Genomic DNA, 144,179 nt, shown 5'->3' on the forward strand with positions numbered 1-144,179 from the left:
CATTCCATTGTTACATTAACAATAGGCACACACCCCCCGCCGTACTCGGCGGGGCGGTTAACTGTACACAAAGCGGCCGGGTAACCGTCGCCCGGCCGGTGACTAATCCTTGTATAAAGGGCGACTCATACCTGGACAGGTCCCAACAGGCCCTTATATACGCGGCTTGTAGCGGCTTATTTTTTGTGTCCACTTTTATAGTAGCGCATTGTCCGTATTATAAATTTAAATTATTTTTAGGTATTGGCACCCGACTTAAGAGTCGGGTGCATTGCTAATTTATAAGAGGAGTGTTTCCTGGGACAACATGTCGCTGTCCCAGGATGACATTCCACAATTCGTGGCCTTTTTAAAGGCCAAATGTCCTGGCCTCTTAAAGGCATTTTTCGATGAGCGCAGGGGCGCACATGTGATACATGACGACGCCCCTGCCTCGCCGGCGGCCTCCCTTCAGGAGGCCAACGACGAGCTGTCCTCAAACCCACCTTCCCCCGGGGACCACCTAGTGAGTACCCCGGAGCCGATGTCCCCACAGGAGGTTGCTCCCAACCGCCCCTCCTCTGAAACGGAAATGGAGCTAGACGCTCCCAACGTCGTCGCCGAAACAGGCGACTCCTCCGACACTGCCTCCTCCTCGGAAGAGGAATTTCAAATTGTGGGTGCCAAGCGCACCAAACGCGCGAAGCGGGCGCGCGATCTTCCCCCGCCTAAAACCCAACGTGCCAACGATGGCGCACCCGTTCCGGCTAACGCCGATAAAACCGACCGCGATCACGCGGGGAAAGTGAGGCCTCCTCCTCCTATAATCATCCAGGACAAGACAGCCTGGAACAGGGTGTCAGCTGCGCTGAAGGAAAAGCGCATATCCTTTACCCATGCAAGGGTAACCTCACTAGGAATCAGAGTAGTGGTTCCCACATCGACGGATCATCGCCAGTTAACTTCCTTCCTCAGGACAAACAGTGTGGGTTACCACACTTATGCCCTCGAGGAGGAGAAACGACTGCGCGTAGTAATACGCGGCGTCCCTAAGGAGCTGGACTGCCAGGACATCCTCGCAGATATCCGCTCACAAAACTACCCCGTCCACGAGGTACACAGGATGTACCGCAGCAGGGCCAAAACGCCACTAGACATGGTACTAGTGGTACTAGATCTCTCCCCAGAGGGGAAATCTATCTTCAACATCCGAAGTGTCTGCCTGATCTCAGGCCTATCAGTAGAACCGCCAAATAAGCGGACCTACCCCGGGCAGTGCCACCGCTGCCAAAATTATGGGCACTCCGCCCGAAACTGCTACGCGCGCGAACGTTGCGTCAAGTGCCTGGGAGACCACGGCACCAAGCAATGCACTCGCGTGAGTGGCACCCCGACCCCACCTAGCTGTGTACTCTGTGGCACACAGGGCCACACAGCTAACTACCGCGGATGTCCCCGCGCTCCCCGTCCCGGCCAAAACAAGGCCTCCGCAAAAGCCACAAAGGCTCAGGCACCCCGCGCAGCACGCCCCGCGCCCCCTACTATCCCGCAGCCCTCAGCTGCACCACCTCCCCCGCCAAAAAATGCTTGGGTGCGACCTCCGGTCGTCAAGGCGACCCCCTCACCCACCATGCCATCTGCAACCGCTCCCACGCTTGCCAAGATTGTGGCATCGCCCGCTCCTCCGCGCCCCGCCCCGCAAACTGGAACGAACATAGGCTCAAGCTTCGCAGCCGACTTCGCACTGGTAGCGAAACTCGCCAGCTCCATCGACGCTGGCGAGATTACGGCCCTGGCCTCCAAATTAAGGTCAGTCAACGACCCACAAGAAAGACTCGCAGCCGTCTGCGAGCACATCGGCGTACTAGTCGCCATCCTCAATTTTAACAATTAATTATGGATCTAAGGGCGAAAAGATGCAAACCTCGGTCCGTTAAGTTAGCGTTTTTCAACGCTAACGGACTACAAGGGCAAAGAGACGAAGTCCGTGAGTTTCTCACCGTCCATCAGGTGGACGTTCTCCTACTACAGGAGACCTTCCTCAAGCCTTCAACACGCGGTCCAAGAATCGCAAACTACAATATCGTACGCAATGACCGCATCAGTCGCGGCGGCGGTACGTTAATTTATTACCGAAGGTCCCTTCAGTGCATTCCGATCGACACGCCTCCGCTCGTAAACATGGAAGCCTCGATATGCCTCCTCGCGATGACAGACCACCGACCGATCTATATAGCATCGGCATATCTCCCTCCCTCCAAAAAGCTACTCCGGGCCGACCTCCAAGCTCTCATGGACCTGGGGGATTCGGTAATTATTGCCGGAGATCTAAATTGCAAGCACAGCCTTTGGAGCTGTGCTTATCCGAACCCAAACGGTCTCACCCTGGAACGCCTTTCGCTCTCCATGGGTTTCGACATCCTTCCCCCAGTGCACTTCACGCACTATCCGGCAAACACTGCTCATCAGCCCTCCATCCTCGACATGGCCCTACTAAAGAACGTAGCCTTAAGGCTGAGTTCTATGGAGGTCCATGCCGAACTCATCTCCGACCACCGCCCCGTCACATTCTCGCTAGGCCCACCTGCAGACGGGGCGCCTCAATTTAAAACGGTCACGGACTGGAGCCGGCTCGAGAAAGTCCTCGAGTCGACTAACTCTCCGGTACTGGACCGCATCCCGGACGTAGTCGAATCTATCGAGGAGACGACTACAGCCATTGACGCGCTAACAGAGCACCTGCAGTCGGCAGTCAAGGACTGCTCCAGGGAGGTTCCGGATACGGGCGACCGTAGATGGAACCTGCCTGATGATGTAAGGGCTCTGCTGCGCACTAAGAATGCAGCCACACGAGCGTATGACCGCTATCCCTCAGAAGAGAACCGAACCCGCCTGCGAGATTTACAGCGCGAAGTAAAGAGTCGCATAGCGGAACTTCGGCGAGACAGATGGGATAAGTTCACCAAAGAACTCACCCCTGCCATACCGCGTACTGGCGAGTAGCCAAAACCCTCAAAACAGACCAGTGTTACTCCGACCTTCCGCCCTTAGTCCGAACAAACAACAGTCCGGCCTTATTTGATGAAGAAAAGGCTGAATGCCTAGCAGACAGCCTAGAGGCCCAATGCATGCCGAGTACCCTTCCGGTGCCCGATGATCATCTAGAGAAGGTAGAATCCGAGGTGGAGCGAATCCTGTCGATCCCTCCAGTAGAGTCACTCCCCCCGTTACACTGGATGAGGTGCGAACACTCATCAAAGGAACCCCCAACCGAAAGGCACCCGGTGCCGACGGTATCTCTAACAGACTCCTTAAGAGTCTGCCAGAAACCATTCTGCTACTTCTAGTAGCGATCTTCAATGCGGCAATTACCAATGCCATCTTTCCAGATGCTTGGAAAGAAGCCGATGTCGTAGGCTTTCCCAAACCTGGGAAAGATAAGTCCCTTCCCACCAGTTTTCGCCCCATCAGTCTCCTCAGCTCGCTGGGGAAGCTGTATGAGAAGCTAATACTCGCACGCCTGAAAGACTGGCTACAGTCCAAAGGCATCCTGATCGATGAGCAGTTCGGCTTTAGAGCCAAGCACTCAGCTGTTCATCAAGTACATCGTGTAGTAGAACACGTCCTCAACGCCCGACACCTGAAATCCAACGGGGTCACATGTGCCCTGTTTCTCGACGTAGCGAAGGCCTTTGACAAAGTCTGGCACAGCGGCTTGATTTTCAAACTGCACAAGATGGGAGTGCCAGACAGGCTCGTGCACATCATACGAGCCTTCTTGTCCAATAGGTCATATCGCTATCGCGTCAATGGAGTGCGTTCCAGCGCACGACCGATTAGAGCCGGCGTCCCTCAAGGCGCTGTCCTCTCCCCCACCCTCTTCTCGTTGTACACCAACGACATCCCGCGTCAGCCCCGAGTGCAAATCGCCCTCTTTGCTGATGATACAGCCCTATATGTGGACAGCACGTCGGCCGCCTGTGCAGCCAACAGGCTTCAACGGGCGGTGGACGAGCTGGCCTACTGGTTCAGAAAATGGCGCATCGAAGTCAACCCAGATAAAAGCGCCGCCGTGCTTTTCACGGCCAAAAGAAAACCATCCCTTCCCGCCTCTATTCAGCTGTTTGGCACGCCCGTCCCCTGGACGAACGAAGCCAAATACCTAGGCGTGACACTAGATTCCAAGTTGAGTTTCGCATCTCATCTTAAGCGCGTCCGAGGCCTGGCCAATTTTATACTGGGACGCCTCCATCCCTTTATTAACAAGCGCAGCCAATTGTCGCTTAACGCAAAGCTGACGCTCTATAAAGCATGTATAAGACCGGTGATGACGTACGCTAGTGTCGTCTTCGCCCACGCCCTTCCTTCATTACTTCACCCCCTTCAGGTGGTGCAAAATAAATTTCTGCGACGGGCCACGGGCGCCCCGTGGTACGTGCGCAACGTGGATCTACACCGCGACCTCAAAATACCCACTATAAGGCAATTTATGAAGCAAGCGTCTCGACGCTACTTTGCCTCAGCCGAGTCCCATTCAAATCCGCTCATAGTAAGAGCGGTCAAATACACACCCCCCATAGAGAACGTCGCTCCAAAACGTCGTCGCCCGAGGCACGCACTCTTGGAACCCGATGATCCAACTACGACGGCAAACGCGTCTTCCTCCCTACCTACCGCGGAACCCTCGACAAGAGCCCCTACAAACACACCCACACATCGCACACACCGCCCCCGCCGGCGGGGGCGAAGAACCCTCGCGACACACGGTCCGCGCGCGATCAGGTTTGCGCCCGAGCGCATAACAACCGCGTCGCAATCTCACCCACCCAGACGTACCGACCCTTCGCCGTCCCTCGACGGGGGTCGAAGTGCGGTGGCCTAAGCCGAGGCCGAGCCACTCTGGCGCCCTTAGGCGCACACACACACCGCAGTCCATAAGAAAGAGTCGACACCTCTGTCGCTCCCCTCTCGCGGGCTTGGAGTGCCATCAGCACTCGCCCCTGCATTCGCGTCCGGTGAAGCTGTAAAGGCCACACACGGCCAACAGCAAACACATTCAGAAAAAAAAAAAAAAAAAAAAAAAAAAGAGGGATTGGCAGCAGTATCCATCTTTAAAGATCACCAAAGCCTAATTGCGGTTGCAAATTTGTTTGCTAAGCATAGTAATTACTGACAAAAGACTACTTATGGCCTTTCCCATATAACACTATAGACAATACCCCTCAAGGAGAAGCCTTGATACAGCAGTACAAAGTCAACGGTTAATATAATAAAAAAAAATATACCGCAAAAACGGAAAACTTCGAATTCCATACCTTTTGTAGATGATTTAAAAGTTTGCAATACATCTGAATTGTAGATGATCTAGACATTTTTACAGTGTCTAACTAAATAAGAATTGTGGAGACTGAGTAACAGTTGGACGAATTTTTAAACTCAATAAAGAATTCAGTTTCCTTTTTTTTAAAAAATAAATACCAATTATTTTCACGGTTGTAATCCTTAATAGGTTATTCAGAGATATTAAATGAATGAATGGTTTATTTTCTCTTCAAAAAAGGTAGTATAAAGTGACAACTTGAGGTACAATTTGATGCGAAGACCATTCTGTAAGAGACTGGTGCTTGCTAGGTTTTGAGGAACCTGTGTTACAAGTCACCAGTGCCCCATCTCCATGGACTAGACAAATACAAGGCAACCAATTAGTGTTATAATACACAGATAACAATAATGAGATATAAAGTGCAAGAATAAACTCAAAATAAAACTTATTTCTAATAATTATTACTTATATATAACTCAGGCAAAGGTAATAAAAAAATACAGACTATATGTGCGTGTGTGTGCGTATGTGCGTGAGTACGTGTGTGTGCGTTAGTGCGTGCGTGCGTGCGTGCGTGCGAGCGTGAGGGCGTGCGTGCGTGCGTGCGTGCGTGCGTGCGTGCGTGCGTGCGTGCGTGTGTGTGTGTGTGTGTGTGTGTGTGATTGTGTGTGTGTGTGTGTGGTTTGTTTTTTTCACAGGTTCAAGGGATTGCTGACTTGAGTATTTAATATTAATTCCAGCTTGACTTCCACGCGTTCCTGAGATAAGAGGTGTCTCGCCTCAAATCTTCGTCTTCCGGATGAAGTTTGAACAATTACCAGAAAGAGCAAAACAATAAGATAAAGGCTCCTGACAAACGGAAAGATAAACAGACATCAAAGTGATCGTAGAAGAGTTCCATTTCTCTTTTTCGGTTATGGAATACTAAAAATATTTTTTTCCCCGTTCTTTCCTTACACAGTTCTTAGCACTTTTATTTAGGTATATCTGTCTTTTATTTAACACTATACTGTATAATTTGCCATCTATTTCAGCCACAGATTAAATATTAGTATTCTAGTAAGAGCAATAAATAATATCAGGTAGATAGGTATACAGAAGATAAACCCTGTCTGCATCTCAGGTGTTACTTCCCACCCACCGACCGTGGAGAGGAGCAATTACGTCTCACACGTATACCTATGTAGTACATTCGGGCGTTCCTTCTATATGTACACTTGACTTAGGTAGTTGATACCCAGTAATTGATTTGTTACATACATTTATGTATGATAGCCAAACTGATATATACCTAGATAGGTAAAAGGAGATTATTAGAGATATACGACCACTATATAAATCTATTTATTAGATCTATGTATTGGAGGCGTCGTGGATCAGGTTGTAAACGAAGTTAGGCTCTTAGAGATGTTTTAAGAGGTACGCTGCTGCCTATCCTGTAGTCGTATCTTATGATACCCACCGGAAAGGAAGAAGTGGCTTATTCTATGCCGGGATAACGCGGACCTTGAATTAAGATTATTTCTATTATAATCTATAGTAAGCTAAAAATTTATATGTACTCTTAATATAAATAATTAACATCACAAAAAATGTAATACATTTTAATAAATCTTTCAAGAAGAAATGTAGGTCAGAAAATGAAAAGTACATTTTGCTCTGCAAAGTAAAAGAAAACCACAAAACTGAAACTTACCAAAATATTTGCTCTTTTTAAAAATACAGCCAATGAAAGTGAATACAGTAAAGTAAAATAAAGTGTTATACAAAATGGAGAATACAGTAAAGTGAATACAGACAATGAAAATGAGGTAAAGATTTTAATTATACTCTATACATTTAAATCTATTGAGAGATTTAGAAGTTACGGTGGAGTAAACAAACTCACATGCACATATAAACACATTAATCCTGAAAACTTTACAGCCCTATTTTAACATAACAGACTTGCTATATGGGAGGATGAAAAGAATAAAATAACTAAAAGACTCACAAAAATTACTTTAATTGTGACAAAAAATATTGTGATTTTAGAACTAAACTACTAAACTGGTTTTGTTACAATTTCTATGAGACCAATGAAAACAATGAAAAAAAAAGTATTTGAGTACCTCCTTCTTTTTGAAACCAGTAAACATTTTATATAATATATATGCCGCAATAAAGATTATATATCCAGTCTGTAAACAAAGATGTAAGCGCAGTTCTCCCCTACTCGCAAAATTCTTGCTCAAACATAGAACTGTCAAAAACAAAGGAAACAAACGACCTAAATTTATTTTAGCCTTCGTCATCGTAAATTACAATTATGCAACCAGTTCAAACCGGTTTCAGCCAGTATTTACTTTCGGCAGGGCGTCGCAGGACAGCGCGTGATGTGAATAAGTTAAGATAAAATCCCATATCTGTGATTTCGGAAAATTATTGTCTGGCTCTCGTAGATATTTTTTGCCCAATGATAAAATTTCGGGAGCGAATGTAGCTTATGATGTTAATCATGTTAAGTAACAGCGATGTGTCCTGACTTCGCAATTTATATTAGCATTAATATTTAAAATACTAATTTATACCAGTAATTGTCACCAGAGGGAGACTTTGTACAAAAGTCATTTGCTTGGACACCTCTGTCCCATTCGTGTTTCTACCGTGAAGCAGTTGTGTTTGCATGTCTGTGTTTCGGTTTGAAAGGTGGGATATGGCAGTGAAATTACAGGGTACAAAGGAATAATACCCGAGTCTTCAAGAATGGCAACGTATAGGGGGTATAATGGGCGAAACAGTATACTCTGTTATGTCCATGGTACTGCTCATGTCTGTAAGTGACTGTTACCACTCTCCATCAGGTGGGTCGTCAGCTTGTTTGCCGTTCTAAGTTGCATGAAAAAAATACAAGTGACGACCTATAAAACCGAAACATGGCTTTACACTATTGCAAAAGCTTCAAGCGAGCTATGAAGTGAGATATACTCAGAGTTTGTGCTCCAGAATCCGAAATGAATACATCCGCAGAAGAACCAAGTGATCTACATAGTTCGTAGGATTTTAAAATTAGCTCGGGTCTTGGTACTCGGGGGTACACTCCAAGATGTTCAAACCAAATTCTTCATAACACTATTTTATTATTATTGCGATACGGGCTTTCTTCAAGCAGAAAAATCTGTGACATTGCGACCTTTCCATAATCTTTTTTGCTCACCCTTTTTTAAAATTCGCTGCGAATACCTATCAATGATAAATATTTTAAGATATTCTTTGTAGCGATATTTTTCATATCCTCAGGATATAGTGTGTGTTTCCAAAGGAGATATATCGTTTATGTATGAGTAGGCTACAGCCATAAATTAAGCGTTGCGGCGTTTCTTCCTCATTGTGACTTCACAATACTAAGTATCTTTGCTTGAGAATGAAGTAATTAACGTTTTTTGTGGCACTTTAAATATAAATAAAAATACTTAAATAGATTTCTCTGTTCTAGAGTTGAAAACATGGTAATTTATGAGTAATAGAGTATCCAAGTATGTATTTATTTATTTTTTATAATGCATTTATGTGAATAATATAGAATTGTTTCAATGTTCTTATGAAGTTATCTCAAAACAGATAGATATATTTTTTTTAAATTATTGTTTTGCCTCTATTGCTCTTATTGTATAATTTTTCTTTTAATACCTCTTACGTCCAGATATCGTCTACTTACAATTTTATTATATTAACTATCTGATCCTGCAATGGTTGTTTTGCCATATAAAAAAAAGGTAACAACCTTTTTTCAGACTCTAATAACTGTCACGCGTTACTACTTGTAAATATATATATATATATATATATATATATATATATATATATATATATATATATATATATATATATATATTTTATATATATATATATATATATATATATATATGTATATCTTGCCACTCACTACGATTTTCAGCGAGTCTCTTCACCCCTTGATACGACACGACACCAACTCCTTCCTTGATCTGCCTGATGTAACTATGTCTCGGTCTAAACCATTTAAGTACCTTTTTTAATTTTTTTTTATGTATATATATATATATATACACACACACACATATATATATATATATATATATATATATATATATAAGTAGTATTCATGTGTTATATTTGCCCTTCATACGTTTTCTGTTTTAACGTAAAGGTTAGCTGGTAGAGAATGCCATATGGCATTAAACTAGCCACTTGTACATCGTTGAGAATTATGCACGCAGGCAAGCCCGTTAAACAATTATTTATGAAAATGACAATATTTTTCATTCACGCTCAAGCGTACTCGAGTATTTTAGACATAAATTAACAAACGTCGACATAATTAACAGCCGACCCAAATAACTTTACAATATTGGCTGTGTCAATGTCAAAACGCAACCGCCAAATCTCATTCCCGTGTACGCACCCTCGTCACAACGTGTTGTCACGGCACGGTAATTAATTATTATTTTATTACACAGTTTTCCTTGGAATCATTAAAAATTCTCTTTGCGAGTGCACTGCGTCGCTTAATGAGTAAGGCTGTGTGTATAGTGGAGGCGGAATGCGGATTAAGGTTTAACTGGAGATAAGAGGTGTCATAAGAGGCGATTAAGGGTGGGCGAGGGATAGGCAGCAGTATCCCTTTTAACACATCTCCAAAGCCTAACTATGGTTGCCAATCCGCCTGCCAAGCATGGTAATTACTAATTTAATTAATTAAAAACCCCCCAAGGGGGAGGTTTATGTCCAGCAGTAGACAGTTAAAGATTGATATGATGATAATAATAATCTTCAAGAAGGATTACGTCGATAAACAATACATTACCAGAGGGAGACTGTACAAAAGTCGATTGCTTGGGTACCTCTGTCCCATTCGTGTTTCAACCGTGAAGCAGTTGTGTTTGCATGGCTGTGTTTCGGTTTGAAGGGTGGGATATGGCGTGAATTTACTGGGTACAGAGGAATAACACCTGAGTCCTCAGAAATGGCAACGCATGGGGGTATCGTGGGCGAAACAGTATACTCTGTTATGTCCATGGCACTGCTCATGTCTATAGGCGACGGTTACCACTTTCCATCAGGTGGGCCGTCAGCTTGTTTGCCATTCTAAGTTGTATAAAAAAAAAAAACATTAAATTATTTTTAAATTAAGAACAGTGGAATTGCCATTTAACATGATGTTCACATGTTCATATTTTTTGTTAATAGGTGATAATGGAATGCTAACCCTGCCTGCGCTATCGGTACACGCTGGCGGGGCACCAGTGAGGGGTGACAGGTGACGATGAAAGCAGGTCAGTTAGCCCATCGTGTTGAATTCCATTAGAATTAACCGTTATTAACGGCGCTGGTAAGAAAAAAGGCCAGGGATAATAATAAAATAATATTAGAGAGGCTTACCAGTATAATTTCCTTAAGACCGTAAGACGTGAACAATATGTCAATCAAGTGAGAAAACAAAAAAGGTATCAAAAGACATATTCAAAATATAAAAATACTAGCGACCCGCCCCGGTTTCGCCTGGGTGCACATTACATCACATCACATTAGAAACCTCTAAAATTATCAGTATTTCTTTACTATATTATGCATGTATTATACATATAAACCTTCCTCTTGTATCACTCTATGTATTAAAAAGACCGCATCAAAATCCGTTGCGTAGTTTAAAAGATCTAAGCATACATAAGTACAGACAGACAGGAAGCGACTTTGTTTTATACTATGTAGTGATGATAAATCAAAAAAGTAAACATGTATAAAAAGAGGTCTGTCGCCAACAACAATGGCTTCCAGGGGGAACCACGTGAAGGTCGACCTGATAGGGTGTATTGCTAGCAATGGGACTGTTAGACCCCGTTACTAACAATCTCTTTCCACCCACATGTTCATATTTAAAATCAAAACTTTATTCGTCCAATAATTTTTTTTATACCACTGAGGTGGAAAACAAGCATATGGCCCACCTGATGGTAAGTGGTTACCGTAGCTTATGAACACCTGCAACACCGGAGGTATTACGCGTGCGTTGCCGACCCTGAAGAAACCTCTTTACCCCCCTTTTGAAGAACCCCATGCTGTAGTCTCTTGGGAAAAATTTGTTTATACAACTTAAATATAGCACAGTTAAGCATGGCACGTTAAGATTCATTCTTGTACGTTACTTTAATAATTCCACCGGTGGCTGACAGTATACTAATGACTTCGTTCGAGTATTGTAAGATCATCGTATAGATCATTAATCATTCACACGCTTCCAAACGTTTTATTAAAATCTTCGAGCGTAGTATGTCTCATTAATAAGTATTATAGGTAGATAGATAGATAGATAGATAGATAGATAGATAGATAGATAGATAGATAGATAGATAGATAGATAATTTATTTGCGTTACATACAGCATACAAATAACAACAGACATACCCTTTTCTTTATACCACTGAGGTGGCAAACATGCATACGGCCCACCTGATGGTAATCGGTTACCCTAGCCTATGAACGCCTGCAATACCAGAGGTGTTACGCGCGCGTTGCCGACCCTGAAGAAACCTCTTTACACCCCTTTTGAAGAACTCCATGCAGTCTCTTACATACAGTAAAAAGAGATAAAAGCATGCATACGAGTATACAGAAAAAGCAAAATGTACAAAACGAGTAACAATTTTTTTCTTTCATGCGTGTGTCATAGGAACATAAAATGGTCACAATTCAGTTTGTTATTATGGCCAAGAGTCAGTCGCGAAATTCCTTAATAAAAACAATAAAAAAAAATATGTCCATAACATTTGATACCATTTAATTGTTTATAAGAACATAAAACTAATAGATGCCAAAAAATATTTTTTATAAAAATTTTGTTCTGTTTATCTGTCTGTGTATTTATTATGGTATGCAAAAATTACTGAACCAAATTAGATGCGGTTTTCATCTTTATATTTCTGATAGTTTAACTTAATATATGGTGTATGTTTTGTCTCGATACGCCATTTAGAAGTAATTATTTCACTGAATTTCTTAATTTCGAAATTCACCCGCGCGAAGTAGCATGCAAAAAGTTAGTTCATATGAGTAGATTAAAAAAAAAAAACCTTTTGCTAACTAGAATAGCAAAGGGATATAGATTCGAAATTTTTTCATGCAAATTTTAAAATGGCAAACAAGCTGACGGGCCACCTGATGGAAAATAGTACCGTTGCCTATAAACACGAAGAGTTACCAGAGAGAGACTTTGTACAAACGTCGTTTGATTTGGGCACCTTTGTCCCATTCGGGTTTTTGCCGTAAAACAGTTGTTTGCATAGCTGTGTTTTGATTTGAAGGGTATGTTATAGCAGTGAATTTACAAGGTATAAAGGAATAGCACCTGACTCCTCAGGAATGGCACCGCATGGGGAGTATCATGGGCGAAACAGTATACTCTGTTATGTCCATGGTATTGCTCATGTCTATAGGCGACGGTTACCACTTTCCATCAGGTGGGCCGTTAGCTTTTTTGCCATTTTAAGTTGCATAAAAAAAGACACAAAGAGTGCCATAACATGAGGGATATAACAGAATATACTGTGTCGCTCTTGATACCCTTCATGCGTTAGCATACCTAAAGACTAAGGTGTTATACCACTGTACTGTGTAAATCATCAGATCGATTTGTCGAACGTAATTTTTTTAATGTATTAAAAATATTGGATTCCTTTATACAGGCTCGGACTTTTAACAATAGATAGATAGATAGATACTCTTTATTGTTTCCTCCAAAAGATTACAGTAGTAAACTTATTATAAATATAAATAATTACAAGAAATAATCACAGTGAGAAAACAATGGGTGACCTTATCGGTAAACGCGATCTCTTCTAGGTAACCTTTGGATGGAGAGGAGTAATTATAAACAATTTGGTGGGAGGCACGATGAACAATTCTGTTAGTTCTAAATATGGAGATATGTGATACATATAATAATATAAATATTATCCCTACTCATTATATATATATATATATATATATATATACACATATACACACACATACATACATACATATATGCATATAAATACCTACAAAAATATATAAATACAATATTTTCGAATATAACTTTCGTCAAAATTGACTTTTCCTTAATTTATTCATATCTTTCGATACCTGCTTTGTAGGTCGATTTTTCCTCAATAATTTTCAAATATACTTTCAACAGCTAAACTAAAGTAGCGCCATTTGACCTCTGGCGTAATTAAATGAACTCGGATAATCTGTTCGCCTTGAAGCGAAGAGATCGCTGTGAAACCCCCTACTAGTTATTCCTGGAATAAAATATATATTTTTTCATTTTTACCCACTTTTAAAATCACACTGACAAGGTCGCATTTGCCTGCGAGCGTGAGTTTCAAAAAGGTACTGGACCTTTTTAAAAGTCACGATTGTTGTAATAACAATAGAATACAGAATAGATGTATAAATCATTTTACATCTATTAAGTCTTACCAGAGGGAGACTTTGTACAAAAGTCGATTGCTTGGGTACCTCTGTCCTATTCGTGTTTCTACCGTGAAGCAGTTGTTTGCATGACTGTATTTAGGTTTGAAGGGTGGGATATGGCGTGAATTTACTGGGTACAGAGAAATAACACCTGAGTCCTCAGGAATGGCAACGCATGGGGGGTATCATGGGCGAAACAGTATACTCTGTTATGTCCATGGTACTGCTCATGTCTATTGGCGACGGTTATCACTCTCCATCAGTTGGGTCGTTAACTTGTTTGCCATTCTAAGTTGGATAAAAAAAATAATTAATGTTAATGTAATCGTGACATAAGACTGGGAGAGAATGCTTTTAGCATTAAATCCGCCACACATATACATATATGTACTAATGAATAAATAAATAAATGTACAAAAGGTATATAAATAAATTAATAAGTTTATGGTAGGGGTTGTTTCAATTCACTTACAAGCGTAGCCGTCTCTAAGAGCGCAATATCTTACCTTAGATATTATAATTATACCTGTACATTCAATATTATAACACCTTTTAATTTAATGTAATAAGAAGAGAAGTAAGTACATTTTCTTTCAGTGAATGTCAAGAATGCCTTTGGTGTTATGGGTGATCATGGGCGGCGGTAGTCACTTACCATCAGGTGAGCCGCCTTCTCGTTTGCCCCCGTGTTGTAAAAAAAAGAAAGTTATGTACATGTTACATTAAAAATATTATTTTTATTTCAACTGTTACTTGTCCACTGCTGAACATAGGCCTCGCCCTACTGATGGTTTTGGCAATAATTGCCACGCTTTTTTTTTTATGCAACTTAGAATGGCAAACATGCTGACGGCCCACCTGATGTAAAGTGGTAGCCGTCGCCTATAGACATGAGCAGTACCATGGACATAACAGAGTATACTGTTTCGCCCATGATACCCCCAATACGTTGCCATTCCTGAGGACTCAGGTGTAGGTTGGCAACTGTAGGTTAGACTTTGGTGATGTTTTAAAACGCTGCTTCCCATTGCTCGACTATTAAGTTCCCATAGCCACCCCGTATGTCATTTATAAACCGATTTTCCATCTTTTTTCTGAAAGGATGTGCTTACAGATTAATCCCATAAAAATCTTATCAATTTCTTTCCACTATTTTAGTTTGGAAATCAAAATAACCGGGTTTTGTCATCAATTGAACCAACCTTTACCAACACCACCAACAATTGAAGTTAGTTTTAGGGCTCCATACCACAAAGGACCTTTATGGTGAGACTTTGTCCATCCGTCCGTCTGTCGGTCACAGATATGAAATTTGGAATAGTTTTACATAATAAAGGGTTTAAATTGTACATTTTACATACATGTTTCAACCGTAAAGCAATTATGGTTGCATGACTGTGTTTCAGTTTGAATGGCGTGAGTTTATGTACACATATTTGTACTAATGAATAAATAAATAAATAAATTATTGGATCGCGCTAAACATATAAGATACAATGTAAGTACTTTATATTATTCTCAATTTCGTGTATAATATAGTATATGTTTTATATATGTACAATAAGTATATTTATTACTTATATATATTTATTCGTTTATATATGTAATTTAGTCGGTATGTATATCAATAATTACTAGTACCGCATTCGGGTATTCTGACACTTCCCTGTGGTTGACTGGGAGAGAATGCTTTTAGCATTAAGTCGTGTCATGTACACATATATGTACTAATGAATAAATAAATAAAAATATACTAATTCACATGGGAGAACCCGCAGGATAGACTTAGTGTAACTGTAAACGGAAAATCATGCTTCAGTTCATCGGAACGCCGATTAACCAGCTCACAAGATGCAGATGGTAATCTAAATTGGTTTATCTCGTCAATTTAATAACTATGTTCGGTCGGTTAGCTTGTTCGGTCATCGAGATTCAATAATGTGAAATGTATAATACATATATATGTATATACATACATACTATATTCAAATTATCACAACAATGATATGATTCAGTTTGTACTATTATATAATTAGTTATGACTTATATATATATATATATAATAAATATATATATATATATATATATTCTTTATTATTATTTCTTATTTCTCTCAGGTGGGTCGCCAGCTTGTATGCCATTATTTTTTTTATGCAACTTAGAATGGCAGAGGATGGAATGGTTGCCATTCCTGAGGACTCAGATGTTATTCCTCTGTACCCTGTAAATTCACTGCCATATCCCACTCTTTAAACTGAAACACAACCATGCAAACACAACTGCTTCGGGGGAAAAGGAATTGTTACTCGTAGCAATGGAGTTTGAATGGAAACCATCGCGATGGGCTAACTGACCTGCTTAATCCTCACCTATCATCCTTTACTGGTGCCCCGCCGATGTATACCGATAGCGCAGGTAGGGTTAGCATTCCATTATCACCCATTAAAAAAAACACAACTGCTTTACGGTAGAAACACGAATGGGACAGAGGTGCTCATGCAAACTTTTGTACAGTCTCCCTCTGGTTTTTGTGTTTTCGCGTCATCAGAACGAACGAACATAATCTGTTTTAAAATGAGAATAATTATATTATTTGTCAATTTTTAATTTTGTCAAAAAACAATTCTATTTTTGAGAAAATCTTTTTATTTAAGCTCGTAATTAAAGGGAAGACTATAAATAAGTAGGAGCGACTAAAATAAAGTTCATTTGAGAATCTTCCACGCCCACTTCAGTGTTTTTGTGTCCCATTATATAATTATTCCAATTTTAGAACGTAAGACAAGATGTTTCCTTTCGGTACTTTTATTATGATTTTTAGTCGTATTTAAGGTATTAATAAGGTGGATTAAGCTTCATGCCAATGTCTTACCTGAAGACGAGTGCTTCATAAAAGGCATGTATGTTAATAGTACTTTTTTTATTACTTTTTTGTAAATTTAAATGGTATTTTTTATTTTTTAACATTTTTGTGCCAATGAAAATCAGCGTCACGCCCAAAAAGTGTATGGTATATAGCTAAAATGGTGTCACTCAATTGAGTAACACTATTTTAATGCGTACTTCTTCTTTCTTGTAAATTTCTATTTTATTCCAAAAATATATAATACGAGTATAGTTTATACAAACAGATTTATTTACAAAGTCTTTTGTTATAATTTTTAATAATTCTGCTACTGAGTTTTTGATGTTCTAGTATGTTTACCAGACTTTGTATTTAAATAATAATATAAACATCATTGATATATTTAGTAGTATTTTTTTTATACAACTTAGAATGGCAAACAAGCTGACGGCCCACCTGATGGAAAGTGGTAACCGTCGCCTATAGACATGAGCAGTGCCATGGACATAACAGAGTATATTGTTTCGCCCATGATACTCCCATGCGTTGCCATTCCTGAGGACTCAGGTGTTATTCCTCTGTACCCTGTAAATTCACGCCATATCCCACCCTTCAAACCGAAACACAGCCATGCAAACACAACTGCTTCACGGTTGAAACACGAATGGGACAGAGGTACCCAAGCAATCGACTTTTGTACAAAGTCTCCCTCTGGTATTTAGTAGTAGCCTGCCAAAAATATTAGAAGCGGCTCAGAAATATCTAGAGTCGGGTTAAATACATTTATTGTACCTTTGTATGTTAGCACACTAGATTTTTTAATAAATAAATAAATAAATAAATATTAGTCATTAATCTCTTAAAAAATCGACTAACCGAAGTAATAAAATCTAGTTTATGTAATTAACCAATAATATGCATATATATATATATATATATATATATATATATATATATATATATATATATATATATATATATATATATATATATATATATATATATTTAGCAAAATAACAAATTCATTAAAATAATAATATTTACCTATATATCAGTCGTATGAAAAGATTGATGAATGTGGAAGAAGCAAAAGAGGTTTGTTTGAATCGAAGCATTTGGGGTTCCATTGTTTCTGCCTACCCTAATGGGAGACAGGCGTGACAGATATGTATGTATGTATGTATGTATGTATGTATGTATATCAGTCGTCTAGTTTTGCGTAATTTGGTACAAGATAACGCTGGCTGACATATCCAATAATATTTATTTTATATACTCAATAAAAACCTACGAAATGTGACGAAAGAGTACCAATAATGTTATAATATACTGAACATTTCCGATCAACGAAGTCACTCCGAGGGACGTCGTCCTACTTACGTATTGTGATGCAAATATAAATCTTCTCGATATTATGTACTTAGCTCCAGGCCTATATCCATAGTCATAGTAATGCCAGGCTGTAGGGTTGCCACTTGGGTTGTTTCTTATTGTGTACAATTCACTCAATTACCAGTTTCGTATTTGCGACGAAGTTAATCAAAAACTTTCTTGAATAAAAGAAGTAATCAACTTTCTATTTGATAAACAAATCGATTAGGGCCCTGAATAATTAAATTAAATCTATCTTTTCAATTAGATCAATTCAACCACTTTATTTCGAAAGGAATTAAGATTTTACCTTACTAAAAGTAACTTTTTTTTTATTTAACTAGCAACGGTTGCCTACCGTATTTAGTTTTTTTAAATTTGTATTAGAAATCCAAATCTAGAGTTTAGATAGTGAAATAACAGAATCGTATCACCAGCGTCTTCATATTTATTTATTTATACTTTATTGTATATACTAATAATACATAAAAAATATACAAAGGCGAATATTTAAAGAAGAAAATTAAACATTTTTTATATCCATATAACCTCTTTAATTTTGAAAAAAAAAATGGTGTAAATTTATGAAAGCATATATTTTAGACATAAAAAGACATATTAAAATCAGATCATTATTGATTGGTATAAAAATAATATAGTAGAATATATACACAAGTAACAATATTCATTACTAAAATACACAAAAGTTCAATGAAAACGAAAAATAAAATTATACTTTCATTTTATAATTAAAAAAGAGATTTATCGATTAAGAATGAATGGAGATATCGGTAGAGGTCGCTCTAAACGGACGAATATGTCGACCAAATAAGCAAAATGCTGAAGAAGGGCCAAATTAAAAGTACACGTAACCGGTGAGCGTGTATGCTTTTCATACATGATGAATGTGAAAGAAGCGAATGAGCTTTGTTTGAATCGAAGCATTTGGCATTCCATTGTTTCTGTCTACCCTAGTGGGAGATAGGCGTGACAGATATGTATGTATGTATGTATTTTAAAAAATATTTACAGAACATCGTTATTGACACCCCTAGTTCCATAACGCGATGTCGCTGTGAAAATCATACAACGTTAGATTTTACGAGAACGTAACCTAAGAGACACTTTTGTGAATAAATTCTCTATTGCATATATGTAAGTTAAATGGGGGAAAAAGAGGAAATATATCTAGTATATTTCTTATAACTTTTCTACTAAAAATATTATAAACTACTAGTGGCTGAGCCCGCGACTTCGTTCGTGGTAATTCCATCATTTGTAATTACGTGATGTTCGATCATTACACAAAGACATAACTTGAACAAAAATATTTTTATTTAAGTAAACTTAATTGTTTTAGGGCCATCCCTTCCTTTCCTGTTGGTGTCGTAAGAGGCTACTAAGAGAACTTAATTCAAGTGAGTGGTAAGGGAAATTAAAAATCTACCTGCGGTTCCCAACCCGCCTGTTAAACGTGACAACTACTGGCAAAAGCCCCCAAAAGGGGGATATCGTAGTTCAACAGTGGACAGTTAAAGGGTGTCATGATATATTGAAAATTGTCAATCATCCCAGGCTTGCAAGCGGTATCACCAGTTCTAGGAGAGATTTTGCCTCACTCTGCGTGTTCTACCGCTTGTACAACGGATTGTGCTCAGAGGAATTGTTCAATATGATGCCTATGGCCCACTTTCTATCATCGTACGGCTAGTCATCAACAGGGATTGCAGACGTTCATAGGCTACGGTAACCGTTTACCATGCTTGTTTGGCACCTCAGTGGTATAAAAAAAATTGAATTTAAATATAAGCATTTTTGAATAGTCATTTTTTATTAATCTACCGCCTAGTTCGGAATACAATTTCAGCTGATAACGAGTAAGAAACACAGCTGTTGCTTTTTTAAACGGTTTTATTTAGCTCGACCTGTACGGGATTTATTTATTTGGGTCAAAATTAGAAATTGGAATTTAAGCACCTTCCCGTTGTCAGATTGATCTGAAATTTGGTACACACATTTAATTTAGATGACAATACAATATAATAAAATCAATAACATTATAAATCTAAGATGGCCGCCGATACAAAATGGCGGATTACATATTTTTCCTTAACCCCCGCAATATGGGTATCAAATGAAAGGGCTACACTAGTAAAACACGATGATTATGTCAAAATTTAAAATTCAAGATGGACGCCGTTCCAATATGGCGGACTAGATACATATTTTTCCACAACCACCACAATATGGGTATCAAATAATAGGACTACACTGAGACACCCAGACACTAGACACTCGGACACTAGACACTCAGACGCTAGACCCTCAGACACTAGACACTCAGACACTCAGACCCTAGACACACAGACACTAGACACTCGGATACAAGACACTCAGACACTAGACACTCGGACACTAGACACTCAGACACTAGACACTCGACACTCGACACTCGACACTCGACACTCGACACTCAGACACTAAACACCAGACACAAGACACTCAGACACTCGACACTCAGACACTAGACACTAGACACTCGTCACTAGACACTCGACACTCGACACTCGACACTCGACACTCGACACTCGACACTCAGACACTAAACACTAGACACTAGACACTAGACACTCAGACACTCGACACTCAGACACTAGACACTCGACACTCGACACTCGACACTCAGATACTAAACACTAGACACTAGACACTCCGACACTCGACACTCAGACACTAGACACTCGACACTCGACACTCAAATACTAAACACTAGACACTAGACACTCCGACACTCGGATATAAGACACTCAGACACTAGACTCTCAGACACTTGACACTCAGACACCCAGACACTAGACACTCAGACACTAGACACTCAGACACTAGACACTCAGACACTAGACACTCGGATACAAGACACTCAGACACTAGACTCTCAGACACTTGACACTCAGACACCCAGACGTTAGACACTCAGACACTAGACACTCGACACTCAACACTCGACACTTGACACTCGACACTCGACACTCGACACTCGACACTCGACACTTAGACACTAGACACTCAGACACCCAGACACTAGACACTCAGACACTAGACCCTCGGATACAAGACACTCAGACACTAGACTCTCAGACACTTGACACTCAGACACCCAGACACTAGACACTCTGACACTAGACACTCGACACTCGATACTCGACACTCGACACTCGACACTTGACACTCGACACTCGACACTCGACACTCGACACTCGACACTCGACACTCAGACACTCAGACACTAGACACTCAGACACTCGACACTAGACACTCAGACACTCAGACACTCAGACACTCAGACACTCAGACACTCAGACACTCAGACACTCAGACACTAGACACTCAGACACTAGACACTCATAAACTAGACACTAGACACTCAGACACTAGACACTAGACACTCGACACTCGACAGTCGACACTCGACACTCAGACACTAAACACTAGACTCTAGACACTCAGACACTCGACACTCAGACACTAGACACTCGACACTCGACACTCAGATACTAAACACTAGACACTAGACACTCAGACACCCAGACACTAGACACTCAGACACTGGACACTCGGATACAAGACACTCGGATACAAGACACTCAGACACTAGACTCTCAGACACTTGACACTCAGACACCTTTTTGGCCTCAGTTCCGTCGAACCCAAATGTACGAAACAGATATATCATCAGTTTTAATTGACTTTGGCACAGACGGCATGCACGTTATTTACCCTAAAGCCATACAGTTTCCAGCAAAATTCAATTATGGTACGGCTGAAAAAAGGATGTTGCCCTTAGTTTTGTCATGAGCATTCACCGTCCATAAAATGCAGGGCAGCACCGTCGACCATGCAGTAGTATATTTGGGCTCAAAATGGTTTGAGGAAGGACAAGCATACGTGGCTCTAAGTCGAGTCAAGTCTCTGGAAGGGCTATGTATTGAGGAATTAGATTGTACTAAATTATCAGGTAAGAAACCATGTAATAATGATGCACTGAATGAATTAAATAGAATGAGGAATATTCGGTAAACAATTTCACTAAATACTAAAAACAAGAAAATAAAAATCGGTAAAAAAACTTTTAAGTTAAACGGTTTTATTTTATGTGCACTGAAAACTACAAAATAAATAAATAGTTACTTACCTATCAACCTACGTAGGTGATCTCGGTCATTAATATCTCTGATGGTAGTGGTTGTCATAACATGAACCATGTCAGCGGCCGAAAGGCAGTTCATAAGAGAACACTAACACCAGGGTTTGCTTGGTAGGTAAACTAAGCAGCCCGCACTATAACAAGTAGGTATTTTGACCTTCTAGTTCAGAAATATTTTAGTACTAGGCAGAATAGCTTTTAGGCATATTAGACTAAAATAAAAACGTGGGGCCCCTCTGAAATCATACCTATAGCAGAGCATATCTTATACTTTGGTAGATCATGAGCTCGGCGTTCGCTGGTGAAGCCGTAACGGCTGGTTATTGATGGTCAAAACCTCCAGTTACGATTATAGTAAGTCGATTCAGCGGACCCTGGACTCCGGAGCTATGAGGTTTCGGATGCGACCGGGATAAACCGCTAGGATGATGATGATGACGATTATAATAAGTCGATGCAATCCACACTTAGTATAGTAGTTAATATAGTATACAGAAATAGTTAATGGGCCCCACGTTTTTATTTTAGTCTAATATGCCTAAAAGCTATTCTGCCTAGTACTAAAATATTTCTGAACTAGAAGGTCAAAATACCTACTTGTTATAGTGCGGGCTGCTTAGTTTACCTACCAAGCAAACCCTGGTGTTAGTGTTCTCTCATGAACTGCCTTTCGGCCGCTGACATGGTTCATGTTATGACAACCACTACCATCAGAGATATTAATGACCGAGATCACCTACGTAGGTTGATAGGTAAGTAACTATTTATTTATTTTGTAGTTTTCAGTGCACATAAAATAAAACCGTTTAACTTAAAAGTTTTTTTACCGATTTTTATTTTACATTTATTAACCGCTATAGTTTTCAGGGAGACGCGTGTGGAGGTTGACCTGATTCTTGGCAGAATTTGGACTTGGATTTGAAACAAGACGCTTCGGAAGTGCGAGAACGATAACCTAGACCGACGCTCCATCCACCTATTAGGGTACGTTGCCCCAAATATATGTACTCGTCGACAACTTCGAGCGTAGTGTTCTCAATCGTAACCGGTATAGGTGAGACATGGACGTTAGACATGGTTTTAGTCCTGTCCATGTACATCTTAAGACCTACTTTATGAAATTTAAATGAATTAATAATGTGAGTACAAAACATTGTATCAATTCAAAAAACAACCTCAATTTCACTAAATAGGAACCTCGTAATATTTCAACCGCGTCCTCTTTATTTCTTGCCATTTTTTTCAACTACAACGACGTTATAAAAGATAAGTATGTTATATGCCACATAAAACTCAATAAGGGCATCATTTTAAATCTATTTTCCGGCAATATGACGACCCGTTAGATTATCGACGCTAGATAAGCGAGGGTACGGCAGTAAACTGAATCGCGTATTGCGGTCTCGTAGTTTCAAATACAAGTTTGTGTTTGTCTCTAAGATTTTATTTAACTTTATTGTGTGTGAAAATTTTCAATCGACTCCAAAAAGAGGGTTTGTCTTTATGTTTGTTATCTCATAACTTTGTCATTTAGAAATGGATTCGAAAAATTCATTACGAAAAGTCCAAAATATCATACATTGGAATTACCTTTTTTTATACAACTTAGAATGGCAAACAAGCTGACGGCTCACCTGATGGAAAGTGGTAACCGTCGCCTATAGACATGAGCAGAGCGATGGACATAACAGAGTATACTGTTTCACCCATGATACCCCCCATGCGTTGCCATTCCTGAGGACTCAGGTGTTATTCCTCTGTAAATTAAATTCACGCCATATCCCACCCTTCAAACCGAAACACAGCCATGCAAACACAGCTATACCTATCCACAACTCCCACACCTACATCAAATCATTTACTGTGCTTTGGACTTTGGAATTCCCTACCAAATGATACCAGAATGATGCAGACCATTCACGTCTTCAAAGCTCAAATATAGGGATTTTACAATATAATTGAAAGTTTAGTCACTAATATGTACAATAGTTATTTTATATGTTTTTGTTTTAGTTATGTTTTATATACAAACCCTATAAATACTTTCTTCTTTCGTGTTCTCAAGTTTGACTGGAAGAAATCCCTTTAAGGGATAAATCCGTCTGTGTACATTTAAATATAACCTAATATCTATATTATAAATGAATGTACAAAAGCATATAAATAATACGCAAGCGAAAAGTCAATAATTTGAAGAAAAAACTAAACTACGAAATCAAAAAGGGGAAGCTAAATGAAAAGGACTGAATATGGAAACAGTATGGAACTTCGTTAATCGCCTGTACTCGTTTCAGATTCATTCAATGCTATTGAACGGCGATTACTCTTTCCATTCCTATTTAAACTTGTGGATAACTCCGCAAGAGCTCGGACATGGCTCGCCGACGCCATGACAATTATGTCCGTGCATAAAAGCTGGGAGACTACGTTAACTTGCGATTTTTAAACGCAAATGTTGCAACAAGCGGATTTGGTTTATCGTATTCTTTGGCTATGTTTTTATTTGTTTTTTTTTTTTTTTAATAGATGATAACGGAATGGTAACACCACTTGCGCTAACGGTATACGCTGGTTGGGCATCAGTGAGAGATGATACGTGAGAATGAAAGACAGGTCTGTTTGCCCATCGTGACGAATACACCTGTAGTCCAGCACGATGGTTACCAACGGGACCACGTGATATTGACTTAGCAGGCTGTATTGCTAGCAATGGAACTCTATCTATCTAGCAATTTCTTTCCCCCCTCATTAACTATACTGTCTCTGTGTTCACTCAGGATGATGTGGTCAGATGCCGAACTATAATAAAAATATACAAAAATTAGTATGTTACTAATTTAATAGTCAAATTATTACTAAATTTGAATTATGAAATTGGTAATTACTAATTATTCAAAAAACAAGATCATTCAGATTCGCACACCACTAGTTACAGGTCACCAAAATGTATACTGCGCTTTAGTGAAAGTCAGAGCTCGTCCCATTTATACAGTAGACGAGTGTTGAAAACAATGTTTTTGTAGCAAAAGCTATTATTCGCAAATCCTGTTGCTTACTTTATAAAAAGTATTAAGAATTTAATTAATCTTTTCCTATTTATGTTTATTTTATACCTACTATACTTACTAGCTTTTATCTGCAACTTTGTCTGCATGACAGGGATATGTTTATTGGTTGGAACAAAAGAGAGTAAGAAATATTTTATTTAAGTAAACTTAGATTTAAATGTTTTTGAAGAGTCATTATTTCATTATCGCCCATTCGGAACGCAATTTCAGCCAAGAAGAACGAGCAAGGAACTCAACTGTTGCTTTTTTCAAAAAGCTGTACTTATGATACGTAATGACTAAGTATAATAATATAGCTAAATATATAGCTAATGACTAAGTATAAGCATAGACACATCAAAGTTGTAGAGAACTGGTGCCTGAACTGGGTATCCTAAGAACCCGTATCACAAGTCACCAGGACCTCTCTTTGGCATGAAACAGTTTATGGTATTACATACAATGGAGAACTCAAACGTTGTTAGGCATAGTAAAACACGTATACATACATATATATATATGATATTTAAATGTAACTAAGTATTTAAAATAACTGATAATACTAATATTTTCAAAGTTCAACCCCGCGCCCGAAATGATCATCTGACTCACGTGAAAGGCTTTCATGCATATAAATAAAACCTACCCACCATAATAGCAGCAAATATAAAGATGGCGAGTACAAATAATATACAGGATAGGGTCACTGCCCGGGGCTCGCCGGGGCGCATCTACAACTGGTGGTAGGGGCGGCAGAATGCGAACCAGCCGACCGATCGGTCCGATACCTCGTTATCTATATCACCTGGCTTGGAGTGAGCAGGACCGTCACGGGCTTAGCAATAAGCGCTTGGTGTTGGTGGTATACGTCACATGAGGTAGACGTGAACGATGAATAAGGACCTCATGCGTGCTTTCAGGGTTATAGGGACAGAAATTTCTGCGCCATTTACCTATTTTACCTACCTCGAAACAGAACATAGCTGATAGGGTTTTTTTTTTATGGGTGAACATGAAATGGTAACCCTGCCTGCGCTATCGGTATACGCTGGCAGGGTACCAGTCAAGGGTGACGGATGAGGATGAAGGCAAGTCAGTTGGCTCATAGTAATCAATTGAACAGAATTAACCATTATGGTTTCCAGGGGGAATCACGTAGAGGTCGACCTGATAGGATATATTGCTAGCAATGGGGTTGTTAAATCTCATTATTAACAATCTTTTTCCCCCCAGCCGATAGAGTTTTTTTTATGCGTGAAAATGGTATGGTAACTCCGCCTGCGCTAACGGGATACGCTGGTAGAGATAGATGAGAATGAAAACAGGCCAGTTAGCCCATCATGATGAATTCATCAGGAATTAACCATGACAGTTTCCAGGGGAACCGCGAGGAGGTTGACCTGGTCGGGTATATTGCTAGCAATAGGCTTCTCAATCTCCATTACTAACAATCCCTTTCCCCCCTCAAGCCGATAGAGTTTGGTACATACAGTACTCTGGTACCCCAACCAGTCTGGAACAATACATCAGAAGGTTAGGATTCCGAGATGGCTCACTCCCGGGAAAGATGCAGAAAGCGATGCTCTTAGATACTGCTCGCATAGTACGCCGGTTTCTCTCCCTGGGGCCCTGAATCTCGGCCGACTGTGCTTCTGTCGGGGGCTAGTTCGCTATGACTAGAGGACTCTTTAAGAGGGGAGATGTGAATATTGTTGTTAAATAATAATAATAAAAGCTTCACCGGTATCTATTCGAGATACAAATGTGAATCTCGTTGAACAAAATCTATTGAAATGAAACATACAATGTTGATATTATATTATTATAAAGTGAACCGAAGTAAGTTTTATGCAGCTATTCTTTATCGAAAGTCAATATAGCACAAGAGTTTGAAATTTTACATAATGTTACTGTTACACTACACCTCAATAGGCAATTTTAATAATGTCTAACTTAATAATTGTATAATAATTGTCTCCATGCAAAGATTGCCTAGCATAGATCGCTTTTAGGCATACTTATTATATTGTATAGCTTTTTTTCAATGAGTGATAATGGAATGGTAACTCCAGTCGCGCTATCAGTACAAGCTGGCGGGTCATCAATGACAGATGATTGGTGAGAAAGAAAGTAGGTCAGTTAGTTTATCGTGACGAATTCCACTAGAATTAACCACGATGGTTTCCAGGGGGAACCGTGTGGAGGTCGACCCGATAGGGTGTATAGCAATGGGTTCATTAGACCCCCATTACTAACAATCCTTTTCCCCCTATTGTATAGCTTGTCCATTATTTTTTCTCTATTGCAATTTTTTGTCAGTTTTATTTTTAGCTAAATTTTCTATAGTTACCACAAAGGGTAATATTATTTGTAATTGTATTTTTTTTTGCATTACTATAAACTATGAATATTCCTAGATGATTTCTAAATTCTTAGAAATCATTTATCATTACTAATCATTTAACTCTTTACTGCACCAAAGACATAAAAATAAACAATGATATATAAACAATTCATTTTAAATACAGAAGCATGAAGTACAGATCAAAATATACATATAAACTTAATTATTTTTTGGAAAACTTATTCGAATTACAATCTAAGTAATTACTAAGAAAATAAGTATATAAAATATATGAACCAAAGCATTGATATAGTTTCAAAATCAACATGTTGGTGTGATAATAGGGCAGATATAAGCCGACACAAAATCAGGTTAAAAATTTCTCAAGTGGCAAATCTGAATAAATAAATTCAGGCTACAACATAATAAGTACATACAAAAATAGTGGACAACAAAAGAGATAGGTATACAAAAAGAAATCACATTAAAAATATGTTGTCATGATAGTGCAGTCATAAGTATGATAATGATATCATTATCATCAAATCAGCCTTTAAATGTCCACTGTTGAACATAAGCCTCCCCCTTGGGGGGTTTTGTCAGTAGTTGCCACGCTTGGAACACGAATTGGCAACCGCAATTAAGATTTAGAGATGTTTTAAGAGGTACGCTGTTGTCCATCCCTTACCCTCCTTTAGTTGACTCTTACGACACTCACGGGAAAGGAAAGGGTATTCTATTCTATACCGAGACCGTACAATCGAATGATGGTTGTATGTGGAAGAAAGTGCCTTGAAAAACGCACGGTGGAAGACCGCCATTCGTCCAGATGATTGGGATGAAACTTCAGTTTGTGGCGGGTTGTACGGTGGTGAAAATCAGCAGCAGGTATCAATCCGAACAATTCCTCAGAACACTCTCCATGATAAATTCGGTAGAAGATGCACAGAGATGCAACATCTCTGCGCAGTTTCAGTGGGTCAAGTCGGACAGTAAGGCGTTGACTATCAATAATTCGAGCCGCCCGATTTTGAATGCGGTCTAACAGAAAGAGTTGGTACTGTGGCGCTCCTGCCCACAGGTGAAAACAGTATTCCATATGCGGCCTGACTTGATCTTTATATAATTTCAGGCGGTGTTAAAACTTATTATAAATATAAACAATTACAGTTTGACCGTAACATATCTATCGAGTACTATCTTAATGGCCACGTGCGAGACACTAAAATTTTATGGCACATTCCTAGAGGAAATTTTAGTTGTTGTTGCTGCATTCAACTTTTATGCGCGATGCAACGTTTGTTGTGTCAATTTAACTAAACTCTGTTCAAGTTATCCCATTACAAAACGCTTATGATACTAGTTGCCAGTTATTGCCACTTATTTAGCAGTATTTCTGAACCTGTCTTCTTGTGAACCTGTCTGTTTACTATCCAGTCTGCGGTTACTACGTCGCATATCATATTTATTTAAACTTTATTGACCAATAAAAAGTGGTACAAAAAGTACTTGATGCTATAGGCATTTTCTACAACCTTCAGGATGTGCAGACACTCGATGGCAGTTAAAAAGAATATATTTATATTTTAGTATAAGATGCTAATTCCAGCAGCAGTATTTCCGAACCGATACGATACCATAACCTTCAAGAAAAGAGTATAGTCCTTTTTAAAAGGCCGGCAGCACACCTGCAATGCCGCTGGTGTTGTGGGTGATCATGGGCGGCGGTAGTCACTTACCATCATGTGAGCCGCATGCTCGTTTGCCCCCTGTGTTGTAAATAAAAAAAAAACTTCATCTACAAGGATTTGTAAAGCAAAATGCGATACTGGCTACGAACTAAGGAAAAGAACCATATTTATTTTAAAAGCTGCATCTATCATCTTCTTTACAAAAAAATAAAAAAAAAAAATACAATGATTGTAACATTACTTTAAAAACTTGTCGTTTTGTTTCTAATATTTTTTTTCTTTCGTTATTGGTACATCTCTAATTATAGAAATTGAACAATATTATTTTCAATCTAACATTAGTTCCACCATGACAGACAAACAGTATGCAATACCAATATCACTTATCAAAGTCGGCAAACTAATTATTAAATTTGGTGATGCACAAGACAAGGTAGATGCCAAACAACGGAGACTTCGCAATTGGTCTAGTCCAATGTTTCCCACAACACGGTTCGTCCACACACTCAAACAATGCACCGTCTCTAAATTACAGCAGCTAATTGGAACTGGGAACTCAGTCAACAACTGCACTATATATATATATATATATATATATATATATATATATATATATATATATATATATATATATATATATATAACTAAGGAGTAATTATAAACAATAGTTTATAATTACTCGTTTCCATCCAAAGGTTGCCTGGAAGAGATCGCTTTAAGCGATAAGGTCGTCCATTGTTTTCTCATTGTGATTATTTAAAATAAGTTTACTGTTGTAATCTTTTGGAGGAAACAAAGAGTGTATATATATATATATATATATATATACAGAGTATACTGTTTCGCCCATGATACCCCCCATGCGTTGCCATTCCTGAGGACTCAGGTGTTATTCCTCTGTACCCAGTAAATTCACGTCATATCCCACCCTTCAAACCGAAACACAGCCATGCAAACACAACTGCTTTACGGTTATCCATATATGTCCATGGTACTGCTCATGTCTATAGGCGACGGTTGCCACTTTCCATCAGGTAGGCCGTCAGCTTGTTTGCCATTCTAAGTTGTATAAAAAAAAATGTCTACATACTACCACCACATCACACCACTCGACACCATATTGTTTCTACATTGCCCTTATGCGAAGACGTGGCGAGTCGCTATTTTTATGTTTGTATTGTTTATAATATATATGTATGCATACTTATATAAAATGTTAGTACCTAATCTATAGCTCTGTAAAAAGGAGATGTTAGAAAAAACTAATTTGTAAAGCTATTTACTGGAGTCAATATGAGATGGGACCTTACATCAAACTTTATAAAAGCAAGAGTGTTCGCCGACACGAAATGAATGGCATAACCTAAACTGGAAGAAGTTTTTTTTTATGAAAAATTATAAAAAAACTTCATCGGGCTGGAATCATTAAAAGTTTTATGGGGAATTAACGTGCATTATGGTAACATGCGGTCTGGTGTTTTAAATGGAACATTTTTATATACTTTAGAGCATAATAATTTTCTTTTCCGTTTAGATTAATTAAATTAATTAAAAATGTAATAGATGGGATAAATTAGATACGTATTGTTCGTTTTTAATATTTGTTTTTAGCCACGATTTCATCTGCATAATGGAGATATAATTATTAATTTATTTTATAAGAAATAAAATAGTAATTTAATCCCCCTACTAGAAGTACCTGTGTGGTGGGTCACTAGTTCACTCTGTATTAGAGAGAAGAGTAACTAATTTACTGGAATTAAAGAATAAACTAGAAGAAAAATAGTTCTTTTTTATTTTGAATACAAAATTTGGTGACAATTATTTTAGTTATCGAGATGCCAAATGGAAATTAAGAAGCTTATTATTACATACTAGCGGCCCGTCCCGGCGCACAGTGGGAAATCGCCTAAGAAAGCCATCTCATAAATACTTTTTCTAAAACTCCGTGTATATGCATGTATAATACCTCAAATTGTAGCTAAAGAGTTACTCTATCATTATAAGATGATTCAAATCTGTCACTATTCATACTTCATAGAAAAGAACGTCTAAAGTCAAGGAATGAAAAAAATACAAAAATAATTATGTAACTTAAATGTCGTTTGGTATAATTTTATAGTATCAAAACAATAGAAGTCATATAGTGTGATACCATTTTAAAATGCTTAGAATGTGTACTTTACTATAAAATAAAAATATATTTAGTTCAGTACAATATTACTTAACCAAAGATATCGTTATATGTATTATTTTCTTTTCTCAAACTTTCAGTTGGAGATTTGACAGTTGCCGAAGCTTGCCGAAGTTCTGATTTTGGTTTAATTTATTAGGAAATATAATGTAATTTGAGAGCAAAAGATTTTTTTTTAAAGATTTAAAAGCATATATATATTTAAGTTTATCGGGAAAAAAAAATCATGTACATATCTTTATTAATACGGAAGTTATAGATTTATGAGATGAAAAGGAGTCAAAGTTCCCACTGTGCGGCGTCGCACGAGTGGATATTTTTATATATATATATATATATATATATATATATATATATATATATATATATATATATATATATATATATATATATATATGAAGAATAATTGTACCAAGTTTCGTTAAAATCCGTCGAGTAGTTTTTCAAGAAGAAGTAGTTGTATCAAGAATTATTAAGTTCGTTCATTAATCGCCAATTAAAAAAACTATATTATATATATAATATATATAATATAGTTTTTTTATACCAAGAAGGCGGTAAACAAGCATACAGCCCATTTAATTTTAAATAGTCGTTATAGTCGATGGAAGCTTGAAACACTAAGGCTGTCACATACACATGGCAACGCATGGGGAGTATCATGGGCGAAACAGTACACTCTGTTATGTCCATGGTACTGCTCATGTCTATAGGCGACGGTTACCACTTTACATCAGGTGGGCCGTCAGCTTGTTTGCCATTCTAAGTTGTATAAAAAAAAAACTAAACATACTAAAGAAACCTAAATACATTCTTTCTGAAGTGACCCAGTTTTAGTTTATATAGTTTAACATCAACTCTATATATTTTCAACAATAAAACCTTTATTAAACAGAAATTTTCTTTCAACAAAGCCACGTTTTGTAGAGCAATTACTATGCAAATGTAACTTTGAGTAGCTGTACTTAATTGGATTAGTGATCATTAAACTCCAGCCTAGAGGCTGGGGACAGATCTGTTTTGAGAATACGTTTGAACGGAAACTATTTGGGATACAAGACGGATATTTGTAAAACGTTGGATCTAATTAAATTTTGAATCGCCAGTCAACTTTTATTTGTCAACCAAGATTAGTTTTGGTTAATTTTAGTAACTTTTTTAAATTTTTATTATTAGGGAATAGATAGGTTTGATAAACATTTTTATACTAAATTTCTTGTAGTAGTTTCCATGATGTAAATATAAAATGCATTATTTTTAAAGTAAAAAGTCAAGAAAAAAATGTCCTACAGGATAATAGCGTCAAATATAAAGACAATTTAGAAGCAGCTGAAATATCACATTCACTAGTTGACTAGCAAGAAAATCTATAGAAGCTTTCTAAAGAATTTCAGAAAGTTTATAATGATGGTACTGTACTATATATTCTTAGATGTAGCAATTAATTTCCTGGTTTGGAAGTATAATGCAGTAACAGAAGATGAAAAGTGTAAGATTTAATTACTGTAGAGATTTATAAGTGTCTTATAGAGTAATTCAGATGTACCTTATATACATCACATCTGCATAGATCATAGTGTGTATCTAATCAAATGAACTCATTCACTATATCTTGAAAATTTATACTACATATAAGAATTTATTATCCACTCCAATATCTACTGCAATTTAAAATATTTCGAAGTTGATAACGGGAATTTAATGATACTGACTACACTGTATTGGTCATTCCAGATAATCATTTAGACTACATCCAGAAATCTTGCTCAGAATCAAAATGTTTCATCTATATATTATGATTAAAAACTAATACATTTTTCAAAAAGGTGAATGCAATTTATTCAAAGAATAGTACATCATAAACATTGGTATCCATTGTAAAATCGTAAACAGATTTATAAATTAAACCAGTCAAAACGTAGTTGGAAATTCAATCCGCAGCTAGTTTAACATTTCAATTATAGTTGCAAATGAGTTTTGTTCCAACCAGCCACGCATCAGCAAGCAGTTGCTTTCTGAGAATGTTAATATGACAGATGCCTTGCTGTGTAGTGCCGTTTATTATACGATATGAAACGTCATAATTTTCATGCATATATAAGGTACACATCAAAATTTTATGTAATATACACAGTATTAATTTGTTTTCGGGAGATTACCCTTCTTTGCATGATTTTTTTAAACGGTTTTATTTAGCTCGACCTGTACGGTATTTATTTATTTGGGTCAAAATTAGAAATTGGAATTTAAGCACCTTCCCGTTGTCAGATTGATCTGAAATTTGGTACACTCATTTAATTTAGATGACAATACAATATAACAAAATCAATAACATTATAAATCTAAGATGGCCGCCGATACAAAATGGCGGATTACATATTTTTCCTTAACCCCCGCAATATGGGTATCAAATGAAAGGGCTATACTAGTAAAACACGATGATTATGTCAAAATTTAAAATTCAAGATGGACGCCGTTCCAATATGGCGGACTAGGTACATATTTTTCCACAACCACCACAATATGGGTATCAAATAATAGGACTACACTGAGACACCCAGACACTAGACACTCGGACACTAGACACTCAGACGCTAGACCCTCAGACACTAGACACTCAGACACTCAGACCCTAGACACACAGACACTAGACACTCGGATACAAGACACTCAGACACTAGACACTCGGACACTAGACACTCAGACACTAGACACTCGACACTCGACACTCAGACACTAAACACCAGACACAAGACACTCAGACACTCGACACTCAGACACTAGACACTAGACACTCGTCACTAGACACTTGACACTCGACACTCGACACTCAGACACTAAACACTAGACACTAGACACTAGATACTAGACACTCAGACACTCGACACTCAGACACTAGACACTCGACACTCGACACTCGACACTCAGATACTAAACACTAGACACTAGACACTAAGACATCCAGACACTAGACACTCAGACACTGGACACTCGGATACAAGACACTCAGACACTAGACTCTCAGACACTTGACACTCAGACACCCAGACACTAGACACTCTGACACTCGACACTCGACACTCAGACACTAAACACCAGACACTAGACACTCAGACACTCGACACTCGACGTACTCGACACTCGACACTCGACACTCGACACTCGACACTCGACACTCAGACACTAAACACTAGACACTAGACATCAGACACTCGACACTCAGACATAGATACTCGACACTCAAATATAGACACTAGATATATCGGATATAAGACATAGACACTAGACTCTCAGACACTTGACACTCAGACACCCAGACACTAGACACTCAGACACTAGACACTCAGACACTAGACACTCGAAACTCGACACTCGACACTCGACACTTGACACTCGACACTAGACACTCAGAAGCTAGACCCTCAGACACTAGACACTCAGACACTCAGACCCTAGACACACAGACACTAGACACTCGGATACAAGACACTCAGACACTAGACACTCGGACACTAGATACTCAGACACTAGACACTCGACACTCGACACTCGACACTCAGACACTAAACACCAGACACAAGACACTCAGACACTCGACACTCGACGTCACTCGACACTCGACACTCGACACTCGACACTCGACACTCGACACCCGACACTCAACACTCGACACTCGACACTCGACACTAAACATTAGACACTAGACACTAGACACTCAGACACTCGACACTCAGACACTAGACACTCGACACTCGACACTCGACACTCGACACTCGACACTCAAATACTAAACACTAGACACTCAGACACTCGACACTCAGACACTAGACACTCGACACTCGACACTCGACACTCGACACTCGACACTCGACACTCGACACTCGACACTCGACACTCGACACTCGACACTCAGATACTAAACACTAGACACTAGACACTCAGACACTCGTCATTCAGACACTAGACACTCGACACTCGACACTTGACACTCGACACCCGACACTCGACACTCGACACTCGACAATCAGACACTAAACACTAGACACTAGACACTCAGACACTCGACACTCAGACACTAGACACTCGACACTCGACACTCGACACTCAAATACTAAACACTAGACACTAGACACACAGACATCCAGACACTAGACACTCAGACACTGGACACTCGGATACAAGACACTCAGACACTAGACTCTCAGACACTTGACACTCAGACACCCAGACACTAGACACTCTGACACTCGACACTCGACACTCAGACACTAAACACCAGACACTAGACACTCAGACACTCGACACTCGAAGTCACTCGACACTCGACACTCGACACTCGACACTCGACAATCAGACACTAAACACTAGACACTAGACACTCAGACACTCGACACTCAGACACTAGACACTCGACACTCGACACTCAAATACTAAACACTAGACACTAGACACTCCGACACTCGGATATAAGACACTCACACACTAGACTCTCAGACACTTGACACTCAGACACCCAGACACTAGACACTCAGACACTAGACACTCGAAACTCGACACTCGACACTTGACACTCGACACTCGACACTCGACACTCGACACTCGACACTCAGACACCCAGACACTAGACACTCAGACACTAGACACTCGGATACAAGACACTCAGACACTAGACTCTCAGACACTTGACACTCAGACACCCAGACGTTAGACACTCAGACACTAAACACTCGACACTCAACACTCGACACTTGACACTCGACACTCGACACTCGACACTCGACACTTAGACACTAGACACTCAGACACTAGACCCTCGGATACAAGACACTCAGACACTAGACTCTCAGACACTTGACACTCAGACACCCAGACACTAAACACTCTGACACTAGACACTCGACACTCGATACTCGACACTCGACACTTGACACTCGACACTCGACACTCGACACTCGACACTCGACACTCGACACTCGACACTCGACACTCGACACTCAGACACTCAGACACTAGACACTCAGACACTCGACACTAGACACTCAGACACTCAGACACTCAGACACTAGACACTAGACACTCAGACACTAGACACTCAGACACTAGACACTCGACACTCGACACTCGACACTCGACAGTCGACACTCGACACTCGACACTCGACACCCGACACTCGACACTAGACACTAGACACTCGACACTCAGACACTAGACACTCGACACTCGACACTCAGATACTAAACACTAGACACTAGACACTCAGACACTGGACACTCGGATACAAGACACTCTGACACTAGACTCTCAGACACTTGACACTCAGACACCTTTTTGGCCTCAGTTCCGTCGAACCCAAATGTACTAAACAGATATATCATCAGTTTTAATTGACTTTGGCACAGACGGCATGCACGTTATTTACCCTAAAGCCATACAGTTTCCACCAAAATTCAATTATGGTACGGCTGAAAAAAGGATGTTGCCCTTAGTTTTGTCATGAGCATTCACCGTCCATAAAATGCAGGGCAGCACCGTCGACCATGCAGTAATATATTTGGGCTCAAAATGGTTTGAGGAAGGACAAGCATACGTGGCTCTAAGTCGAGTCAAGTCTCTGGAAGGGCTATGTATTGAGGAATTAGATTGTACTAAATCATCAGGTAAGAAACCATGTAATAATGATGCACTGAATGAATTAAATAGAATGAGGAATATTCGGTAAACAATTTCACTAAATACTAAAAACAAGAAAATAAAAATCGGTAAAAAAACTTTTAAGTTAAACGGTTTTATTTTATGTGCACTGAAAACTACAAAATAAATAAATAGTTACTTACCTATCAACCTACGTAGGTGATCTCGGTCATTAATATCTCTGATGGTAGTGGTTGTCATAACATGAACCATGTCAGCGGCCGAAAGGCAGTTCATGAGAGAACACTAACACCAGGGTTTGCTTGGTAGGTAAACTAAGCAGCCCGCACTATAACAAGTAGGTATTTTGACCTTCTAGTTCAGAAATATTTTAGTACTAGGCAGAATAGCTTTTAGGCATATTAGACTAAAATAAAAACGTGGGGCCCCTCTGAAATCATACCTATAGCAGAGCATATCTTATACTTTGGTAGATCATGAGCTCGGCGTTCGCTGGTGAAGCCGTAACGGCTGGTTATTGATGGTTAAAACCTCCAGTTACGATTATAGTAAGTCGATTCAGCGGACCCTGGACTCCGGAGCTATGAGGTTTCGGATGCGACCGGGATAAACCGCTAGGATGATGATGATGACGATTATAATAAGTCGATGCAATCCACACTTAGTATAGTAGTTAATATAGTATACAGAAATAGTTAATGGGCCCCACGTTTTTATTTTAGTCTAATATGCCTAAAAGCTATTCTGCCTAGTACTAAAATATTTCTGAACTAGAAGGTCAAAATACCTACTTGTTATAGTGCGGGCTGCTTAGTTTACCTACCAAGCAAACCCTGGTGTTAGTGTTCTCTCATGAACTGCCTTTCGGCCGCTGACATGGTTCATGTTATGACAACCACTACCATCAGAGATATTAATGACCGAGATCACCTACGTAGGTTGATAGGTAAGTAACTATTTATTTATTTTGTAGTTTTCAGTGCACATAAAATAAAACCGTTTAACTTAAAAGTTTTTTTACCGATTTTTATTATTGGTGAAATAAATCAAAGTGATATAATTCATAGTTAAAAATAAATAAATTTAACAGCTATGTTTTTTTTCTGCAATGAACATTAAAAAGGTATCCAAACACGATCAACTTAAAATGAACTTTGTTTTTTATATAAATTTTAGGCATTCAGTGTTATGCTAGAAATTTCCACTATTATGCAAAAAACGGTTAAATTCCTGAAAAGATAAACTCATGCATTGAGGCGTATTCATTGCTTGGAATAGGCTATTTGCTACAAAAATGGAATATTAATGACCTCAAGGCAAGAAAAAGACTCCTAAAGAAATCATACTGAGAAAAACAATATTTACGAAAATGTTGAGTGTCTATTTATGATTTTTTTTTAATTAGATACCTTTGAGAGAGACTCGTATTTTACATTCTATTGTCTAACATACTAAATTCGACATACAAAGACTTTAATAACCAGCAAAATTGTAACTGCCCAAGTTTTTGCATTCATGAGAGATCAGAGGCCTAATTGAGGGTGAGTTGTGACGTAAAGCTTCTTCAATGAAATCATGACTCCAGTTACAAACTTACCGTTGTTGATAAGGAGTTTAATGTTAACTGTTTTACTTTGGTTTTCAGAGTAAGATTTGAGCGAAAATATTTGATTGATATATTAAGACTTTTTTTTGGTGTTGTTACAACATTATTATATTGTAATTACTCACTATCTCAAAAATAAGTATAGTATTATAAAAAGATTCCTTATTCCTTATAAAAAATATACCTGTTTGAAAAGTCTTAGCCTATTTATATTTAGGATAAAAGCTGACAGCTTTCCTGTGAGAAAGTGGTTACAAACAGCATCATGAATTGCCATTCTTAAGATCAAAGATTATGCTTTCGTACCCTGTAATTTCTATATCATATCCCACATATTTGTAAAGTTTAATGAACCGCAATTAACCCAATATTACAAACCTAGGATTAATAAGCCCAATTCAATATGTAATATGTTGAAATAAGATACACGTTTGTAACTTAAGCCACATACAGGATCAAGCGGGTTTCTAAAGTCACAGCGTTTGAAGGGAAAGATCGGAGATGCTGCGAAAGATCACTTAATTCCTTGGGTTTTATTATAACTGTTTTCATTAGACTGTATAAAGTTTGAAAATCTTATTTATGCAAACGTATCAAATAGCTTATCACTCAAACAAAGAACAATAAAATTACTCTCCAATTATACGATAATTATAAATAATAATTTAATGGAATATCGATTGGAAATGGTAGTGTTTCAATAAAATAACTATTTTACTTTTGTACAAATTTATATATTAAATGCATAACTCCTTTCGTTGTACTTACTTTGATATACATAAGTTCATATTAAAAATTCTATTTAATAATTTGGTCGGAACATCTGAAAATTTGGTACAAAACTATTTTGTGTAGGTGCAAACAATATTTTAAGTACCTTTTTTTACTTCTATTTTTTTTACAGTTCCGGTGCTGGTTTCTGTGTCATTGGAAGACCCGGAATTTGAATATTCTAATGTGCTTTTTCTTTTACTTTTATTGCTACTTCTCTTACCTTTAACACTTCTGCTCAAAATCGAGCCAGCTTTGATTGATCGTTTTGGTTTTAATTTAACAGCCTTCTCCGGAGGTCTGTGGATACTTTCAGTTCTATGTTGAAGTTTATTTAAACCAAAATTAGGTTTAATTTGTGCCGTTCTCTCCAAGTCACTCACACCAGGTAAATGTAAATCAGATATGCAAATATAATCTTCAGCGCTTTTTGGCGCAACGATCCCAGTATTTACCTTTACCGGTACAATTTCTAATTTCTTTTCAAATATTGTTTCTGGGCCTTTTGAATCCAAGAAAGTATCACCCATATTAGTTGGAGATTCTACTCCACCGACCAATTCTTTTATAAGTTTATCTTCAGTGAGATCATCTAAGAAATCTTCTTCGTCATCTATAATTTCCTCATCATCTGAACAAAAGGATGAAAATGATGTTACTGAACTTGCTTGGGAATGAAAATCATCTGGTAACTTTACCCTTGGAATATTCGATGGTACTTCTATTTGACTTGAGGATGCTTTAATAATAACTGTTGGTTCTTGTAATAATGGAATGTCACGTGATGCTATTATCACTTTAGGATAGTCTCTTTCTTTAGACATGGTTAAACTTGAATCGTGTTGGTTCCTTGGCGTATTGATTTCAAATGATCTATTACCTTTTTGACTGGTATCATAATATGGTATTATGGAATCAATATTTTCATAATTATTATCAGTACTTGTTTCTGATATTTTATTAATATTACATGGGTCAAATGAAGTCAAAGGTTTGGAATTTCTGTATGCAAGACGACGCTCTAAAGTCGATGTCCTAGGAGGAGGTTGTGGTGGAACCTTAGAACGTTCATACTGACTATCAATACTTCCTACGCAACTTTTGAAAGTTTGTAAAGTTGTGGGTTGTAGAGATAATCGCTTTTGCGCCTTTGGCAAATCTGGAAGCACTTTCGGAAAGTTTCTTCTTTTTATAGTTAGTAAAGCTTCTGCAGCTGTCAAGGGCTCAACTTTAGTACTTTCATCACATGATGTTACATTGATATCATTTCTAAATGTAACAGGAGGAAGAATATCGATTATTTGATTACCACACTCCATTTTTTCTTTCATAAGCTTATCATAATTTATATCAGTTACGGGATCTGATGAGGAATGTTTATGAGATATTCTTAATGGTTTGTCTTGATCAACAGACAATGTAATTACATTTGTAAATGTTTTTTTATCATTTTCTTTATTTTCGGGTTTATTTTGTACTAAACTGTTTTTAAAGTCCTTTTCAGTTTTTGATCTTTGTATTTTGTTTTCATTATTGGAATGTTTTGATTCGCCACAGTCAAATGATTTATAAATTTCTATTGGTTCTTGGTTAAGTATAGAGTTTGTTCGTGCAGCTGGTGTAGCATCGATTGCTACAGATACTTTCTTTGATTTAATACTTTCTGTTCCCCTACTTCTTAGAGAATCAGTAGATTTATCAGTACGTTTTATACTCATTGTTGAATTTTTATTACTTCCAATTGAAGAATGCGAGTCAAGAGCAGATGTTGAAGTAGTTTTCTCAGACGTTCTTGTTTTGTTACCCTCAGATTTTCTTAAACCAATATTTTTTGCATTACCATCGACTCTGTGGGCATCTTTTTTAGAACGCTTTGCCTCTGACAACAGTTCTTCAGATCTAGTAAAAGGTTTAATTATAGTCAAACTTTTATCATTATTCAAATCAGAGTTTGATTTTCTCATAATACCTGGAGAACATCTATGCATAACTTCATTAGCAATCCAATCTCTTACTTTTGTATGCGCATCTAATGTACTAGTAGATAGATGTCTTCTAAGCTGGAATCTTTCTCTAAATCCACCTGAGTCATCAGACTTTGGTGTTTTACATGGTTCTAACTTTTTCTTATGTTTTTTCTTGTCACGAATTTTATCAATGCTCATCGACTTAATGACACTGCAACCATTTTTAAATGTTTTTAAAGCACTTTTATCATCTTTGGAGCCTTTTTGGCCGATTACATCAACTTCTCCCATTTCAGGACGAGGTTGTCGTGTAGTTTCAAAAGCTTGTTCTCGAATACGTAATTTTCGTTTTTTGAAATATAATATTGAGCAAATTCCTACATTCACAGCTAAGAAAAGTATACCAAGTGATATAATGAGCGTCATAGTAGCTCCAGACATCTTAACTGGCATATTTGGATTTATTGGCTTGTTAGTTGGTTGAATAATTGCATTGTCCATTAAATGAGGTTGTTGTGAAGGAATTATTTTTATCGGCTCTTGCTGTCTATAAATCATATCTGGATATGATCTTGGCTCTGGTGGGAAGTAGGAGCTTCTCGAAATTGTACCACCTGAAGAAGGTGCATTATACCGAGGCGGATTGGTCACTTGAAGCCTTCTGGTTCTTTGGTTTGGATCTGTGTAATATAAATATAGATTAATAATAACAAAATTAAAACAAAAAGTTCTTTTTTTATTGATCATAATATATGTACATTTTGTATAAGATAAAAAGCAATTAATTTTTGATAACTTCTATTTTTTTACTTATGTATATATAAAGTCAGGTATATACATCATAGAATGTTAGATCTTTACGCCAAATCTCTTATGATATAGTGGGAGAGAACATAGTGCCGAAGTTTCATTAGAAAGTGTTAGTTTAGGGGTTATTAATCCCCAATATGTTAGCAGTATATTCTATTAAACATCATAGTTAATTCCAGTGCTTTTACCCCAATTAGTCTACTGACATGATTTCATTCTCATCATTTCATTTCTAGTTATATGTTATGCATCAATTGAATTTAGACACATTATGTATCACATAATGAAGTCGAATCATAGGCATTATTTTGAGTGGTGTTTTATCATTACAATGAAATAGAAGGTTACGTCATTTTTCAGTACATATCGTTTTGAAAAGTATGATGTATGTGGGTACAAAGAAAGAAATATTCAGTATTGCTTTTAAAAGGATTCGAATAGTTTACAGTTCATTCTGCATAACTGTTATCCATATCTATAAATATTTATAAAACTAAATAGTTAAAGATTTCACCGCTGAGTCCTGCAACTTGATTTTAATGAAAGTTGAGCTTAAATATAATACAAAACACCTTAGAGTTGCCAGGTGGAAATATATAATAGTTTGGATATATTTAGTAAATTGATCATCCAACGGAAGTTTGGAAGTTCTGTTTTATGCACATTAACTTATAGTTGCATATAAAAAATAGCCACAAGAAAATGTTGCCAGAATCTAAAGATTTATTCTAGATGTTAGTATTGTAATCGTAGAGAATTTGTTCTTTTGATAAAAAAAAATAACACTAAACGAAAGCGTATTCTTTTCTCTATAAGGCAACATAGGGCTGCCTATAAAAATAATAGCCGCATTTAAGGATTGCCACTTCACAAATCTAGGTTGTGGCTAACTCAGAGCTAGCAACCCAGGTTGATTTTATAATATTTTAGTTCATCTTTCATATAAACTAAGATCCATTAAAAAATCTTATACCAGCAAAAGTCAGCAGCGGGATATTAAGCTAATACAATAACGTAATTAATAATTTATTAAAGCCAATATTGAAGTGTATAGTCTTAAGTAAATTCATTAAATTTATTACTGATGGTATAAGTGCTGTATACTCACCTGGGGCCCCGTATGTTGATTTAGGTTTGTGCGTAGTAGATTTTGGAGCATACTCGAATAATCGATCAATCAGGAACCTCCTCATCTTTTTAGGTAACGTCTCAAGCCAAAAGTTTGTGTAGTTTGAACGGTATAAACTGCTGACGTATGGCGTAATGTCTGAAGTAATAATAAATATATAATTTATTTATATTATTTACAGCACGAATAACAAATAACAACAAACATAGATAGATATACACAAAAGAAAACAGATAAAAGAATACATAAATAACAAAAGAAAAGTGCATTAAAGAAGTAACATATTTTTTCCTTTCGTGCGGGTTCTTTAGTAACACAAAATGATTACTACTCAGTTTATTGCTTTAGGTGGGTATAAAAATGTCAATATTTAAAAAAATTGTATGATTTAAAAATTTATTGCAATAACTCTGTACAGTATTGCTAATTTGTGGAAAAATAATCTACTATTCATGTCGGTATATGTATATATTACTCTATAGTATTAGGAGCTTCTAGGTCTCCTTTGTTGCATACGGAGTACTCTAACGTGGTTTATATAACCTCCGTAGCTCAATTCAAGTAACAATCATTTATGAATGATCCAAAAATGAAATTGAAAATCTGAAGATTAAACTAAGATTCGATCGAGATATGGCAACCAAATTTCAAGAGATAGAGCAATAATATTTTAGATCTCAGGAATGGCAACACTTGAGGGATACCACAGGCATCACAATGTATTTCCATCCATAAACCTCCGTGGTACTGTTAATTTCTATAGATGACAGTTACGACTTTCCATTAGGCGAGCCGTCATATCGTTTGTTCTAAATATCACAGAGAAAGAAATAAAGAATTCCCCTATAATCGTTGACTTACCCAATCTCAAATATGATTGATGTTCCACGTCATATTCCGGCCACTCCACATTATATTGGTTCCACTCTCTGTGATCTAACGTGTAGTACTTATTCACGCTTTGGGTGTTCGGTGTACTGAAATTGTATAATTAAGAAAGACATAAATAAATTTAATAAAAAATATAAAAAAAATCGAGACCTTAATACTTTCGCAACAAGTTCCCTTTTCGTACACTTGAAAATATTCATCTTTTAATCATTAATCACACAGTCGAAAACACGGCGCCTGCTGTGATCTTAAAAATGATAAGTGGTTCTTTTGCAGTTGTTCAACTCACTTCTAAAACAGTTTCGTTATTAATTTATAAATCAAAGAAAAGAGAATTCTCTTTACATTCAACTTGTAAACTTTAATTTGGCGTTTCGATTCAATAAACAATATATACTTTTGATTCTAAAGTCATGTCCATAGACAATAATTCTTACTTTCTATAATAGATGATAATGAAATGGTAACCTCGCTTGCGCTATCGGTATACACGTGCAGGGCACTAGTGAAGTGTGATTGGTGAGCATGAAAACACTTTTCGTTATTTTTTTGCCTTATTTTCTTTTATTGCTATTCTAATTTATCATCATTATATTATATATTTATTTATGAACGTATGCATGTAGTAACAATATTTATGCATATTTTAGTAGTAAATGCACTGCTTACTTAATTTTCTGCTTGCCTCATTGTTGACTGGTAGAGAACGCCATTAGGTGTTAAGTCCAACATATGTACACTTACTTATATAATTATGCATTGAAGTTTAAATAAATAAATGTTCCTTATATTCTATACTTTTATAACTGTAATAATAATTTCCATAGCACGTTCCAATGAAACACGATGGAACGCATAGAACTTATGCCAAGAACATAATGTTATCTCAAATATTAACACGTAAGATGTTAGTGGGCTAATATCCTGGCACATATGGGGAGAGACCCGTACCTACTAGAGGAACGTTAATGACTTGTTATGGTTATGGTATGGTAAAATCGTGAAGTTAATATTTATGGTAATAATAATGTACAAGTTATTTAACATCATACAGAAACAGTACAGCAAACAGATGAAGTAATACATACAAATGATGATAATGAAATTATAATTTGAAGAGTTACTAATCTACATGTTGTAATTGACTTAGTTGACAATTTTTAACTTCACTGTGTTTAATTAAGAATTAATTTGCAGTGGAGCCATCACATCATGAAATGTAGCAATTGTGAATTAATAATTACAATTGTATGAAACACTTTATATGTAGATACAATTAAAATGGTTAGCAAAAAGTTTGTTACTCTCTAACTTTTTGCCCCCTATTTCGTACGCAAAGATTTCAGAAGTAGGATAACTTTATGAATAACGATATGGACTACTTCCAGATAATGTACTCCAATCAAGATAAAACATATACCAGATTTTAACCCTTCTTTGCATGATTTTTTATTAGTGAAATAAATCAAGGTGATATAATTCATGTTTAACATTCAAGGAAAAATCGTTAAAAAAATAAATTTGACAGATATGTTTTTATTCTGCAATGGACATTTAAAAGGACAGGACAAAAATTATCAGGACATGATCAATTTAAAATGAGCTTGTTCTTTCATATAATTTTTGGGCATTCAATGTTATGATGGAAATTTCCATCATTATGCAAAAAAGGATTAAGTTAGATCTTCAACAATACAACCATTAAAACCGAATCCAATTTGTTGCAGTAGTTATTTCGTGATACCAGAACAAAAACATATGCATAGACAAAATTTCTTAAAATTATTGTTATGGCATCTATTGGTGTTACTGAGATCCCTCATATCAATATTTTTCAAATATCTTCTATGTACAGATATTATCTAGTTCCTTATCATCATCATCATGATATCATCTTTTAACTGTCCACTGCTGAACATAAGCCTCCTCCTTGGGAGGTTTTACCAATGGTTGCCACGCTTGGCAGGCGGACTGGCAACCGCGATTAGGCTTTAGAGATGTTTTAAGAGGGACGCTGCTGCTCCTCCCTCGCCCTTGCTTAATTGCCTCTTACAACACCCACGGGAAAAGAAGGGATGGCCTATTTTATGCCGGGACCACTTGGCATTTTCCTATGCCACTGCGTTATGTTGACTGGAAGAAATCTCTTTTAGAGATAAGTTCGCCTTTGCTAACATTGTTATTAACTTATTGTTGTTAATGTATGTTTTAGTGCAATAAAGAATATATATGTATAATTTTATTTAAGGGAAAGAGATTGTTAGTAGTGGTATCTAACAGTTCCATTGCTAGCTATGTGGCCTATTTTATGCTGGGACCACACGGTTATGGTTTAGTGACAATTATATAATATTAATAATATTTCTCACCCAATCTTTACGAAATTTGTCCATAATCTCATCATGACTTCGCTGAGTAACTTCTCTTTTTGCGTATACTCTGTATGGAAGTGAGTATTAGCGCCGCCTAGAGGAACACCCAATACATAAGGCAATTCTTCGCCGTGAACACTTTTATTTAGCTGAAATTAAAGATATTGTATTATTTAAAATCAAATGATAATCGTTATTTTACTGCTGGTCATATATATTAACTATACTACATAAGCAATGATTCTGAGATCCATCCATGATACATCCATATCCATTAACTGTGTAATATATTCGAGGTTCATCCTTAGTCTAGTTAAAGTTTGATATACCTCGTATACTTCGTACTAAAGAATCTTCCTTTCCTCTCAGTTATAAATTTTTAGAATGATGTGACCAGTCCATTATCAATTTAGTGAATTAAAGAAAGAAAATAGAAAGACAGTAAAAGAAAGTAAAAAAAAAAAGTAAAAATATATTTATTATCAAAGTATGTTTGTTTAAGCACAAAGTTTAACATTGATTCCTTCACTAGGCTGAGCCTGACCTGTCGGAAACGGGAAACGTATTGCCAAATACATACTTACAGAAAGTGTGAAAGTGTCAAACAGTCGAGAAAGAAAAACAATAAATTCAGCAGTTTATATTACTGTTCATAGTGGAACATAAATAACAAGTCACAGATATTTTAAAGGTGATAATTTTATACGGCCTTTAATGCTAAACCAATGACATATGTGATGGAAAGTCACTAATTAGTATATACCAATATACACAAGAAAATATATTGTGAGGTCTCCGATTCCCGTCACGCAATTGAGTTTATACCCAATAATTTTACAACCTTTAAATCGAAACATGGCCATGCAATCAGAGTCTATACCATACAAGCTGTTAACTATCCACTGCTGAGCATAGGCCTCCCATAGGGGGGGTTTGCAAATAGTTGCCAAGGTTAGCAGGCGGGTTGGCAACCGCAGTCAGGCTCTGGTAATGCCTTAAGAAGATCGCTACTGTCCATCTCTAGACCATTAATTTCCCTTAATCACCTCTTACGACACCCATACGAAAGAAAGGGGTGGCTTATTCTATGCTGGGACCACACGGCAACCAAAGTCGCTTGATATAAAAACAAGCGATACAGAAATATCCACACACATCATCATACATTGCATTAAAAGAAAAAAGAGTTGTGAAATCATTTCGAAAAGATCAATGCTCAATATATCTGTGCTTCGAGCCATTCCCGACATAACGTGCAAAATCGAAAAAAGCAGTGCACATTCTTGTATTTTTATTTCAGACAATTTCGCACTACCTGTTGGAATCGAGCTCTCAAAAATTCAACGTCTATCATGCCTTTTGTGATCGAGAATGTATTGTTCGAGGTGAAACTTTTATTCAGTATTCCACAACGTTCTACTTAATAGTTGGAGGTGTTTTATTAATAACAATTCAAAGACAACTGCTCGAGTTTCCGTTGTGATAAAAAGAAACAGTGAGGAAGAGTACAAAATAAGTATTGAAAGTCGTCAATAGAAAATATATTTTTACTTTCAAATGTATTGTATTTCAAAGTACGGTATAATTTGTTTAAACAATGATTTTTAAAAAAGATATATTTTAAGTTAAGAAGACAACCGGAAAAAATATTCAAAATTCAATGACAGCCCATATAGATTTTTCTCCACATTGTCTGATGACATGTAGGAATGAAGTTATTAAAATAATAGGAATACGCAAATAAAAATACCACTAGTAATTATCACTTTGTGCAGAATTTAATGCAATTCATAATGTCATTGCTTTGAAATAAAATATTGTTCTTTGCTATAATGTATGGAGGATGTACTCGTATATGATCAGTAGTAGATGAACAAGGCTGAGTTTATGATATTGAATCTCGGTCTTACTAAAATATGCTTAGTTGCTCTTCACCTTATTAATGATTGGGTAATTTTCAGCAAGTAAGACCTCTGTCCAACTTCGGTGAATCTTCCAACTGTGATTTCAAGTTTAAATCCCCAGCTAAAGCCGAAATTCCCGAAATATTGAAGGAAGCATATCATAAAATGGTTTCTGAGGATTTTAATTTTTCTAAAGAATCTAAACTAAAATAGTTCGCCGCAATTAGACAGAAATCACACTTGGTGAATATCACTCGACTGAATAAAAACTCACCGACGCGTAATCTGTGCTAACAGAATTATGTCCAAACACGTAGAAATACGATTGCCTTTTGGCTTTTGACTGGTAGTTGGCAAAATTGATAAGAGGTGCCAGGGTTCTAGCGTCGCTAAATAGATTTAATATCACGTCTCGGTTAGCTTCAACACTCCAGCGTTGCGGATCCAGTTTTGATGGAGCATACCTTCAAATAACAATTTATATTTATCATTAGAATGAAATAGAAAATACTTATATAATAAAAATAACAAAATAATATGTATATTCTGATATACATTATTTTTTTTTATTCTAAACTAATAACTAACTAAATTATAACTTTAAACCTGTGAAGTCTACCCATTATATAGACTGTTGAAGTAATGACTAATAACCATTTACTAAGAAAGGAGATTGTTTGTTTATATATTTTGTTTTTTGTTTTTTTTTTATTTGTGCTTTTTTATTTTCATTCTTTTATCTCTTTTGCTGTGTATTATGTGTATGTTTTTTTTTTTTATTGTAATTTGTGTGCTGTAAGTAATGTAAATAAATTATCTATCTATCTACTATTATTTATTTTAGAACAAAATAATCCAACGATTATGTTTTGTAAGAATTCTTTAAAAAAGAGTACTTATTTTATGCTACTTAGAATAATAAATAAGCTGGCAGGCCACCTGATGGAAAGTGGAGATCGTCTGCTATAGATATGAACAGTAGAATGGACATTACAGAATATTCTGTGACACCCATGATACCTGAATCGGAACTACACATAGTGTTAATTTAGACAATTGAATGAAAACACTGTAGATTCATTTTTTATTTTGTATGTTTTTATTTTATTAGGTGTACACAACAGTTTACAATCAATAACATTAAAAACATTTATAGAAAAACAATAGTACGGACTACATTGAAACCCAGATAGGTACATACAGCATGGTTAAAGCAGTTAGCAAAGAATGTTAAATTATTAATTATATATAAAACGGATATGAATATTTACTACATAACAATGAGCAAGTACATGCAATTAAATTTATAAAAATATAGACATGTCAAAGAGATTTTGACGACTGTCTGTAAAATGTTTCTGAAGCATTCAGACGCGAGTTGAAGATATTAATTTAAAGACGTTTAACGGATATCTCATTAAAAATACGATACATACAAATGAACGGGTTATAATACGAGGTATGATTCTTAAAAACGCAAAGTGTGAACGTTTAACGTTATATTGAAGATCAAAACTGAGAGTAAAGATGGCTACTTTACTGTTTTTTTTTATACAACTTAGAATGGCAAACAAGCTGACGGCCCACCTGATGGAAAGTGGTAACCGTCGCCTATAGTTACGATCAGTACCATGGACATAACAGAGTATACTGTTTCGCCCATGATACCCCCCATGCGTTGCCATTCCTGAGGACTCAGGTGTTATTCCTCTGTACCCAGTAAATTCACGCCATATCCCACCCTTCAAACCGAAACATAGTGTAATAAAAATAGTAATGAACAATTTTGTGCGAAGTAAATAAGTCAATTAAATAATAATTGACTTTGACCCTAGTTTATCTTTTTCTATCCCGTAAATGATTTTAATTTTATATATGATCACACAATTATTGCCAATACAGAGACAACACGAATCGTTCAACCGTAAAGCCAATGTGCTACTCTCGACAGTTGGCCTTACTGTGCCGATTCACTAAATGCTTTTTCACACTACTTTTGAAGGATCGAAGCTTATAGGATGCAGGAAAAATATCACAAGGCCATTCTACATTGTTACGGTACGATTTACGTAAAAGTTTTAATAGCAAATAATAGTTTGGCGTTATGTTTAATGTGAAATTTCCGGTTGTAGTAGTGGTGGTCAATCTTCGAGTGTTGGCGGTCACACACATACTAATGGTAGCGGAATTAAACAAAAATGTTCTAATTAAATAACAATGTACATATACTCACTGTTTCAATATATCTTTAAGAACTTCTCTTCCGTTTCCTTCGAATATGATTTTACTGTATTTGATAATAAAATCATCTCTTTGATTTTCCAAAATGCCATAGTCAACTTCAATTGCCCCGAAGTCGTGGTAGCTCTCCAATTCCGTGACACCGCTTAAAAGTTGATAGCTGAAGTAGCAAAAATATCACATTTGACATTACATTAGATTGACCTTTTTACTGCCTACTGAACAAAGAACACAATTCCACAAAGGACAAAGGAATAGAAGAATAATAAGAATACAAGTCATTTCTTTCAACAGCATTTTCTTTCAACTTTATTTTTGAAACAATGTCGTCACTAGTAGATTTTGGTCCACAGAAAAACATAACACTTACTTTAACTGTAGTTGCAATTATTAATATGTAAAATCAATCTATCAAACCAATTTTAATGCAATTTCTGTAGGACCAATCTGAAAGTATAAAAATATTAAAAGTATTTAAAAGTATTCCACATCGGTTTATAAATGACGCTCTTCTGAGATAACAAACATAAAATATAACCGAATTGATACCTTTTCTTGGAGTCGCTATAAATATTATAAATTTGCAAATAAAAAAGAATTATCATTATTCTTTATTATTACCAATATGCATTTATAACTGCAAGATCTTTTGAAATAACTTCGAAAAGATTCTTAGTTTTACTATATTATTAAATATTTCTTGTAATTGTTTATATTTATAATAAGTTTACTATTGTAATCTTTCGGAGGAAACAATAAAGAGTATCTATATATCTATAGTTTTAAACAATTTCGAAAAAGAGGTGATTTTAATCGTCAATGCCATTGCATTGCATTTTCCTTTATATTTATTTGGGGACAGTATGTCTTCTTCTTCTACAAATACCTGATGGCTATTACTTCTGAATTCATCTCTTTTTCGAACCAACTTCAAAAAGAAGGTAATTCTCTAACTATTGAACCGATTATGATAAAATGTCCATGAGACCAATATGAAAGTATCCAGTATATAGTATAATATCTTTTTCAATAAAAAAAGAATTTTCCAAATAAATAAATAAGTTTATAACTGACAGAGTTATGAAGTAATAAACATAAAAAAGCATAACCGAATTGGAGCCTACTCTTTTTTGAAGTCCATTCATAAAGACGCACACAAAATTGCTACTGACTCCGAATCAGTTTCACCTAATTAACTTCATAAATAAAAGAAACTGTACACAACCGTTTCGTCTGTAAGAAAAACGTTAATGTAAGCCGTATTTGGGTCACTAGTCGCAAGAAGTGTATCGCTCAGAAACACTCATGCACCATAATATTGCAATGATCAAGGAAACGGGAACCATCAATAACTGTCATCCTGATCTCTCGCTGCTAGCTTATCTCGAAAGGTACGTTTGTTTACACGCAACGAATTGAAAAGAGATAGATATATTTTATAATCCACGTACAGTACGTAAAGACGTTTGGCGCCTTTATTCATAAATACGTCAAACCGTTCGTAAACCTATTTTATCTATTGAACTGTTTTATCTCTTTCTTTTGTGCTAAATTCCTAATTTAGAAGACAATGACAAAATAGTGTAATAGTTAGATTTATAGAAGATTTTAATTTTTATAAATAAGGAAGTGGTTGTTTTACTTCACACTTGTACGCCTGATTGAATTTGGATGAACTCTTGCACAAAGATGATCTACGACTTTTCCTCAATTCATGCTAATTAACACAGCGTACAGCTAATGTGTGTGCCCTTACTAATATTATAAATGTAAAAGTGAGTTTTATTTTACCTTATAGCGCCTGAATAAGAACATTCTAAAAGTAAATGTATATAAAAAAGTATAATAATAACTAAAGAGTTTGCATCGGCCGGTCGCCAATAGTGATCGAACCTGCAACTGTTCATATTCATGGTACTGCTCATGTCTATAGGCGACGGTTACCACTTTCCATCAGGTGGGCCGTCAGCTTGTTTGCCATTCTAAGTTGTATAAAAAAAATAAATAAAAAGAAACTATCGTATACTGTGACTACATCACCGAAGTTATAACAATCACCATAACCTAATTACAAAGTATCACTTGACACATATATACACAAAAACATTCAGTCAAGTTAGAACTCTAAAAGTTGATTGAAAACTACAACAATGATCTTACTTGCTTGTCAAATTCGGAAATGATTTCATAGTCTCCGCTGGCTCGTTTGTTATGAAGTTTCCTGTCACAGTCGGTCCCAACGGCGTTTCAAACTCTCTCGCTAAAATTTGCACCTTCTTGATTTGCGATAGTCTATACAAGAAAAAAGAAGGTATTTTTGAGAATATTACATTTTGAGAACATTTCACTGTTAATATTTTACTGAACTACGTGTCATCTTGCGGAAGTCCATATCGCTTGTTATTTAATCAGAATTATTTTGTTTAATTCCGCTACCATTAGTATATGTGTGAATGCAAAGAGAATGTAAAAAGGGTTTTTTTTTTAATGGGTGATAATGGAATGGTATCCCCACCCGCGCTATCGGTATACACCGGCGGAGCACCAGTGAAACAGATCAGTTAGCCTATCGTGACGAATTCAACAAGAATTGTTCACGATGGTTTCCAGGGCGAATCACATGGAGGTCGACATAATAGGGCATATTGCTAGCAATGGAGCTGTCAAACTCTATTGCTAACAATCCCTTCCCCCCTGTGAAAAGAGTTGAAACACGTATCGCAAAACGTGCATATACAAAATGTCAGTTAAAGATCTATGGCTAATATGGAAGGCTGTGGAACTTTTGGTACTAGTAGTGGTGGTCAATCGAGTGTTAGCAATCACACACATACTAATGTTAGCGGAATTAAACAAAATAATTCTAATTAAATATAAGAAGAAAATTTAATATAAGAACATTGTTTTATGAACCTTATTAATAACGTAGTGTTTCCATTAGGTAATGATCGATCGTTCATCATTATCATGTTCGATTTTGGAAATATTGCGTTATACTTATGTAACTAAATATACTCCAAAATCAAACAAAATATTACCATAAAAATATATATGCTACGTATTTATTAAACGAATCCATCACAAAAGAGATAATTAATATAAAAAAAAAAACCTTTATCTATTTACGAGGATGTTTGTGGCGTGTAAGCTCCTAAAAGAATGGAATCAAACTAAATAAAAATTTATGTTTAAAAAAAGATTCAGTATTGTTTTGAACTGTACAAACAAATACATTACCTTGATTATCCTCAAAGCTACGTGGTTTGGGTACAGATGTTAAAGTTTCAAAGAAAATTGGATCGAATTGGATAAGGCTACGGTTTTCATAAATTATAAAACCGACCTTCGAAGGTTAGTTGCATTTCAATAAAAATAGTTATATGTGTGGTTAAGTTTTGCGTGTGTGTGTGTGTGTTTTATTTTTTATGTATTACCTAAAATGACAAACGGCCCACCTGATGAAAAGTGGTAACATAAAAACGTCAAACCTGTACGGTACTAAACGTAAACTTATTTTAGCTTTGAACTGTTTTGTCTTTTTACTTTTACGCTAAATTATATATTTAAAAGACAGTGACAATACACTTTAATAGGGGGGAAAGGGATTGTTAGCAATGGGGTCAAATAGTCCCATTACTAGCAATATACCCTGTCAGGTCGACCTCCATGTGGTTCCCCCTGGAAACCATCGTGGCCAATTCTAGTTGAATTCGTCAGGATGGACTAACTGACCTACATTCATCCTAATCAGTCATCTATCACTGGTGCCCCGCCAGTGTATACCAAAAGTGCAGACGGGGTTACCATACCATTATCATCCATTAAAAAAAATACACTTTAATAGATAAAGTTGGTTTGTAGGAGGTTTTCAAGTTTTCAAAAATAAGTAGGTTCTTAATTCGGTTGTATTTTTATTTGTTTGTCACCTCATAACTCCGTCAGTTATAAACCGATTTGGAAAATTATTTTTTTTACCCAAAAGGATATGTTTACAGATCGGTTCTATAGAAATTTTATCAAAATAATTTAGTAGTTTATTTTTAATCGAAAATAACTGGTTTCGCCACAATTGAAGTCGGTTTCTTTTGTGGAAGACAATTTTATTTTTTTTTTTAATAAAGAGGTTATGGAACCAAAATATGGTCTTACACGATTGCCCGCATGTAAAAGCTTCAAATCACTCAGCGGGCTATGAAAAGGGTTATGCTCGAAGATTATTTTTGCGTGATAGAATCGGAAACGAGGATATCCGCAAAGGAATCAAAGTGACCGACATAGCCCATGATGAATATGGAGGTTAGTTATCAGGAATGGCAACGTATGGGGGATTCCATGTACGTCACTGTGCATACTGTCACGACCATGATTCTATTCATGTCTTTAGGCGATGGGTACCACTCTCCAACAGATAAGCGTCAACTTGATTGCCATTCTTAATTTTATAATTATTATTACCTCTTTCAAGAAGAGGTTGAAATGACATTTTCTCTCCCTTGAGTAATATGTTTTTTGTATTTTTCTAACTGAACTGTCAAATCTTAAAATCATTAAACGAAATTTTTAATGTAAGTAGTATATTCATTTATTTAAACATTTATTATATAAGTAGGTAGGTATTATATGTATTTATAGTGTTTGTATTTATGTAATATTTTATTATATATTTTAATATTTTATTTAACTATATATTTGTTTATGTATTAATAGTTGTAGCACTTCAGCTGTTCGCTAACGAAATGCTTTCTTACTGTACTAGGTTGATTGGAAGAGATCTCTGTCAGAGATAAGTCCACCCTTGCTCACAATATTTATAAATACATTATTTTATATGTAACTTACAAGTGCAATAAATATATATATATATATATATATATATATATATATATATATATATATATATATATATATATATATATATATATATATATATATATATATATATATATATATATATATATAAATGTGTTTTGTCAATCAGATTTAAACTCACCAATTTTAGGGTCTTTTAAAGTGGAATACGATATGAGATAAATTTTTACTTATTTTTTTAATAATTATAATTGTGAAAGGGAGTTTCTTTGGTATTATTTGGTAACATTTATGTCTTCACATCTTAAAAGATTATTATGAAGTTTAACCGGCGAGCATATATGAAAAGATTGATGAATGTGGAAGAAGCGAAAGAGGTTTGTTTGAATCGAAGCATTTGGTGTTCCATTGTTTCTGCCTACCCTAATGGGAGACAGGCGTGACAGATATGTATGTAGCTATGTATGTATGAAGTTTACTATGTACATATTATATGGAAAAGAAAGGGAGAAATGCTACTTTTATCCAAGTGAACATATCCCGATCACGAGGACGAAGCCAAAGGCAAAAGCTATTAAAGAGAAAATAAATACTTACGGTTTGTTCTGGAGACACGTCATCATATTCTTTGCATTAGGATAGCATCCGACGCTCTGTGCAACTTGTAGTGTGTACTGCAGTGGATTTTTTGTCATGGCCCAATCTGATAATGCTGATCCTGACATCAAAATAGCTCGATGGAATAAACCTTAAAAGAATAATAATAATAATATATTTATTTGTCTCCTCACAAACAACTTAAATTTACACATAGGTATTTAGGATAAAATAAAATTAAAATAATATGGAACTTTGCTTTGCTGGAACTTGTCTCTAATAAGTTAAGACCTGTAGTACAGATCACCAGGCCCCCAACCGATATGTGTTTAAATAATAATTAAACAAAATGCATTCCACTGAAATTACACAATCCAAAAATAAAAATAAAAAACAATAATTAATAGCAGGAGATAAAAAAAGAACAAAAAAGTTAATATTGGAAAAAAAAAAATGTGCGTGTGCGTGTGCGTGTGCGTGTGCGTGTGCGTGTGTGTGTGTGTGTGTGTGTGTGTGTGTGTGTGTGTGTGTGTGTGTGTGTGTGTGTGCGCGCGCGCGCGCTCGCGCGCGTGTGTATGTGTGTGTGTGCGCGTGCGCATGTGTGCGTGTGTGTGCGTGTGCGTGTGCGTGTGTGTGTGTGTGTGTGTTAAAAGAAAAATGTATATAAATCATCACCCTCCTCCTTATCTACATCATATTAGCTGTTATCTGTCCAGTTCTGATTATAAGCCTTCTCCATAAACTGCTATAAGGAACGGTCCTGAGCCACCTGCATCCATTAACTCCCTGTTATTTATTTAAGGCTGTCACTCCATCCAGTCGGGAATCCTACACTGCGTTTGTCCGTAAAGAGTCGCCACTCAAGAACTTTTCTTCCCTATCGGTTATCAGTTCTTCGAGCTATGCAACCAGTCCATTGGCACTTCAGCTTGCTTATCCTACTGATTCTGATTGATTTTTATGTTTTTTTTTTTATACAACTTAGAATGGCAAACAAGCTGACGGCCCACCTGATGGAAAGTGGTAACCATCGCCTATAGACATGAGCAGTACCATGGACATAACAGAGTATACTGTTTCACCCATGATATCCCCATGCGTTGCCATTCCTGAGGACTCCGGTGTTATTCCTCTGTACCCAGTAAATTCACGCCATATCCCACCCTTCAAACCGAAATACAGCCATGCAAACACAACTACTTTACGGTTGAAACACGAATGGGACAGAGGTACCCAAGCAATAGACTATTGTACAAAGTCTCCCTCTGGTATGTATATGTAGAAGATAGCATCGTGTAGGTCCCGATGTAGAATAAGCCACACTTTCCTCTCCCTTGGGACTCGTAAGAAGCGGTTAACTTAATGATAGAAGTCTGGACAGCAACATCCATCTTAAAACATCACCAAATCCTACTTACAGTTGCCAACTCGCCCGCCAAGCGTGGCAACTACTGGCAAAAATATCCTTATGGGGCGAGCTCATATTCAACAATGGACAGTTAAGGGCTGACATAATAATAATAAATGTTAATAATTTCAATTGCAGTTTGCAATTTAAGCAAATGAATTTAAAAATAAGTTAATATACGAAAGTAGTTAAGTAAAGAAATAAATAAATGTATATATAAAATCGTCATAGTCGTAGAATACCGACGGATCTGACAAATATTACATATAAAGATCCGTCAGTATTCTACGACTATGACGAAATGTTTCATCGTACATCAGTATACATATTTACGATAGATGTCGCTGTTTTTACAGAGCAAAATAAACTTGATAGATGAACGTTTCTAAGAGCGTCTTCTATTTAATATATAATATAGGAGTCAAATATTTGCATCCGCTCCCATTTAACTACTGTATATTCAATATCTTTATGCATAGGAACTTGTTAGAAATATTATTGGCCAAATTTCATGAAATTTCTGTGCAATATTAATTAATAGAAATTTCCGATTCGTTACCTCTATTAGGCAATGAGTAGTTTCATGTAACGAGGTATCGGGATAGATTTAGCAGACATATTATTACGAGGCAATACTAGTGTGGACCGGCGACTTTGTCCGCGTTCATCGTCATTATCATCATATCAGTCTTTAACTATCCACTGTTGAACATAAGCCTTCCCCAAAGGGGGGATTTTGCTAGTAGTTGGCTTGGCAGGCGAGTTGACAACCGCAGTTAGATTTTGGAGATGTTTTGAGAGAGATGCTGCTGCCCATCCCTCGTCCTTTAGTCGCTTCTTACGACACCCACGGGAAAAGAAGGGGTGGCCTATTCTATGCCGGGACCATACTACAAAATACTTTATACTGATCGTCACATCCTGATCATCCATTAAAGTCCCACGATTGGACAAGAATACATCGCATTCTCTTAGTCGCCTCTTACGACACCCACGGGAAAGGAAGGGGTGACCTGTTCTATGCCGGGACCACGCAGACCATTTGTCAGCGTTAACAAAAAGTATATTATTTTAAAATGTTGCCTAGGTATTTATCCATACATAATTAAGATTGCGTTTCATAATTAATTAATTAATTATTGATAATTATGTAGTTACATTGATTTCAATACTAAATTACTGTACCGATTTTGATAAAATTTCTATAGAACTAATCTATAAGTATATTCTTTTAGATGAAAAACATATAAGCGAATTTATAGCCTCCTTTTTTGAAATCGCTTGAAAATAAAATCAATTCAGAGCTCGCGAAGACGTACCTTTATAACTTCTAAAAGGATTATTCTGGAAGTTTCTCCAAAAAGGTATTATTGTCCAAATAAAAGTGTTTCTCGTTTTATAAAGAAATTTCGAGAATTGTCGATATTACATTACATAGTTCTAGAAAGGCGCATTGACCTTGACGCGTGGAGTACCTACTGTCTACGTTAATATTACCGTGTAGTCTCGGTATAGGATGGGCTACCCCCTTCCCCCTGATTGTTAGTAATGGAAACCAAAAATCCCATCGTTAGCAATATACCCAACCAGGTCGACCTCCTCGTGGTTTCCCCTAGAAACTATAATGGTTAATTCCACATGAATTCATCATGATGGGCTAACGTGCCTGTTTTCATTCTCATCGATCACCCTTCACTGGTGCTCCGCCAGCGTATCCCGTTAGCGCAGGCGGGGTTACCATTCCATTTTTATCCACCAAAAAAAAAACCCCTTCCCCCTTCCGTGAGTATTGTAAGAGACGAGTAAGGGAACTTCATGGTCATCAGCATCATCATTTTTATTATGGGCAGCAGCGTCCCTTTTAAAACATAACAAAAGCCTAACTGCGGTTGCCATTCCGCCTGCCAAGGACGGCAACTGCCGGCAAAACTATCCTTATGGAGGAGGCCTATGTTTAGTTATAATAAAATAATAAAAATAAATATATATTAAGTCCATCTATACATAGAGTGTTTTTTTATGAATCTACTATTATTTTATTATTTCAGTCATTAATTGTCCACTGCTGGACATAATCCTTCCCATTTTCACCCATCAAAAAAAAATACATATTCATCTCGAATGGTCTAGAACTTTCTGGACACGGGTTCAGTAGGTATAAAAGGCGAGCAACACGCAGTCGAACGACAATTTCTGTTTAAAGGTTTTGGTAGTGTTCGGAATGCCTATCAAAGTGAAGAAGGAATGCCTCTCGAAGCGAAGAAGAATAATTAAATACGACTACTGCGAGCTAGTAAGAACTGCGGAGGCTCTATAGCAATTTGGATCATGAATTTCTGTGCCTAATTGTTGACACTTGGTAATAAACGTACTTCTATCTTTACGACTCAATATTTATTTACCCCGTACGTTATCAACATTATCTTGTGGTATCAATCTTCGTGTTCTATTACATTACACTGCCCCCTGCTGACATAAAATTTACCCCATTACTTTAAACAGGGGTGCTTCTTCTCTCTAATTCTTAGGTTATGTAATAAACTCTCTCCCAATATTTTCGTTGTATGAATCTATCTATCTATCTATTTAAGAGCTGCGCTCTTGTCGGTGGAGCTCTTGCCACTCACTACGATTTTTAGTGAGCCTCTTCATGTTATATGAAGTTCTTTAAAAATAGGATAGAAATTTCTTTAGCATTGACGAGGCTATAATTGCGAGCGTCCATAAGCTACGGTAACTACTTACCATTAGACATGTCGTATGTTTGTTTGGTACCTCAGTAGACACCACCACAGATACAGAGTACCACAGACAGAGTTAACAGTTTCTTAATTTAAAAATAAATGTGAAAGAGTACAAATGTTTCTAATAATAAAAAAAAAATATATAGTAATATATATATATATATATATATATATATATATATATATATATATATATATATATATATATATATATATTAAATAGTACAATAGAGAGTTAGCTACGTTTATTTGTACATTTTATTTTTCTAAATAAATAAGATAACGAAAATATCTCACCGTTAGGAACAGATGATAGTAATAAGAAATTTACACATGCAGCCCCCGTACCATGGCCTATTAGAGTCACCGAAGTAGGATCTCCATTCATGTCCTCTATATTGTCTCGGATCCAAGTTAGAGCTGCCAGCTGATCGAGAAGACCGTTATTGCCGAAAACATGTTCTGTTGTACTGGGCTTCAAAAAACCTAGAAAAAAAAAACAAGTAAATAAACTTACCACCGTTCGCGTATTTTATAAAGAGTTATTATAAAGAAATATTATTGTCACAAATTGAAATAAATCGCACGACAATAGTTTTTGCAATTTATCTGCTTTATATAAAACATGTTCTCGTAAAATTAGTGTCATGGCACTAAATTTGCAGTGTCACTTACTTATATATACAAAGGCACAGCACTAATTTTTTAATTTTTCTGATTTACACATAAAATATTGTCGTAAAATTAGTTTCGTGACACTAATTTTGTTAATTAAATTAATTAAAAAAATTATGTACACGTAAGTGATATGTATGTTTTACAATATAATTTTTTTTTTTTTAATAAAATAATATAATGAAATTAGTGTCACTGGACTTGAATAATAAATATCGACTTTAATAGTGGCAAAATAAGTTTAATTTTTAAACTAAAGTAATGAAACAAAAAAAAAAGTGTAACCGAAATTTCTATGGGACTAATCTGAACGTACTCAACTAATCTGGGGGTCTAACATGAAATTAAATTTCGAATTTTCGGACTCAATTTCGTGTTTTTGTTCATATCGAAATCGACCCGGTACATAGAGCTTAACATTTCGTTTGTCATAAAAATACTGCCATAAAGTCCAAAGGAACGGTACTTTAGCATTTTTAATATTTTAAAACGGCATGTATCATGTAATTTTAACATCAAATTTGTGTTTCGTTCGGACCCGAAATTTCGGAAAACATTTCATGGTAGGCCCTCTGTAAGATGTCTCAAATAAAAAAAAAGGAATTTCCAAATCGGTTTATAAATAAAAAAGTTCTGAAGTAACAAACATAAAAAATACAACCGTATTGAGAACCTACTCGATTTTTTTAAATTCTTTTAATTATTAATAATTCTAGTTTCATGTAATAAATTTACATGGCACTAGTTTAGTTAGTTATTAACTTACAGAACTAGTTCTATGAAATTAATTTCACGACATTATTTTTTTTATATAATATAGCTCGAGATATGTTCATGCGATCTTTAGCAAGCATAGGACAGTATCGTCCTTCAATATGAACAACTGAATTTTTTTTATTTTCAACCGTTGGACTCACTGTTCCGGTGCACTAAGTGCTTTTTCACGCTACGCTTGAAAGATGAAGTAAACATATTATGGTAAAAGTCATTCTACAATCATATGGACGAATTCTAAGAGTTAATAATTCTCTCTAATTTTATAATACAAACCATTTTACTAAAGATAGACTTTGAATGCTGAATTACAAGTGTAATAATCGTGATGGGCTAACTGACCTGCCTTTTCATTCTCACCTATCATCCCTCACTGGTGCCCCGCCAGCGTATACCGTTAGCACTAATCATTATCGTCCATTGAAAAAAAAAAACACGCATTTTATCAGGTGAACCATTAGCTAGTTTAGAATTCTAAGTATTATAAAAAAAATTAAAAATTTCGCCTCACTCACCAAGTATCCCCAACCTGTAGTTTAGGGTGATGACCATAATATTCCCATAAGCTGCCAGTATTCTCCCATCGTATGGATTGCCCGAGCCCCATTCAAAAGAGTCGCCGTGTATGAAGACCAGCACAGGAAACTTCTTTGACTTCGTTTCTGCAACAATATTTTTTTTATGCAATTTATAATGACTAACAAGCTGACGGCTCACCTGATGGAAAGTGGTAACCGTCGCCTATAGACATGAGTAGTATCATGGACATAACAGAGTAGACTGTTTTGCCCATGATACCCCCATGCGTTGCCATTCTTGAGGACTCAGGTGTTATTCCTCTGTACCTTGTAAATCCACTGCCGTATCCCACCTTTCAAACCGAAACACAATTATGCAAACACGACTGCTTCACGGTAGAAACACGAATGGGACAAAAGTGCCCAAGTAAACGACTTTTGTATAAAGTCTCCCTCTGGTACTATGATTTTCATTATCTTAATGGTGTCTTTAAAAACCGACTTCAGTTGTGGCAAGAATGAATTGAATGCGAAAAGAACAATAATAAAAACAATAGAGAATAGAAGAAGCAAAATGCTGGGCCACCTTATACGACATGATTTTTTAAAGAGCATAGTAGAAAAAAAAATAGCAAAAGAGAAAGGGGAAGACCGAGAAATAACTACATGGGACAGATAAAGGCAACACTAGGTGACATGTCGTATAGGGAGGTCAAAGATATGGCATGGGATAGAGTTGGCTGGAAGAAAATGCACGAATCAGTTGCACCGTTAAGAGGAAACTCTTAAATATAATGTTAAATTAAAGTGGGATATGGCGTGAATATACAGGGTGCAGAGGAATAACACCTTAGGAATGGCAACGCATGGGGGGTATCATGGGCGAAACAGTATACTCTGTTACTCCATGGTACTGCTTATGTCTATAGGTGACGGTTACCACTTTCCATCAGGTGGGCCGTCAGCTTGTTTGCCATTCTAAGTTGTATAAACAAAATACTGTTTCGCCCATGATAACAAAAAATACTTTAAAAAAATATTCAAACAAAAACATATGATACTTGCATCACAGTATGTACAAAACTTGATAGAAATTCTAAATTTTAGATATAAATTGTTACATATGTGTTGTGTTACATAGGAATTTCATTATAATGAGAAGGCTTGAGCATCGTGTGGTCGCTGAAGTTGGCAATTTGCAGCCCGCTGTGTTATATAATGAAATCCACGCTCAACATTGTTCAAACTAAAATAACTAAAGTATAAAACTATAAATAATATAAAGTAAATAGTTTTTGTAAATGTGAGTGTATTTAACTATTGATTGCATGTTTACATTATTCTTTATTCTTTATTGTACACAAAACATAATGTTAATCACAATTAATTTGAAACATAATGTACAAAGGCGAGCTTATCTCTAATAAGAGATTTCATCCAGCAAAATCTTTTCATGTAAATTGTGTTATTTTAAAAATAAAAATAGGCAGTCATACGATCTGTATATATTGTATAAACACATAAGATATTTATACACAAAGTATAATACAAACTACACATTATAAATTACATAAAATACATAAACCCTGTAAACATACACATATACTTACACATACATACATATACACATATATACACATACATATATATACACAAATAAACATATATAAATATATATACATATATACATAATACGTCAGCATAGTGATAAGTAATTCCAATTTTTATTTATTTTAATTATATATAACTTGGTTTTGTTTTGGTTCATCCTTTTTTATTTGTAACTATAACAAATTATACTTTTCTTCTTCGAACCATTTTACTTCTTTACTTTCCATTTATAGCCCTCAGGCATCAGTACTGTACAGTGTCTCGGTCACTATTGGACAGAACATTCCGTGTTTATACTCTTATAACTATGTTCGAGAGCACGAATGCTTTTTCCGTTAAATCAAATGCGCGCTCGTGGACTCGCTCACAGTTTCACAACTTTATTTATTTATTCTATTTATTTTATTACAATTTACTAATAATAACTAAGTATTATAAATTAACTCACTTATAATCATGTTGAACCTTAACATTGTACAATAGTTAATCTAATAATGTGTTCTAGTAAAAATACTGATCAGTCATTTGAATACCTTATTGTTCTTTTACATAAGTGAATACAATTACTTACAATTGTTTAATGTATTGTAAAACATTGATATTGGTTAATTTGTAAATTTGTAAATGAAAATAGTGTGATACATTCAAACACTAAACATTTCTGTTTGTAGCAAAAGGAAATACAATCACTTATTTAATTTATTTAAATAGAAATAATAGGGGGGAAAGGGATTGTTAGTAATGGAGATTGAGAATCCTATTGCTAGCAATATACCCAATCAGATCGATCTCCTCGCGGTTCTCCCCGGAAACTATCATGGTTAATATCTGATGAATTCATCATGATGGGCTAACTGGCCTGTTTTCATTCTCATCTATCACCTTTTACTGGTGCTCCGCCAGCGCATCCCGTTAGCGTAGGCGGGGTTACCACACTATTTTCACCCATCAAAAAAAAAATAGAAATAATAGTCAAATGAGAATCCCAATTACTGTTTGTAGCAAAAGGAAATACAATCATTTAATTTATGTTTATCGCGAATTAACTTTATGATTTAATAGAAAATCATTTGCGTTTATAAAAATATTTCATGAAAGTAATACCAAGTTAATGTTTTCTCGTTCACAGCTACAGATAATAACGCTTGCTACAATATATTATATATCTTAAATTATTATGATTTGATACTGTTATATATAGAGGAATAACACCAGAGTCCTCAGGAATGGCAACGCATGGGGGGTATCATGGGCAAAACAGTATACTCTGTTATGTCCATGGTACTGCTCATGTTTATAGGCGATGGTTATCACTTTCCATCAGGTGGACCGTCAGCTTGTTTGCCATTATAAATTGTATAAAAAAAAAATTCCTTTCATTTCTCACTGAAGTTACGAAACAACTAAACGCAGGACGCACAAACGATTTCGTACAAGTAGCGACATCTGCTCATAATAATAGGAACTGTTTTCATTCTGGACCTTGCTAATGAAACTGTACTACTATTCAAAGGTGCGATGCGTAACATGACAAGTTACTTGGAGCTTTCAAAACTTTTCGATAGATGGCGGTAATTGAAATTCTATATATTTAAAATTAATTTAAACATTTTTACTCCTTTATCTGAATACGTATGTTTTTTTGTGCAAATTTACGATTTGAGAACTACTTCCTTTTGGGAGTCGGATTTAAAAAGAATGTAAAAGAAGAAATATAAAACTAAGCGACTAGAAACTGTATGTGTTATTCAATGTATGTAAGAAATTGTTTATTTGTGTATTGTGTACACACATACATAAATATAATGCCTGGTACTTATTGGGTAAATAGAATGCCAAGTAATACCATAATTACTTGTTTATTTTTTCAATCGGATTATAAAGAAATGGTAACATTGTGTGGTCCCGGCACAGAATGGGCCACCTATTCCTTTCTCGTAGGTGTCGTAAGAGGCGACTAAGAGAACTTAATGGTCGAGAGATAGGCAGATGCGTTCCTCTTAAAATACCACCAAAACATAACGACGGTTGCCAAACGTGGCAACTACTGGCAACCCCCAATTATATACGATATATCATGACATTAATTTTGTAATGATCGAAGAGGTTTTAAAAAAATTACTCACGGCTACAATCTCTAATAGGGTAGTTAGAGGCATTCGTCAACTGTTACCATTTCTGGTGAATTTAACATTTGACATGGGCACAAGTCGCTGTATATATTTTTTTTATTCCGCAGAGCAAAATCTAATTACTTCTTTCAGTTGCCATACGCAAAAGTTAAATTATGCCATAAAAGTGTGTTAGTTAACTGTAGTAAATAGTTTTATTACAGTTTTGAAGCTAACTTCTGGGTAATTAAACTTTCATACAACTTTAACTATTATAGCAAAAATACAGTTTTATATTGAACTTTCTAGAACATTTTTAGAATTGTTTTTTACCGATTTCATATCATCACCATCATACCGGCCACCAACTGTTCACCGCTGAACATAGGCATCTTTCTAATTAGGTAGAGTTCATACACAAGGAGTCATTTTTTGCACAGTATGTATTTTAAATGATTTTTAAATCGAATTTCACCAGATTTACTCACGCGAACAATGTAAATTAGGTGAAACTTCAAGCTATCTCATGCTATTTTTGTACAAACACCCCAAAACCCCTTTTATTTCACAGAAGAATAGCAAATTTTCACGTCATTTGCACATAAACAAAAGCATTGAGCGAACAAAGAAAGCCAAGAACGGTTTGCTTCCAAGGATTCGCCATTGTTTATTTATTATTTTTTATTGTCTAAAAACATTATTTAATTAACCATAAGATGTGGTTGTGACAGAGATTTCAGACACCACCAGATAATTATGGAGACTAGTCACAATTATAAATGGCTTCAGAGAAAAGAATGCATCTTTAATAGGTAACAGGGGGGGGAAAGGGATTGTTAGTAATGGAGACTGACATTCCCATTGCTAGCAATATACCCAACGAGGTCGACATCCTCGCGATTCTCCTTGGAAACTATCATGGTTAATTCCTGATGAATTCATCATGATGGGCCAACTGGCCTGTTTTCATTCTCATCTATCACCCTTCATTGGTGCTCCGCAAGCGTATACCGTTAGCGCAGGCGGGGCTACCATACCATTATCACCTATAAAAAAAAAAAATAGGTAACAGAAAGAAACGACACGAGACTAAACCCTACCAATTGTATAAAGAATAATTTAAGATAATTGTACAAAAAAGACTTCAATTGTGGCATAACCAAATTTAAAAACTAAAATACAGTACTTTGGGGTTTCTCTTGAAATAAATTTCAATAAATTGATATTGAAATTGGCAAACAATGGCAAACAAGCGGCCCACCTGATGCAAAGTGGCAACCGTCGCCTATAGACATGAGCAGTAGTATGGACATAACAGAGTATACTGTTTCGCCCATGATACCTCCCATGTGTTGCCATTCCTGAGGACTCAGGTGTTATTCGTCCGTACCCAGTAAATTCACGCCATATCCCACCCTTCAAACCGAAACGCAGCCATGCAAACACAACTGCTTTATGATTGAAACACGAATGGGACAGAGGTACCCAAGCAATCGACTTTTGTACAAAGTCTCCCTCTTTCGCGCTCTCCAATTGCAACACTAGAGACATGATGGTCCCATATTATTCTAATAGGATAGATACGTATTACTGTAACTTGTCAATGCAAACTATTGTAAACCGATCCCAATTATAACCTTACTCCTAACTATTGTTTCATGAGTGCAGTACAAAACTGTCATTGGCAATGGATTGGATTGATATTGATGTCGACATTAAATTAAAGAGACCTGCTCATTTTAAATCCATATAGTACGCGTATACCAAGTTTCATAGCGATTGGTTAAACCATTATAACGCTAAGGGGTAATAAACCAATTCGCTCTTTCACATTTATAATCATCATCATCATCATCATCATATCAGCCATTAAATGTTCACTTCAGGACATAGGCTTCCCACATGGTTAGATTTGCTTGGCAGGCGAGTTAGCAACTACAGTTGTTAGGCTTTTGGTGATGTCTTAAGAGGGATGCTGCTGCCCTCTACCATAAAAGTCCCTTAGTTTGTATCTTACAATAACCACGGGAAAGGAAGGGGGTGGTCTATTCTATGCCGGGACCATTCGGCATATTTATAACATTAGTAAGGATTCATAGTAGAAAAATGGTTAAGATTTTTTTTTATGTAACTTAGAATAGCAAACAAACTGACAGCCCACCTAACAATTAGTGGTAACTGTCGCCTATAGTTATGAATAATACTATGATACCTCCCATGCGTTACCATTCCTGAAGACTAAGACGTCATACTTCTGTACCCTGTAAAATCACTGCCATATCCCTAACTAATATGACATAAATAAATATGAAAGAAACAATCTTTAACAGTCAAGTAGAAAATCCCACACCTTGTCTTAATTCGTAATGAACATAATAATAAATCTATTCAGCATATTAAAAAAAACTTGGTACAACAGTTATAAAGCAAGAAAACGGCGCCAGTATTCAGTTCTTAAAGAACTATTTAAAGAACTTCCGCCCCGTTTCTGTGTCAAAATTCTTATGATTTTATAAATAGATTGCCCACTATTAAATGTATCGCGGATTTGGCGTCGAGTATTTGGGGCGCCACAGAATTGTTCGGTGGAAAGTGGTGTAATTTATAATCTTAATAGCTGTATCCCGCAGTTCCACCTGCATGCATCAGTACATAAAGTATCCTGTGTATTACGTTAGGATATAATCTACCCGTGTATTTAATTTAATTTAAATCCCTTCAGTAGTTTTTCATGAAAAAGTAACGAATGTCCATCCATCCATTGTTACTAACCTGTATCCAGCGATTCTGTCTGTGTTAATCACTACATAAAGTATCCTATATGCTAAATTAGGATATAATTTATCCTTATACAAAATTTTGCTCTCTATTAAATTTATCGCGAATTTGGCGTCGAGAAATTTTGAGTGCCACAGAATTGTTTAGTGGAAAATGGTGTAATTTATGATCATAACCATATCCCGCGTTTCCACCTGCATGAATTAGTACATAAAGTATCCTGTGTACTAAATTAGAAATGAAAGAGTAACAAACATCCATTCGGTAGATGAATATCTACCGTTACAAACTAGAGACGAGTAAAATCCAGTATCTATATAGTGACTTCTTCTGGATATTAATGACCACCCATTGTAATATTGCCAATATCAATCAGATATCTATATTCGTAACGAGCGACTTAATATATCTATATATCTATTATTAGGCCAATATATGTATAGATATTTTAAATCCAATATATAGTTATTGCTATATATTATCCACCTTTATTACAAACTTTTGCAATTATAATATTAATATAATTAGATTTTACCGCGACTTTGTTTGCGTGAATTATTACAACAGTATTCTATATGCTAATCCAGGGTGCTGATCTAAACTTTTTTTTTTATACTACTTAGATTGGCAAACAAGCTGACGGCCCACCTGATGGAAAGTGATAAACGTCGCCTATAGACATGAGCAGTACCATGGACATAACAGAGTGTACTGTTTCGCCCGTGATACCTTCCATGCGTTGCCATTCTTGAGGACTCAGGTGTTATTCCTCTGTACCCAGTAAATTCACGCCATATCCCACCCTTCAAACCGAAACACAGCCATGCAAACACATGCATAGTTTCATCACCATATCAGTCATTATCTCTCCATTGTTGAACATAGACCTTCCCCTTATACTACCATAAGGAGCAGCCCTAATCCACCTGCATCCACTGACTCCCTGCAGTGTATTAAAGGACGTCACGCCATCTAGTGGAGGATCATCCTACACTGCGTTTATCCGTATGGGGTCACCACCCAAAAACCTTTCTTTCCTATTGCTACTTCAACTTGCTTATCCTTTGGGCTATGTCAATTACTCTGTTTTGCAGATATTCTCATTTCGGATTCTGTCACGCAAAGAAACTCCGAGCATAGCCTTGTTCACAGCTCGCTGAGTAATTTGAAGCTTTTACATACGGGCCACTGTCTTTTATATATGCCATCATCATCATCATCATCATCTCAGCCTTTAATTGTCCACTGCTGAATATAAGCCTCTCCTAGGAGGGTTTTGCCAGTAGTTATCACGCTTGGCAGGCCGGTTGGCAATCGCAGATAGACTTTAGAGATAGTCGCCTCTTACGACACTCACGGGAAATTAAGATGCGGCCTATGCCAGGACCATATGACTCGACAAAAAATCGAAACTGAAACAGCATGAATGGACTCTGATGTATAAACCAGAACGTGAATCAGATGCCGGATGCAAAGTCAAATCGGACCGGACGTTCACATATCCGCTTGTATATTTATAAACATTATTTCGAGTTCTCCATAATTGCTATAAGTAGTAAGGATTTTTTGGATCAATCTCACTGACCTTGCTTGCTCATGGTCTCTTGTTAAAAGAAAGGTGGCGCTAATTCTGAATCTCGAAATTCTAACCAGAGGGAAACTTTGTACAAAAGTCGATTGCTTAGATACCTCTGTCCCATTCGTGTTTCAACCGTGAAGCAGCTGTGTTTGCATGCCTGTGTTTCGGTTTGAAAGGTGGGATATGGCGTGAATTTACTGCGTACAGAGGAATAACACCCGAGTCCTCAGGAATGGCAACGCATGGGGGTATCGTGAGCGAAACAGTATACTCTGTTATGTCCATGGCACTGCTCATGTCTATAGGCGACGGTTACCACTTTCCATCGGTGGGCCGTCAGCTTGTTTGCTATTCTAAGTTGTATAAAAAAAAAACATTAAATTATTTTTAAATTAAGAACAGTGGAATTGCCATTTAACATGATGTTCACATGTTCATATTTTTTGGTAATGGGTGATAATGGAATGCTAACCCTGCCTGCGCTATCAGTACACGCTGGCGGGGCACCAGTGAGGGATGATAGGTGACGATGAAAGCAGGTCAGTTAGCCCATCGTGTTGAATTCCATTAGAATTAACCATTATTAACGGCGCTGGTAAGAAAAAAGGCCAGGGATAATAATAAAATAATAATATTAGAGAGGCTTACCAGTATAATTTCCTTAAGACCGTAAGACGTGAACAATATGTCGTGAAGCAGCTGTGTTTGCATGCCTGTGTTTCGGTTTGAAAGGTGGGATATGGCGTGAATTTACTGGGTACAGAGGAATAACACCTGAGTCCTCAGAAATGGCAACGCATGGGGGTATCATGGGCGAAACAGTATACTCTGTTATGTCCATAGTACTACTCATGTCTATAGGCGACTGTTACCACTTTCCATCAAGTGGGCCGTCACAGCTTGTTTGCCATTCTAAGTTGTATAAAAAAAATCTCGTATCCGTTTTCATGTATCTCTTACCATTGCAGAGATAGCTGTTGCGTTAGTAAATTTGATAGTCGGAATCAGCGTCACTCAAACCCTTTTTTTTAACGAGACACCACGAGCAAGCAAGAAAATCAGTGAGTTAAACCCAACAAACCTTTTTTTTATGCAACTTAGAATGGAAAACGAGCCGACGACCCACCTGATGGAAAAAGTCCGCGAGATAAGCCCTCCCTTGCTAACAACTTGTTAAACTAACTAAATTTTACTTGGAACTGTTTCAATATTGGGTCAATTTTAGTTTATCTATTACCACGTGGGCTCAGCATAGAACGGCACAGCTCGGCCTTTCTTTCCCGTGGGTTTTGTAAGAGGCGACTAAGGGAGGGCGAGGGATAATCGAAAGCAGCAGCGTCCCACTTAAACATTTCCAAGGCTTGACTACAGTTGCCAATCCGCCTACCAAACGTGGCAACTACTTGAAAACTCTACAAGGGGGAAGCTTATGTTCAACAGTGGTTAGTTTAAGGCTGATAATGATGATGACGATGTTTATTTAAAAGTAACTCTGAAAATATTTTTCAGTAACAAATATGCGGTTTACATTTTTTTCCGATAACCTTACCTATTAAAGAGCCAATAAAAACTTGTAGGTTTATATTAACTGGTTTTCTATAGAATATTGAAAGTAATCCATTATAAGCTGAGCCCTGTCAATCATGCTTACTATAAAGCGAGTTCTGGGCTTCTTTATCGCATAAATACAATACAAAGTATGAAAAATGTCTATAAATTGAACGGTGTACATAATAAAAGGGTATCTTGATAATCTCCTTCCTATACCAATATTGATGTCGTAATTATTTTACAAATTTCTGTAGTAATTTAAACGAAATTTCAAATAAGGTGATTATTTTATTTATTCATTTAACACTTTATTGCACCAGACGCATAAAAATGTACAATATACAATTAGAAAATTCAAGTGAAATACACTAGCATGAAGTACAAATTAAAATATGTACATAAAGGTACAAAATGTGGTCTTATCGCTGGAGCAATCTCTTAAAGACAACCTTTGGTTAAATATGAGCATTTTGATATTATAATGAATGATTTATATCAAAAACATCATCATTATCAATAGTTAGACCAATAGTTTTTTTTTATGCAACTTAAAATGGCAAACGAGCTGACGGCCCACCTGATGGAAAGTGGTAACCGTCGCCTATAGACATGAGCGGTACTATAGACATAACAGAGTATACTGTTTCGTTCATGATACCACCCATGCGTTGCCATTCCTGAGGACTCAGGTATTATTCCTCTGTACCCTGTAAATTCACTGCCATATCCCTCCTTTTAAATCGAAACACAGGCTTGCAAACACAATTGCTTCATAGTAGAAACACGAATGGGACAGAAGTGTCCAAGTAAACGACTTTTGTACAAAGTATCCCTTTGGTATATAAAATTTTTAAAATAATAACGATTAAAATATTTTTCTGTCTGTCTGTATGTATGTTTGATAAGGTAAAAACTGCTACTACTACTACCAAATTGGATATGATCTTAACAGTTATATTTCTAAACGTCTACTTTAAAATTTGGTATATGTTTTATCATAATATATTACCTAGAAGTAGTATATATCATTCGTTTTTCCTACATCTAAAATCAATGTGTAGCAAGCAGCAAACAATATATATATATATATATATATATATATATATATATATATATACACATACATACATACATACATAAATACGTACATATATATTTATTTATTTATTCATTAGTACAAATATGTGTACATGGCGGACTTACTGCTAAAAGCATTCTCTCCCAGTCAACCATAGGGAAGTGTCAGAATACTATACAGAATATATATACATATATACATTATTTTACTTTTTGTTTTTATATATATATATACATATTATTATAATTGTCCTATATTATCTCTGTAAATATGTTGAATATACATAAGTTTTTATCTATAAAATCGTTGGATAATTAAAATTGGAATCCCCATGTGAAATTATAACGTATAAATTTTCTGAAATAGGCCATCTCTAGAAAACGGGAGCGATGATACAATTTAAAACTTTAACACCCTATATATAAGATGTACATTTGATCGTTGGACAAAATTTAAATTTCCCCTAATGGATTGCGTAGCCATTAAAAAGTTGGATTGCCTATTTAACTGTCAAAATGAGGAGACTGGAAACAACTTCCTTAATTGTTCCGCTTTCATCAAACATTTTACCGCTGTTTAAATTTCAATCATATACACCAGATACTATATATCCCTTAGCCCTAGTACATACATACATAGTAGCAAAAACATAAAATTTTATACATCTCTAATTATATAATTAATTATTTAACCTGGCAAACGTTTTTGCATCCTATTTTACACATATCGGAATAAAAATTATCCTATCTCTCGATTTAGAAAAATAATATAAAATTAACTTTCTTTTTATTATAAATAATAATAATAATTGGTTAAAAAGCATGAACAAACAAACATGGCGATAGGGAATTTTTTAATTATAAGAATGCCTGCTGCCTAGTTGCTGTGCGGTACCGATTGTTAGCCCATAAGGTACTAGGAGCGCAGAACTACGCGGAAGTTCGTAATATTGCGCGGTTTTAGTCGATAGATAATACAAAACAAATCATGCGTAATATTAAAACCTCCTATCTTCATTCTGTTTTCCTAGTACTTCATAAGAAATAAACTAAATAGAAACCGTACGTTTTCAAAGTAACATTTTTTTTTAATTACACTATTTTTGAATCTGTTTTAATAATAGCCAATATTTTTTTTTCTAAAAGGCATTATTTTACAGATAATAATAATATAAGGCTAATATAAGGTAATAACAATAGTAGTCAATATACGTGTGTCGACAGTCGCATGCATACTAATGGGAGCGGAATTAAACAAAATAAATAATTAACTAACCATTAATATTTTCTTTTGCGAATCAATTATTTCATGTTTCTAATATTTTGCGTATTTAGTATATGAAATAATAAATTATAAACTTTTTCCAACAGTTTTAGTAATTCGAACTAAGTTAAAAAATTAAGAGGTTCATAAGTTTCAAGTGTTTTCAATTCGATTATATATTTTAAACTACACGACAACTTTAACTATTCGACTAAAAATGGAACAGATTTTTGCAAAATATAGTCTCTTATTGATAACATTAATAAAAGGGAGACTTTATACAAAAGTCGATTGCTTGAGTACCTCTGTCCCATTCGTGTTTCAACTGTGAAGCAGTTGTGCTTGCATGGCTGTGTTTCGGTTTGAAGGGTGGGATATGGCGTGAATTTACAGGGTACAGAGGAATAACACCTAAGTCCTCAGAAATGGCAACGCATGGGGGGTATCATGGGTGAAACAGTACTATATACTCTGTTATGTGCATGGTATTGCTCATGTCTATAGGCGACGGTTACCATTTTTCATTAGGTGGGCCGTCAGCTTGTTTGCCATTCTAAGTTGTATAAAAAAAACATAATATTTTTGGAGAACTAAATATTAGAATATTTTCTGCCATATACTTAAAATGCCCATCGTATATTACTTCACAAATAATTAACTCGTGAAAGTTCAAAGAGGTACCCAATTATCTATAAGATATTAACATGTGTTGGCCTAAATCTTTATAACTCCTTGGAAAATTACATTTCAACGACTATTTTAAGATTGACCAGTTCAGTGGCAGCGCGACGATTGATTGACATATTTGCTTTGGAAAATGGACTACTGGCGTCGGTTTTTAATTTCTTGTTCGCTACCATTATATTATAATTAGGTTTGAATTTGCATTTTTTGCCAAGCAATTAACTCGACGGTCTGGTTCTGTTTTTGTACACGATTTTTATACGACTTTAATGTGTTGCTTATAATGGCAAATAAGCTAATAGCCCATTTGGTAGAGAGTAGCAACTGTCGCCTATAGACATGAACAGCAACAAGAATATCTCGAAATCATAACAAAGCTTATGGTGCCACCACGCGTTATACCTGAGGACAAAGATGCTTTCATACTTAGGACTTTATACCTTGTAATTTCAAATAATTTGGAATACAAAATAAGCTGACGAACTTAACCTGATGAAAAATTATACTCGTAATTCTTACTAACTTGAACAACATCATAAATACCGAAGAATACTCCGAGATGTTCACGCTTTGCTTTTCAAGGAAACTGCGAAACATGTGTCTGAGTAACCAGTAATTTCATTGCCATATCTTCAAATCGATTTATAGCCATACAAACGTGTCTAATTGATATCAGAAACTAGAGAATGACAATGTGAGTGATTTAAAAAATAATTATTGATGTATGAACGTATTAGAAATCCCAAAGTCAAGATCAAGGTCATTAATTTAAATCTGGGTTACGACTAAATGTTATTTAATTAAATAAACGAAACTTACCTCTATGAGGAACGTAGATGTTGAGGTACAAACAATCTTCAGACTCGTTCATGAGGAATGGTTTCAGACGGTTCATGTAATTCTGGCGTTCCAATGTTGGTGGGTTTCCCTTTTTTATTGACGGAAGGGATTGTGGGCAGACCGGGGCGAAGCGGGTCGCCATTTTTACTCCAGACCAAGGGAGAGCACTAACTGAAAGAAAACAAAAAAAAAAAAAGATTAATATCTATTATTTTTGATTTTTGATCGACGCACTCGATTCAAGTTAAGACGATCTATAAAATTAATCTATTCTAAATTGTTTTTTTTTTATACAACTTAGAATGGCAAACAAGCTGACGGTCTACCTGATGGAAAGTGGTAACCGTCGCCTATAGACATGAGCAGTACCATGGACATAACAGAGTATACTGTTTTGCCCATGATACCCCCCATGCGTTGCCATTCCTGAGGACTCAGGTGTTATTCCTCTGTACCCAGTAAATTGCATGTTTTTCATCTTATAAAAAAGTAATATGGAAATTATTTACTAAGCGCATGTCTCAAAATAGGGTATTATTATAATATTTAATATATATAAAATTATATGTGGGGTACTACGTAATACTAACTTTACATATATGTATATAATATATTCTCTAGCAATATAAAGGTTGTAAGCCTCTTAGTAATAAATAGAAATAAAGCACAAGTTTTTACAGTTCCTTTAATTTAGATATCATACTATTAAATCATGTATTTACTTATTTTACTTTATATTTGATATATAACTAATAATATAACATAAATATCCAACTTCTGTTAGTCCATTGACACTTATTTAAATATAGCTTTTTTAGGACTTCCATCAACAATAATTGTGATATATTTTATATAATGACCACGTGGTTCACTATACTTGTTCATTCTTGAAACGTCAGGGAGCTCTGCTCTGTACAACGGTTGGACAAGAAGTGTCTCCCCACCCAAATGACAATCTTTTATATCCACACGACCGAATTCGAGTGAACAAGTCAGTGAGACCACGTGTTGTTACAATTTCATTACTTTTTATTTAAGTATCGTGATAATAAATAATTATATAATCAATTAAAATATAAATTAGTGTTCTATATACATTACAAGAATAATTTATTACCAAATTTGGTATAATAACAATTTTAATACTTTATTATATTTAAAGTAGTTACTTTGATTTTTATTAATAAATGTAGGCACACATTTTGACACAAGATGTTTAAGAAAATTAATATAATTTAAAATAAATATCTAACATTGCACATGTAAGACGAGATGTGAAAATGGATGGTAAAACATACATATAATCGTAAGGATAAACTCTTTACCAAGCATGACTCGTTTTTCTCACCCTTTAAGCTCTTTTATTTTTTTTTTTATTTTCTATTTTCTGATGGATCGAATAGATTGACTTCTTCACTCGGCCTATCCATTTTTATCAGACACTCTTTCTTTTCATCCTTCCACTTTCAAATTTATTATTCTTTTTGTACAGAGGGCCTCAACGTTTTTCCTAATATGTAGATGAATAGATAGATACTCTTTATTGTTTCCTCCAAAAGATTACAATAATAAACTTATTATAAATATAAACAATTACAGGAAATAATCACAATGAGAAAACAATGGGCGGCCTTATCGCTAAAAGCGATTTCTTCCAGGCAACCTTTTGATGGAGAGGAGTAGTTACAGAGATAGTTTGATGAAACGGAGACATGCTGAAAATTCTGTTATGACCATATCTATTTAACATTAACATTCTCCCATCTTATTAGTTGCATCTCATTGGTACCACTTTTTGTTTTTTTTTTCTTATTTCTTACGTTTTTTTTTTAAAGTACCCCACATCCATTCATTCAGTATCAATCTCAGCATTCATATTTCCAATATCATGAAGATGGATTAGAAAATAACAAAGAGTTACAGTGAATTTACAGGGTACAAAGGAATAACATCTGAGTCTTCAGAAATGGCAACGCATGGGGGGTATCATGGGCGAAACAGTATACTCTATTATGTCCATGCTACTGCTCATGTCTATAGGCGATAGTTCTTTTTTTAATGGGTGATAATGGAATGGTAATCCCACCCGCACTATCGGTATACACCAGTGAAGGATAATAGGTTCGGATGAATCAGATCAGTTTGCCCATCGTGACGAATTCAACAAGGATTGTTTACGATGGTTTCCAGGGAATCACGTGAAGTCGAACTAATAGGGCATATTGCTAGCAATGGGGCTGTCAAACTCCATTGCTAACAATCCCTTTTCCCTCCTATAGGCGATGGTTAGGACTGTCCATCAGGTGGGCCGTCAGCTTGTTTGCTATACTAAGTTGTATAAATAATCCATGAATTCTAATTAAAATCTGTTCTATGTTCTATTCTTTATGTAGGGTTACGTTATAAAGAGTTTTATTAAATAATGTATTTCATGATACTTCTAACGGTTGAAGCGACGATAAATTAACATAGAAATGAAAAGTAAACCCAAGTAACCCACTGTATAACTTTGAAATTGCTAATTTTTAGGTAAAATGTTCATTGTCAGCGAAAATATGTATGCGATTTTATCTTTTTTTTTTATATTGTATTGAAAAATCTTTATTGTACATAATTTACATTGGTCACATTAAAAGATTTAATACAAAAGGATGTTTTGTTGCATCTCATCTTTAATGATATTGTTAAATGTTTCGTAAGCCAGAGGGAGACTTTGTACAAAAGTCGATTGCTTTTTTTTTTTTTTATACAACTTAGAATGGCAAACAAGCTGACGGCCCACCTGATGGAAAGTGGTAACCGTCGCCTATGGACATGAGCAGTACCATGGGCATAACAGAGTATACTGTTTCGCCCATGATACCCCCCATGCGTTGCCATTCCTGAGGACTCAGGTGTTATTCCTCCGTACCCAGTAAATTCACGCCATATCCCACCCTTCAAACCGAAACACAGCCATGCAAACACAACTGCTTCACGGTTGAAACATGAATGGGACAGAGGTACCCAAGTCGATTGCTTGGGTACCTCTGCATAGCTGCTCTAGCATAGGCGAAACAGTATACTCTGTTATGTTTATGGTACTGCTCATGTCTATAGGCGACGGTTATCACTTTCCATCAGGTGGGCCGTCAGCTTGTTTGCCGTTCTAAGTGGTATAAAAAAAAGCAGACGTTATATTTTAATATAATAACCACCGGTTCAACTTACGTGTGATTAGATCTAAAAAGCTCGACTAGTTCGGGAATCAATTCGTGTACCTTAGTTATGAGTGACTGTGACGCGAGCACGAGCCTGACTGCGTGCTGCGGCCCGCTGAGCGTAAGTGTAAGGATCACGAATTGATTCCCAAACTAGTCGAGCTTTTTCGATCTAATTATGCGTACGTTCAATTCAATTCAATTTGTTTATTCGCTACAATACTGCGTTGTGTTGAATTTTTTGCTACAAGTAACAAGAAGATATCATAAAATATAACAAAACAAAAAAAAAAATAAGAAGCAACAAAGCAACCAATAATAATTGTCAAAAATAACATTACAATCAATTTACAAATGTCATTAGTAAGGAATAAAATACTAAAAGAGTATTTTAAAATTCATCAATTGAGTAGATGCACCTTTCCAACATACGAGTATAAAGTTTTATTTACAAAATTCTCCAATCTTCAATAGTTTTTAATGCAGTGGGTAATTTATTATACAATTTAACCGTTTGAAATTTTGCGCCATGTTTCACTATTTTTGGTTTTTTTGGACATCATTGGATATCAAACCGGTAGTTATTACATTAAAACTGTAATGTTCTTGTAATGGTGCTTATTTGTCTACAGCCTGTATATTTCTTTGAGAGGCACAATAAAGAGTTTTTATTTAGAATAAACGAATTCTTATTTGCAATATATTTGGCTCACCTGGAGGCATGAATCTCATACTGCCTATTGGCGGAGCAGCGTATGGAATACCCAGAAACATCTCCACGTACTGCAGATCATACTGCCTACTAGGCTTTACGATCAACCCCCTCAAAGCTCCTTGCCGCAAATGGTACTCCACAGTTTTCCTGCCGTCCTCATCGTTCGGGAAGCCTCGGGAGTAGTCGGCCGTCCTCGCCGCACTCCTGCCAACCATCGGCAGCAAGAGCGAGAGAACAACACAAATAAACATATTGTGATTTATATGCAAACTCGCGTGCCGGTTAGGAGCCATGTTTATGACTTTCGGCTTCTTCGTTTTATGCTCCGCGGAGCTGAAAATAGTTGGTCTTTTACTGTTTGTTTGCTCTTTACTTTATTATAGTCCGTATACATAATGAGTCATTCGTAATAACTATCTGCTTTATATATTAGTTATAGGTAATAAATCATTTTAATAATTTAATAATAAAATATACACAACACTAATTTGTAATTCACTCGCGTTACAATTCATTATAATTCGATCACAATTTAAAAACAAAAAAAAAAAAAGAAATGTCACAGGATTCACATTGTCACAGCACAATACACGTGTGGCTAAATAAAGAGAAGATCTAGAACTTCAAATAGTAGTGGTAGTTAGTAAAGATATTCACGGAGGTGTAAGCCGAATGGTAGCATTTGTGCGCTCGTCGTAAGCTAAGCGAGCGACTGGATCGAGTCCAAACTGTCCCCGCGCGACTTCAATACCAAAATACTACAGTGAATGCGACGCACATGGTACAACATTTCGAGGATAGATTTCTAAACATAATATAATTATTTTTCGATTTGTATGCTGCTAGATATGTGATCACTTCTGTATATAATCCCTAGATCGGAATTTCCCAACAGGGGGGGCAATTTGACAGTTAAGGTGGGGGATTAAAAAATGGACTAGAAACGATTTTAACCCTCTTGCTCTGGCCCATTTAAATGCAATGCTACGAGTAGATATCGGTGCCAAATTAACGAAAACAAGTAAATAACAAAAATACTGCACATACGTATTAGGCATAATTTCCATTTTTTTAGGCATAAGGCCATTAGGCATAATTTCAATTTAACCCTAAGAAGACACAAGTCTGCGCGTTTACCGTAAAAAAGACGCCGATTGTCGTATCTCCTCACTTTCAGGGCACTTCCCTTGATAAAAAGTCGAGTCTAGGAATTCTGGGCGTTGATATATACTCGTATCTTGCGACGTCCAGTTTTGCGGTCATCTGGAGGAGAAGGTTAAGATAACTTCCAAAAAGTTAGGAGTGCTCAATAGGGTAAGACGGTATTTCATGCCGGAACACCGCCTGAAATTATATAAAGCTCAAGTCAGGCCGCATATGGAATACTGTTCTCAGTTATGGGCAGGAGCGCCACAGTACCAACTCCTTCCGTTAGATCGCATTCAAAATCGGGCAGCTCGAATTATTGATAGTCAACGCCTTACTGTCCGACTTGACCCACCGATACTGCGCACAGATGTTGCATCTCTGTGCATCTTCTACTGAATTTATCATGGGGAGTGTTCTGAGGAATTGTTCGGATTGATTGATTGGAATAGAATTAAAATAGATTATAAAAAAATATTTAAATGTTATTTTCATTTGAATTTCATTATTTGTATCTCGTTAAGTTTTATAAGTAAACTTTAGTAAAGCGGATGATAAATAATATATGATAAATAATGAATATAACGGAAATATTTATTATTTAGAACTTGGTGGGAAAAAATAAGATCATATCATTCAATTTACACATAATAATATATATATATAAGATATCTATTTCTAAACTATATCAATAGTATATTTCAGTAGTTTCATGTATTAAAAAAACAAATAGAAAATTTATCTTAAGATTGCATTCCGAAAATTTATCACATTTACATCACGTTCACCGAGGGTTTTCTCGTCGCACGCGCATCATTATAGCGCGCGGACTAACCCGGGATATTTCTGTACAACACACCACGTGGTCTCCGTAAACATCCGGACAATGCCGGGATAAAAAGGAAACGATCCGGAAATATCTATAAAAATTTTAATAAAATAATAACATGTTTTTGATACAAGTTTATTAATTAATTTATAACGCTATTACACGACTCGTCGAATGAATGCTATATAGAACAAATATAGAATAGAAGAGAATTTAAGTTTTTATGTGCCTAAAAGAAAAAAAAATACCGGCTACTGGATTGTGACAAAATCGAAGTGATTTTGATTTAGAAACTAAACTACCAGAGGGAGACTTTGTACAAAAGTCGTTTGCTTGGGTACCTCCGTCCCATTCGTGTTTCAACCGTAAAGCTGTTGTGTTTGCATGGCTGTGTTTCGGTTTGAAGGGTGGGAAAAGGCAGTGAGTTTACAGGGTACAGAAGAATAACACCTGAGTCCTCAGTAAAGGCAACACAAGGGGGATATCACGGGCGAAAGAGTATATTCTGTTATGTCCATAGCACTGATCATATCTATAGGCGACGGTTACCACTTTCCATCAGGTGGGCCGTCAGCTTGTTTGCCATTCTAAGTTATATAAAAAAATCAATTTTGTTAAAATTACTATGGGACCAGTCTAAAAATCCTTTCAGATAAAAGAAGTAACTTTCCAAATCTGTTTATAAATGATGGAGTTGTGAGGCAACAAATATAAAAAATACAGCTAAATGGAGAGCCTCCTCCTATTCTGAAGTCGGTTAAAAATTCTAAAAAATGGCAGAAGTGTTCTTATTGTTTACTTATTACATGAGAGGTACAGACATGGAAGGTTACAATTTTTTTTTTTTTTATTAAGTAAATTTGAACGTAAATGAAGTTCAAAAGAAAAAAAGGAATTACTTTCAAAACTTTTTTTTAATTTAAAAGAACTTGTAAATAAATATTTTTGAATAAATATTTTCTTAATATTACCGTCTTTCAAAAACGTTCACGCTCACTTTTTTACTTTATCCGAGCATTAAGTGCTTTATATTATTCTTAATTTCGTGTATAATATAGTATATGATATATATGTGTAAGTATATTTGTTATTCATATATATTTATTTGTTTATATATGTAATGTTAGTATGTATGTATATCAATAATTAGTAGTACCGCATTCGAGTATTCTGACACTTCCCTATGGTTGACTGGGAGAGAATGCTTTTAGCATTAAGTCCACCATGTGCACATATTTGTACTAATGAATAAATAAATAAAGAATCTAAAGTAAACATATTTAGTAGTTTCATGCTAATTTTGTTACAGTTGTCCGATTATTAACAAAAAAAAAAGTTAAAGTTAATACTGGCAGCTTGGTTAGCCAACTTTTTCTGATATTCTCTTTTTAAAATACATTTTTTAAATATCTTCTTGACATCTCTTTCATGTGCGGTTTTACATTCATTAATTACGAGCATATTTCATTAAAGTGCCCAGTTTTTTGTAATAGGTAAATATATAAAACCAGTTGTATCCCGTGGCCTTCTTCATGATTTTAAATAGCTTGTTACTTTTCTCTGGAGGCTCTTCACCAAATTGCATGCATTTTTCACAGATCTGTTTCTGAAGGTCAAACTTAAGATCAGTATGTTTTATCTAATTCTAGAACTAATGAAGTCTCATGATCTCATTGGTTCTCCTGTTTGAGAACATTACGTGCAGCAGAGGGAGACTTTGTACAAAAGTCGATTGCTTGTGTACCTCTGCCCCATTCGTGATTCTACCGTGAAGCAGTTGTGTTTGCATGGCTGTGTTTCGGTTTGAAGGGTGTGATATGGCAGTGAATTTACAGGGTACAGAGGAATAACACCTGAGTCCTCAGAAATGGCAACGCATGGGGCGGGTATCATGGGCGAAATAATATACTCTGTTACGTCCATGGTACTGCTCATGTCTATAGGCGACGGTTACCACTTCCCATCAGGTGGGCCGTCAGCATGATTGCCATTATAAGTTGTATAAAAAAAAAACGAAATAGATGGCGCAAAACTAATGTAAAACATAAAGTAAATAATTTATATTAATATATAGAAAATAGATGTAGCATTTCACAACGATGAGTCAGCGTTTAAATTGACATACATTGTTGATTCCGTCGTTTCTCGTGTCGTTTCTTTGCCATGCTACAAAGGGATATTTTAGTAACTAACTAGTTACGTTCCTGTACCACTTGTGACATTGAGCGAAAGAGAAGAGAATTTCCTACGAGATATTTTTAAAAGTATTTCGTTTGGACATTCCATTCGACTCGATATTTAGCTTCGTGCAACTAGAATGTTACTTTTATTTTATTTTTATTTTTATGCAACTGTGAATGGCATACAAGATAACGGCCCACCTGATAGAAAGTGGTAACCGTTGCCTAAAGACATGAGCAGTACTTTGGACATAAGAGAGTGTTCTGTTTCGCCCATGATACCCACATGCGTTGCCATTCCTGAGGACTCAGGTGTTATTGCTCTGTACCCTGTAAATTCACCACCATATCCCACCGTAACAAAATAGCGTTTTCTATATAATAATAATAACGTTTTAAAGTAATATTAAATTATAACAATAATAATCACGTCACTGCTAATTGTTATTACATTAATAACAATTCAGCATTAGAGATTATTTATAGTTTTAGAATTCTTCAACATTATAGAAGAGTGGCGACCGCGTACCGGTAAACGCAGTGTAGGACGACCACCCAACTAGATGGAGTGACGACCTGAAATGCATTGCAGGGAGTCAATGTCTCAGGTTCGTTCTTATGGCAGTCTATGGGAGAGGTTTATGTCCAACAGTGGACGGATAATGGCTGAAAATGAATGTGTTGGAATCAAAATGCGCTGAAATTGTTTTAAATAATTAATTTCAAGAAAAGAGCATATTCCTTTTTAAAAGGCCGGCAGCACACCTGCAACACCGTAGGTGTTGTGGGTGATCATGGGCGGCGGTAGTCACTTACCATCAGGTGAGTCGCATGCTCGTCTGCCCCCTGTGTTGTACAAAAAAAAATTATTCTACAAGAATGAGAAATTCACAGTGCCTCGTATGAAAGTTGATGGAGGAAGAGAGAACGGAAACAGATCGCCGTGTTGCAATGCTACATTAATCAGTGTTTCCATATACAAAATTTACATTGTCAGTTTATAGTTTTAAAATAAAAAATATTTTATGTTAAAATATAATATTGTATATTAACAAGTGAATAGAAGCAATTCTCAACAAGCCAGTCTTTCAGTTTCTTTTAAAATGAATTTATATTGCTTGCATATCTCCAATCAAGGGTAATGTAGGATAACAACAGCTGAGTTTGTTACCTATTTTTAGTAGCCGAATTGGGCTAAAGAATCATAAAAAAAAAGAAATCCCTGTTAAAAAACGCTTAAAATCACGTTTATTTTGGATAAAAATTATTTATATTCTCTTCTATTCTATTTTATGTTAGAAAGTTGAAAATTCTATTATGTTACACAATTTGGGTGTAAGCCAGAATTGAATTGACGACCTTTGGCATCCATAAATATGGGTTCGTAGTGAACTATTAAATTCTCAAATGTATTGGAGCAAATATTTTGCTTAAATACAAATACAGAAATACGTATTGTATCCAGTATTTATGTGACTACAAAATGTAATTATATTTAACTAGCGACCCGCTCCGGCTTCGCACGGATGCAATGCTGATACTAACAATGTCTTTTACAGTATGGGAGAATATTATGCCTACACATCCCAAAAATAGTTAACATAATTATTGATAATATAAATCCTTAAGACTTGACATAAATTTGCTATTGACATAACATATGGAATGTAATTTGTATTTAATTAATAATAATAATGTAATTGTTAATTTTATTTGACGATATTGAATATGTACTTACATTTATTGATTTGACTTGATAATTGTTTGAGCATTGTTTTTTTTTCTTTTTTTATTATTCTATGATCATAATAATGTCTAAATTAAATTTGTATTCATATTTAAGGAATAAATTAGATTTGCACGCCTACAATTTTAAGGCAATTAAACAGATGCCAAAAAGTTTTGTCACATGGCCCTTATAATGTCAAATGTCTGTTTAAAGCAAATAAATATTTCATTTCATTTCGTTTCATTTCATTTCATTTCATTTCATACCATTTCATTTCTAAATATACCTACCTACTACAGAATGCTACTATCACTCTGCATTTTAAATCTGTAATATCTTCAGAAATATTCATTTAAATTACATGCTGTAAATGGCCATATTAATCTGTAATGAATGGACAATGTATTTAAGGTACTTAATTGTATAAAAAATAATGCTGTATTGCCTAAAATCGCTTCGTAAATACGCCATTTTTTTTTTTCGTAAAATGTAAAGGATAAAAAATGATTATTGTGGGTTATCCATAAGAGATAGACATATACCATCGCGGACTTTTTTGTTGACCTTTTTAAGGTGTACAAAAATGTAGTACATTAATTTGATTTATCTCGTGAGGTTCAACCAGCGTTTGCAATGTAAGCGCAAAAAAAATGTGTTTAATTACGACATCACATTAGAAACCTCTAAATTTATCAGTGTTTCTCTACAATATTATGCATGTATTATACATATAAGCCTTCCTCTTGAATCACTCTATCTATTAAAAAAACCGCTTCAAAATCCGATGCGTAGTTTTAAAGATTTAAGCATACATAGGGACGGACAGAAAGCGAAAGCGACTTTGTTTTATACTATGTAGCGATACAGCGGTTCAACTTCTAAGAGCGTTTAATTACTCCTCTAAATGATTAAATATAGCACATAGAGTATCGCAATAAATAGGAAAGAGGGGGACAATCGTTAAATCACGTTTATTGCCCACATTCGCTTTCTTCAAAGATGTAAAAAGTTTCTTAGATGTAGGTAATAAAACACAATTACCGTTCTATTTTGGTTATAATAAAAGTATAGAAATGAATGCCAGATTGTATACATCTATTCCTATGTAAATTTCTTTTAGTAACGCATAAAGAATATATAAAACAGTCATCTGTTTAAGTACTAAGTGAAACATTATAGCTGTTTGTATGTCTGTGTACTGAAGCATGGAATGCGGTTTTAATCTTTTGTCTTCAAGAATAATAACGCATGATGAATGCCATGGGTAACACAGTATATTCTGTGATACATATATATGGTGCTTTTCATATGAGTCGGCGACTGTTATTAGAGTTGGTTCTTTACTGTCATATATAAATTTGCGGTTTCAATATTTTTTTAAAAGATATAAAATAATTATCTATATAAATAAAAATATACAGCTAAATATGTTGCTAAGCACAAAACTTGTTAACGCTTTTTTTTCTTCAAATATCCATTGAAATTCTAGGTAGGGTCTTATGAAGATAAACACTGAAAATCACCTATAAAATAAAGAAACTCCATTTTTATTGTTTTTATATATGAACTGCTACAGTCTTATAGCCTTTGACAGAACGACATCTGTTGGGTCAACTAGTAAATTATAATAATAAATGACACACAATTACACGAGTCGCTTGATTCTCATGTAAGAACACCTTATATTATAAGAAACCAGCTAGATAACATCCACATCCGGAGCACAACCCAAAAAAATACGATACAATGTCGAAAATTTCGTTTCCTAGATTTATAAAATAAATATAAAAATAAATTAATGTCATATATTATAGATGTTATTTGATGTTTTATGTTTTTTTTATCTTTTTTTTTTTATTATCTTACTAAATAATTAAGACTATGTTCCAAAAAAAAAGACTTCAATGGTAGCAAAACAAATTATTTTGATTTAAAAACTAAACAACTGAATCGAATTTAATACCGCCAAAACTAGAGGGAGACTTTGTACAAAAGTCGATTTCTTGGGTACCTCTGTCCCATTCGTGTTTCAACCGTGAAGCAGCTGTGTTTGCATGGCTGTGGCATGGTTTGAAGGGTGGGATATGGCGTGAATTTACTGGGTACAGAGGAATAACACCTGAGTCCTCAGGAATGACAACGCATGGGAGGTATCATGGGCGAAACAGTACACTCTGTTATATCCATGGTACTGCTCATGTCTATAGGCGACATTACCATTTTCTATCAGGTGGGCTGTCAGCTTGTTTGCCATTCTAAGTTGTATAAAAAAAAATAATAACAGGATCTCTATGATCAATCTGTAAGTGTATCCTTTTAGATTAAAAGTAATTTTTTTAAATTAGTTTACAACTGACAGAGTTATGGGGTAACAAATATAAAAACATACTACTGAATTGAGAACTTTCTTTTTGAAGTCGGTTGGAAGTAAAATTTTAATTAGTCCAATTCTGTACATGAGAGTTGTCAAAGGGTAATTAATTGAGTGATCTTACTTACTTACTATTACTGATCTTAACCATTAGATGCCAAAACAGAAACTTTTTTAATCTTTTTCTATCCACGTAGATACGTTTGTTCCGGCATCATGTAAAAACTTCTGCACCAAATGGTTCTACACAAAGGTCTAACTTAAAATTTTGTGTATTTTATCTTGATATGTTATCTAAAAGTTTTCCTGTTTCAATGGGTTTCCTACTTCTGAAATGCACGTGTACAAAATAGCGAGCATAAAGCTACAAGGTATAAAAGATAAATAAATCAATATATAAATAAAAAATAGCCTTTTACTTCCCATTATAAAGAAAGAAGAAGATAAAAAATATTACATGCAATTCAATTCAGTAACAAGCAATTTCTTTCTCAAACAAATAAATTTATAATAATTATACAATTGATTAGGTATAAAAGATAGGTATAGAAAATGACTGTCTGTTCTGATAACTTGATCTATGGTATATGTTGCCATATTTGACCATGTGCGGCGGGATTCTAAGAAATGTGAACACGGGTTGTGTAAATTTAATTTACTCTTCTATTTGGACAGAAGACCACAATACTAATAAAAAAATCTTTTATTTATATTTATTTTATTATAAACTTTATTAGAGGGAGACTTAGTTCAAAAGTCGTTTGCTTGGACACCTCTGTCCCATTCGTGTTTCAACCGTAAAGCAGTTGTGTTTCCATGGCTGTGTTTCAGTTTGAAGGGTGGGATATGGCGTGAATTTACAGGGTACAGAGTAATAACAACTGAGTCCTCAGGAATGGCAGCGCATGGGGATATCATGGGCGAAACAATACACTTTGTTATGTCCATGGTACTGCTCAAGTCTATAGGCGACGGCTACTACTTTCCATCAGGTGGCCCGTCAGCTTGTTTGCCATTCTAAGTTGTATATAAAAAAAATCATTACATTATTATGTTTTATTAATATTAGATTTATTTATTTATGAAATTTTACCACTATAACTGAGAAGAACGTATGATGTTCCAAAAATAGGTTCCACTAGTAATGATATTATTACGCACACTGTACCAATATCAATATGAATCATTGCCTAAACAATAGGAACGATTCGCTAATCCGACCACGTCATATTCAAAAATATCATTGACTGTTTTAATACATGTATTGCGTTAATATTTGCGTGTACTGTACTATTTTTTTTAAATGGATCAATATGGAATTGTAACCCCGCCTGCGCTATCAATATACGCTGGCGGAGTATCACTGAGGGATGATAAGTGAAGATGAAAGCAGGTCAGTTAACCTTATCCAACAAGAACTAACCGCGATGGGTTCCAGAGGGAATCGCTTGGAGATCGACCTGATAGAGTATACCATTAATAGTAGGGCTATTAGGCTTAATTATTTACTAATAATCCCTTCCCCACCCCTCTGTACTGTTAGGCGTTTACCGTACTCATTGGAAATGCCAGACTCGATCGGAGAACTGAAATTTACAAGCCAAAATCACAGTGAGAGACTTTTGTTTACACAAGGTTTTTTTGTAACAATTATTTCTTATCCTTTCTATATTAATTCATTCATCGTGCCTGCTACCGAATTGTTTATAATTACTCCTCTCCATCCAAAGGTTGCCTGGAAGAGATCGCTCTTAGCGATAAGGTCGCCCATCGTTTTCTCATTGTGCAACACCAGCGTCATTGCAGGTGTGCTGCCGGCCTTTAAAAAGGAATATGTTCTTTTCTTAAAGGTTATGATGTCATATCGGTTCGGAAATACTGCTGCTGGAATTAGCATCTTATACTAAAATATAAATATATTTTTTTTTAACTGCCATCGAGTGTCTGCACATCCTGGTTCTAGAGAATACCTATAGCGTCAAGTCCGCTTTTTGTAGCAAATTTCATTGGTCAATAAAGTTTAAATAAATATGATATGCGACGTAGTAACCGCAGAGTGGATAGTAAACAGACAAGAAGTACCTGAACGTGTTGTATTTATAACTGTAAACTTCGCGGCTGTCGGACGCAGGATCGTTGCCAAAACTGACGCCCCTCATTAAAGTAACGACAAAGAAAAGAGGTTGACACTCCTTGACACTGACAGCTGATGACTTGTCAGTGCGTGTCCAAAGATTAGAAGTATAATGCAGACAGTAAATCCTATAAATAGATAGGTAGATAAATAGTTTATTATTATTAATTAAAATTACAAGCAGACAATGTTTAAAGTTACGAGTGTATTATCATCAAATATCATAGCTATGTTTCGATTTGAAGAGTGGGATACGGCAGTGAATTTACAGAGTACAGAGGAATAACATCTGAGTCCACAGGAATGGCAACGCATGGAGCGTATCATAGGGGCAAACAGTATACTCGGTTATGTCCATGATACTGCTCATGTCTATAGGCGACGGTTACCACTTTCCATCCGGTGGGTCGTCAGCTTGATTGCCATTCTACGTTGCATAAAAAAATTCGTCCGTCGCCTATAGACATGAGCAGTATCATGGACATAACAGAGTACACTCTTTGGCCCATTAAACCCCCCATGCATTGCCATTCCTGAGGACTCAGGTGTTATTCCTCTGTACCCAGTAAATTCACGCCATACGAGGTTTGTCCGGAAAGTACGTATAAAAGTTTTTTAAAAATTTTATTTTACAATTATTCAGGTAAATCAATTTTATCCCCTTCAAAGTACTCCCCCTGTGACATAATGCACTTGTGCCAACGCCGTTTCCACTGTGAGAAGGCTCCTTGAAAGTCCTCTGGTTGTAGGTTTCTCAGCTGCCCCGTCGTAGCTTTTTTTTATCTCATTTATGTCCCCCAAATGCCGCCCCCGAAGTACCAATTTGGTTTTTGGGAACAAGAAGAAGTCACACGGGGCCAAATCCGGCGAATAGGGGGGTGTTCGGTCACCGTAATGGAATTTTTACTCAAAAACTCACGGACAACAAGAGAGGTGTGGGCAGGGGCATTGTCGTGGTGAAGAATCCAACGCCCCTCTCGCGCCAATTCTGGACGAACTCGTGCCACACGAGCTTTGAGGCGTCTGAGCACATCGACGTAGAATTTTCCATCAACTGTCTGGCCTGGAGGGACGAATTCTTGATGGACAATCCCCCGAACATCGAAAAAAACAATCAACATTGTCTCGGCCCTCTCTGAATCTTTTTAGCCACTTGTGGACGGTTAGTTCCTTCACAGCATCATCCCCATAAACTGTTCTGAGATCGGCAAAAATTTCACGGCCATTCTTGCCGAGTTTCGAGAGAAACTTGATTACGACGCGCTGCTCTTCAACGGAAGCGGGCTCCATGCCGACGGGGTTTCGTTAAGAGGTAACTTCACAGATGGCGTGACAAGCCAGTTCGCACCGCACGGCGGTCAGACCAGAACTGAAGCATTGTTAGGGACATAAGGAAGGGGTCCTGCGCTTACCTGGCCTCCCCACTCCTCTTTCTCGCATTCCAGAACACTTTTATACGAACTTTCCGGACAGACCTCGTATCCCACAAAACAAAGCCATGCAAACACAACTGCTTCACGGTTGAAACACGAATGGGACAGAGGTACTCAAGCAATCGACTTTTGTACAAAGTCTCCCTCTGGTAAACGCCTGTTCCTAACATGTTATTACTAACATCTGTATACCGTGTTTTTCATCAAATAAATTATATTATTATTATTATGAGGTAATAAATATAAAAAAAAAATACAACCGAATTGAAGACTTCCTTCTTTTTGAAGTCGACTGTAAAGTGCTAGTTCAATTTAATGAAAAAATTAAATCTTTTATTAAAATTGTTGTCGAAATTACTCTCTTATGAAAATTAATAAGAATGTGAAATTAAATCAAATTAAATTAATTGATATTTCATTTTCCATTATTGTACAAGTGGTTTTACTCTTATATTTTTACCATTTTGTACAAATGTCGTTTGCTTGGGTACCTCTGTCCCATTTGTGTTTCAACCGTAAAGCAGTTGTGTTTGCTTGGCTGTGTTTCAGTTTGAAGGGTGAGATATGGCGTGAATTTACAGGGTACAGAAGAATAACAACTATGTCCATGGTACTGCTCATATCTATAGGCGACGGTTACTACTTTCCATCAGGTGGGCCGTCAACTTGTTTGCCATTCTAAGTTGTATAAAAAAAACCGTTCATGTGTGTTCTATTTGTTAGGAAAATTTGTGTTTCCCCATTAATAGAAGGGAAAAGATGTTAGAACACTTGATACGATACGACGAACTAATAAATATTATAATAGAAGGTAAGATAGAAGGAAGGAGGGGAAGAAGGAGCCCAAAGCATAGTTACATCAAGCAGATTAAGAAAGGAGTTGGTGTCGTGTCGTATCAAGAGATGAGGAAACTCGCTGAAAATCGTAGTGAGTGGCAAGAGCTCCACCGACTAGAGCGCAGCTCTTAAATAGGATAGATAGATAGATTGTTGGACATCGGCAAATCCTTTTATGGTAGTGGCAATTATTTATTTGTTTAATTTTCCTTCGTTTGAGTCATAATCTTAATTTTTCATTCTTATAATTGAACTGATCAAACCTTAAAATCATTCAACAAAATTTCTATTGTAGGTAGTATATTAATTTATTTTGACATTTATTGTATAAGTAGGTAGGTATTATATTTATTTATAGTATATGTATTTATGTAATATTTTATTATGTATCTTAATATTTTATTTAACTGTATATTTGTTTATGTACACTAAATATTAATAGTTGTAGCACTTTAGCTGCCCGCTAACAACAAGCTTTCTAACTGCATTGGGTTGACTGGAAGAGATCTCTGTCAGAGATAAGTCCACCGTTGCTCACAATATTTATAAATGCATTAACAATGAAATTTTAAAGTGCAATAAAGAATATATAAATTTCATTAAGACATGCTGTACCTAATACGTACCATTTTAAGGAAAGGTTTCCAACCCCTTCTGTAATCCGAAACACGCAAACATATCAATCTATTTATACAGCGTGTTCAGAAAATAGAGCCGACAAGCAATATTCGCTGGGTATTCCTGAAATATCCACGGACTGGAGAAGGAGCAAAAAGTGAGTTTGTCCGCGCATCGCGTGATTGCAGGGGCGGTAAACTTAGGTTCGCGTGTTTTTAATACTTAGCTCTACAGGAAAACAGCGCAAATAAATAATAATTATCCTCAGGAATGGCAACGCCTGGGGGGTATCATGGGCGAAACAGTATACTCTGTTATGTCCATGGTATTACTCATGTCTATAGGCGACGGTTACCACTTTCCATGAGGTGGGCCGTCAACTTGTTTGCCATTCTAAGTTATATAAAAAAAAAAATAGTAAAGTACTCAAAGTTTACATGTACAACATCTCCATATTTAGAAATAATAGAATTTTCATCGTGACTCCGATCAAATTTTTTATAATTACTCCTCTCCATCCAAAGGTTGCCTGGAAGAGATCGCTTTTAGCGATAAGATCGCCTATTGTTTTCTCATTGTGATTATTTCTTGTAATTGTTTATATTTATAATAAGTTTACTACTGTAATCTTTTGGAGGAAACAATAAAGAGTATCTATCTATCTATCTTAATACTTTCAAATCAATAAATATATATTGTAGTCATCCAATTTACAACACGGACATTTTATTGTTAAAAGTTTTATAAGCACACATTGTATTTTAATGTAATAACTATCGGCACGCAGTTAGGCTCGTACTCGTATCACAGTTGCTTATGATTAAGGATCACGAATTGATTCTGAAACTAGTCCAGCTTTTTTTATTTATGCTTTATGATGAAAATAAATTTATTGTTTAATTATTCCTTTTAAAAAATATTTAGACTTATTTTAAACTTCAAATCGATAGCATTAATTTGTAGTAAGTTGTTGTGTGCTTACCATGTGGTCTTAGCATAGAATGGGCCACTCCTTTCCTCCCCGTGGGTTAAGGTACCCACGGGGACCGAGGGAGAGGGAGAGGCGACTAAGGGAACTTAATAGTTGAGGAATGGTAAGCAGTGCCCCTCTTAAGACATAACCAAAGTAGTCGCTAACCCGCTTGCCAAGCACGGCAATTGCTGGCAAAACCATCCAATAGGGGTAACCTATGTCCAGCAGTGGACAGTTAGACTTTTAATTAAATAGTAACAACAAATTTTACTACGCAATCACATTTACAAAAATTATGAATGGGCAAAATGACTATCACAAACTTGGTATTTATAAAAAGAAGGAGAATAAAAAAGCTGCGTTACGAACCGCGGTTGGTCGCAGCTGCTTTAGTTGCACAGCTGCTGTGTTCCAGGGATATCGATTGCAAAAAGTACAGACAAACAGACAAGCTAACGGCGTGTACACAAAGGCGACGTCAGTTCGTGTTACACTGTCTGAAAGTATTTCCTAAAATCTTTCTTCGGGGTTTCTTTTGTTATTATACCTGTTAATGCCTTTATAAGTTTTTTAGTTTGGCTTTATTTCGAATATTTGTCAATTGACCAGAGGGGAGACTTTATACAAAAGTCGTTTGCTTGGGTACCTCTGTCTCATTCGTGTTTCAACCGTTAAGCAGTTGTGTTTGCATGGCTGTGTTTCGGTTTGAAGGGTGGGATATGGCGTGAATTTACAGGATACAGAGGAATAACACCTGAGTCCTATAGGTATATATAGGTGAAACAGTATACTCTGTTATGTCCATGGTACTGCTCATGTCTATAGGCGACGGTTACCACTTTCCATCAGGTGGGCCGTCAGCTTGTTTGCCATTCTAAGTTGTATAAAAAAAAAAAGTTCGAAACCAAATTGGAAAATTCTTTATTTATCTGAAAGGATATGCTTACAGATTGCTCTCATAAAAATTTTATCAAAATCGATTCAGCAGTTTAATTTTTACATCAAAATATGTTTTGCATTGCCACAATCGAAGTCTCTCTTTTATTGTGTTAGACTAAGTGTTTTTAGCTTCATGTTTCTTTATTAAATGTTATTTTTTTATACCACTGAGTTGGCAAACAAGCATACGGCCCACCTGATGGTAAGCAGTTACCGTAACCTATGAACACCTGCAATATTAGAGGTATTACGCGCGCGTTGCCGACCCTGGAGAAACCTCTTTAACCCCCTTTTGAAGAACCCCATGCTGTAGTCTCTTGAAAAAACCTTGGCAGGGAGCTCATCCCATAACTTGAGTGTTTGTGGGAGAAAACATCTCTGAAACCGCATTGTAAGCGACCATTTAGGCTGTAGGGTATGAGGATGAACTCCCTGTGGATGGCGAGCCGTACGATGGTAGAAAGTGGCCGTGGGCATCATATTGAACAATTCCTCTGAGCACAACCCGTTGTACAAGCGGTAGATTTTTTAATTTATTTTAGTAGAAATCTTGAAAGAACATTAATAATAACAAATTTAATTCATAAATTATTTCTAAATGATAATTCCACGTAGGCATAGTCACGGGATATGGCTAGTTATTACATTTATGCAATAATTAGATAAACATAAAAGCAATAAGCACTGTGCAATAAGCCTTATATAAGGCAAAGCCCTAAGAGGGATAATAAATATTTGCACGCAGATTAGAACAGATGCGTCGTAGGCGGCCAATGTGTATTAGGGTTGGCGATTGTGAAAAAGAATGAAAAAAAAATTTACGCATACAACTAGTATATAGATATTTTCATAGACAAACAAATCTACCTTTAAACATAGACTAGGGTTTCACTTCCTAAAAAAATTGTGCCATTTTTTTTTTAATTAACTTTTTTTCTTCTTAATTCCTTACCTCCTCTTTCCTTAGGGAGACTGTACAAAAATCGTTTGCTTGGGCACCTCTATCCCATTCGTGTTTCTACCATGAAGCAATTGTGTTTGCATAGTACGCTTTTGTTTGAAGGGTGGGATATGGCAGTGATTCTTTTTACGTGGGTGTCCTAAGAGGCGACTAACTGAACTCAACAGTCGAGGGATGAGAAGTAGCGTCCCTTTTAGATATTACTAAAATGTCAATAGAAAAATTGTGTTAATTAAAATTAAATAAAACCAAAAGTCGTGACCATGTAGTCCTAGACCAAGCATATATATGTATATATTGGCCGTGTGTTCCCGGCATAGAATAGGCCACCTCTTCCTTTCCCGTGGGTGTCGTTGGAGGCGATTAAGAAAGGGCAAGGGATGGATAGCAGGGTCCCTCTTAAAGCATCTCTAAAGTCTATCTGCGGTTGTCAACCCGCCTACCAAGCTTGGCAACTACTCACAAAATCCGCTAATAGAAGAAGACCTATGTTCAGCAGTACAGTTAATGATATGGTGTGGTATCTATGCATAAATATTATCATCTATTACACATATCTGACCCATTATCTGCTGAAGGCACCCTCTACAGACTCATATAGATCCATAGATTCACCGCATTGCATTTGAAGTCGTCACTTCATTTAGTAGCGGGGTCGTTCTACACTGCGATTGCCCGTACGGGGTCGCTACTCAAGAACCTTTCTTCTGCTTCGGTTATCGGTTCTTCGAGCTATTTAATCATCTCATTGCCACTTCAGTTTGCCTATCCTTTAAAACATTATGTACTCATTTAATACAGACACCATTTCGAAGCTTTTTTTTTATAGATACAATATTTAGAATGAAAGAGGTATGAAGTGGCAATTAGTTGTGACGTCTGTTGTAATAATAATTAAGAAGGATACCAATTTATTTTGGTCTATTAAAAAATTCTTATGTGACAACCCTACCATCCACGCCGACATCCGAATCAGTAGGTATACGGATTTATTCGTAATACCGACAAGGCGCTTCGAGATTTCTTACTTTTGATTATTTTTTGCACGCATGGACGAGGGATGAATACGTTTTTCTAATTCCTTATTCGCAGTTTAAGAGCGTTCATTCTTAAGTTTATAGAAGTGTGGCAACGTCGCAATCACCTGTCATTTTCCAAATAAAATATTAAAAAAAAAAATATTAATAAGTTTTTTTACTACTATTTATTTATACTACAAAGGTGGCAAACAAGTATACAGCCCGTCTGTTGGTAAACGGTCAGTGTAGCCTATGGACGCCTGTAAAACTAGGGGTGTCACGTGCCCGTTGTCGATCCTGATGAAACCTTAGTATATCCTTTTTGAAGAACCCCATACTGTAGTCTCTAGGGAAAATCTCGGCAGGGAGCTGTACTAGCAAACGTAGTTTATTAAGCAGCCACTTATAATTTATATTTCGATAACAAAAATGTATTTGAAGAATTCCAAAGCAAAATGTGATACGTAATTTACAAGTATTTACATCATTAGATTATTAGAGTCTTTTTTTATGCTATTTTAATTTAAAATGGCGAACAATCTGACAGCTCATCTGATGGAAAGCGATTACTGTCGCCTATAGACATGAGCAGTACCATGGACATAACAGAGTATACTGTTTCGCCCATGATACCCTCCCATATGTACACTGTAAATTCACTGACATATCCCATCCTTCAAACCGAAACCCAGCCATGTAAACACAACTGCTTCACGGTTGAAACATGAATGAGACAGAGGTGCCCAAGAAAATGACTTTCACAAAGCCACCATCTGGTCAGACTAGTAAGTACTTACATTAAAATTCTAGTTAGCAGAGTGTAAATAAATTAAACTAATAATCTATCAGGAGTATTAGAAACATAACAATTATTTTTGACAATTGACAGTTAATTGCGACGTTGCCACATTTAAGTAAGCAAAAGAATGAACGCTCTTAAGAGAATTCCTATCGGTGTGAGAAGTAAAACCGTTTATGAGCATATCACTGGAACTCAGACGTGATAGCTTGTGATATTAAAAAGAAACATTTATGTTCACATTTATACTTTATTCTAGCATATACATATAGTATATCTTATATATGTGTAAGTATATTTGTTATTTATATACATTTATTTACGCATTTATGTAAATTTAAGTATGTGTGTATATCAATTAATACTAGTACCGAATTCGAGATTAACACTTCCCTAAGGTTGACTGCGAGAGAATGCTTTTAGCATTCATTCCATCTCATGCAAATAGATGCTATAATCATCATCATCATAATTTCAGCCATTATCTGTCCACTGCTGGACAGGCCTGCCATAAGGAACAGTCCTGAGCCACCTGCATCCACTCACTCCCTGCATTGCATTTGAGTTCATCAATGCATCTAGTGGGGGATCGTCCTACACAGCGTTATATGGGCACATACACGCCATTCAAGAACCTTTCTCCCCATCGGTTGTCGGTTCTTCGAGCTATATGATCAGCTCATTGCCACTTCAGCTTGCTTATTCTTCGGCCTATGTCGGTTACTTTGGTACTTTTGCCGATACCCTCATTTCGGATTCTATTACGAAGTCATGACTGCGTCAGTTGTAAACCGATTTGGAAAATGATGTATATTTTTTTATCTAAAAGAATATACTTAAAAATTTGTTGTATAGAAATTTTATCAAAATCCGTTTAGTAGATTAGTTTAGCTGGTTTTTCCATAATTGAAGTATTTTTTTGGTGGCACATAATCTTTATAAATAGATAAAAGTATTATTGGATTCGAAAATCTCTCTCCTAATCTATGACATTTACAATTGCTTCAAGTAAAACAAACTAAAATTTCATCCCAACCATCTGGACGAGTGGCGGTCCTCCACCGTACGTTTTTCACGGCACTTTCTTCCACGCACAACCACTCTTTGGAATCAACTTCCAGCAGCAGTATTTCCGAACCGATACGACAACAACCTTCAAGAAAAAAGCATAGTTCTTTTTAAAAGGCCGGCAGCACAGCTGCAATGCCGTTGGTGTTGTGATTGATCATGGGCGGCGGTAGTCACTTACCATCAGGTGAGCCGCATGTTCGTTTGTCCCCTGTGTTGTAAAAAAAAAGTATAAATTCTTTCTCGGCATACAAGGTAGATACAATCGTTAAATATGCCCCCGGAGAGTCCGTATGATCCCAACAAGAGACAAATTTAGTATTCAAATGGGATTCCGTAAAAATGATAAGGCCTCCTCAGAAACGAGGTGCCAACTGCTCCAGAGATATTAAGGCACCATTAACGATCGTACCACGATAAAACAACGACAGAATTTCAAATGTCCCATTAAGTTACTGTTTTTTTCCCGTATTTATTTAAATTAATTGCTTTTTTATGGGCGAAAGCGTAATCTCCAAGGTGTATTTTCTCGCTTGGTGTGAAAATTTCCCTGTCTCGGAAAATTATTTACTTTTTTTTCTTTAAAGAGAGAATTTAACACGTGGATATGCAAATGGAGAAAGTGTATAATTAGTGTAAATACGATATTGCTGTGTGGTTCTAGCATAAAATCACCTTAAACAGAAAACATTGGACACCCCTTTCTTTCCCGTGCGTGTCGTAAGAGGCGACCGAGGAAACTCGAGTTAAATAATGAGCAGGAGGGTTCTTCTTAAAACACCATCAAAGCTTAGCTGCAATTTATAAATATATATTAATTTTTTTTTATACAACTTAGAATGGCAAACTAGCTGACGGCCCACCTGATGGAAAGTGGTAACCGTCGCCTATAGACATGAGCAGTACCATGGACTTAACAGAGTATACTGTTTCGCCCACGATACCCCCAATGCGTTGCCATTCCCGAGGACTCAGATGTTATTCCTCTGTACCTAGTAAATTCACGCCATATCCCACCCTTCAAACCGAAACACAGCCATGCAAACACAACTGCTTTACGGTTGAAACATGAACGGGACAGAGGTACTTAAGCAATCGACTTTTGTACAAAGTCTCCCTCCAGTAAATAACAAATATACTTACATATATATAAACAATACTATATCATAAAATTTTCTTTTCTGTCCTTCTACTTTCTAAGGTCGTGTAATTATTGTCAAATTAAATATACTTTGATGTATGTACTCGCTGTGAATTTTAGATATTTATTGCTTAATTAATTATTGTGGTTATGTGTATTATAATTAGCAACTTCCAGAAACAAATTTATATTATGTAGATACCTGTGAAAATTCAATGTGCTGGATATAAGCGTAGAGTATCTTTGAATTTACGTTCTAGTCTAAGAGCCCACGACTGAATTATGTAGGTTAAAGACTTTTTAATTACACTTGGTTTATAATAAAGACTAAATTTTTTTTATATTACTGAAGTGGCAAACAAACATACGGTTCACCAGATGGTAAGTGAATATCGTAGCCTATGAACGCCTACAATATCAGGGGTATTACGCGTGCGTTATCGACCCTAAAGAAACCTCTTTACCTTCTCCTTGAAGAACCCCATGCTGTAGTCTCATGGAAAAACGTAGTTTTTGAAGAAGCTACTTAAGAATAAAATACATATAATACACTGCACTCGAATTGTTTATTCTCAGTTAGCCGCAACCTAGGGTTGCCAAGTGACCCCCACTTAATTACAAACGGGAATCTGGAAATCCGTCACATGCACCTCGAATTATGGCGTGTGGTTTTTAGTGGGTAAAAGTCCCAGACACCCCTTCTGTCCTCCCTCCGGCAGTTGAGATGGTCTTTTGAAGATCTTTCACATGTTAATAAAAAAGGGTTGCCAAGTGGAAAAATAGTAAATAATTTTAGTTTTGGTAACCTCATCATGCTCTTTAATAAAATTGATATTAAACGAAAGTTTATTCTTTTCCATAATACATTCGATAATTTCATTAAAAAGTCATATATCTGCGGAAAACAGCAACGAGACCTTAGACTATTCGGTACGTTATAATATTGCTGTGAACTCATAATTAATTATTCGGGAATGTTATAATAAACAAATTTCTATTCACTTTACGACTAGAGTTCATAAACAATCATTTTATCGGCAAATGTTTAAAAGATCATTACTCTGTGATGGGGAGGGATGTAATATTTTAGAGAATTACTCTGTGATGAGATATTTTTATTAAAAACAGATATTCATATTTACGATCGCCTTTGAAGTGTGAGTTATTGATATATAAACATCCGAGTATTGAATTATCGTTTATTCTGAACGCACTCTTGAGACGGGGGGATTTTTATTCGACTGCACAGAGAAGTGTAATATTTATATTGTTAACTTAGATAGAGCGTCACCCACACAAACGCTTTGGCTGAACAGATAAAATTTTTTATCTGTGTGTGCGTAAATAGGGTTACCATAATGTATATTTATTACTCTATTTATGGGAGAAATTACAGTATAAGTTTTATACTAGATGAAGTTTTATAACATGTACAGTGGTATATATATATATATATATATATATATATATATATATATATATATATATATATATATATATATATATATATATATATATATATATATATATATATATATATATATATATATATATATATATATATATATATATATATATATATATATATATATATATATATATATATATATATATGTTATATAGAGGAATTTCGGTGGAATATTGACTTTCATCACCTACTTCATCTCACACTTAGGTGCTGGTTTAGGGCTCCCGTAATTCGTGTTATCGGTGTCTATTTTTTCCTCGATTTATGTGTATGCATATAAAAACAATAATAATAACAAATAATAACCTAAACTCACCCCAAATAACCGAAGATTATTAATATTTTTAATCACTGCCGTGGAGGTCGATGGTTGTTCCCGCGTAAAAGTTGACACACACGCGTTGTTGCACGGCACTCACACCAGAGGGCAGGCGTTTCCATATATCCCCGTAATGACTAATTTACAGGGACAATATATATTTATATGTGTGTGTGTGTGTGTGTTGTAGAATTGTGAAAGTGTGGTGCCGCGAAGTAAAAATATCGCAGATAAATTAAACATACCCCCGCCAGAGAATGGCTGAATGCCTTTATCAAACAAAACCGCTTAAAATAAATAAATATTGGAAACTGTATAGACCGCACTTATACAGAACCCACTTATGAAACCGCAACAAAAATAATACTAATAAATTAAGAAAGCTAAACTAATACATAATAAATAACAAGGTTGCAACTAATTAGAGGGAAGTCTGCAAATCTTGACAACTGGACGCGTTATAGTGCCAGTTGCAGTCTTAAGTTTCACAACTCGTACTACACTGTCTTTACCAGGCAACAACTCTAAAATCCTGCCTAATCTCCACTTTAATGGTGGTAAATTTTCATCTTTAATTAGAACTAAATCGTCCACCTTGGGAGGGTCTGTAGGAGACATCCATTTATTCCGCATTTGAAGAGTATGGAGGTACCGCTCACTCCACTTTCTCCAGAAACGCTGTGACAGTGCCTGAATAAGATTATACCGATTTAACCGCGAGTTAGGAATATCCTCAAAATTATATTCGGGCACTGATAACAAAGATCGACCGATTAAAAAATGTGCCGGTGTTAAGACTTCAAAATCTTGAGGATCTTGTGTCAAAGGACACAAGGGCCGGCAATTAAGAACCGCTTCTACTCTAGTAAATACCGTTACTAGCTCCTCAAAAGTTAATACCTGGTCACCGATGACCCTCCGTAATAACGTTTTGGCTGCCTTTACCGTAGCTTCAAAAAGACCTCCAAAATGTGGCGCTGCTGGCGCATTAAAACGCCAATTAATATTTAGCAGCAGTACCACTAAGCTCCGCTTGTACTTCCCGAGAAGCTAAATACCGCTGTACTTCATCCAAATGTCGGTTTGTGCCTACATAATTGGTGCCATTATCCGACCGAATTACACTCGGGAGACCTCGTCGAGATGTAAACCTGGTCAAAGCTGCCAGAAAACTATCAGTAGATAAGTCCGTAACACATTCAAGATGAATGCACTTAGTAGCTGAACAAATGAAAACGCACAGATACGCCTTCAAAGTTTTTGCATTTCGCAAACGTGAATGCTTTATAATAAAGGGTCCGGCAAAATCCGTTTGCACAGTATGAAAAACTCCCGTAGCAATCACTCTATCGGTAGGTAACGAAGACATCAAGGGTTCCGCGGGTTTAGCCCTTGTCCGAAAGCATGAAATACATTTAAAAATTCGGCTACGTATAACTTGACGTGCCGAAATAATCCAAAATTGACTTTGTAAAATAGCCTGCAATGCCGTTGAACCCATATGGCAATGCATTTTGTGATAATGATCAATTATTAAAACCGTTAATGGATGATCTTTTGGCAGAAGAAGAGGATGTTTCCTATTAAAAGACAAATCAGAATAATTCAATCTTCCTCCTACGCGTAATAGACCATCCTCACTAACGAAAGGCATAAGCCGCCGCAACCCTAAAGAACAAAGACTCTTTCGATTAATACAATCCAAATCATTAGCAAACGCTGTAGTTTGAACCAATTTTATTAACCGCAGTAAGGCAAATTGCCTTTCCTTTGCTGTCAAAATACCGGTAACTTTATGATTTGGATTTTTAGAATTATTAATAAACCGAAAACAATAAGCCACTACCGCTAGCAGTACAGTTAATGAACTAAACCGCGTAAAGATGGGATTCGCTTCCGTCTGTACCATATGAACTTTTACCATCGTCTTGCGAAGACCAGGCAAATCGCCTTCTGCCCTTTTCATTATATTCTGAGGCCAGGTATCAGCCTGACCTTTAAGCCAAGACGGACCCCACCACAATGTGTGTTCGAGCAATTCCGACGCGCGACAACCACGACTTGCAACGTCTGCAGGGTTCATTTCCGATGGTAAGTGCCGCCACTTTATATCTACACCGCTATTGACAATCTGTGACACTCTATTTCCTTCAAAGGTCTGCAAAAGATGAGGTGAGATCCGCAGCCATGAAAGTACGATAGTGCTGTCTGACCAACAAACAATATCTTCAATATCCACCTCATTCTGAATAGAGTCCACGACGTATTTGGTAAGCCGTACCAATAATGTCGCGCCACAAAGCTCTAGTTTGGGAATGGTAAGTTTGGACTTTACTGGTGAAACTCTTGACTTGGCCATCATTAAAGTTACAGTAACCTCACCACAGTTATTGACCGCTCTCAAATAAACAGCTGCGCCATAGCCGAGTTCAGACGCATCAGCAAATCCATGAATAGAGCAAATCTTAGAATCTCCTAGGGCAAACCGCTTCAGATTAAAACTTTCAATTACAGGCAAATCCATTAAAATGCCTTGCCAATCCGCAACAATATCCGCAGGTGGTTTGTCATCCCATGACAACTTTAATAGCCAAAGCCGTTGCATCAGAATCTTACCTTGTAAAATGATTGGAGAAATCCAGCCCAATGGGTCAAAAGTTCGAGCTACCGTCGACAAGATGAAACGCTTTGTACATATTACATTATCATTCAGCTTGGTATGATAAGAAAAACTATCATTACTGGGATCCCATTGGATGCCTAATATTTTAATGAAGATAGGCTCGTCCGCATTATCTACAAAGATACGAGGTTTTTCTAAATCTTCCTCAGATATGTCTCTCAATAACTCCGCGGTGTTAGAGGTCCATTTACTGAGATCAAATCCGCCCAATTTTAATAAACCGGTCAGATCCCGCTTAAGATTTTGTGCTTCTTCTAGCGTATCCGCACCACCCAAAATGTCATCCATGTACACGGAAGTACGAAGAAGACGCGCCGCCGCCGGAAACCGTGATTCTTCGTCCTCAGCCAACTGTCTTAAGGTCCGTATCGCGAGATAGGGACTCGACTTCATCCCGTAAGTGACGGTATTCAATTGATAAAGTTGAAGAGGCATATCTGGGGACTCTCTCCAGAAGATGAGTTGATATGGCCGATCTTTTGGGTTAATCAAAATTTGACGGAACATCATTCGGATGTCCGTTGTAAATACATATTTATGTAATCTAAATCTACAAATAATCTCCATTATGTCGCGCTGAAGCTTGGGCCCCGCATACAAACAATCATTAAGACTAACTCCGTTACTAGTGCTACCACTAGCATCAAATACGACCCTTATATTTTCCGAACCTACTTTAAAAATTCCGTGGTGGCATATAATATAAAAACAACCGGAAACATAGTCTTCTGGTTTACCGACGCAGAGTGACATATGTCCCTTTTCCGCATAGTCTCTCATGAAATCTACATATTTTTTACGCAACGAGTCATTACGCTGAAGCCGTTTTTCCATTGCCAAGAACCGCTTCTTAGCGAATGGGACTGAATCTCCAAGCAAAGGTTTGTTGGATAAAAAAGGCAAATGTACAACATACCTACCGCCCTTATCCCGCTGATGAGTGCTTACAAAAATAGACTCGCACTCCATGTCCATAGGGTTTTTAACCGCGTGAGGAAGGTCTTCAATTTCCCAAAATCGTTTCAAAATATCATCCGTAGAAATGTTAGAATAAAATGTATGAGAAGAATGAGTAGCCCGAGGACATGGATCTGTAGCCATAAATGTGACAGGACCAGTCAACACATGCCCGAACACCGTATTCATCGCACGAGGTAAGTGGTCGTGTACCTTGATAGTACCGCCGCCTAAATAAATGTCCCCAATAAGATCCGCACCAATCAAAATATCAATTTCTCGACTTATAAAAAATTGTTCATCCGCAAGAACTAATCCTCTATAATTATCCTCTAATCGAGGTGATAAGGAGAATCCTGGCAAATTACGAGTGATTTTATTCAAAACTGTAGCCGTTGTAAAGAGAACAGGTAAATCCGCATACTTGGGTATAATAGTCAAGTTAACAACCCCTTTACAACCGCTTACAGGAATATCGCTTAGCCCCGTGACTGTTACTACGTTAGATTTAAACCGCTTTAATCCTAACTTATTAGCACAATTTTCAGAAATAAACGTACTCTGACTGCCGCCATCAAGCAGAGCACGTGCCTCTAGATAATATCCGTGTGAATCTAATACCCGAACCATAGCAGTTGCTAGCAAAACTGTATGTTGGTAGGTCCCACAGGCTATTGCTTGCGATGACATTCCTCCAAACACGTTATTAACACTTGTACTCGTCGATTGAACCGTGGCCGCAGGGACCGTCACCTGAGGTACATGGTCCGGAGCATTCGTGTTACTCATGATGTGATTGGATGGTGATCGCTGTTGCCGCTCCCGCGCCCCCGCAGGGAGGTCAAAATGTAATAATGAATGATACTTTGGCGAGTTGCATTTGTAACAATTTCTATTATATTGACATTGTGCAATATTGTGACTATTAAGACATCGAAAGCATAAATTATTCGATATCACGTGACGCTTTCTAATAGTAGGCGTTAAACCCAAAAATTTCTCGCACTTGACAATGAAGTGACCCGCTGTCCCGCAATATTTACAAGATGTGGTAGAATGATTTTGTATTACCGCATGGGCAGCTCGTACCGCTGCTGGAGCTGGCATTCTACGCCGCATAGAAGTGTTGGAGTCAGGAACCGCACTGGACTCCAACTTTCGTATTTCACATTCCAAAAATTTTAATAAATCCGAAAAAGTAGGTAGTTCCTTTTCCTCAATCTTGTTTTCAAAATCTTTTTTTAAGTTGTTATCCAATTTTTGAAAATTAATATAATATAAAATATATGACCACGAATCTACTGGAAAATTCATCTTTTCTAACGCCTTTGTATTTTCTAATAAAGTATTTACAAATAATTTAAGACCACTTAAATTCCTAGAATTTACTGGTGGCGCACTCAATAAATTGTGCAACAACTTATCCGCCAGTAACCGCTTGTTACTATACCGCGCTTTAAGCAAGTCAATTGCGATCGAATAATTATCACCAGTAACAGATAGGTGTTGAATTAACGTTTTGGGCTCCCCTACTAATGAACCTGACAAATAATATAATTTTTCCGTATTCGATAAAGTTAAATCTTGACCGACTAATGAATGGAAAAGTTCTATAAAGGAATTAAACTCCTCTAACTTTCCAGAAAACGTAGGGAGTGTCAACCGAGGAAGAATTGCCTTAAACTTAGCAGTGGAATCAGTATTTTGATTATCACTACCGCAATCATGTTTTGTTTCACTAAACAACTCGAGATGACGTCTCTTAATAAAGTAATACCTTTTGTTATAAGTTTCGTATACGGCTTTAAGTTTATCTAAATCCGAGTCATCCGCCTTAAGTTGCATTTCAAAATGCATAGAAACAAATTCTTGGTAATGAGTGTCTAAATCGGTATATCTAACTCGAAACTCATTCTTTTGTTCTACTGTTAGTTGGTCTGTCCGCACAAGATCGTATATAAGATCGATATTCTGAACTACCATATCGTACTTCATTTGTATTCTTTTAACCGCAGCCATTTTTAAGAAAATATTTATTTTAATTATAAGTTAATCCTAAAATATAAACAATAACAAACAGAAAATAACTTCAAAAAGTATAACAACTTGAATATTCAAACAATTAGATTTATCCTACAATAATTTAAAATAACAAAAATATATAGGTACTTATAGATTTCCTATCTTATAAATCTACAAGTATATACAAAATAAATAACTAAACAAATGGAAACTATGTGATTTACCAAACTAATAACCACATAAAAGGATTATTCTCCTTTTATTGTATCCGCTTATTTAAAATAAAATATTGTAAAACTAATAAAATTAACAATGCTTATTTACCGATATAAGTCTTAAATAAATATGTTACATTACAAGACCGCACGAAAGAAATAACACTTATTAATAATAGAACAACCTTAAAATCAACAAATACAAAAGTATCTAAAACCGCAAAAAAAAATTAATTATACTTTTATGTCGAAAAAGTATCCAAGTAATTAGAAAAAATCTCCTTAAATATAAAAGTGACAAAAATAAAAACGCAAAAAGAAAGAACCGCATCCAGATTTGAAACACCGACCTCCAAATCGCAATCCGCCGCCCGCAAAGTTTTCCCAATATACGAGTATGAATGAAAAATAGTGTGAAATTACTAAACACTATCCGCTACTAAACCAGGTGCAAACTTTATCATTTATTATTACCGCTAATAAATAAGACCGTATATTTACTTTATTATTTAAAAACAATTATTCCACAAAAACAATCAGAGGATGATAATCTAGCTGCAAGATTTAGAAAAGAAAAACAAAATACCTAGTGTGTACGGTGAAATGAAGTTTTTTTTTTTTTTTTTATGTAAATTGAATGTGAATATGAAAGTGTAATTATATGGGGGGTCAATCAAAATCATATATATAAATACCTAACACTGAAACATAAATATTACCGCAAAATATGTGTACAGTGTATAAGTTTCCGATTACTACTTTAATAATTTTTACAACGTAGGTGGAAGCATATGACCTACGTGTATCCGCGATTTTAAGTGTTTTCTTTGTATAAATGATTTAAAATAGACAACGATAACGGGTTATAAATCCGTCTCGAAGCGATCAAATGTTATATAGAGGAATTTCGGTGGAATATTGACTTTCATCACCTACTTCATCTCTCACTTAGGTGCTGGTTTAGGGCTCCCGTAATTCGTGTTATCGGTGTCTATTTTTTCCTCGATTTATGTGTATGCATATAAAAACAATAATAATAACAAATAATAACCTAAACTCACCCCAAATAACCGAAGATTATTAATATTTTTAATCACTGCCGTGGAGGTCGATGGTTGTTCCCGCGTAAAAGTTGACACACACGCGTTGTTGCACGGCACTCACACCAGAGGGCAGGCGTTTCCATATATCCCCGTAATGACTAATTTACAGGGACAATATATATTTATATGTGTGTGTGTGTGTGTTGTAGAATTGTGAAAGTGTGGTGCCGCGAAGTAAAAATATCGCAGATAAATTAAACATCCCCCCGCCCGAGAAAGGCTGAATGCCTTTATCAAACAAAACCGCTTAAAATAAATAAATATTGGAAACTGTATAGACCGCACTTATACAGAACCCACTTATGAAACCGCAACAAAAATAATACTAATAAATTAAGAAAGCTAAACTAATACATAATAAATAACAAGGTTGCAACTAATTAGAGGGAAGTCTGCAAATCTTGACGTGCTCCGCGCGATTGTGGATCGTCTGCCGGACACGTTAGATGGAGCCACGAGTAGTCAAATGGAGAATTGACGTGATCGAAAACAAGGTGTGGATTTTTAGGTTATGTTATAAAAATAAAATTAAAACTTATAAATAAAACATTGATATAATTAATGAAGTGCTACAGAATAAACTTTAAATGTCGTTTCTTTGTTTACAGAGAAACAACTTCTAGTTTATTTTGAAAACCCTTTAATAAATCGTTAATAATCTCATATATATAGTAAAATACTAAAAAATACCTAAATATTTCTAAGCATTTTCAAAATTGAGAAGTTTGAACTGTTCTTGGAAGACTGAACTTGTGTGCTTATTATTTTTTATATGCTATTAATTTATCAATTATCTGTTTTAAATTTTTTATTATATTTTTTTATAACACAGGGGACAAACGAGCATGCGGCTCACCTGACGGTAAGTGACTACAACCACCCCTAAGCACCTGCAATACCAGAAGAGTTACAGGTGTGCTGCCGGTCTTCTAAAAAGAAATATGCTCTTTTCTTAAAGATTATGATGTCGTATCAGTTCTGAAATACTACTGCTGGGAGTTTATTCCAAAGCGAGGTTGGGCGTTGAAGAAAGTGCCTTGAAAAACGCACGGTGGATGACCGTCACTCAACCAGATGGTCAAGATGGAACTTTAGTTTGCGGTCGGTTGTACAATGGTGAAATTCAGCAATACGTGTCAATCCGAATAATTTATCAGAACAACTCAATTATTACAATTATTCAGTATAATATGGACGTGACAGAGTACTTTATAATATCCAAGATGCTACACATAACTATAGACGATGGTTGAATCCATGAGGTGTACATTCAGCCTATTTGAAATTCGAAGTTGCATAAACATTTTTAATTGACTTTTTAAAGTTTGAAGTAACAGAGTAATTGCTTTTACCGTTGTCACGTTAAATTTTTAACAGGTTACCTGGCAGAGTAATTAGTAAGTACAGATAAATACGTGTCTAATCGAAGTAAACTCGAGTTTTATATCATTCCAACGTCTTACACGTTCCACGCGAAAAACTGTCTAAGTTTTTGTTTTTGGTCAGATATGTACTCACGAATTTTACGGACTACAAGTCGAAGTAACATACTACTGGGCTATTTCTATGTCATCAAGGTCACCACCAGGTCAAGGTCACCATACGTATTGCCAACTTCAATATTATTTATACCATGAAGGTAGCAAACAAGCATGTTACCATCTATATAATGTACCTGATTAAAATTTAACGTAACAAGTTAATTTATTAATTTAAACTTGTACATGTACTAGTACATGTCCAATAATAAATATTTTAAGAGCTTATGTCTTAAATTTTATTAAATAAGTTATATTTACTATTAAAGGGTCAAGTTCAAGGTCCTATTAGTTAGAGCTTATTTTTTTTACATCACAGGGGCAAACGAGCATGCGGCTCACCTGACCGTAAGTGACTACCGCCGCCCATGATCACCTACAACACCAGCGGCATTTGCAAGTGTGCTGCCGGTCTTTTAAAAAGGTATATGCCCTTTTCTTGAAGGTTATGATGTCATATCGGTTCGGAAATACTGCTGCTGGAAGTTGATTCCAAAGAGTGCGAGGAAGAAAGTGCCTTGAAAAACGCACGGTGGAAGACCGCCACTCGACTAGATTATTGGGATGAAAATTTAGTTTATGGCGGGTTGTACGGTGGCGAAACTCAGCAGCAGGTATCAATGCAAACAATTTCTCAGAGCAATCCCCATGTATATTATGTCTAAAGTGTCTAAGTTGTATCTAATATTAATGAGTCCTAAATTGATCAAGTTCAAGGTCATGTTAACTATTGATAATTTCATTTATTATCGTAATAAACCAGTTGGCTTGATCAATCTCTAATTTTTAATGTGACAAGGTAATAGCACAGTCATGTATAAGTCCGCGCAATTACCCTTGTCACATTAAATTTTTATCCGCGAACCTGACAGAGCAATTAGTAAGTACCTACAGCCAATTACGTGTCTAATCGAAGTGAACTCGAGTTTTATATCACTCCAACGTTTTACACGTTCCGCGCGTAAAACTGCCTTTAAGCGCCATAACGGCTAAACAGTCCGCGAATAAACACAAAACATAAAAGTGAACATTGCGTTCCGAGTTATAAGAGGCAGGCGTTTTGAAACTATCAATAATCGTAGCTCTAAATACATTGTACAACGCCATCTAGTCACCAAGTAAAGAAACAAGTATCGTGTGTAGTATTAGATAAGAAAATTAAAAAATAAAATATTATGAAGAGAAGTGCTCCTCGTCATCCGTTACTATTACCATCAGCAGAAGACCATGCCTTACCCGGGAAGAGAAGCCTTAAAAGAAGATGCCTTATAAGGGAAGAGCTCAAGTAAGTGTCGGAGGTAGTCGCGCCCAAAGTTTTCATATACGAGTAGTGTTTTCACCAAATTTTTATAGATGGTGTCCATTCAAAAGTTACATAAAAGGGATCGATTTTAGTAATAAAGCCACCCATTGCTTTCTAAGTTTCGTTTTGTGTTTACAATAAGTTTACTGCTGTCTTTAGAAAGGAACTATAAAGAGTATACATCTATCTATTTATTTATTCTTTATTGACCACATTACAAAAAAAAATGTCTGGTACTTACATCTATCTATGGGGTTTACTTCCAAGTTAGTCTCATATTATTTTAGTGCTTATTGAAGCTACCGTTTTTAGTTATCAAAAACCTAATTTTGCATATTAAAATATTATAATTCCACGTTCTACATTGAAATACAATATAAGATATTTTTTAAATATCTTCTTAGGCAGATACTATTCTTGATCTATCTTCTTGTTTATCTATATTTTTTTTTTTAACAACACAGGGGGCAAACGAGCATGCGGTTCACCTGGTAGTAAGTGACTACCGCCGCCCATGATCACCCACAACACTAACAACATTACAGGTGTGCTGCCAGCCTTTTAAAAAGGAATATGCTCTTTTCTTCAAGATTATGTTGTCGTATCGGTTCGGAAATACTGCTGCTGGAAGTTGATTCCAAAGAGTGGTTGTGCGTGGAAGAAAGTGCCTTGAAATACGCACGATGAAAGACTGCCGATATGATTAGTAGAGTATCTTTAAATAGACCATGTTCTATTTGAGATAGAGAATGATGCACGGTGAGAAAAAGGTGAACTTATCTCTTTTAGAGATAACTTCGCCTTTGCTAACATTGTTATTAACTTATTGTTGTTACTGTATGTAAACGCACGGTGGAGGACCGCCACTCGTCCAGATAATTGGGATGAAATTTTAGTTTAGTGAAAATCAGCAGCAGGTATCAATCCAAACAATTCCTCAAAGTTGTATATTTATGTATGATTAAACTAGTTTTTCAACCGATTCCAAAAAGAAGGCAGTTCTCAATTCGGTTGTATTCATGTTTGTTGCCTCATAACTCCATGAATTTTAAACCGATTTGGAAAATTATATTATTATTATAAAACAGTTTGGTTGATCCCACAGAAATTTTATTTAAATTGTTTCAATAAATAAATTTCTAGATCAAAATAACTAACTATGTCACAAATGAAGTTGATTTCTTTGCGGAACAAAATATTTAATTATTTTTTTGAAATCAAGAATACTTATTTGTAATTAAATGCCAATATCTTTTAATCAATGGATGCAAGTGGCTCAAGGCCATTCCTTATGGCAGTCTATGGGGGAGGCCTATCTTCAACAGTGGACAATTAACAGTGGTGTTGATGATCAATATGTTTGTTAGGCTCTCAGTTTATAACTTGAACCGCCTTAAAAATATACAATGTCGGATCTTCATTATCCGAAGTTGCTTACACAGGGTAGTGCAAACAGAACCGCGACAGGGGGCCGGGGAGGGGATGCAAGTATAATTTGAGTGTCCAGTGAAAACTCTAATCCCCTGTTTGCTATTAATCTATGATAGTTTGAACTATCCCCTAGTTTTCGTTTACGACTTTGAAATACCCATAAATGGGGTTATTCGTTTTAGTATCATTTTTATAGAAAGTTCTGTTCTGGAATTGGGGAGGCCAGGTAAGCGCAGGACACCTTCATTATGTCCCTAACAATGCTTCAGTTCTGGTCTGAAACTGGCTTGTATCTGTGAAGTTACCTCTTAACGAAACCCCGTCGGCATGGAGCCCGCTTCCGTTGAAGAGCAGCGCGTCGTAATCAAGTTTCTCTCGAAACTCGGCAAGAATGGCCGTGAAATTTTTGCCGATCTCAGAACAGTTTATGGGGATGATGCTGTGAAGGAACCAACCGTCCACAAGTGGCTAAAAAGATTCAGAGAGGGCACGAGTTCGTCCAGAATTGGCGCGAGAGGGGCGTTGGATTCTTCACCACGACAATGCCCCTGCCCACACCTCTCTTGTTGTCCGTGAGTTTTTGAGTAAAAATTCCATTACGGTGATATTCGCCGGATTTGGCCCCGTGTGACTTCTTCTTGTTCCCAAAAACCAAATTGGTACTTCGGGGGCGGCATTTGGGGGACATAAGTGAGATAAAAAAAGCTACGACGGGGCAGCTGAGAAACCTACAACCAGAGGACTTTCAAGGAGCCTTCTCACAGTGGAAACGGCGTTGGCACAAGTGCATTATGTCACAGGGGGAGTACTTTGAAGGGGATAAAATTGATTTACCTGAATAATTGTAAAATAAAATTTTTCTTTTATTACTTTCCGGACAAACCTCGTAGATTCCTGTTTGCGGAGTCTACTGGGTTTTAAATATTGGTTTATAGATGACTTTATCTATCTCATCATTGCAGCCGTTAAGTTCCTACTGCTGAATATAAGTTTTCTCCATATGGGAAGTTTTATAAATAGTTGCCACCTTTGGCAGGCGGATTCCCAACCACAGTTAGGCTTTAGGGATGTTTTAAGAGGAATGCTGTTGCCCATCCTTCGCTCTTACTTAGTCGCCCCTTACGATAACCATGGGAAAGGAAGAACTGGAGCTTATTCTATGCCGGAACCACATGGTCCCTATATCTTATACACTATATCTTATCTAACTATACTAATATAATAAAGAGGAATTATCTGATTTATGTATGTTTGTTTGTAATGTAGACTAAATTACTGAACCGATTTTGATAAAATTTCTATGGGATCAATCTGGAAGTATAATTTTTTAGATAAAGAAAGAATTTTCAAGATAAGTTTTTGAAGCCGGTTGAAAAGAAATTATTAGGTACAGTATATATGTAAATATTTGTATAAATCTATTAAATTCAACCTGAGCTCAATCGCCTTTATCAAATGTTTAAGGACGATACGTCATACAATAAAATATTATTCTACACTTCGGAGTTATCTATTAATTGGAAATTTACAGTTCCGTTGGCTAGTCATATGAGAGGTATTTATGAAAGGCAGTTAAGAACTTATTGAAGCGGCAGTTAGGTAATACAAGGCTCCCTTATGAAGAATTAAATACGATAGTCATTCAAACAGAAGGGATCTTGAATTCTCGGCCGTTATGTACGATGTCAGACTTACCTAATGACATGACCTGTCTTACCCCAGCTAATTTTTTTGTTGACTTGATGTATTGTATGTATATTTTGTTCTATTTCAATTGTTTATAAATTTTCTTTTTCATAAAAAACTGCAATTGTCAATATATGTCAAAAGGTTAATTTTGGACACAAACCGCATTTTACTCGATACCTTTCGACAATAATGCCCATAAAATGAACTGTATTTTACTCTATTTAGAAATCGTAGACACATTCCCATTGTTTATGATCAATAATGGTTTTATGGGTGAAGGTGTTTTTATAGCTTCAACGCTACAGGGTCGAGGAGACATCTTTTCTGTTATTGTTTCACATATTTTCATCTTTACGTGCATTGCGTTCATTTTGAAAATGTATCAAAATCGTGAAAGGGGACATTTATGTTGTTGTTTTTTGGGTTCCGTACCAGAATGGTGTAAAGGAGAACTCATAGTAGGACTTTGTCCGTCCGTCCGTCCGTCTGTTGAATCTAATTCAAGATTTTAAAGCGATGGCTTTATTACATTTTTTTTATACAACTTAGAATGGCAAACAAGCTGACGGCCCACCTGATGGAAAGTAGTAACAGTCGCCTATAGACATGAGCAGTACCATGGCCATAACAGAGTATATTGTTTCGCCCATGATACCCCCCATGCGTTGCCATTCCTGAGGAATCAGGAATTATTCCTCTGTACCCAGTAAATTCACGCTATATCCCACCCTTCAAACCGAAACATAGCCATGCAAACACAACTGCTTCACGGTTGAAACACGAATGGGACAGAGGCACCCAAGCAATCGACTTTTGTACAAAGTCTCCCTCTGGTAAAATTCTCTGGTAATTGTCACAATATTGTATACCGCTCTACCCGCTGACACTAATGCTCCTTTCAACTTTGGGTGTTGCTGGAAGAGAACTCTATTAGAGTTAAGCTCGCCTTTGTACATTTGATTACCTCTGTCATATTCTTATAACTGGTGTGTACAATAATAAAAAAAGAATAAAAAAAAATAAAAAGTGAACTAAAATCACTGTATTGATTATTTTAAGTACGGAACCCTCGGCGCGTGAGTTGCACTCGCACCTGACTTTATTTTATTTTAACCTATTTTTTGTATTCAGATTGAAATTGTTATTTTATTACAAAATTGTCTGTTCATGACTGTTAATAGGCAAGTATCTTTATAAGTACCTATATCCTATAGGTATTCAAACGCTTTATTGCTGTTTTACAGCTTTATATAACTGTCTATTGCGTTCGTAGTTACATTTTAGTTACACTGCATTTTAATAAAGATGCTGCCATCATCACCATACGCCCCATATGATGGTATAAACCCTTTTTTTAATGGGTGATAACGGAATGGTAAACCCGTTTGTGCTAACGGTATACGCTGGCAGGGCACTGGTGAAGAATGATCCATGGGAATGAAAACAGGCCAGTTGATGATGACACCCTGATGAATTCATCATGATATTTTCTATATGATAGTTTCCAGGGGGAACCGAGTGGAGGTTGACCTGGTTGGGTATATTGCTAACAATGGGATTCTTAGTCTCCATTGGTAAGAATCCCTTTCCCCTCGGTATAAACCCTTAGTTCCCAAAGTGCTCCAGATGGACCCCAGAATTCCACGGGAGACAAGATCACGGTCAACTTTGGCGTGACAAAAAAATTTACGTTTTCCAATTCGTAAACGGAGGTCCAAGAAAATTCAATCGTATTACAATGTAATACACTCCTCGCAAAAATTAAGGGAACATAAAAATTTTTGAAATTTTTGGGTGATTTTCAACAGGCTGTATTTCAGTGAAAAATAATCGTACAGGAAATTAAAAAAAAGGGTTTTGAAGCTTGAAAACTCTAGTTTTTAGATTTTTTGGTGAAAAAATTTTTTGAGCTCCGGTTTCCATGCAATTCTTAAACAAAGCTGAAAATAATTTTTTTCTAAATTTTCTAGGTTTCGTTTTTCACTCTATGGGCATGGAAAAATTTTTTCGAGCTACTCCATTGTATAGGTCTCTTAGCGTGTTTATTCAGCTTCAAAAATCGCTTTGGATGGCTCAATTACGACCATTTGTCTCCGAGATATCGAACTTTGAATGCAAAAGCATCCTTTTCCATTCAACTGCTAATATCTCTGGAACTACTGGTCGCACAGCAAGCGGGCGCCGAGTTTCTTTATCTGCATAAAATTTCCAATTAAGCACAGTCAAGAGTTAGTGAAGAAAAATTTTTTTCCACCTCTAACATTGAATTGAAAAAAGTGGAAAAAAGTGACTTTTTCTCCTTTTTTGGTTACATGGCTGTATCTTCGCTAATATGGGCGGGAAAGCTAAGGTTTGAGGAAAATTTTACAGTCTATTGTTCCTTAAAGAACCCCCTAAATCCCTGGAGCGATCGGTTCAACGGTTTTTCCCGGACCAATTGATTGAAATTTTGGAAAAAATAAGGGAACAAGGTTTTTGTCCCTTAAACTCACCCTAATCCATTCAAAAATCAATAATTTCATTTGTTTTTTACTTTTTACTCAATTTTTTTGTTTTTGAAAAATTCATTATCAAAAAAAAATCGAAAAAAATCAAGAAAATTTTTAAGAAAAATTTTTATTTGAAAAGTCGAAAGTTGATTCTAAAGAGTGGTTGCGCGTGGAAGAAAGTGCCTTGATTTAAAATAATTAAGTGGTAATTTTTTGAGGTGCTGGGAAACTTTATTATAAATTTTAATAGACATAAAATAGCAGTTCTTATTCTTCTAATTAAATATTTGAATAAACAAAATACAAAAAATATACTATTATATATTTATTTTTATTTTTACCACTCCGAATGGGGAGTTTCTAAATGAAATAGGTGAGAATTGATTGGTTCCTTATGCTGTGAATATATGTATGTCAAAGAAGTAAATTTGATTTTCTGATTGGCCAACTTTATTTTTTTGGCATCCACTCTTATTAATTCGAAAACTATTAATTGGTGGTTGGAACTTAGCGGCAAGGCAAATTTCCATGGTTAGATCTAATCTTCACATTTTTTGTCGTATTTTGGGAATATCGTAGAAGTGTAGCTGCAGGAGTTCACTTGGGGGAAGGGGGATGCAAGTTTTTTTTTGATGGGTGAAAATGATATGGTAACCCCGCCTGCGCTAACAGTATACGCTGGCGGAGCACCAGTGAAGGGTGAGAGATGAGAATGAAAACAGGCCAGTTAGCCCATCATGATGAATTCATCAGGAATTAACCATGATAGTTTCCAGGGGAACCGCGAGGAGGTCGACCTGATCGGGTATATTGCTAGCAATGGGATTCTCAGTCTCCATTACTAACAATCCCTTCCCCCCCGGGGGGATGCAGGTTAGTTACCTGCCTTTACATTCTCATCTATCAACCCTCACCGGTGCCCCGCCAGCGTACACTGTTAGCATAGGCGGGAATACCATTCCATTACCATCCATTGGAAAAAAAACTACACAGTACGCGACCAGACTTCTAGACTTTACGTCTGTAGGTGGCGAGCTGTATGCTAGCAGAAAATGGTCGTAGGTATCAAAACACCACATATACCACTGGCTACAAATTTTTTGAAACGCTATTATCCACAATAACTCCGTAAACGCGACACACTGCGCTATTGTCAAGATAAAGAATGAAATATGACAGTTATATATATATGTATAATGTTATATTTATATGTAACATCAGGGCGCGGGTGATAAATTTCGCGGCTAGAGGAAACCGGGCGCTGATGAGTTTCCCCGAAATTAAAACGTAACCGAATAAATTCCAGTACAGCGGCCGTGTTGTGTGATATTATTTTTTTTAAAGCAATTCATTTTACAAGTAATTTAATACATTTATTAATTTATTTATTCATTAGTACATGTATGTGAACATGGCGGACTTAATGCTCAAAGCAAAGCAATTCTTTCCCTGTCAACGTTAGAGAAGTGTCAGAATACTCGAATGCGGAATTAATAATTTACAATTTATACATTATTACCATATCAGCCTTTAATTGTGTTAAACAAAAGCCTCCCCCTTGAGAAGTTTTGCCTATAGTTGCCACGATTAATTGGTATACATATATACTACTTCCTACCGTTGTGTTTGCATGGCTGTGTTTCGGTTTGAAGGGTGGGATATGGCGTGAATTTACTAAGTACAGAGGAATAACACCTGAGTCCTCAGGAATGGCAACGCAGGGGGGGTATCATGGGCGAAACAGTATACTCTGTTATGTCCATGATACTGCTCATGTCTATAGGCGACTGTTACCACTTTCCATCAGGTGGGCCGTCAGCTTGATTGCCATTCTAAGTTGTATAAAAAAAAAATGTGCAGCGATCCCCGGCAACATTATCACAAATGAATGCAGGTACAACACTGCGTCCGTCACAAACAAACACTGCAATTTAACGGTACAATGGTTCAGATAGCTTTTTATTAAGCCTTTTATTCTAGATATTAACTAGGTTAACTAAAGTAATATTGTATGTTCAGTTAAATTTACTGCAGTTATGTACATTATTGTGTTACGTTGGATTGTTATAACTTCTATTGTTTTTTATATAAGAACTTTCTAGACCAAATATGATTGCATTTTGATGCATTTGCATGATGCCTACAAAAAGATCTCAGTTTTTTTTTTGTATGTTAGAACACATAATCTCCCTCCGGTACATCGATCAACAGTATTAAATAGATGACTTCAAATTGTATTATTATTATCTTGACGCCGAGTTGTTCAAATTGACATCTGCTACTGATTTTCTTCAATCTGTGTTATGAGGACAATAAACACCTGAAGAAGAGAGGAAAGGATTTTTTTATGGGTAAAAATGGTATAGTAACCCCGCCTGCGCTAACGGGATACGCTAGCGGAGCACCAGTGAAGGGTGATAGATGAGAATGAAAACAGGCCAGTTAGCCCATCATGATGAATTTATCAGGAATTAACCATGATAGTTTCCAGGGGGAATCGCGAGGAAGTCGACCTGGTTGGGTATATTGCTTGCAATGGGATTCTCAGTCTTCATGACTAACAATCCCTTTCACCCCGAGGGGAAAGGATTATAAGTAATGCGGACTACCGCTCCCTTTGCTAGCAAAATAACCTGTCTGGTAAACCTCCCTGCGGTCCACTTGGAAACTATCGTGCTGAATTCCAGATGTATTCATCACGATTGGCTTACTGACTTGTCTTTTTAATCTCACCTAACACCACTCACTGGTGGCTCGCCAGCGTATATCGATAGCCCAGGCGAAGTCAACATTTCATTATAACCCATTTAAAAAAAAACATCTGAAGGCACAATCCATTCGTGTTTCTACCGTGAAGCAGTTGTGTTTGCATGGCTGTGTTTCGGTTTGATGGATGGGATATGGCGTGAATTTACAAGGTACAGAGGCATAACCACTGAGTCCTCAGGAATGGCAACGCATGGGGGGTATCATGGGCGAAACAGTACACTCTGTTATGTCCATGGTACTGCTCATGTCTATAGGTGACGGTTATCACTTTTCATTAGGTGGGCCGTCAGCTTGTTTGCCATTCTAAGTTGTATAAAAAAAAAAAAACCTAAGACAATCAGACACAAGCCAGTTTAGAATTGTTCGTTTCCTAAATTGGGCCGATCGGGAATCGAACTCTCGACCACATTAAGCAATGTGCTCACCACTATACCACAGAAGTCACCATACGTTACGTAGAAGCAGAAGTGTGAAGTTATGCAAATCACTCCACGCATTTTGGCAGCATCGCATGACCAATTCATAACGTAATGCGGAAATGGTAACTTACTTTAGAATTCAATTTTCTGGTTCGAGTATGTAAATTTCCCATGGGCGCGGTCTGTCATATATACGGGTGTCCCTGGAACTGGATAAGGTGGGATGAATAGGGAATTTGCGGTATAATAGAGAGATTTTAATGTACTCGTATAGTACTACTTTTGATCTGGCTAGGCGTTACCCAACCCGTGTTTGAGAGGTCCAATATAGCCTATAGTATGCTAATGCCGCCCGTTTCCCCATCTGTTAGCAGGTTCAATTGCTAAGTGGATTGATATTAGAACATTCGTGTTTCAACCGTGAAGCATGTTTGCATGGCTGTGTTTCGGTTTGAAGGGTGGGATATGGCGTGAATTTACTGGGTACAGAGGAATAACACCTGAGTCCTCAGGAATGGCAACATATGGGGGGTATCATGGGCGAAACAGTATACTCTGTTATGCCCATGGTACTGCTCATGTTTACAGGCGACGGTTACCACTTTCTCGAGTATACTGTTTCACCTATAATGTCTCCCATAACAAATATGCACAAATATTGTTATGTTTATATTTTTGTACACGTATAAATATAAATGAAAATGTATACAAATAACATATACATAGATATACATATATTGACAATTGGTTCAATGAATCAAAAGCTTCGGAATAAAATTATATATTAATTACAAAAACTCGATCATAATAGATATAATAAGGGGCCGCCTGAAAATCAGCGCTATATAGGTACATCTCACTGGAGCTGTACATATATAGCAACAGCTGAGGCGGCTCCTATTACCAGCAATATTAATTGTTTTTTTTTTCTCTTTTTGTTGTTTTAATTTTTTATTTTCTTAATACTGGTAATAAAGGTTATCTATCTATCTATCAATAGGTATTAATATTTTGTCTATACCTAAAATCAAATGATTAATTATACTAAAATTGATGATAAAACTTTAAAAGTACGTACGGAAGTAATAAAAATGTCTTAGTATTTCTTCAGAACAGAATAGTTTTAGGTTGTTTTACCAGGAAACTGGGATTACAGGCAGATAGATGTTAGATTTTCTTACCAGGAAAAATATCACTTGGATAATAAAACTTTTTTTTTTTTATACAAAATAGAATGACAAGCGAGCTGATAAAAAGAAATAAGAGTCGTTTATAGATATTTAATTTATTTACTTATTATGTACAAGATACAATATTATCTGTAATAAAAATCGGTAAAAAAACTTTTAAGTTAAACGGTTTTATTTTATGTGCACTGAAAACTACAAAATAAATAAATAGTTACTTACCTATCAACCTACGTAGGTGATCTCGGTCATTAATATCTCTGATGGTAGTGGTTGTCATAACATGAACCATGTCAGCGGCCGAAAGGCAGTTCATGAGAGAACACTAACACCAGGGTTTGCTTGGTAGGTAAACTAAGCAGCCCGCACTATAACAAGTAGGTATTTTGACCTTCTAGTTCAGAAATATTTTAGTACTAGGCAGAATAGATAGATAGATAGATAGATAGATAGATAATTTATTTGCATTACTTACAGCACACAAACAAAAGACACAAAAGCAATGTGAAAAAAGATAAAAAAGATACATGTACAAAAGATTAAAAAAAAAAAACCAAAAACAAAATCAGAATGCATAATAAATTTTTTTTTTCTTCATGCGTGTGCCACAGCAATGCAAAATGGCCACAACTCAGCTTTTTGCTTTGCCCTAAAAAGAGCAAAACACTGATATTCTGTTGTGGCCAAAAGTGAGCCGCGAAATACCACTAAAAAAAAAATAATAAAAAAGAAAGAAATATAGATCAAATACATAGTGTGCGTTCGTTATACTCGCTATTTAGAAGAAGGGTAGTCAGAAGTTAATTTCTATCAGTTTCAAGCACTCAAAACAAAATGAATACCTAAATTATACAAATACAACTAGTTACAAAAAAGCATATTAAAGAGGCAACAGCAGGCATGCCCATCGCCAGACAGCGATCCCTCCCAGACAACCCAAGGATGGAGAGAATTAAATTGTGTCTGTTAAAGGTGTGACAGAAAAGTAATAAGACTAAAATATGAGAGAAAAAATGGGTAAGAATCAATGTAAACACAGTATAAACAATATAAATAAAATAGACTTACATATAATCATAATAATAATTAAATACTTATAATATACTAAAAAGATAAACGCAAATAAATAATACATATGTGTATATGAGTATGCATATATTGGTGTATTAAGTACTACGACGGAGAAGAATAAAAATGTACTGTACAAAGGGAGACAGCTTCCGCCACCGATTTTTGTTTTTCTAATAGCATTTCTTTAATATTTTTCCTAAACGTATGTAAAGATGTCATTATTCTTAATAGCTTTTAGGCATATTAGACTAAAATAAAAACGTGGGGCCCATTAACTATTTCTGTATTACTTTCTACTATACTAAGTGTGGATTGCACTTATTATATATTGCCCGGTCGCATCCGAAACCTCATAGCTCCGGAGTCCAGGGTCCGCTGAATCGACTTACTATAATCGTAACTGGAGGTTTTGACCATCAATAACCAGCCGTTACGGCTTCACCAGCGAACGCCGAGCTCATGATCTACCAAAGTATAAGATATGCTCTGCTATAGGTATGATTTCAGAGGGGCCCCACGTTTTTATTTTAGTCAAATATGCCTAAAAGCTATTCTGCCTAGTACTAAAATATTTCTGAACTAGAAGGTCAAAATACCTACTTGTTATAGTGCGGGCTGCTTAGTTTACCTACCAAGCAAACCCTGGTGTTAGTGTTCTCTCATGAACTGCCTTTCGGCCGCTGACATGGTTCATGTTATGACAACCACTACCATCAGAGATATTAATGACCGAGATCACCTACGTAGGTTGATAGGTAAGTAACTATTTATTTATTTTGTAGTTTTCAGTGCACATAAAATAAAACCGTTTAACTTAAAAGTTTTTTACCGATTTTTATTTTCTTGTTTTTAGTATTTAGTGAAATTGTTTACCAAATATTCCTCATTCTATTTAATTCATTCAGTGCATCATTATTACATGGTTTCTTACCTGATAATTTAGTACAATCTAATTCCTCAATACATAGCCCTTCCAGAGACTTGACTCGACTTAGAGCCACGTATGCTTGTCCTTCCTCAAACCATTTTGAGCCCAAATATACTACTGCATGGTCGACGGTGCTGCCCTGCATTTTATGGACGGTGAATGCTCATGACAAAACTAAGGGCAACATCCTTTTTTCAGCCGTACCATAATTGAATTTTGCTGGAAACTGTATGGCTTTAGGGTAAATAACGTGCATGCCGTCTGTGCCAAAGTCAATTAAAACTGATGATATATCTGTTTCGTACATTTGGGTTCGACGGAACTGAGGCCAAAAAGGTGTCTGAGTGTCAAGTGTCTGAGAGTCTAGTGTCTGAGTGTCTTGTATCCGAGGGTCTAGTGTCTGGGTGTCTAGTGTCTGGATGTCTGAGTGTCTAATGTCTAAGTGTCGAGTGTCGAGTGTAGAGTGTCGAGTGTCGAGTGTCGAGTGTCGAGTGTCGAGTGTCAAGTGTCGAGTGTTGAGTGTCGAGTGTCTAGTGTCTGAGTGTCTAACGTCTGGGTGTCTGAGTGTCAAGTGTCTGAGAGTCTAGTGTCTGAGTGTCTTGTATCCGAGTGTCTAGTGTCTGAGTGTCTAGTGTCTGGGTGTCTGAGTGTCTAGTGTCTAAGTGTCGAGTGTCGAGTGTCGAGTGTCGAGTGTCGAGTGTCGAGTGTCAAGTGTCGAGTGTCGAGTTTCGAGTGTCTAGTGTCTGAGTGTCTAGTGTCTGGGTGTCTGAGTGTCAAGTGTTTAAGAGTCTAGTGTCTGAGTGTCTTATATCCGAGTGTCGGAGTGTCTAGTGTCTAGTGTTTAGTATTTGAGTGTCGAGTATCGAGTGTCGAGTGTCTAGTGTCTGAGTGTCGAGTGTCTGAGTGTCTAGTGTCTAGTGTCTAGTGTTTAGTGTCTGATTGTCGAGTGTCGAGTGTCGAGTGTCGAGTGTCGGGTGTCGAGTGTCGAGTGTCGAGTGACTTCGAGTGTCGAGTGTCTGAGTGTCTAGTGTCTGGTGTTTAGTGTCTGAGTGTCGAGTGTCGAGTGTCAGAGTGTCTAGTGTCTGGGTGTCTGAGTGTCAAGTGTCTGAGAGTCTAGTGTCTGAGTGTCTTGTATCCGAGTGTCCAGTGTCTGAGTGTCTAGTGTCTGGATGTCTGAGTGTCTAGTGTCTAGTGTCTAGTGTTTAGTATCTGAGTGTCGAGTGTCGAGTGTCGAGTGTCGAGTGTCGAGTGTCTAGTGACGAGTGTCTAGTGTCTAGTGTCTGAGTGTCAAGTGTCTGAGAGTCTAGTGTCTGAGTGTCTTGTATCCGAGTGTCCAGTGTCTGAGTGTCTAGTGTCTGGATGTCTGAGTGTCTAGTGTCTAGTGTTTAGTATCTGAGTGTCGAGTGTAGAGTGTCGAGTGTCTAGTGTCTGAGTGTCGAGTGTCTGAGTGTCTAGTGTCTAGTGTCTAGTGTTTAGTGTCTGAGTGTCGAGTGTCGAGTGTCGAATGTCGAGTGTCGAGTGTCTAGTGACGAGTGTCTAGTGTCTAGTGTCTGAGTGTCGAGTGTCTGAGTGTCTTGTGTCTGGTGCTTAGTGTCTGAGTGTCGAGTGTCGAGTGTCGAGTGTCTAGTGTCTGAGTGTCTAGTGTCCGAGTGTCTAGTGTCTGAGTGTCTTGTATCCGAGTGTCTAGTGTCTGTGTGTCTAGGGTCTGAGTGTCTGAGTGTCTAGTGTCTGAGGGTCTAGCGTCTGAGTGTCTAGTGTCCGAGTGTCTAGTGTCTGGGTGTCTCAGTGTAGTCCTATTATTTGATACCCATATTGTGGTGGTTGTGGAAAAATATGTACCTAGTCCGTCATATTGGAACGGCGTCCATCTTGAATTTAAAATTTTGACATAATCATCGTGTTTTACTAGTGTAGCCCTTTCATTTGATACCCATATTGCGGGGGTTAAGGAAAAATATGTAATCCGCCATTTTGTATCGGCGGCCATCTTAGATTTATAATGTTATTGATTTTATTATATTGTATTGTCATCTAAATTAAATGTGTGTACCAAATTTCAGATCAATCTGACAACGGGAAGGTGCTTAAATTCCAATTTCTAATTTTGACCCAAATAAATAAATACCGTACAGGTCGAGCTAAATAAAACCGTTTAAAAACGGAACAAATTACGATTACAGCCAACCTTTGAGTCAACATTTTAAGAAGAACCGCGTGGAGGTCGACCTGATTGGGTATATTGCTAGCTAGTCCCCGTTACTAACAATCCCTTTTATTAGATTACTATACTATCATTTTACCGTGTGGTCCCGGCATAGAATTGGCTACCCCTTTCCTTTCTCGTGGTTATCGTAAGAAGCGACCAAGGCAACTTAATGGGCAGCAACGTTTCTCATTACAAAAGTGGTTGCCAAACCACTTGTCACACGCGGCAACTACTGGCAAAATAAGAGAATTTGCACAAATACTGCTACATTAATTTTGTTTTTTTTTTTTTTTATATGTATTTATTGAGTTAAAGTTCACTTTTTAATATCAATTTAAAGTGCAAGAAAACACACGTCTGTACTTTTTTTTTTTTTTTGGGTGATATTGGTATGGTAACCCCGCCTGCGCTGACGGAATACGCTGGCGGAGCACCAGTGAAGGGTGATAGATGAGAACGAAAACAGGCCAGTTAGCCCGTCATGATGAATTCATCAGGAATTAACCATGATAGTTTCCAGGGGAACCGCGTGGAGGTCGACCTGGTTGGGTATATTGCCAGCAATGGGATTCTCAGTCTCCATTACTAACAATCCTTTTCCCCTACACGTCTGCACTGAAGTGGGTATAATATCAACTAACTTAAATTTAATAACATTGTCGCTTTTAAACCTACAGCGGCGAGACATTAGTAATAGAATTGCATGTAGACATCGAAGCCAACTAATGTTTCTTTCTTTTGACATTATAAGTATACTACGTTATATGTTTTTCTTTTTTTATTCTAATTTTAAAATAAAATAGCGATGTTATTATATAATTGTATAATCTTCATTATTTATGTCGTTTTGTCATATGTAACATGTATAATTTATATCATTTTCTTAAAGAGTGATTGTTTCTAATGAATGACATTATTTAAGTGAAAAGTTTGTTAAGTGTATTTGTAAATAAAATAAATAAATATAATAAAAATTGGACATTTAACGGCTGATATGATAGTAATGAATGGAACTAACACTCCTGTATCAAAACTCAAATACTAAATATGCTATTCCTTGATGGTATCTGGTCCTTCAGGAATGGAGCATATTTTTGCCCGCTACTTCGTGCGCGAACCATACAGAAGTAGGATAAGATTACGTTCCACAAATAATTAAAATTCCTGTCTCACAAACAAAAAATCATTTAGTAAATTATTTTTTATATAAAAGTATATACTTACTGATTGGTGGTCCCGTACAAATTTGATCAAAATCGGCTCAGCAGTTTAGTTTCTAAGTCAAATAACTCGTTTTGATCAATTCGGTTCTTTATGTTTGCAACCTTATAACTCCATCAGTTGTAAACCAATTTATAAAATATTTTTTTATCTGAAAGGATTTATTTACTAATTAGTTTCATGGAAATTTTATCAAATTCGTTTCAGTACTTCAGTTTTTAGCTCAGAATACCTGGTTTTGTTACAAAAAGTTAAAAGTGACTTTTTTTTTCTGGAATACAATCTTTAATTTTATTTGACATAAAAAAAAATTTGTGATATATCTTTGATCATGCAAGCGAAGTCGTGGATACAGCGAGTTTCAATTTGAGTCTCGTATAACATGAATAAATAAATACCGTCTTATGATGTCATGCCCCAAAGAGTCTAAGGGACATATTGAAATATTAAAATTTAATTTGTACGTAACGTGTACTGCATTATTCTAGTCATGATGCGGGCTACAGTAGACCGGTGTGAGGAACAGTGTATTCATGTAGTTAGATAAAAACTTGATTTCTTCATATAATAAAAAAATAAGCTTTTTTATGTAACTTAGAATGCCAAACAAGCTGACGGAACACCTGATGGAAAGTGGTAGCTGTTCTAAAGACATGAATAGTACCATGGACATAACAAAGTATTTTCTGTCGCCCATTATATACTTTATGTATTGCCATTTCTTATGACTACGATATTATGTCTTTGTACTCTGTAATTTCATTACTTTTATAATTAAAATATAAATGGCTGCCCAAAAAACGTTGCCAATTTTGAAAATGGATTTTTTTTTATACAACTTAGAATGGCAAACAAGCTGACGGTCCACCTGATGGAAAATGATAACCGTCGCCTATAGACATGAGCAGTACCATGGACATAACAGAGTATACTGTTTCGCCCATGATACCCCTATACGTTGCCATTCCTGAGGACTCAGGTGTTATTCCTCTGTACCCAGTAAATTCACGCCATGTCCCACCTCTCAAACCGAAACACAGTCATGCAAACACAACTGCTTTACGGTTGAAACACAAATGGGACAGAGGTACCCAAGCAATCGACTTTTGTACAAAGTCTCCCTCTGGTGAAGAATTGAATTGGTGGTTGAAAATGTCCGTTCTATTGAATCATACCGATACAATAAAATAAATTAATTACCCTGATGATGTTTGTACATGGGAGATATTAAAAAAAAGTATTTGAGGAGTCTTAAGGAAACCAAAGCAATAACTTTTAGATTTTTTTTCTATCTGTATATATGTTTGTTCCGGCATCATGCAAGAAATACTGTACAAAAATTGGATGTTTTTTTTTTCACATTATACTCATCATAATTAACAAAGTTTAACTTTAAAAATTTTGTAGGTACTTGACACGCTCGCTGTCTTGAAGTAACTAGTTATTTAATTAGAATTATTTTGTTTAATTCCGCTACCATTAGTATGCGTGTAACTGCCAACACTCAAAGATTGACCACCACTATTACTACCAGAAGTTCTACAACCTTCCATATTAATTGCATACTGCAAATTTTCGCAGTTTTGGCACCAAATGGTTAACACTAGACTCCGAGCAATGATCTAATAATTTGCCTGAAGATGCCTTGTTTAGAGGTGAAATACGTGTCGCAAAACGTGTCTACCAGAGGGAGACTGTACAAAAGTCGTTTGCTTAGGCATCTTTCTCCCATTCGTGTTTCAACCGTGAACAGTTGTATTTGTATATATTTCGGTTTGAAGGTTGGGATATGATAGTGAATTTACAGGGTATAGAGGAATAAAACCTGCGTCCTCAGGAATGGCAACGCTTGGAGGATATCATGGACGAAACAGTATACTCTGTTATGTCCATAGTACCGCTCATGACCATACCATACCAGAGGGAGACTTTGTACAAAAGTCGATTGCTTGGGTGCCTCTGTCCCATTCGTGTTTCAACCGTGAAGCAGTTGTGTTTGCATGGCTATGTTTCGGTTTGAAGGATGGGATATAGCGTGAATTTACTGGGTACAGAGGAATAATTCCTGATTCCTCAGGAATGGCAACGCATGGGGGGTATCATGGGCGAAACAATATACTCTGTTATGTCCATAGTACCGCTCATGTCTATAGGCGACGGTTACCACTTTCGTACAGTTGGGCCGTCAGCTTGTTTGCCATTCTAAATTGTATAAAAAAAACCGTGCGTGAATAAAATTGGCAGTCAGAGATTGATGAATAATATAAGAGGTTGTGGAACTTACATTATATTACATATATTTGTTGCACGAGAGTAATGGAAAATGGGTAGGAGAAATAGATATGAAATTATTGCTTTACGCCCAATAGGGAAATGTTATGCTGATAATAGCTGATATGGCAATGACAATGGTGATTGTTTTACAAAAACATGGATTAATTAAACAAATGGAATCTTTGATTGAACCAGCTGTAATTTACACGGCTCACATTCTAACAAATTACATGTTGAAACGGGTGGATACATGTAAAATCCGTGACCCAAATACATGGACGTCCGCGTGAGTAAATTATTGGTACTAAACTAAACAAATGGGTACTTTGCAACTACTTTGTCACCGAGTCATCGTAAAGTTACAGTAGAGTACCTTGCAAATAAAACTGTACGTGAGCCTCCCGTATCTATGCAGTGGGTGTAACTCGGCAATGTTGCTAATAATTAATTCGAATTCCACAAAAAAAGAAAAAAACGATTTTTTTTATGCAACTTAGAATAGCAAACAAGCTGACGACCCACCTGATGGAAAGTGGTAACCGTCGCCTATAGACATGAATAGTAATTGTGACAATACAAGAGGGAGACTTTGTACAAAAGTCGATTGCTTGGGTACCTCTGTTCCATTCGTGTTTCTACCATGAAGCAGTTATGTTTCTATGGCTGTGTTTCGATTTGAAGGATAGGATATGGCGTGAATTTACTGGGTACGGAGGAATAACACCTAAGTCCTCAGGAATGATAACGCATGGGGGGTATCATGGGCGAAACAGTACACTTTGTTATGTCCGTGGTACTGCTCATGTCTATAGGCGACGGTTACCACTTTCCATCAGGTGGGCCGTCAGTTTGTTTGCCATTCTAAGTTGTATAAAAAAAAATTATTTTGAATTCAAAATTTATTGTTGGAAAAATAGGCCACAGCCTTCCTTTTAAAATATCAATAGGGCTTAATTGCGGTTGCCAACCTGTCTGGCAAGCGTGCCAATTACTAGAAAAACCCTTCTTATAGCCCAGGTCTATAAAAAAAGTAAAGGAAAATAATATAGGAAACTCAGTTATTAGATAAAAACAAGAGAACATTATTTAATGTTCCTGTCTCGGTGCAAGGACGACCAATACTTTTGAATGAGACCGTTCAGACACTGGGACAATGTGTTCATGTGCCTATGTTCAGCAGTAGGCAGTTTACAGTTGATATAATAGTAATATTTTTTTTTACAACACAGGGGGCAATCGAGCATGCGGCTCACCTGATGGTAAGTGATTACCGCCGCCCATAGTCACGCACAACACCAGCGGCATTGCAGGTGTGCTGCCGGCCTTTTAAAAAGGAATATACTCTTTTCTTGAAGGTTATGTTGTCGTATCGATTCGGAAATACTGCTGCTGGAAGTTGATTCCAAAGAATGGTTGTGCGTGGAAGAAAGTGCCTTGAAAAACGCACGGTGGAAGACCGCCACTCATTCAGATGATTGGGATGAAACTTTAGTTTATATGTATAAGTATTATTATTACACAAAATAAAATTCGGCACAGCCACGTCTCGTTCTTTTGGTTCATTTTTTCAAAGTACGTGAAAGGATCGTGAACTAATTCAAAGTGTACTATAATTTTTCAGGTGATTGGCGACAAACGGTGTGAGATAATTTAGTAACAATTTATTTATTGATGTAACAATTTTTTATATATTATAAAAATTGTTACATTAGCTATTTATTTATAAAAAAATTCAATTTTTTTTAATTACATTTCTGTTTTGCCAAAAGTTGTCTGGTAGAAGCCCACTTTTTGTATAAAACAATGTTTTTGTAAGGTGGTCAATAAAGAATAAAAAATAATTATGTTGTAATGAGCCGTACGGTCCCGGCATAGAATGGGACGTAAATTATACCTAAATATACTACATATATATGTACATACATATACATATATAAATATTACGTATATTGATGCTTTTTATTCGTTTAAAAATATATATAGTAAAATTACCAGTCAATATAAATTTTATTGTTTCGAGTGATTGTTTTTATAGGGAATATACTTGTTTATTTTCAATGTACGACAAAATTCATATATATAGATATATATATATACACATACATACTCATACACTTGTGTGTGGTGTGTGAGTGTGTGTTTGTGTGCGTGCGTGTGCGTGCGTGTGCGTGCGTGTGTGTGCGTGTGTGCATATGCGTGCGTGTGCGTGTGCGTGCGTGATGCGTATGTACGTGCGTGCGAGCGTGTGGTCTTATGTGTGTGTGTGTGAGTGTAAAAATGTTACACTTCTGAATTTTTCAAAGCATTTACATAGAATCCGCAGGCATCAATAATTTGTGTAACCCTCGAATATTCTGAAAGGAATACATTAAAATAGAACATGTTTTGGAGGTACCACAGTTAAGGATATTTATAGAATTTGTAGAATGGAATTTCATGGATTTTGTGTTGGTAAAATATATATGTTATGCAGTTTTCAATCTTAAATACATACGAGATAGGGCATAATTTAGTTTGCAATCCGTTTCAGAAATAACGAATTTTAGTATTAGGATTCGATGCCATTTGACCGAGTTCTTGACTTTCATTTCATCCTTCTAATTGATTCATTTATAGCTAGATAAATTTAAAGGATCAATTATAAGGGAATAAATATTTCGCCACCTCGTAACTAGTTGATTCAGACCTTTAAACAAAAACCCATTATTTCATTCTACAAACCTTACAACTGAGAACGTTATTAGGAATCGTCCACTGCTGTACATAGTTTCCCCCATAAGGGGTGTTTTACCAGTAATTGCCACATTTGGTCGACGGATTGGCAATCGCAGTTTGGCTTTTAGTGATGTTTGAAGATGGACGCTTTTTTTTTAATGGATGAAAATGGAATGGAAGTTACCATTGCCTGCGCTATCGGGATATGTTGGCGGTACCAGTGAGGGATGATAGGTGATGAAGCAGATCAGTTAGCCCATCGTGATGAATTCATCAAAAATTAATCACGATGGTTTCTAGGGGGAACAGCGGGGAGGTTGACCTGTTAGGGTACTTTGCTAGTAATAAGTCTGTTGGATCTCATTACTAACAATCCCTTTCCCCACAATGAAAATACACGTTGCTGTTCATCTCTCCACCATAAGTTACCTTAGTCGCCTCCTACGACACCCACGGGAAAGGAAGGGGTGAGGGGAAAGGGATTGTTAATAATGGGGGTCAAATAACACCATTACTAGCAATATACCCTATCAGGTCGACCTCCACATGGTTCCCCCTGGGAACCATCGTGGCTAATTCTAGTTGAATTCGTCAGGATGGGCTAACTGACCTGCTTTCATCCTCATTAGTCATCTATCACTGGTGCCGTGCCATTGTATACCGATGGAGCAGACGGAGTTACCATACCATTATCACCAATATAAAAAAGCAAGGGGTGGCCTATTCTATGCCAAGGACTACACTAATTTTCATTATTGGTAGATATTATTAAACATAATATCTGCCAGTAATGATGAAGAATTGATATTGGTTCGATATAGTAATAAAAATAGATTTTCAATATTGCGCCTAGTGAAGTGTTTTAGGCAAAAACAAAACTACGTTAGCAACTCGATTTATTATAAGTTCTTAATATATTGGTGTACATCAATATATTGCGTTGTCGAGTTTCTTATACAGCGTATAACTTTGTAACTAAGCACTATGTCTGGTATACATTATTGTTAAACTTGATTGTATTCTATTATATTCGACAACCCGACTTGATACTTGTATCAACTACTAAGAGTGAGAAATACGAATTTTAATGAAAACTTCTGAATACGTATTGTTTAGAAATAGGATAGTTTTTTTTTTAACAACTTAGAATGGCAAACAAGATGACGGCCCACCTGATGGAAAGTGGTAACCGTAGCCTATAGACATGAGCAGTACCGTGGACATAACAGAGTATACTGTTTCGCCCATGATACCCCCCATGCGTTGCCATTCCTGAGGACTCAGGTGTTATTCCTCTGTACCTAGTAAATTCACGCTATATCCCACCCTTCAAACCGAAACACAGCCAAGCAAACACAACTGCTTCACGGTAGAAACACGAATGGAACAGAGATGTCCAAGCAAACGACTTTTGTACAAAGTCTACCCCGGGTGATTTTTTTTTCTGGTTTTATAATAATATTTAGAGTTAAGTATAAAATATTAATTTAATAATGGTAATGGCATAGCAAAGAAAATGGTGTATGAATAAATTTGTAATAAAGGTTCAATTACTTTGAACATTTCCAATGATTAAAGGACTTTTCATTATTTATTATATGGAAATACCCATCTAAAGCTTTATTAAAATCTTATTAAATTTCGTTTAAGTACTTAGAGAAAGTGAAACTAAAACATTTACAGTGCTTTTGATAGAAAATAGGACGTAATAATATTATTATAATGTTTTGAGAAAAAAAAAATAGTGAAAGCTCTTTTATTACTTCCATATTTTGTAGGTTGATATATATATATTTTATACAACTTAGAATAGAAAACAAGCTGACGGCCCACCTGATGGAAAGTGGTAACCGCTGCTTATAGACATGAAAAGTAGTATGGTTATTGCAAAATACACGCCAATAGTGTCTTTCATGTGTTACCGTTTCTGAAGACTGTGAAGTTACATTTCCATACAATGTTATAGTCCACACTTCGAACTTTCCAATATCGAAGCTAGTCTCTTTCATTAAAACAAAATGTAATAGGTAGAGTTATTATAAATGTAATAGAGTAGGTGGTATACGGATTCAGGAAAATGCAAAAGTGGGTAATATTTAAAAAGTCTAGATTCAGTTGCAACAGCGTTAGGTAATCTGGTAACAGAATGAATTTCATATTTCATAGAATCCATTTACAACGAGCTCGACCGCTGCTTTTGTTGCAAAATATTCTGAACATATTTATGGTTACTTATATGTAACTTTTTTGCTTAGTTTTAACATGACTGTGCAGTTTTATGTTATATATTTAACATTCTTATTTAGAGGTGGTAACCCAGCGTATCCATTGGTTTTTTTTTAATGGATGATAATGGAATGGTAACCCCACTCGCGCTATCAATATATACAGGCGGGGCACCAGTGAAGGATGATAGGTGAGGATGAAGTAGGTCAGTTAGCCTATCGTGACGAATTCAACAAGGTTTGTTCATGATGGTTTCCAGGGGGAACCACGTGGAGGGCGACCTAATAAGGCATATTGCTAGCAATGGAGCTGTCAAACTCCATTGCTAACAATCCCTTTCCCCTCGTTTTCATTGGTTAGTTGATAAGAGTTATTTTTATAAATGCAACTGTCAATATTTGAGAATTACCTAACTATTACTACTGTTATATGAGCAGTTAACTGTCCCCTGCTTAAGCTTATATGGTATAAGCTTCCCCCATAAGGAAAGTTTTGTCAGTAGTTGACATACTTGGCAGATGGATTAGCAACCGTAGTTATACTTTGGTGATGTTTGAAGAGACATGGTTAAAGAAAGAAAGAAAATTATTCTAATCAAATAACTAGGAATATAGACTTCCGCAAAATTACACTTGATTCAATAAAATATTTGCAAACAACTGGTATTAATTCTCGTCTTTTACATCTGGCAGATTAGTTATTTCAAGGTTGCTGCGTTATTGTATTTATTTTTAAATTCTTTCCCATGGTAATGGAATTGATATCATATAAAGAAACAGTTATATTCACGGGTATAAGAATTTGTATCGGTTCTGGTATTTTTTTTTATTATGTATATATTTACAAAAATATAGTTTTTTTATATCACATATGTGGCAAATAAGTACACAGCCCGTCTGATGATAAATGGTCATTGTAGCCTATGGACGCCTGTAACCTTTTTTTTTTTTTTTAATATATAATATTTATTTGTAATATTTTTTTTTATAATATTTGAATGTTGCAGAGTTTGTGCAAAGGACCTAACTCATCATATTCATATCACAGTTTCATGACACATGTGTGCAAGAGATGTTATATATAAATATATAAGTATAATATATAAAACAGTGATAAATATATAGGATAGATACAATAATAAAGATAAGAGATATACAATAGAAATAGATCCAACGATGGGTCACATAAGAAGGATACAAGTATATATATATATATATATATATATATATATATATATATATATATATATATATATATATATATATATATAGTGGCTTATAGCGCTGTAGCATTGCTGCAGCACCTATCAAAAATAAATGTAAAGTTTTTTTTTTTTAATTCATAATTTATGTAACTTTTTGTTGTTGTCAATAAATGTTTTCTTTCTTTCTTTCTTTCCTTCTAAGTAGTGGCTTATAGTGCACAGCACCTATCCCTGCAAGCTGTTAGTCATATGGCTTTAAGAAGAAAAGGAAAGTGCCGCCCGCCAAAGGTAATTGGTATTTGTTTCTTAAATAATATCGATAAATTATTATTATTTACTTTCGAATTTCTCAACTTTTAGAATTGATAAAATGCTATGGAGCGTTTACCATACTTACGAGTCCATGACCATGTAAGTGTTAACATGTATGTTTTGTATGGAAAGTTATGAGTGTGTATGGCGAGCGGTTATTTCAGAAGATTCTTATACATAGATGAGGGTCTATATATAAGAGGAATTTTCTGACAATTTCGCAAGTTTTAATTATGTCAGTCTTTTTATTATTGTTTTGAATGAATGACTTATAACTTTATTTACTTAAATACAGTTTATTACATTAGAAGTACATTACATGATAAACATAAATAATCATTATTGGTCAAAAATACTGTCTCATTTTAATTTGTTTTGCTTCACTATATAATTTTAAATGTTATGTCTTATATATTGTTAAATAATGCATGTACTTTATTTATAATTGTTCCATATATTGTACGCTTGTATTGCAGGACATGGAGATACTATTTAACTGATGTAATACCTTAATTTGGGGGGAAAGGGATTGTTAGTAATGGGGGTCTAATAGCCCCATTGCTAGCAATAAACTCTCTCAGGTCGACTTCCACGCGGTTCCCCCTGGAAGCCATCATGTTTAATTCTTGTCGAATTCATCATGGTGGGCCAACTGAGCTGCATTCATTCTCACCTATCATCTTCCACTGGTGCCTCGTCGGTGTATACCGATAGCGCGGGCGGGGTTACCATTCCATTTTCACCCATTAAAAAAAAAACCTTAATTTGACCTATGATCCACAATAAAGACATTTGTATTTGTAAGTACTTAATATTTAAAACAGAATCTATGTATGTGTGCCATGCAAATATTTAATTTGGAACTTGTCCTCAAAATTTTACATTAAAATAGTATTGTAGTGAATAAAAATATTTTTATTATTACTTATATGTAATAATTCCCTTTTTTTTTTGGAGACAATGTTCAGCCATGCGGGCCTTAGTCAAGCACAGTTGACCCAAAAATTTTGTATGAGAACGATGCCAGTGATGATGAAAGAAATTTTCTAACAATGCAACAGGTATTGAGGATAACAACTCTCTGTAACAATTTTTTTTTATACAACTTAGAATGGCAAACAAGCTGACGGCCCACCTGATGGAAAATGGTAACCGTTGCCTATAGACATGAGCAGTACCATGAACATAACAGAGTATACTGTTTCGCCCATGATACCCCCCATACGTTGCCATTCCTGAGGACTCAGATGTTATTCCTCTGTACCCTGTAATTTCATGCCATATCCCACCCTTCAAACCGAAACACAGACATGTAAACACAACTGCTTTATGGTAGAAAAACGAATAGGACAGAGGTACCCAAGCAATCGACTTTTGTACAAAGTTTCCCTCTGGTAAATCTATTGTATAGGAAGGAATTTGTAAAATACCTAAACACTTGTCAAGATTTTATCATTATTATAAGCTATTTATTTCAGAATAATGATTTTATGAATTTTTTATGCTGAAAATAATGGTGTACCGGGGTGCATAATACTTTTTTAAGTCTCTCCTTTAGGGCCTCTCGATAAAGAGCGTCTTTTAATCTTCTTTTGTTAAAGGTATACTCCCCACCGCGTATTTGACTTCTAAAGAATTTATAATGAAACGAATTATGCACTGTATTTTTTTATTCTACGTTCATTTTGGATATTTAAATAAAAATAAAAATATTGGTACATAAATCAGTTAATTAGTAAGGACATGTAAATATATTTTTTTATACCACAAAGATGGCAAACAAGAGCACAGCCTGTCTGATAGTGAACGGTCATTGTAGCCTGTGGACGCCTGCAACACTTGGGGTGTCACGTGCGCATTGCTGAACCTGAAGAAACCTTAATATGCACTTAATAACTCTATACTATAGTCTATGAAAAACCTATATTTGTGACCATGATTTAAACCTAAAATTAAAAATTAATTAATTAAATGTAAAATAAAGTATATTGTTACATACTTTCTTACATTAAGCAAATAAATAAATAGTGATTACCATAATTCGGGCCTCAATACTTTTATTATTATAATTTTTAATTATAAAATAAATAAATGATAAATTATATAAATAACATCGATTAATCAGTAATGCAATGTAAATTGTAGCTATTATTGCTTAAAATACTGGTTAAAATAAAATTATTTAGTTTTATGTAAAGTATTTTTATTTTATCTTTTTACTCTTTAATTATTTATTTACACGTTCACTTCAATTCAAACTTCAATAACTTAAGTTCACTTTACTGATCTACATTAAACAAAAGGAGGCAACCAGAATGTCATTTGTGGTGCATAATGCACCGATGCAGGTGAGTTTGGCTTTTGTCCAAATCTACATATTTGAATAGAGCAAACGATATATTGATATTAAATTTTAAAAACATCACCAAGATTGTCATCTAGAATTTTCAAAAACCGTTCTGGTATATATATATATATATATATATATATATATATATTCTTTATTGCACTACATAAAACATACAGTAACAACAATAAGTTAATAACAATGTTAGCAAAGGCGAACTTATCTCTAAAAGAGATAAGTTCACCTTTTTCTCACCGTGCATCATTCTCTATCTCAAATAGAACATGGTCTATTTAAAGATACTCTACTAATCATATCGACAGTCTTTCATCGTGCGTATTTCAAGGCACTTTCTCCTACGCACAACCACTCTTTGGAATCAACTTCCAGCAGCAGTATTTCTGAACCGATACGTCGTAATTCTATTCGTATGTACTGGATCCAACTCTTATTGAAATCAGTACATACATATAATAAAGTCGTAACTGGTCGCTGTCAGTACATGGAAGATATATAAGAAAAGCCATTTAAGGGGGGTTTCTGAACGCAATAGAATCCAAAACAATGTTTTTTAGAATTTTTGTCTGTATGTCTGTTCGTCTGTAAGTTTGTACGCGCTAATCTCATTAAATTTAGGTTTTGACATTTAATGTTGACATTTGTCAACATTAAATGTCAAAACTTAAATTTAATGGAAATAGGTCACAATCACATTGGGAACATTCATTTGTCATTTAGAAATTCATTAACGGAATAATAGGATTTTTCAATAATCCATAAAAATACACGTCTCTCGAAGTGCCCTTCATTGAGACAAAGGAACGATTATAAAAAAAGGAACATTTGTAAAAAAGGCACGAACGAAAAATCGTCTGTCGTCTTCCCTCTTTTCGTAATTGCGCGACAGTCCTTACCTACGAGCGAGCACCCATAATTCTGTTTCTGTGATGAAAACATGCAAATATTATCCGTATAACGTGAACAAACAGGATGGCACATCGCATTTCCACTAAGATTATTTTTTTATTGCATTATTTTTCTTTGGAATTATTATGTTGACACCCGGATATTCGTTTCGTGAATTTGTATACTCGCCAGCGGGCATATAAGTCATAATATTTTGATTTGATTTCATTGAATGTTATACAATTTTTGAGGATATAGTTGTATTTGTTTTATGAGGAAGTAGTTGGGGAATGTATTAGAATACGTTCTCCAAATACCAAATGAAAGTTTTTTTTAGATTGTTTACGTTAATTTCTTGTATCAGTCTTTGTTCCACAGTCTTCTTTTTAGTGCCGTCTCCTTTAACAGTGAATATCGTCTCCCAGCTTACTAAGTCTATCCTTGTGTCTCTTAGTTTTCTTTGTGCTTCTACGTTACTAAAAAAAGTTAGTATCTTACTAATTCTGTCGCTGTCTAACTTAATTTATTTTTAATACTCCCTCAATTAGTGAAAAATTCCACTAAGTTCTTGTATTTGTCCTTACTTCATTCGATATTTTATAACTAGAGGTAGTAAATATTGTTGATCAGTTCAGAAAATCTGTCCTAATCTTAACTAGTTTTCTTTCAGTGTCTATTTAACTGTGAACTTTGATAGTCGTTTTTTATCTTTTTCTAACTAAAAAGGTAATCTACCAGTTCACTGATTCTGTTTTCATCCACTTTTAGCTCAACGATTCTCTCTCAGTTTAACCTAGTCCTCTTTGAATACCTCTCCAACTAGTGAAATTTCAATTAATCAATTATAATAGGAACCATAAAATAAATCAGTTACAAACCCAAACAAAACCAATTTAAATAAAATCACACGCAAACCCGAGTTTTGTTCCGTTCGCGTCGTACTCTGGGCTCCTATTAGCTATATAGACACTGATGGTCCTTAGACCCCCGAAATAAAGAACTAGTGAAATTTGGCTAGTAACTCATTGAGTCTTTCTAGTGTTGGTTATCTACCAGCTAATTGTATCTGTTTTTCTTTCACCCAATCTTCTTTTACTGTCTTGTCAACCAGTGAAGTTTAAGCACTAACTTACTAAATCTATTCAACTAGTGAAGATAGCATTTAGCTTTTTAAATATATCTTTGTCGCTCTCAGTTTTCTTAAGTTCTGCATCCAATAGTGTGTATTGGCTATTAACTCTTTAAATTGGTGTCTATCTTCCCAAATCTTCTAATAGTAACTGTCCAACTTGTAAAATGTGGCTGCTAAATATATGAACCTATTTCTATCTCATTGAGTTTTCTTCTTATGTTTCTACAACTAGTAAAGTTTAACGAACAACTCATTAAAGTCTCTATTTCTCCCAATTTACTTTGAGAGTCTCTCACTAGTGAAACTTGTCTACCATCTCACTTATTCTCTGTTTCGATCAGTTTTCGTTTAGTGCCACAACAAGTATTGAAATTTGGCTATTTCTCACTGAATTTATCTCTGTTTTATCCTGTTTTTAATATTTCTCCAAATTGTAAAGATCACCTACTAGTTTAGTGAGTCTGTCCTTATCCCACCCAGTTTTCATTTACTCTTAGTCAAACAAAACTGAACCGTCAGGCATTATATAAATAATGTACAAAACGCCAACCGTGTTGTGTGCCTAACACACAAAATCACGGATCTTGTGAGGTGGCAAACAAAAAGGTTAGAAGGCGATGTGAAAGCTTTCCCCTTCAAAGCCGTCTGCAAACATTGACGAAGCATCTTTACTCCCGATACATACGGATATGACAAACAACATTGATATGAATATTTTAATATTAATCGTTAACTATGCTACAGACATTATATTTAGCTCTAAAGCAGAATGATGGAGTAAATGAATGGTTCCTGCAATCTTATGAATGCACACTCCCGACTAGATATTAAAATTCATGCTAATTGTTTTTTACAATACAGCATATGAGTACGTAGTTTAACTAATGATAAACAACTACATATATGATAATATAATGAAATGGTAGCTAAGTTTTGTTGAATATATCAAAGAAGTACTCTCTAAATTAAATTATTACTAATTTTAAACATGTCTAATAAAAACTTAAAAATAGTATACTCTGTTATGTCCATGGTACTGCACATGTCTATAGACGACGGTTACCACTTTCCATCAGGTGAGCCATCAGCTTGTTTGCCATTCTAAGTTGTATACAAAAATTTACTATGTTTGTCGTTTCCAATAATTGTTTTGATTTTATCCGGAAATCTTCTTCGGGGGCGTACAGTGCTTTGGGTTTCAGCGTCTCGTATCTGACCTAATAAAATACATATACATTTTAAAAAATACTAACAATTTTGTTTAGAGACTATTATAAACTGATATTTAAAACTATTCATTTTTTGTAACACTATTCAACATCGGCAACTGAACTGTTTTTGGGCGAATCAATTCTTCGTTTGCTTACATTTTGATTGAGTTCTATTAAAACAAACTCTAATAACACTGGAATAGTTGTCGACGCATTATCGATTTTTTAAGAGATATAAACAACTAAAAAAATTTTACTAATTAAAAGAAATCCCTATACGATAGACATCTCTTGTACGAATATATACTTTAATACTACAAGAATTAATTGCATTTTTACATATACGAGGTCTGTCCGGAAAGTTCGTATAAAAGTGTTCTGGAATGCGAGGGCGTACAGTGACCCCTTTTAACAATGCTTCAGTTCTGGTCTAACCGCCGTCTCTGACATCTGTAATACCTCTTAACGAAACATATAGCCCGCATATTGAAGAGCAAAAAGTTTCTCTAATAACAATTTTTTCTGTTTATGGGGATGAACTATTATATATATTTAAAACTATTCATTTCCACTTCACATTCCGACGAAAACGTGGAAAGAATTTGTGTTAATGGGGACCGTCGTTTAACGGTCAGAACTGTTTTTGGGCAAAACCGTGGTCCACGAAATTCTAAGAAACGAACTTCAAATGAAAAAAATTTGCGCCAAGATCGTTACATTTTGATTGAGGACTGGTTGGAAGCCGAAGAGAATGGTGATAAAACTGGAGATGTTTGGTTCTACGAATTTGATGTCGAATTAAAATCCCAAAGTGGAAGACATCCTGGAACCACGAACAAAAAAATCAAGAAAATTGCTCAAATGTCAAGACAATGTTGATTGTTTTTTTCGATGTTCGGGGGATTTTTTTTAAGAGATTACGTCGATGTGCTAACGCCTCAAAGCTCTGGCAAAAATTGGCGCGAGAGGGGCGTTGGATTCTTCACCACGACAAATTGCCCACACCTCTCTTGTTGTCCGTGAAGTAAAAATTCCATTCCGAACACCCCCCCTATTCGCCGGATTTGGCCCCGTGTGACTTCTTCTTGTTCCCAAAAACCAAATTGGTACTTCGGGGGCGGCATTTGGGGGACATAAATGAGATAAAAAAAGCTACGAATATATACTTCTCACAGTGGAAACGGCGTTGGCACAAGTGCATTATGTACAATAAAATTGATTTCTGAATAATTGTAAAATAAAATTTTTAAAAAATTTTTACATATATCATTATGGGTTAAATTACATATATATATTACTACAATAAATTTGTTTCCAATTTAAGCGTAGCGTGAAAAAGCACTTAATGAATTGGTATAATGCAGCCAGCTTTTGAAAGCAGAAAATTCTTTTTTCGGTTGATTGCATTCATGGACCATAATAATTTTTTTGTGTTCGCTTTGTATAATGTGGTCTCCAAATGTCATCATCAAATCAGCCCTTAACCGTCCACTTACCAGAGGGAGACTTTGTACAAAAGTCGATTGCTTGGGTACCTCTGTCCCATTCGTGTTTCTACCGTGAAGCAATTGTGTTTGCATGGCTGTGTTTCGGTTTGAAGGGTGGGATATGGCGTGAATTTACAGGGTACAGAGGAATAACATCTGAGTCCTCAGGAATAGCAACGCATAGGGGGTATCATGGGCGAAACAGTATACTCTGTTATGTTCGTGGTACTGCTCATGTCTATAGGCGACGGTTACCAATTTCCATCAGGTGGGCCGTCAGCTTGTTTGCTATTCTAAGTTGTATAAAAAAAAAAACATTAGCCTCCCGCAATTGGTTCCACAATCTGATTGGTAACTGCAGTCAGACTTTAGAGATGTTTTAAGAAGGACGCTGCTGTCCATCCCTCATTTTCCTTTAGTCGCCTCTTCCGACACACACGGCAAAGAAAGGGGTGGCCTGTTCTTTGTCGGGACTACACGGTACCTCATATTGCAATGATGCAAACTATTTATGCATTCAAGCATGCATTAATAGTTTTTTCCTTTTTTTTCCACTGTTCAAGGATGCAGCGATTCTGGATCACGATCTTACCTGATGGAAAATGATGATGTGGTCCAAGATAGAGCTCGTAGTCTCACTAGTAGCCTATTAATATTTGCCTTAAATTTGTCTGAATTATATGTTTAATTTTTATTTTAAATTATCTATTTCATAACTAAAATCATGGTTCGTTACACGATCAACTTTTATGTCACTCATTGGACCCGATATCGCTTGTGAATCGTTGTCTTGAAACTTTTAGTTGTTGAGAGATTGCATTTTCTTTTCTTCCTTATTATAGCCATGGATTTTTATATTTATAGCTATGTATATATGGAATATTTGCTGCTCAATGTACATTGTACCTATATATATATATATATATATATATATATATATATATATATATATATATATATATATATATATATATATATATATATATATATATATAGAAAAATTACAATAGAATTTTATTCTATTATCTATTCATGTATCAAATATTATTGAAATTTCTTCTTGTTTTTGATAGATAGATGAATAATTTATTTGCATTACTTACAGCACACAAACAGCAAAAGACACATTGCAAAGGAAAAAAGATAAAAAAAGATACATGTACAAAAAATTTAAAAACAAAAACAAAATCAGAATGCATAAAATTAGTAACAGTTTTTTTTTCTTCATGCGTGTACCACAGTAATAAAAAATGACCACAACTTAGCTTTTTTACTTTGCTCTAAAAAGAGCAAAACACTGATATTCTGCTGTGGCCAAAGGTGAGCCGCGACACTGAAAAAAAAAATAATAAAAGAAAAGAAAGAAATATAGATCAAATACATTGTGTGCGTTCGTTATATTCGCTATTTAGAAGAAGGTTG

The 144,179-nt window shown here is 36.0% G+C and overlaps 1 protein-coding gene across 1 annotated transcript; it reads right to left on the minus strand.

Annotated features, from left to right (window-relative positions):
* Window positions 1-39,482: 39,482 nt before the first annotated feature.
* On the minus strand, window positions 39,483-80,493 carry LOC113522706 (uncharacterized). Its single transcript, XM_026908489.3, has 12 exons — window positions 79,747-80,493; window positions 75,813-76,004; window positions 62,336-62,482; window positions 60,669-60,857; window positions 56,220-56,370; window positions 52,974-53,105; window positions 50,806-50,973; window positions 48,847-49,036; window positions 46,666-46,817; window positions 44,267-44,382; window positions 43,385-43,543; window positions 39,483-42,146 (listed from the first exon to the last, which is right to left on the minus strand). The coding sequence occupies exons 1-12, from the start codon at window positions 80,039-80,041 to the stop codon at window positions 39,598-39,600; spliced, it is 4,440 nt and encodes a 1,479-aa protein (XP_026764290.2). The 5' UTR covers window positions 80,042-80,493; the 3' UTR covers window positions 39,483-39,597.
* Window positions 80,494-144,179: the final 63,686 nt, after the last annotated feature.

The sequence above is a fragment of the Galleria mellonella genome, unplaced genomic scaffold (genome assembly GCF_026898425.1).
Source record: "Galleria mellonella isolate WM207_F2 unplaced genomic scaffold, CSIRO_AGI_GalMel_v1 utg59, whole genome shotgun sequence".
Lineage (NCBI taxonomy): Eukaryota > Metazoa > Arthropoda > Insecta > Lepidoptera > Pyralidae > Galleria > Galleria mellonella.

Excerpts from the sequence above, each read along its gene's own strand:
- LOC113522706 (XM_026908489.3), bottom strand. The coding sequence starts at position 80,041 with ATGGCTCCTAACCGGCACGCGAGTTTGCATATAAATCACAATATGTTT. Across the intron at positions 50,974-52,973 it reads TTTCCGAATTTGACAAGCAA|CTATCAACTTTTAAGCGGTG; the intron begins GTAAGATCATTG and ends TTGCTACTTCAG. Across the intron at positions 49,037-50,805 it reads CTTAAAGATATATTGAAACA|GTATGCTCCATCAAAACTGG; the intron begins GTGAGTATATGT and ends TGTTATTTGAAG.